The sequence below is a fragment of the Arvicanthis niloticus genome, chromosome 5 (assembly GCF_011762505.2).
Source record: "Arvicanthis niloticus isolate mArvNil1 chromosome 5, mArvNil1.pat.X, whole genome shotgun sequence".
Lineage (NCBI taxonomy): Eukaryota > Metazoa > Chordata > Mammalia > Rodentia > Muridae > Arvicanthis > Arvicanthis niloticus.
The window spans coordinates 28,291,625-28,415,103 of NC_047662.1; the positions used below are offsets into that span (position 1 = coordinate 28,291,625).

Here is a 123,479-nt window from a genome sequence, read left to right on the forward strand (position 1 = left end):
TATTCTTTGCTACAGTGGTTCACATTTGTAATCCCAGCCCTCAGGGATTTAAGGCACAAGTGTGAGTTCAAGACCAGCTTGGATTACATAGAAAAAAAAAAAAGGTAAGTTATCAGACTGGAATGCAGACTGGCTGTATACACCTAGTATGAGGTCCTGGGTATCACCTTTAGCACTTCAAATGCAAAATATATATATACATAACATTAATTTTACCATCCCTGCTCCTTCATTTTAGGATAAAATCTTGAGATACTATAGACCAGGCTGGCCTCAAACACACAATCCTCCTGCTTCTGCCTCCTAAATGCTCAGATTACAGGTATGAGCTACTATTCTCAGTTCAATTTAACTATTTTGTTTTTTATTTTATTAAATGGCATTACACAAATACATACCAGGTGTTTATTTGTTTCAGACAGGTTCTCCTGTAGACCAGGTTGGGTTTGAACTCATTGTATAGCCAGGAATGACCTCTAACCTCTGATCCTTCTTGTAGGGAATACAGGAGTAAGCTCAAGGCACCCTAAGACCAAGTTCTCAGCACAAAGGAGATTTATTTGCCCCAGAGGGACAGAGGACCAAGATAAAGAGTAAAGACAGGAGATCTTTAGGGAAAGAGAAAAGGGGGAAAGATGGGGGGGGGGGAACTAACAGACGTTCAAAGGACTGCCTCTGGACAGAGAGGAGACAGATGTTGGCACCTAGGCAAATGGTAGTTTATAAAGATAAAGGAGAAACACCCTGTGTTAGGATGAGATGTTTAATTGGGCATATTGATTAGGTGAGATAATGAGGCTTTTGATTGCTGGGCTTCATACTTTGAGCTGGACCTTGGTGGTCAGCCTTGGAGAGGCAGAAGTGGCCAAATAAGGGAATAGACCTTGATGACTAGCTTTAGGAATGTGATCTAATGGTTTTTAGCAAGGCAGAGGGGGTGGGGGGAAAGAGCAAGGCCTGCCAGAGCCGTGTTTGCCATGCTCCGGCTGGCTAGAGCCCCTTCACTTCTGCCTCCGATGACCGAATACTGTGTGTGTGCCACTACCCCTAGGGGTTTTTGTTTGGTTAGTTTTTCGTTTTTAAAATAGGGTCTCTTGGGGCCTGGAGGGGATGGCTCAGTGATTAAGAGCACTGACTGCTCTTCCAGAGGTCCTGAGTTCAATTCCCAGCAACCACATGGTGGCTCACAACCATCTGTAATGGGATCCCATGCCCTGTTCTGAAGACAGCTACAATGCACATACATACAATAAATAAAGAAATAAATCTTTTTTTTTTTTTTTTTTTTTTTTTTTTTTTTTTTTTTTTTTTTTTTTTTTTTTTTTTTTTTTAGATAGGGCCTCTTTCATGTAGTCCTGGCTGTCCTGGAAATCACTATGTATACCAGGCTGGCTTCAAGCCCACAGGTCTGTCTGCCGATCCCTCCCAATCGCTAGAATCAAAGGTCTGTGCCATCAAGCTTGGTTCATCTGCACTATTTTTAAATGTATATTTAGTGGCATTAAATGTATTCGTATGGTTTTAACCACCCAACCTTTCCATATCCCCCACTGAAACTATTTGTTAAACTCTCTATTACTTTGTCTGGACAAGAGGGTGACTGGCTTGATATTGGGTGGAGCTTGGGAAGTAGCTTGGTTGGTAGAATGAGTGCTTGGGAAGCCTTAGGTTTGATCGTCACTACCACAGAAATGATACATGGAAATTAATATAAGCCTATAATCTCAGCACTTGAGTTCATCCTCTGCTATGTAGTAAATCTGAGGCCAGCCTGGGCTAAGTAAGACTTGTCCAAGCCAGGTGGTGGTGGTGGTGCACATTTTTCGTCCCAGCACTTGGAAAGCAGAGGCAGGCAGATCTCTGCATTTGAGGCCAGCCTGGTCTACAGAACAAGTTCCAGGACAGTCAGGGCTACACAGAAAAACTCTGTCTCAAAAAAACAAAACTAAAAACAACAATGACAAAAAAAAAAAAAAAAACTTGTCCAAAAATAAATGGGCAGTAGTATCTTTATTTTAATTAATTAATTAATTAATTATGGCATTTTAAGACAGGGTTTCTCCGCGTAATCCTGGCTATCCTGGAATTCTCTCTGTAGATCACACTGGTCTCAGATTCATAGATCCGCCTTTCTCTGCCTTCTGAGTGCTGTGACCAGAAGTGTTTGAGGAACTGTTTTAAAAAGCTGAAGTCTCTCCATACAGCCCAGCCTAGATTCAAACTTTAAATCCACTCATGTCTGCCTAAATACTAGGGTTACAAACTTGGGCCACCATGCCTGGTAACTCTGGCACCTCAGACAAATAGACTCATAGAACGTTTCATGACTGGCTCACTTCACTTGGGACAATATGTTCATGCTTTGGTCCTATGGTGGCTTATGTTAGAATGTCCTTCCTGTTTAAGGCTTTTCAGCACGAGGTAACCTCTTGTCTACCCTTTCCTCTTCGAACAAGACTGTGGCCCCTTTTTGGTTGCTGAGAAGAGTGCTGGTGTGAATGTGGGTACCCAAGTTTGTCTGAGTCCTTGGTTTTCAGGTCTTTGGGGGCATCCAAAAGCGGAACCACTGGGTCACATGGCCAGGCCATTCTATTTTTAACTGTTTGAGGAACTGCTCCACTATTTTTGCATAGCAGCTGGGCCACTTTACCTTCCTACCCTGGCAATGGGCAAGGGCACCAACTTTTCACATCCCTGTAAACATGTATTTCATACTGACAACTACCCCAGTAGGGATGAAGAAGAAACTCACTGTGCTTTGTTTTTGTTTGACTGTGGTTTTTATTCGAGTTTGGTAATTCAGCATCTATTCCTGTACATGTGAGTTATATGCTTTTTTTTTTTTTTTTTTTTTTTTAGAAGTATCAGATCCTTTACCCACTTTTAAATTACGTCTTGTAGCTGGGCATGGAGGCACATGCTTTTCATCCCAACACTCATGAGGCAGAGGCAGGAGGATCATTGTAGGTTCAAGGCTAGCCTGACCTACATAATGAGTTCCAGGTCAGGCAAGACTATATTGTGAGACCCTTTCTTTGTTTTTTGTTTGTTTGTTTGTTTGTTTGTTTTGGTTTTTTCGAGACAGGGTTTCTCTGTGTAGTTCTGGCTGTCCTGGAACTCACTCTGTAGACCAGGCTGGCCTCGAACTCAGAAATCCTCCTGCCTCTGCCTCCCAAGTGCTGGGATTAAAGGCGTGCGCCACCACCGCCCGGCGTGAGACCCTTTCTTAAAAAGTTATTTATTAAGCTAGGATGGTGTGGTACACCTTTAGTTCTAGCAGAGTCAGGTAGATGTATGTGAATTCAAGGCAAGCCTGGTCTACAAAGTAAGTACTAGGACAGCCAAGGCTACACACAGAAACCTTGTCTGGAAAACAAACAAACAAGCAAACATTTATTACTCTGTACCCATGTCTGCGTGTGTGCTGCACACACATAAGAATTCTGCCAAGACACATTCATAGAGGGCAAGAGACAACTTTGTGAATAATTTCTTTCTCTTCTTCTTTACCTGGGCCCTGAGGACCAAATGGAGGTCATTGGGCTTTTACTCAAGAAGAATCTTTATCTGTTGAACTGTCTCAGCAGCCCACAAATAGAATCATACTGTCATCTTTGTGCTTGTGGTTGCCCAATAAGAACCTTTAGGCCAGCCAGGTGTGGTCCACACCTTTAGTCCCAGCAGTCGGAAGGCAGAGGCTGGTGGATCTCTGTGAGTTCAAGGCCAGCCTGGTCTCAAAGTGAGTTTCAGACCAGTCGGGGCTACACAATGAGACTGTCTCAACTGCCTCTCCCTCAAAAAATTCCCAGTCCATACTTCTTCCCTGAGGTTAGCTACTGTCTCCTCTCTACCTGTGGAACATCCTGACTTGAATGTTTTCCCTGGCTGCCCCTTCCTCAAGACAGGGTTTTTTGGTGTAGCCCTGGCTGTCCTGGAACTGACTCTGTAGACCAGGCTGACCTGGAACTCACAGAGATCCACCTCTGCCTCCTGGCTGCTAGGATTAAAGGCAGACTTGAGTGTCTTTCAAGCACTCAGCAAATCTGAAATTAAAAAGTCCCTCCCAGAGAACAGAACCAGAAGCCACTGTCAAAAGCAGACTCTGGGGAGATCACCCTCATTCTTGTCTCATGTCATCTTTGACTCTGTCCCCAGTGTCTTCACCTTACCCGTGGCTGTCATTATTTCTACCATCGTAGAAAGAGCACCAAGGCTTCTCCAATCTCATCTCTACACTACAGCTACAGAATGCCTGGTATCCCTGCTTAGGCCCCTCCCACTCTCTTCATTGCCCTCAGACACAAAGGCAGGCTCCAGGATCAGTGAAGTAGCTTCTAAAGCTACTGTGGTTCTTATAGTCTCTCCATATGTGTTTCTACCATGTTGGACTCAAGATCTCTGTACAGGGGCTGGGCTGTTAGCTCAATGAGTAAAGCACTTGCCCCAAAAGCATCAGATACCATAGTTCAAATCCCCCAAATCCATATAAAGGCTGGACACAGCAGAGCACCCATCTGAAACCCTATGGTAAGACATACAAGGTCTGACCGCCACATGTGCTATGCATGTGTCTGTACACACACACACACACACACACACACACACACACACATCTCACAAGCTCACAAAGACTCCTCTCTAAGTCTCAGAGCTTTTGACAATCTGCCCCTGTGCCGGGGACACTACCTGCCTGGTCCCTGGTGGTTGGTTCAAATCTTAACTTACCCTTCTTCCTGGAGGCCCCCTTTAACCAGGGTTCTGGATCACTCTAGGACAACAAGCACCTCCTTGTCGCTGTTTGCCCAGCAATGCTCCTCTGCCAGAATGTGAGTCATAGCAGCAGAAATGCCTCCTCCAGCCTGGCAATCCACAGCGTCCTTCCCAGCCCAGTGCTGGCATGCAGTAGGTTCTGTGCGATAAAGGACAGGCAAGAAACATGAACCACATAGCAGAAGCCAGAAGAGGCTGTAGAGCCTGGGAGACTCAGAAGCTGTTTCCGATGTGCACCGTGAAAAGGGAAGATGCTGTCCCATGTGCTAGAAGTGAGGCAGGGGTCATACGCCCAGTGGGCTATGCCCTGTTAAGTCAGGAAGCTTGCTTTCTCTCTCGCATGATAAGAAACCGTTGCTGTGGAAAACTGACTGTGGGTAAGGAGAGAGAGAAGCCACTATGGAAGGGAGGTGTCTGGACTGGAGACAGAAAGATAGAAATGAAGCTGCAGCAAGAAAGTTTCCAAGTTCCACCTCTAGAAGCATCAATATCAAATCCTCTAATGCTGACTCCTATCTACAAAGTTAAACTAATACAGTTTAGAGAGATGGCTCAGCAGATCGAAGTTCTAGCCATGGACAACCCAAGTTCGAACCTCAGAACCCACATAGAAAGCTGAGTGGCTAGCTGGTGATGGCACACTGCTTTAATCCCAGCACTCAGGAGGCAGAAGCAGGCAGATCTCTGTGAGTTCAAGGCCAGCCTGGTCTACAGAGCAAGTCCAGGACAGCCAGGGCTACACAGAGAAAACCTGTCTCAAAAAACCAACCAACCAAGAAAAATCCAAATGCAGTTGCAAGTCTACAAACTTCAGAACTCCAAAAGCAAGGCTGGAGGTAGAGACAGAATTTCCCAGAAGCCTTCAGGGCAGCTGTCTGGAATGCAGATGACAGTAGCAAAAATGGAAGAGGCCCTAGATTAACAAGATAGAAGGCAGAGACCTAACCTTTATCTTGTACTCTGTAGTGCACCTGCATTCTCTCATAAATAAATAAACAGATAGATAGACAGATAAATAAATAAATACATACATACATAAATGTTTTTTTTCATGGTTTAAATATATTTTTTGAGCTAGGTTCTTATTGTGTATTTATAGTTGGCCTAACTCACTGAGACCCACTTGCCTTTGGCTTACAAGTGCTGGGATTAAAGCTGTGTGCTGACACACTGGACACAAATGAATTTTTTTTTTTTTGTTGTTTTTTTTCAAGACAGGGTTTCTCTGTGTAACCCTGGCTGTTCTGGAACTCACCCTGTAGACCAGGCTGGCCTTGAACTCAGAAATCTGCCTGCTCTGCCTCCCAAGTGCTGGGATTAAAGGCGTGCACCACCAGTGCCCGGCATGAATTTTTTTTTAAAGATTTATTTATTTATATGAGTACACTATAACTGTCTTCAGACACATCAGAAGAGGGCATCAGATCCCGTTACAGATGGTTGTGAGCCACCATGTGGTTGTTGAGAATTGAACTCAGGACCTCTGGTGCTCTTAACTGCTGAGCCATCTCTCCAGCCCCCCCAATTTTTTTTTTTTTTTTAAATAGAAATATGGCCAATGAGAAGACTCAGCTGGTAAAGATGAGCCAGGAAACCCGGTGGTCTGAGTTCTATCCCTGGGACCACAGAAAGGGGAAAGCAGAGCTTTGACTCCATAAATTGTCCTCTGGCCTCCACATGCATGCCTTGGCAGGCGCGCGCGCACACACGCACACACACACACACACACACGCACACACACGCACACACACGCGCGTGCGCACACTAATAAATCAAATGAGGTCTAGAAAGTGAAAAGCCCTGGCTACTCTTCTAGGGAACCTGAGCTCCAGTCCCAGCATCTACATGGCAGCTCATATTGTCTGGTACTCCTGTTCCAGAGGATCTATTGCCCTCTACTGGCTCCCTCTGGTACTGCATGCATGTGGTGTACAGACATTGGGGCAGGCAAAAGGGCCTATAAGCTTAAAACTAAAAAATTACAGAGGCAGGCAGATCTCTGTGAGTTCAAGGCCAGCTTGGTCTACAAAGAGTGTCCTGGACATCCAGGGATACACAGAGAAACCCTGTCTTGAAAAAACAAACAGAAATTGAAGATTTAAGTGAAAATAATAAAATAAAATAAAGATCTGCTAAGGTTGTCCTTACCCCAATGTGAGCAGTGTCAGACATGTTCCCTGTGTCCCCATCTATAGCTACTAGAAAAAAAAAAAAAAAGAACAGGAGCCATGGAAAAGGACTGATCATCCAAATTAGAGCTGCCAAACTGAACACATTAAAACAACCACCCCGCCGGACAGTGGTGGCGCACGCCTTTAATCCCAGCACTTGGGAGGCAGAGGCAGGCGGATCTCTGAGTTCAAGGCCAGCCTGGTCTACAGAGTGAGTTCCAGGACAGCCAGGGCTACACAGAGAAACCCTGGGGTGGGGGAAGAGTGGAGACCTTCCCGGTTCCCTGTCTTTATCCACCCACTTTGCCTACTACCACTTGGCCCAGCTCCCAGGCAGAGGTGGTTGGAGCAGGTCCTGGGGGTGAGGAGTACGCATGCCCAAGGCATGGGCTGCTTTCAGAACACAAGGATCCTACCAGAGCAGATGGCAAGACGCAGAGTGAGAAATGGGACAAATGGAGAAGTCACCAAAGACATGGACCAAAGAAGCAGGTCAGAGAATAAATCAGAGTTAGAAAGCCTCAGAGAGAAATGGATATTGTTTCTGGGGTGAGGGGGTCAGTAAATACGGCTCAGTGGCTCTTGGCCTTGTGTTCTTAAGATTTGCCTTATCTGATTGTCTCCTTGTAGACCAGTCTGGCCTCTAGCTCACAGAAATCTGTTTGCCTCTACTTCCCCAGTACAGGGAATAAAGGTATTCAGCACCACTCCTTAACTGGAACAAGATATTCTTCGACAGGTCAGGGAAGCAGGCTGCCTTTGAACTCAGTGATCTGCCTGCCTCTGCTTCTCCAGTGCTGGGTTTAGAGGCATATGCCACCATGGCCTTGCCTGAAGCATCTATTTTCATTCTATCTAGAAAGTATAACAGTGTGTTCTGTGGTGTACTAGGGCATGCTCTTTGAGTGAAGAAAGATGAGCCCTGGGGGGGGGTGGTGTGTGTACAGGGTACTTATAGCAACACACATATATTTTGTTTGTTGGCTTGTTTTTCCAAGGAAAAAGTCTTACAATGTAGCCCTAGCTGGCTTAGAGTTTACTGTGTGGATCAAGCTGGCTACAAACTTGAAGCAATCATGCTGCCTCTGCCTTCCAAGAGCTATGGTTGCAAGTGTATCTTACCATGCTTCGAAAACGTGCATTTTATTCCATAGAATTAGATGTAAGAGACACCTCATGCCTGGGTATGGTGACACAAGCTTGTAATTCCCAACACTGGGGTCAGAGGTAAGAGAATGAGAAGGGCATAGTCAGGCTCGGCTAAGTATTTTCTAAATCAGCTTGTCTACCGGAAACTCTCCGCTATGCAGGCTACTGGGAACCCAGTCACAGTGAGGTTTTGGAGCTCTCTGCTGTGCTGGTAGCTGCTTAAAGATGACATGGGAGGAGGGGCGGTGCTTTCCAAACGGACAAGGTTTGCAGTATTCTCCAGTTCTTGTAGCCCCTGTCAAACTATCAGCCTGAAATTACTATAGGTGGGGCTGGGGAGACATGAACATTGTACAGTACTATATAGGGATATAGTTCACACCACCAATGTGTGAACAGCCTCAAAAGCTCTGAGAGTTCTAGTGGTGCACACCTAGAATCCCAGCATTCAGCTGGCTGAGGAAGGAAGATCCTGGGTTCAAAACTAGCCTGGGCTACATTAGGAGACCCTGTCTTAAACTATGACAATAACTGATAATAGGGAAATAAAGGAGGTCATTGAGATAGCCCCGTGGGTAAAGGAGCCTGCCATCCAGCTTTATGACTCCTTCGAATTGTTCTCTGACCTCCATACAGGACCTGAGTCCAGTTCCCAGCATCCATCTTGGAATGGCAGCCACTGGGAACTCTAGCTCCAGGAGAGGCAACACCTTCTTCTGGCTTCCTTGGAGATGCACACACATGGCATACTATCACACATGCGAGTGCTTGCATGCACACTCACACACTCACACCAAACAAACAACATAGCCAAACTGTCTTAGAACCAAAATCAAATAAAAATAGTAAAGTAACTAGGAAGGAAGCACCAGATATTATCATCTCTGGGTCTATTTTAATTATGATTATAAGTTTACAATCTATTTACAGTCTTCGTGTCAGACCTGAGTTTCGGTCATAGCCTTTCTCTCTGCTCATCCTTGTCCTTCTTTCTCCTAGAGATTGATCAAAGAGCCATAAGCATGCTAGACAAGTACACCCCCAAGAACTACCCTTCACCCTTCCCTACCCTTCCTTCTTCTGTTGATTGTTTTTAGCTGTGCAAGCGACTTTTCTTCTTCTTCTTCTTCTTCTTCTTCTTCTTCTTCTTCTTCTTCTTCTTCTTCTTCTTCTTCTTCTTCTTCTTCTTCTTCTTTTTTTGAGACAGGGTTTCTGTGTAGCCCTGGCTGTCCTGGAACTCACTCTGTACACCAGGCTGGCCTCGAACTCAGAAATCCGCCTGCCTCTGCCTCCCAAGTGTTGGGATTAAAGGCATGCGCCACCACCGCCCGGCGGCTTTTCTTCTTGAATCTTAATTTTCTCACATGTGAAACAGGACAACTGTCATTCAAGGTTCAGGCACCCAGCATTTGAACACCACTCCATTCCTCTGAAACAGTGTATAGCAATCCCTGCAGTTATCCAGCCTGAACTATTTGGGCAAAGGCTGTAATTGTCAAATAGTTCCATCCTCCTGGATCTGCTTGCCTAGTCTCTGTCTTTTTATTTGTTTTTGAGGGTTTTTTAAGACTGAGTTTTCCTAAGCGGTCCTGGCCAAAGGGAACTCCCTCTGTAGACCAGGCTGGCCTCGAACTCAGAGATCCACCTGCCTCTGCCTCCCAAGTACTGGGATTAAAGGTGCGAACCAGCTACATTTTTTTTTAGATTTATTTTATTGTTTTATTTCTGTGAGTGTTTGCTTGCGTGTATAATGTGTTCCCTGTGCATGCCCAGTGCTCTTGGAGGTCAGAATAGGGCACTGGATCCCCTGGGACTGGAGTTATAAATGGTGTGAGCTACCATATGGGCTCTGGGAATCTAATCTGGGTTCTCTGTAAGAGCAACAGCTCTTAATCACTGAGTCATCTTTTCCGATCCGTAGTTTTTCAAAAATACTTAGTTTTATTTTATGTTTACGGGTGTTTTGCCTACATGTATGTAGGTATGTGCACCAAGTATGTGCCTGGTGTCCATGGAGGTCATGATAACAGTTGTTTGCTGTGGCTCCCAAGGCAGCCAGTCTTACTGCCTGGGTGCCCACTTCTTCCTGCAAATAGCCAGAGGCCCACCAGAAGTCCTGGAAGACGTTAAAGGAGCCTTGAATCACCCTCAGAAAGAAGCTGCTCCTTCCTCTGAAACTTCTACATGGCTGATTATAACTGATTAAAAACTTCAGCGATTGATGAAAGGTTGGAATGTTGCAGGTCCAGGTCTAATTCAATTATGTTGGGTTGTCTTTAGTCCCTTAAGTAGCCGTTCCTTGATCACCTCTATGTATGACCTAATTGATAGCCTGTGACTAACATTAAAAATTTAGAAATGTATCAACCTATCAAAGCCCGTCTTTTCACTGATTAAAAGGCTAATAGTGTCACCAGATAGCATCTGAGCTCTATAGCTGATAGGTCCCTGTTTTTCTGTAACTGCATACTTAATATTTCTACCAATGTAATTGATTTTTTTGTTTTGTTTGTTTTTTTGAGACAAGGTTTCTCTGCGTAGCCCTGGCTGTCCTAGAACTCACTCTATAAACCAGACTGGGCTTGAACTCACAGAGATCCACCTGCCTCTGCCTCCCCAGTGCTGGGATTAAAGGCGTCCACCATCACTGCTGGGGCTCTATCAATATAGTTAAAAAAATCTATTGATTTACAACTTTTTTTCTTCTGTTACTATAAAAACTGCATACTCTTAACACATTGTAACATAGAATTTGGGGTAACCTAAAATCTGTGTTCCCTATCCAGAGTCATTTTTGATTCCAGAATAAACTATACCTAAGATTTATTTGTTTACTTTATGTATATGAGTCCATTGTAGCCATCTTCAGACACACACATCTTCACATCAGAGGGGATCAGATCCCATTACAGATGGTTGTGAGCCACCTTGTGATCACTGGGAATTGAACTCAAGACCTTTGGAAGAGCACTCAGTGCTCTTAATTGCTGAGCTATCTCTCCAGCCCAAGAACTGCTTCTTTTATGGACAGCTATGCAATGCCTCATAACTCAAGGGCAGAGATACAGACAAGGAAAGCTGGATTCATGTTGGTTTTCTCAGGTTACTTAACTTTATCCCCTCCCCATCTGGAAGCCCTGTGTGGCTCTGGAATAATCCAGCTCTGAGTCTCCTGGAGCCCAGCCTTGGTAAACAATAGCCCTTGCTGGTATGTGTCTTCTAGTGCCTAGCAACTTCTGGTTTTGGCCAGGCAACCCCTGAGCCTTCAGCAACCTCAGTCCCTACCCCCAGGCAGGAAGGAGAAAACATACCCACATTGAGGAGACCAGAATGCAAATTAGAGTCATCTTCTGCTGAGAGACCATGTGCGTGCGTGAGCACATGCTGGCAACATGTCCCCTGACCTGCTAGTCTATGACAGAACCTGCAGATCCTACACCAAGAACCAAGAACCTTTTCTGTAGGGTGCCAACAGGTTAATATTGTAGGCTTTGCAGATCATAGATCCTTTGGTAAGCCCTTGACTCTTCACAGGCACAGACACACAAGCAAGAACATGAACGGTAGCTATTTATTTATAGAGAGGGTCTCTCTAACATAGCTCTGGCTGTCCTGGAACTCACTGTAGACCAGGCTAATCTCAAAATGCAGAGATTTACCTGCCTCTGCCTCTTGATTGCTGGGATTGTCACTGACGGCCATGCAATAATTTCTTTCTTTTCTTTTTTTTTTTTTTTTTTCGAGACAGGGTTTCTCTGTGTAGTCCTGGCTATCCTGGAACTCACTCTGTAGGCTGGCCTGGAACTCAGAAATCCGCCTGCCTCTGCCTCCCAAGTGCTGGGATTAAAGGTGTGCGCCACCACCGCCCGGCTGCAATAATTTCTTAAACAAACAAACAAAAAAAAAAAGTAACATGGATAGTTTGAGTATCCTTTTTCAAAGACTTATATGTGTTTATATCTGCATATATGAATGGGTACCAGTGGAGGCCAGAAGAGGGCATCAGAATTATATGCAGCTGTGAACCACCCAAGTGGCTGCTGGGAACCCAATCTGCATAGTCCAGAAGAACAATAATAAGCACTGTTAATCACTGAACCATTCTTTCCAGCCCTGAAAATTTTTGTTATTGGTTTTTTTTTTTTTTTTCAAGACAGGCTTTTCCTGTGTAACCCTGGTTGTCTTGTGTTGTGGTAAATATTAAAAGTCAGTTTATGCTCCTGGCTGGTGTGTACATGGCTCTGCACCCCACCAAGAGCTTTGGATTCACGACTGAAAGACACACACGTGTGGCGTTATTTTTACTATGCCTTACTAGCTCAATGGCTGGACCATTCCTGATGCTCCACATTGCTAACACACCTCCCTCCAATATTCTTGAGTTAATATTTACTAAATCTATGTTTCATCCCTGCTACCCCAGACCCAATTGGGGGAGTGGCTTCTGGGGCCGCTTCTCTGACTCTTAAGCCTCATCTCTCTGGTTCCCTGTCATGGTTCCTGCTCCTCTCCTCTGTGTTTCTTGCCCTTGCCTAGCCATTGGCTATTGCTTCTTTATTGAGCCATTAAAAAAAAAAAAAAAAAAAAAAGCCAGTTGTTGGCAGGGACCTGCGGCAGATTTCCATGTAAGTACAAATCAAAACCCCAACAGTCCTGGATCTCACTCTGTAGACCAGGCTGGTCTAGAACTCAGAAATATGCCTGCCTCTGCCTCCCAAGTGAGACATTTTTTTTTTTTTCAGGTTGGAGTGATAGCTCAGTGCTTAAGAGCACTTGTTCTTGCAGAGGACATGGTATGGATGCCCAATCCATATGGTGGCTCAGGATCATCTCTAACTCCAGTTTCAGGGCAAGCTGATTCCCTTTTCAGATCTCCTCAGTCACAAGTGGAGCACAGATATATATGCAAGCAAAACATGCATACATGCTGGGCAGTGGTGGTGCACACCTTTAATCCCAGCACTTGGGAGGTAGAGGCAGGCAGATTTCTGAGTTCGAGGCCAGCCTGGTCTACAGAGTGAGTTCTAGGACAACCAGGGCTACACAGAGAAATCCTGTCTCGAAAAACAACAACAAAAACAAACAAACAAACAACAAACAAAAAAATTAACGGGGGCTGGAGAGATGGCTCAGCAGTAGCACTGACTGCTTTTCCAGAGGTCCTGTTCAATTCCCAGCAACCACATGGTGGCTCACAACCATCTGTAATGGGATCTGATGCCCTCTTCTGGTGTGTCTGAAGACAGCTACAGTGTACTCATATACATAAAATAAATATGTAAAAAACAAATTTAAAAAACGCCTATACGTATATGAGAGAGATTAAGCCTGTGATTAAATACATGTTGTGTAGAGGTCTAAGTACATATTGCAGGATGCATTTTTCTCTATGTCTGGACTGTCTTCCCACAGCTCCCAGATAATGACTCAAAGACTTATTTTTACTTATTAAGCTTAGGTCTTTGTTGGCTACCTCCCAGGTAGCTCTAATACAACTAATTCTAGCCTGTGTTTGTCAGTTTGTTACATGGCCTGTTACCTCAATCAGTCCGGTTACATCTGACTTCCTCCATGTCCCACTGGCAAATTCCCCAGTGCCTGATTATTCCCATAATCTGTATCTCTGCCCAGAAGTCCTGCCTTCCCTTTCCCTCCTAGCTATAGGCTGTCTGTCGACTCTTTATAAAAGCCAATCATAGGCCTGCAGAAGATGGCTCAGAGGTTAAGAGCATTGGCTGTTCTTCCAGGGGTCCTGAGCTCATCCTCTGGGGTTCTGAATGGCCCTCTCCTGCCAGGTGATGGCTTCATGAAGTGCTGGGTTGAGAGGTTTCTGAAGTTCTCTGAGCTGTAATGTCAGAGATCAGCTAGTGACATCCCTAACAAATGTGACCTGAGAACTCAAATGACATCTTTTATTTTCTTTTTTTTTTTTCAAGTTCAAAGGATCCATTTATTATAAAATATACTTACAAAAAAACAACAAAAAAAAAATAGGGTGCAAACGTAATAGAGAACAAAGGGAACACACCAGCTGTCTCTGTGTGCAAAGCCAGTGTGCATGGAACTTATCAAGGGAACATGCCAGCTGTCTGTCTGTGTGTACAAAGCCAGTGTGCATAGAACTTATCAAGGATCTATTTCTACTTGCAGTACTTTACAGTCAAATAATTTATTACCTCAGGAAGTTTTAGAAAGTTCAACCCTACATGACTAAAACTTTGACTATCTTAATAAAAAACAATCATCATCTTCTGCTCACTAAAAATCTGCAAGTTGCTGAAGGCCAAATAAACCATGTCACAGCAACTCACAAGACTGAAAGGAACCTCAGTAGGAAGCCATAATTTTAGGAAACTCACCGAACCATGTATTTCATTTTCACATAAAGCGGGGAATCTATATACCCAACTCTCTCCAGTAGCCAAATAAATGCCACATCTTCCAAAACCAGGGGCAGCATTCTTAAGTGTCTTCCTCAGGCTTGGGCGGGCAGAGATAGGTCCCAGAGTACAGCTTGATCACACTAACAGAGATGGTAATTCTCTGACAGGCAGTGAAGGGTACCACAGGCCGAAGTTTGACCTTATTCATATCCTTTAGAACATCCAACATGTTTGGAACATCAATCACTGACTCTCTGACTGTTTGAATGATGGCTATCATTGGTCGTCTTAACACCTGAGAGCTGCTTTTTCATTTCAGCAGCCAGATTATCTATCTCACGTGCATTAGCAGATCCAGGTTGCATGGGGAGAGCACCTGAAGGCTGCAGGAGGAGGAAGAGGAGGAGGAGGAGAAGGAGAAGGAAGAGGAGGAAGAGGAGAAAGAAGAGGATAAAGAAGAGGATGAAGAAGAGGAAGAGAAGGAAGAGGATGAAGAGGAGAAGGAAGAGGATAAAGAAGAGGATGAAGAAGAGGAAGAGGAGAAGGAAGAAGAGGAAGAGGAGGAAGAGGAGGAGAAGGAAGAGGAGGAGGAGGAGGAGGAGGAGAAGGAAGAAGAAGAAGAGGAGGAGAAGGAGAAGAAAGAGGAGGAAGAAGAGGAGGAGAAGGAGAAGAAAGAGGAGGAAGAAGAGGAGGAAGAGGAGGAGGAGGAAGAAGAGGAGGAGGAAGAGGAGGAGGAAGAGGATGAGGAAGAGGAAGAGGAGGAAGAAAAGGATAAAGCACCACATTTGGAACATGGTCTGGTTCCACACTCAGCCCAGTGATCACTGAAGACGGTGGCACTTGCTCCATGCTGGGTCCATCACTCAAGTCAATGAAGCCAGTCTCTCTGCTCTCTCTCAGGTCTCACATTGCCACAGTGGCAGCAATCGAGCCCAGAGAAAGGTCAGCTCACCCTCAAGGGCAGCTATCTTCATTGCAGCTTTGCTTACAGACAGGTCATCTGCCACTGTTTTGTTCTGTCTGAGAGCAGGGGAGGAAGGATCCCATAGAAGTTTTGAAGGATGAAAGGAGGCAATCTTCCCTTCCTCCTTCTTTTTCCATATATTATGTCGAAATCTGAGACAACGGGTTTCTTTATCATTTGCCACACACAAACATCAGCAAAAGATGGAACTGTAAGTTCACAATCATCAGACTTCTCAGAGTTCACGTGTGGGATCAACTCAAAACGAGGTTTTCGGCAGGGCTCTAAAGGAAGCATTCTCCCAAAAATACGAACAATACTCTGAGCTGACCCATAGTCTTTATTTTGACAAATCAGCAAATCCTGGTCTATGGGAACACCAAAATATGCCAGCATGTTTCTTAATAGATTCAGAATGGAAGACATTGGTGAAACAGCCTCAAGAAAACATTGTTCATTGGTACCTTCCCGCTGCATTGCACGCCGCCAGGTGGTAAGCCCAACTATCAGGGTGGGATTTATATATTCTCTGAAAAGTTCTCAGAATTCCAAACATCAAATATTTGCAGAAATTATCTGCGGCTTCCAAACCATGCTTCTGCTAGAGCATGAGGCAGATTACAGTCAGCTGCTGCAGACAGTTCAAAGCAGCTCCATATCTCTACACCTGGGATTAAAACAAAAACATGTCAAGGGCAGTGGTGGCACAGGCCATTAGTCCCAGCACTTGGGAGGCAGAGGCAGGTGGATTTCTGAGTTTGAGGCCAGCCTGGTCTACAGAGTGAGTTCCAGGACAGCCAGGGCTGCAAAGAGAAACCCTGTCTTGAAAAACAGGAAAAAAAAAAAAAAAACACGTTCTTATAATATTTCTGAGTTTTTAAGGAGACCAAAATATTTCAAAATTGTCGCTACACTTACCTCCAGAGTGTGAACTGCCATGCCCAGGTTTATGAGGTCTAGAGACTGAAATCCACTTCTGTACGCTAGGCTCTCTGTACCAATTGTGCTACATCCTTGTCCATGAGACCCCACCTTTAAAAGGGAGGTGGGGCTGGTGAGATAGCTCAGTGGTTAAGACCACTGGCTACACTTCCAGAGAACCCAGCAAAGGATCCCATTTCCTTCGACATTCTCAGGCCCTGCATGCCCAGGGTGCACAGACACACATACATGGTGGAGGCCAAATACCCATACACATAAAGTAAACATGATTTTAAAATGTTTGAAAAGAGGAGGAGGAGCAGTGAGAGGGCATAATGGGTAAAGGTGCTTTCGTCCAAGCTTGGTGACCTGAGTTTGATCCCTGGAACCACAGGATAGAAGAAGACACATGACTCTGAAGCCAGTCTGGTCTACAAGACACCAGGGCTACACTGAGAAACCCTGTCTTGAAAAACCTAATCAACTAACCAACCAACCAACCAAAAACAATCAACCAAACAACCAAAGAATGGAGACACACAAATCACGACAAATAAATTAGAAAGTGCTCTAGAGGAGGGAAGGAGAGTTTAGTTATAGACCGTCTAAGCTTGATATTCCTGAGGGAAACCAGGATGCACAGTGGCTCCCAGACATGTAGAAATGAGCGTTAAACAGCTCATTACAACAACGGACTGATATAAAGGCACCGTGACCACACGGGATCAGTGAAGGAGAGAGGGGACTCAATGAAACTGGATGAGAAGAGAGGGTGAGGACTGGATCCATGGGATAGCTTCTGGGCCAGAGAAGAGGCAGATGGTACTCAGTTATCTTATCACTGCGTTTGCAGAATTTAGCACTGGGCATGGTATGTAGTAACCCATGGGTCCAATACAGGGAAAAAGGTGGAAAAAAAAAAGCCACCAATCCCCGAGCTCCCCAAGTTCAGGACTTGAAATCCCACCAATCCTTTCTCTGGAAATGTCTGCCCTGAAAAGCCCCGCCCCCAAATAAATCATATATATATATATATATATATATATATATATATATATATGTAAAATATGCCCTGTCCTTTGTTCACTGCCTGTTGTCCACTTCCAGGAGCAGAGACAGCCACTCCTGGATTCGTCCTTCTGTACCCTGAACCCTCCCACTAAAAATCTCTCTTATGAGATTTGCTGTCATTGGAAGAAGCCAAAAAGAAAAGCAGCAATGAAGAGAAGAATCGAAGACGGGTCAGGGCTGAGGCTCCCGAGCTGCAACGCCTCTGCTGAGGAGGCTTCCTCTCAGAGCTGTGTGGTTCCTGGGCTTTCCGAATCCCAGGATACACTTCAATCTGAACAGGAACATTTTCAATAGGTAAAACAGTATAGAGATCGGAGTAGCCAGTAAATAAATGCATGACAGAAAAGGTGACATTTGAATGCTTACATGTGCAGGATTCACTGGGGCAAGCAACTGCAGAGAAAACCGGCCTGCTGTAAAAACCTTACGTGATTATGGGAGAAACGGCCTAGTGTCTTACATCTGTAATTTCAGTAGTCATGAGTCTAAGAAGGAAAGGCTGCCTTGGGTTTAGGGGCCCCGGCCTGTGCTACCCAGTGTCTTCCAGGACAGCTTGGCATACAAAGGGAGATTCTTTTCTAAAAATTAAAGTTAACACAAATTCCAGGCCTTCACTTTCCAGGACATTTGTGGTTCAACAGGTACTAACATACTTCTCTGGGCCAAGTTTAAGGCTAGCCTGGTCTACAGAGAGTGTTTCAGCACAGCCAGAGATACAGAGAGAAACCCTGTCTAGAACCCCTGTCCCCTACAACTCCCCGCTGGAAAAAAAAACCTAAAAACCTCTTTGGGCTCATATTGCCATTAAATGGGACGGGAGGCAGCTGTAGGAGAGAGCGAGCTCCACCGGGCTTCTGGGTCCCCTGAGGTCACACTATCAAAACAAGAACTCTTCTCCATTTTGTGCTGCATTTTCTGCATTCCGGGTGATCATTAAGTGCCTTCCTTTGTCGGGGCATCCCAACAACTCTGTGAGGTGCAAACTATGAACCTCATTTTATACACAAACGATCTGCTCAAGGTCAGGAAGCAGGGACAGGGTAGGGCACAGAACGAAAGCCAAGAGGCCACAAAACCAGAGACGTCAGCAGGAAGATGAGAGGGTGGGGCTCATGTCCTCCCTCAATTCCCCCGGAGAGGCCTCTCCAAAATGGTGGGGGCAGTAGCGTCAGCAACGCCCCGGCCCCTTCCGTCCACCTCCCTCCCTCTTCCTCAGGCCACCCAGGCTGGAGCGGGGGGAGGGGGATGGAGACACAACGCAGCTGCCCACGTGACCGCTGATCTTCGGGCGCGTGATGCAAAGCGGCGGGCCCAACGCTCGCTTTGCTTTGTGGGAAATAGAGTTCGAGAGGACGTCCGGTGAGTCAGGAGAGAGGAACCTAGGACTACATTTCCCAGGAGGTAGCGGACCGAGGCGGTAGCTGCCGTCGTCGGAGAGCGGGGACGCGGGGCGCGCTATCGGGCGGGGGTGAGGTTCGGGCCGGTTGTGCCGTTGCGAGACTGCAGCTGTAGTCGCTTCGGCCGGTCAAGGTGAGTGAACGCAGCTGATGGGAGTTAGGACACCTCAACTAATCTCTGTGTTTGGGGGTTTTTCTCTTTTCTCGGCGCCCTCTGGTCCCCGGCGAGGGTAAGGCCTAGCGTGCGGCGGCTCCCCCACGCTCAGCCCGGGCCTGCTCTGAGCGGGCCTGCTCGATCGGCTCCTCCCCCTCCCCGCCCTTCAGCGCTTCCCTCCGCTCCGGCCTAGTTCTCCGGGCTCCGGCCGCCTTCTCTCTGGAACAGCTTGCACACTTCTATGTACTGTGCGGGAGCGACGGCTCCCGCCAAGTCCACCTTCCCCCTCCCCTGTTTGGACGAACCTCATTATTTGAATATTTTTTTCCGGGAACTCTTGGACGCCCTTCCCCCACCTAGTCTCCATTGGCCTGGTTCTGTCTTCTAGGGCGCGTGTGGCTGATAACACTAAATGTTAATACTTCCGTTTCTTTTTTTCTTGTGGTTTTTTTGTATTTTTGTTTGTTTTCTACCTACTTTGTGGCCAGAAGAGGCCTAGTCCAAGTTTATTTCCTGTCGGAGAAATAGTTCCCACTTTTTTCCTTTGGTTGCAAGTGAGGCTGACTTGCATTCCTTTGGTGATTGGCGTGTGCTCTGCTTACGAGAAGCAGTTGTGTCCCACACTTAAAGCAACTTTTCTCTATTTCCTTTGCTCTTCTGAATCTTAACGGGTGGAGCGTGGTGGCGGTAGTTGGCGGCAACATTGGTGGCCCAGAAGTTGGAAGCCATCGGTGAGAGTACTGTGTTAATGGGAGATTGTTAATTGGATAAAAGGAATATGGAAAGCACGTAATAGGACAGAGCCAATGAAGTCGGCTTTACCAGCTTTTGATTTTAAATTTCAGTTTTTACTTCCACGCACTTAAGTTTCTCTCTCTCTTTTTTCTTTTTCTAAAATGGCTACCTTTAGTGGGTTATTGTAAGTGTTCAACGAAATTAACTGAAGATAAGCCTTTTGTTACCGGGTATGGGAGTTTTGATTGTGGGTCCTGAGTCGAAAGACAAGTATTATACTGTTATTTTTCAGATCTTTCCTAGTTTTGTTTGTGGAAATACTGTCTGTGTAGTCAATCCTATTATTTAAACAGCTTAAGTGTATATATTCTGTATAAATGTTAAAGATGGCTGATGCCTTGAAACTTGTGGGAAAAACAGTTCTTTGCAGTTTTTAGGGTTTTTTGTTTGTTTGCAGACGTGTATCCTGAATTAATGTCAGTACTTAATGAATTAAAAAGTAATGCAACTATTTTGGCATGATTGCTTTTTGTTTGCTTTTGTTTTGTTTTGTTTTTGCCTGAGACAAGGTCCAGGCTGGCCTCTAAACTCTGTATGTAGCTGATACTGGCCTTGAACCCTTGAGCCTCTTGTCTCTACCTCAGAGCTATTTTACAGGCTTTTGCCCCTATACCCAACTTGTTTTGTGTGCCTGTTGTTTTGCTTTTTTGAAGACAGGATCTCACTATGTATCTCTCTGGCTGGGCCCGAGATCCCAGCCTGTCGGTGCCTCCCAAAGGTGAGCCCACCACTCTGGTTTGATTATGTTTTGTAAAAGGAACTGTTTGAAGGTTACTAGATGGCTGGATGTGGTGGTTCTTGTCTTTAATCATAACACTCCAAGGCAATGGTAGGCAGGTTTCTGAGTTCCAGGTCAGCCAGAACTACATAGTGAGAACCTGTCTCAGGAGAGAGACAGAGACAGAGACAGACACACAGACACACTTATTAAAAATATTATTTGTTTTTCAGTTCTTTTAGTACCCACGTAGGATCTCTAGTTTTAGAGATTGACTGCCTTAGTCTCTAGGTAGGGCCTCTCCTGCCTCTGTCTCCTGAGTGTTGGTGACTGCTGAGGTGAACAATCATACTTAATAAGATGGTTATTTTAGTCTGCAGACTTAAGTACAATTCCATTTGGGGTGCTGGTAATTATTAATGCTCTAGTTTATTTCTTTGCTATCAAGTATGGGCACTTTGGAGTTTGGATTAGTTAGTGAAATTATGGATCACATTCCTGGGTTGTAGTTAAGTGATAGAGAGCTTTCTTAGAGTACTCTTAAGTACTAGTTTTCCTTATTGCAAAAAAAAAAAAAAAAAAAAAAAAAAAAAAAAAAAAAGAAAGAAAGAAAGAAAAACTATGGAACTTGGCTAGGTAGAGCACATACATCTTTAATCCCAGGACTTGAGAGGCATTGACAGGTGGATCTCTGACTTCAAGGTCAGCCTGATCTACTTAATTCTAGGGCAGCTGGTCCTGTGTAGAGATCTTCACTCAAAAAAAAAACAAAAAACAAAAAAACAAAAAACCAAAGCTATAGATACGAAAAGTGATCTATCTGCTTTGTATTGGTTAATTTTTGGAAGAAACTCTTGGAGTATGTCCAGGATTTGCACAAAAGGGTATTGGGCTGCCTGAGGAGATCAAATTTATTTTATTTTAGTCATCCCCCCACCCTCACCCCCTTGGAGACAGATTCTCTGAGTCTAGGCTGTCCTGCTGTTGTCTCAAGGACATCAGTCACCATGCTTTTATATAGTTTAGATTGGATAGATTTTTAGAATGCTACCTTACTTCTTTGGAGAATTATGAGACCCTGAATTGAACAAAATGTAATTAATGCTGTCAGTCAAATACTAGATTTTGGTGGATGGCTTCATAAATATCTATGGTCAGTGAATTAACTAATTTGACTATGAGTGGGTGAATGATTCAGTAGTGCCTGGCAGCCTATGTATTCCCAGCATGTGTTTAGGCCTTGTGAATACAGTACAGGAAGCCAAGGCAGTATGATACCAGTTGAAGGCCTGCCTGGCAGCTGATATGGACACCACATTGGCCTCTGCCTCTTCCTCCTGAATGCTTGGACTTAGAGGATGTTACCATGCCTGGCCAGAGTTCTTTTGGAGAAAAGTGAGGAACTAGTTTTGTGGGGTGTTAAAGAGAATACTAAGGTGGAAGGAACAGTAGGTACTCAAACAGGAATGGATAGATTTCCTTCTTGGTTGTTCGGTCTATCTTTTTCTTAAAGCCAAGTATGGCGGACAGGCGTGACTGTTTTAATGTGAGTTAAGAGGTACATTAGGTCGGTGAAGGGATTTTTTTCACTAGTACAAGTGGAGGGAAGAAAGGTTTGTGACTTAGATTGTGGGAAGCGATTCATATATTAGATCACTCTTGTAGAGCTTGGTGTAATGAAACACTATGCGGGTAATGAAGAGACTCATCTGGTCTAGGCTGGAGATAGCACTTGCCTGGTGTAGAATAATGGATAAAGGTATAGGATAAAATTATAGCATAGACTTTGGGGACTAGTTTTATGTTCTCCAGAGTCAAGGCAGACAGTATTACTGGATGATTCAGAGAGTTCCACAAGGATATCTGTATAATTTTTATGCAATGTGCACATTTTTAGAAATGTCTCCATCATAGTTATAAATATCAAAAAGTTTAGCTATGTAAGAGGCTAAGGAGGTTCAGATAGAGTTCAGGACAACCAGGGATACAAAGAGACCCTGTTTTGAACCCCTGTCCCCCAAAAGTTAACGATGAAACCTTTTTCTACAACTAATAAATGCTAATTAGACACCAAAGAACACTTGCTTTAGACCCTGTAGTGTAGGATTATAACCTATGAAAATGTAATGGCCTAAAAGATTGTCTTTCTTAGTCTTTAAAGAAACCGTTCTTTTCTTTTTTAGAAGAAATAATTAAATGATGCGCCGGGCAGTGGTGGCGCACGCCTTTAGTCCCGGCACTTGGGAGGCAGAGGCAGGTGGATTTTTGAGGCCAGCCTGGTCTACAGAGTAAATTCCAGGACAGCCAGGGCTACACAGAGAAACTTGTCTCAAAAAAAAAAAAAAAAAAAAAAAAATTAAATATTCTTAGTTTCCTTTTGTCATGAAGATGTGAGGAAGCTAAAATTTAGTTTCACATAAGTTAATTTGCTGTTTTCTTTTTTCCCCCTTCTCCCATTTTTTTCCCCTTTCTCCTTTTTTTTTTGTTTGTTTTGTTTTGCTTTGTTTTGTTTTTGAGATAGTTTCTGTGTAGACCTGACTGGCCTCAAACCCAAAGATCCACCTTTTCTTTTTGAAGACTGCCTGGTTGCCGGGCTGTCCTTTCTTAAACTTGGCAAATACCTGAGGATGGCTCAACTGGATCCTTTAGATCTTGTTTATAGATCTTATTTAGTGGCAGAAGTGCAAAGTCTGATGTGAGAACAGGTGGTTTTCAGGCATGAATTAAAGTGTGCCTCATTGGAAGCATAGGATATATATCTTTGTCTTAGGTGCCAGTGGAACGGCCATGGTTTTCTTTTATGGTGGAGGTTGAAAACTTAAGTCTCTTGGACTAAATCCAAGTCTGTAGGTTGATTTTGTTTGCCTTACGTGGAGTTAATATTGAATTGTTAGCATTTGAAAATAGATATATGTAAATACAGATTCGGGCTGCTCTTGAAAAATTAGTCCTAGCAAGCTGTGGATGTTTGTTTTATAGCAGTGATCTCTTGTGATTGAGACATGTCTTTTCCTGGTTGCCACAGACCTCAGCCCTCACCATAGCCTGATGGGTATTCCTGACATGGGGCAGTATCCTGCTTGTCTGTTTATTGCAGGCATTTTAATTTGCTGTTCCATTCTGCGTTTGTGATGCAGGTTTCTGAATGTTCTGTAACTGGGCTTGGTAGGGCTGACTTTGGATCCTGGCAGAAGTACCAGCAGGATCAGGAAGAGTTCAGAGAGCCTGGCCTACTAGAGACTTATCATTTGCTTTCTGCAGCCTTCTCTTTGCTTCAGAAAAAAACAGTCCTGGTGCTTTATTTCCTTGGTGGCTTATATTTATTTATTTGGGCTTTATTTACCTTAAATTTTGTTTTCTGAAATTTTTTTCTTTTATTGTTATTTGTGAGTGACCACATGGAGAAGGGGTGGTTAGCTTCTATGAAAGAAAAGTGGACAAACTCAGAGTTTCTTTCTTTCCTAATATTGGTTAAGACTTCAAGATACTAGTTTTACTATCTTTGCTCCTTTCTCACAATGAAATTTGCTGAATGACTTTAGGAACTGCTTATCAATTCTCCATAACTCAACCTTTCTACTAAAATAGAGGGAAGTCAGTTATTAATCATTAGCCTCAAAGGAAGAAAATTACTAAAAGCAAAGCAATGGCTTTCACAGATATGTATTAATTTTAAAAATAAAAATTCTTAGCATCACTTAGGGAGTTACCACCACTCTGAGTTTGTTTACCACACAAATGACAGTTTTTCCTCTTTCCATTCATCACCCCCTTCCTTTGGGCAGTTGCCAAGTCTTACAGCTTACCTGCTCAGTCATTTTTCTCCTAATAAAGACCAGTGTGAGCTGGGTAGTAGGGACTTACACCTTTAACCCCAGGGCTCAGAGGGGTGGCAGATCTCTTAATTTGAGGCCAGCTTGATCTGGTCTACAGAGACAGGACAGCCAGTGAACCTGATGTGATCAGAGTTTGATCCCCAAGTCTCAGATGGTAAAAGGAGAGAACTGACTTCTGCAAGTTGTTTTCTGATGTGTGTGGGTGTTCGAGAAACAAAGCTTTGAGAACGAATGAGATTCTGCTGATCAGAGTGGTCCATGCGTTTGGTCCCATCACTCTGCAGGTAGAGAAGTAAGTGGATTTCTAGAGTTCAGTGCCATCTTAGGCTATAAGTGAGTCCCAGGCTAGTCAAGGCTCCGCAGCGAAAGCCTGTATCTAAAAGAAGGGACCAGAGAGATACTCAGAGGTTAAGAGCAGGCACTGTTATTGCAGAGGACTCAGGTTAGATTCTCAGTACCTATGTTTGGTGGCTCACGACTGCTTATAACTGCTTGGGCACTTTTTTTTTTTTTTTTTTTTTTTTTTTACAGGGCAAGCGCTTTACCATCTTTTCAGCTTGTTTGTTTGTTTGTTTTAGAGACAGGGTTTCTCTGTGTAGCCCTGACTGTTCTGGAACTTACAGATTCTCCTGTCTCTTGCCTTTTGTGCTGGGATTAAACTGACCAACCTTCATCAGCTTTTAATGGGCTTTTGAATACAAATTACTTGGAACTTCTTCTTTTTTAAAGAATTATTTATTTATTTTATGTATATGAGTACACTGTAGCTGTCCTCAAACACACACCAGAAGAGCCCTATTTGTCTTTTCCTCTCAGGTGCTAGGAATAAAGACATATGTTACCATGACTAACTACAGCAAGCACTCTTAATAAATGAACCATCTTTCCGGTCTCTAAAGTAGAATTTTTGCTGTGGGTTTTAAGCAATAATAGAATCTTTAAGGTATAGTAGCCATTTTTTTCACTTCCTCTCATTGCAGAGTTATACCCTGACTGTAATTGGAGAAGCCAGTGGTGCTGCTGGTGTTTTTCGGAGGCAGTTCAAGTTGAATCATTAATTCTGCTAAGGTAAATGCTTGGTGGTAAAAGAATCTTTAATGACCACACTCATTTTAAGAAACATTTATGCTCCAGCCCAGCCAGGGCTTTATAGTGAGTCCCTGTCTCAAAACACACATCAGTTATGTTGAATTTATTACCCAGAGGTGTTCTAAATCCATAGGATTTCTAAATCTCAATTCTATGTTGTAATGTGTATGTGTCTGCACGTGCCTGTGTTTATGCAGAGGCCAGGAGAAGGCATTGGGTATCTTCCTGTATTACTCTGTTGTATTCCTGTGAAGCAGAGTCTCTGAATGTGGAGCTCTTATTTTCCCATTAGGCCCCAAAGATTCTTTTGTCACCTTCTCCCCACACTGATATTACAGGTCTTGGTGGAATGCTCAGCTGAATACTGATGCTGGGATCTGAACTCTGGTCCTCATGATTTACACAAGTGCTCTTAACTGCTAAGCCATCTCTCTAGCCCCCAGGTTATATAGCTGTTGTTTGTTTTGAGACAGTGTTACACTGTGAAGCCCTGGTTTGCTTAGAACCTCCTTGTAGACCAGTCTGTCTTCAAACTCAGAGATATGTCTGCCTTTGCTTCCAGAGTGGTGGAATTAAAGGCATAAACTACCAGGCCCACACCTATAATTTAAGAAGTCTTTGATTAGGTTTATAATGATAATCTGAGTTCTTAGGAAATGAAAGTAGGAGAGTTACATAGTGAGTTTTAAGACAGCTTGATTTGGAGATCCAATCTCCTTCACCCCAAAGTAAGGGAAAAAAAATTGAAGTGAGGCTATGGCTTATATATGCCTGTAATTCTAGCACGCAGAAGGTTGAGACAGATTAGGTCTGGTGTCAGAGAACAAAAATAAAATAAAAATAAATATACTTAGGTGTTTTTCTTGTTCTAAGACTCTGTGGTAAACTTGTAGGAAGAGAACTTGATGTTTAAAAATATGTAGTCAGGTATGATGGTATATGCCTCTAATCCCAGTACCCTAAAAGTCCTAAAAACAAAACATGAGTGTGTAAAAAGTAAAGCTGCTGGGTGTGGAGATGCACGCCTTTAATCCCAGCACTTGGGAAGCAGAGGCAGGCAGATTTCTCAGTTCTAGGCTAGCCTGGTCTACAGAGTGAGTTCCAGGACAGCCAGGGCTACACAGAAACCCTGTCTCTAAAAAAAGAGTTTAATTTGAGATTCACAGGTTCTAGAGAATTAGTGTACATTTCCATGACTATCATGGTGGGGAACATTGTAGAAAGCAAGTAAGCAAGCATGGTACTAGAACAATAGCTGAGAGCTCATATCCAGATCCACAAACAGTAAGCAGAGAGACACAAACACTGGGCATGACTCAGGCTTTTAAAACTGACACACTTCCTTCAGCAAGGCCATACATTCCTAATCTTTCCCAAATAGTTCCACCAGCTGGGGACCAAATGTTCAAATTTGTGCTTGTGGTGCCCATTCTCATTCAAGCTACCATGTTATCTTTCCTAGTACAGTTGTGAATAGGCTTTGTATAAAAACCCACAGAAGTGAATGGCTATGCATGTAGTGTTCAGGGAATGATTATATACTGTAGAGACTATGACCTATCCAGTCTTTGGAATATTTCACTTCAGCCTCCCCAACAGCTGGGTTTCTGGGTTAGCACCACTGAGCCTGAATCTAGTAATAGTTTTATTTAAGAAAACCTGAAGAAATGGCTCAGTGGTTAAGAGCACTTGCTGCTTTCCAGAGAACTGAAGACCAACCCAGATTTGGTTCCCAACACCCATATTGGGCAAATCACAAGTACTTGTAACTCCAGTTGTAGGGGATCTGAGATACCTTGCTCTGGCCTCTGTAGGCACCCATGCAATAGATGCATGTGTACACATACACTGAATTTTTTTTTTAATGGCTCACATAACAGTTGGCTGCCAAGTTAAATATTGAAAATTGGAAGGATACCATAGGCCATTAATTGGGCCAGAAAAGCTCAGGTTTTTTAAGAAGTGAGGAAATATTCCCCATAGTAATACATACTCATTTAAAATGCATACTGAAATTGCCATCACTCTCTTGAGGGACATAGAGAGGAGCCTCTGGGATGAGTCAAAGATTGTCCAAACTACCAGCTCTGTAGTTCATTCTCTTTCCCTACTGATGAAAAATTAATTGCATGGATGATCATATTATAGTAGACCCTTTATTTTGAGTAAGTTCCCTGGAGAAGATATCACAAGTTGCTTACACTGGGGATATTGATTATTGTAAGGGAAGTTTGCTGTTGATTTCTGTCTACCCACATCAGACCTCCCCCCGCTTTTTGAGACAGGGTTTCTCTGTAGCCCTGGCTGTCCTGTCCTGGAAATTTCTTTGTAGACTAGGATAACCTTGAACCCAAGTGCTGGGATTCACAGTTTCACAGTGTGGGCCACTGCTGCCATCAGTGGTTTTGGACTGTCTTAGTAAGCTGGTCTTTTCTTTTAGTATGTTTCTTCACTGTAATACTAGCCAATAAAGAACACAGCAGTTTACTTTGTATAAGAAGATATCTGATCACTTATTACTTAAACAAGTAAATCACAATAAAAATACGATCTCTGAAATTCAAGGAACTTTCTAAATATACCCTCTAGCCACCCTAGAACAAAACATAATTTAAGATGTACTGGGTGCCAGAGACTGGAGAGATGGCTCCTCAGTTAAGAAGTTACTGCTCTGGGCCTAAAGAGATGACTCCGGTTTAGAGCTTCTGTTGCTTTTGCAGAGAGCCTGGGTTTGATTCCTAGAACCCAGTTGGTGGCTCACTGCCATCTGTAACTAGTTCAGGGAACCCAATGCCTGGCCTCTACAAGGTCAATGGCCTTGGCCTCTACAGGCAGTAGGCATGCACATGGCGCACACACATATATGTAGGTAAAACACCCAAACATATAGAAAAATTAATTAAATAAAACAACAGCTTACCGCTCTAGTATAATAAGATCTGGGCCTAGTTCCCAATACCCACATAGCAACTCATAACCATATATAACTCCAGTTTTAGGGAGTCTTATGCCTTCTGGCATCCAGAGAGAGGCACCAGACATGCATTGGATGCATAAACATGTACAAAGGCAAAACAAATACACTTAAAAAACCTTAAAACTGTGTTATGCAGGTACCTATTTTATTATTTAAATTGAATTGACTAACTTGTATGTCATTTACTATTTCTTTTGGATGGAGCAAGAAACAGTCATTCTCAGTTTTCTTTGTTTTTAAACATGGGTTTCTGGGGCTAATAGTCAGGTCCTCGTGCTTGAAAGACAAATGCTTTATTGGCTAATACCCCCAGCTCCTGTTTTGTTTCGTGTAGTGACAATTTTGAAATTTTGGTTTCTTTTAAAAAAACACACAGAAGTATTTTAAGAAAATGTTTTTGTTCTAACCCTAGGTGTGGGGCTATGGGACTGCTTTGCAGCAGCTGACTATGATCTGTCTTGTGCTCTAGCAGAGGCGTGGTTTTGCCAGCTGTAGGTAGTTTCTGCGATTGTGTGACATTTGGGATTCTGGGGACTTTTCAGAGAGTATATAAACTCAAGTGGTGGTTCATGGTGGTGGTGGTTGCAGTTTGTTAGTTGTGTTCAAAGAAGAAACAAAATAAGAAAAATTAGATTCAAGGATCTCCCTCCTATCCTTTCTTTCCTGTCTAGTGATGGGAGGTGAAACCAAGGTGATAAAGGGTGGGAAAAAGGAGAACCCACAAAGTAGCAAAGACCAGCTATAGTGTTTTCCCTCCCCTCCCCTCCCCTCCCCTCCCCTCCCCTCCCCTCCCCTCCCCTCCCCTCCCCTCCCCCTGTCTTTCCCTCCCTTCCTTTCTTCCTTCCTTGTCTCATACCCTGGCTTTAAACTCTAAATTACCCTGCCTTCACCTCCCAGTATTAAACTTTGCAGGTATATGCTACCACAACTGGCTTTACAGGCACTTTAATTCCCTTGATCTTCCTGCACAGGGATGTTATTAGAGTCCTGCTATCAGTTCACTGAGAGAAGATTTAACCCCTGACCTCCCCCCTTCCTGCCAGAGCTTCTGTTTAGTCAAGACCTGGCTGCTCTTCCAGAGTACTAGGGTTCAATTACCACAACCCACATGGGAGCTTACAACTGTTTGTAATTCTAGCTCCAGAGGATCTGACACCCTCATATAGACATACATGCATATAAAAAAAGAAAATAAATCATTTTTAAAAAGAAAGAAACAAACAAATCCCAGAAAATTGTGTAGGTAGTACAGAGTTAATGAATTTGTTGTGGCTTCTGTAACAAAATATGATTTAAATAGTATTGTTAGTGTCCGATAGTTCTGTAAGGTCAGAAGTTCAAAGGCATGGTATTGACAGGTTGTTGGTTCATTCTGGTAGCTGCAAGTGAATTATCTGCTCTTTTCTTGTTTTATAGATGGTCAGTCTTCCCCCTATGTCTTATATTTTCCTTTTGCATATATCTGTCTCCAAAATTCTGTTTTTAGAAATATCACTATATTCTTCAGTAATATCTTCATACCCTAATGAAGATAACATTCTAGGGTACTGGAAACTAAGGACTTCTTTGTTTGTAATTGGGAAAGTAAGTGGACTCAGAATTAGTATTCTGTGTCACAATGAGCCAGTTAGTCTTATCCTTATTAACAGCAAGAAGAGGCAGAGGCAGGTGGTCTACAGAGTGAGTTCCAGGACAGGTAGGGCAGCACAGATGAAACCCTGTCTCAAAATTAAACAAACAAACAAAACCAAAAGAAGTGATGCAATTTGGAAAAGATCTCTTGTGTTTTTACCAAAAACAAGTTATAAATTTCCAAAACTAACTTTCTACCTGTAATTACAGTGGGACAGGGAACTTGCCAGTTTTAAGCATAAAGCATGCATAGGACAGAGTGTTCAGTGAGTCTAGATAAATTGATGAGAAGAATGCTTAGATGTATTTTATTTTAAACTATGTGTTGTGCCTGTGTGTGGGTATATACTGGAGTACAGGTGTCCTTGGAGATAAGAGGCATTGGATCCCCAGAGCTGTGAAGTTGGGTGTGGGTGCTAGAAACTGAGACCAGGTCCTCTGTAAGAGCAATGTGCTCTCAGTGGTTGAGCTCTCTCTCCAGCCTGTAATTTAGATTTATTGGTTTGTTTTGGAGATTTATATTCTTGGCTGGTCTGGAACTGAATATGTAGACCAGCTGGCATTGAACTCAGGATCTGCCTGCCTCTGCTTTCCAAGTGCTAGGACTAAAAGGATGTGCCACTACTGCCTGGCTTGTTTTTCGTGTTTGTTTGTCTGTCTGTTTGTTTAAGAAAATCTCTGTATTCAGGATGATCTCAAGCTTGCCCAACCCTCTTGCCTTGGTCTTGGGAATGTTGAGATAATAAGGCTGGGCCTCTAACAATATACCATACTTTGCTATACTATTATTTTTGGTAGTATTGGGCATTGGACCTAAGTATACTAGACAAGAACTCATTGAACAGTATATTTCCAGTTCTCTCTCTCTCTCTTTTTTTTTTTTGGATTTATTTATTATATTTATATGGGTATACTGTAGCTGTCTTCAAACACACCAGAAGAAGGCATCAGATCAATCAGATGGTTGTGAGCCACTATGTGGTTGCTGGAAGTTGAACTCAGGACCGCTGGAAAAGCAGTCAGTGCTCTTAACCGTTGAGCCATCTCTCCAGCTCATTTTCAGTTCTTTTTTTAATTTTTGAATAACTTTTAATAATATGAAGGAATACCAGCTGGAGGAAGCAGGTGAGTTTATTTTGGCTCATAGTTCTCAGGGATACAGACCCTCAGAAACAAGGAAGATGCGGCAACAGGAGCAGGATCCTCTGGGTCTGTTGTATAGTAGGTAATTCAGAAGCAGAGAGATGAAAGCTTGCATTCTTCTAACTTTTTATTCTATTTCACTGAAGGCAATAGGATTGTGCCACCATATTTAGGATGGGTCTTGCCACCTCTCTCCTAGATATACCCAAAGATTTGTTTCCATGATATTTCTAAAACCCATCAAATTGACAATATTTACCGTCAGTTCGTGTGTTTAATATTTTCATTAAAGTACACAAATCCTAGAGTCCAATATGAAAATCAGCCTTGAAATAATTAGTTCCTCTCTGTCTTCTTTGTTGTATGCTCCATGGAAAATGCATAAGAATTTTTTTTTCTACCTTTCTAGTTATTGAGAAGTAATGTAGTCACCTTCCTTTAAAAAATGAACACTGGAAAAAATTGTGTAAGATGTGAAAGGATTTTTCACTCACTGAAGAACAGGAAGAAAATGTGACCTGCAACTAGCTCTGAAGGAAGAAGCCAGCATTGTTCTTCACTAGTGGGATCCTATAGCTGTGGCTTACCCCTTCTCCCATGAGCTTGGTGCTCCCTGCACTTGTTCTAGGTATACTGCCCCACATGCATTTCAGTGCATTCAGATGAATGGCCTGGATGGTTAGTGTCTTTAGGTACATTGGCTAGGTTTTTAAAAAGGCATGAAAAGCCAGGCAGTGGTTGGGGCTGCACACCTGTGAGTTTGAGGCCATCATGGTCTATAGAGTGAGTTCCAGGACAGCCAGGGCTACAAAGGAACCCTGTGTAGTAGTGGTGGTGGTGATGATATATGAATTTGATTTCTTCCACTATAAATTTCAGAATTGATGGTGTATGTGTATACATTTTTAGAAAAACAACTCAAAGTTCTGTCAGTAATAAAGAGCTGTTTGAAATCCTCATTTTAGTTTAAGGCAGAGCCCTAGTGCTCTCATCATCGAGACCAGGCTGGCCTAAAACTCAGAGACATCTGTCTTTTCCTCCCTAGTGCTGATACTAAAAGGCTTCTATCATGCCTGGCTTCAGTTCAGATCCTTGTTATATTGATCAACAAATAGAGGTAACATTTGACTATAAATAAAGGTTTTGGCTTATTTCAGAACATTTGTTTCTGAAAATTGTTCTCATCTGGGGAGCCAAGATCCTTGCCTGGTACAGGTTAGGGGTGTCAGCCTTCAGTTGCCCTTTTGTAGCGATGTGAAAGTTTTTTTTTACCTACCCATATGAGTGTTGATATTTTTCAGGGAGAAGGAAAGTAAGAAGGGTTTGTTTGTTTTTCCCCAGTAGCTAAACAAGAGGCCAGAATAACATCAGTTATTAGTGGATAATTGGTACTTGGGTTTAAGCTCACATTCCTCACTAAGAATACAGAGATCTACTTGCTTTGCTTCCCAAGTACTGGGGCTAAAGTCATGCACCACCAGGGCACAGCTTGTAATTTTGTTTTTATAATGTATGTAGATGCTGTTAAAATTTGGAGCAGTAAAATTACTAGAATAATGATGCTTTAAGGAAAGTCTTTAAATTAAATGCAGGTGTGAATATTATAAATTATAAGATCCTAGAATTGAACATTTGTACATGATTTATAGTACTAAATAACATTTAATTTCGGAAGTGTCAGAAAGAAGTCTGTAACTTGATTCTTGAGTAGAAGTGTGTTTCAAGTCTTTAAGGTGTTCCCTGGAGGTGCCGCAGCTGTTCCTGCTCTTGTTTCCCCTTTTCCCCTCTTCCTTTTACCCTGGAGAGTAAGAATACAGTCTCATGAGAAACGAAGAAAATAGTAAACATGTTTAAAGTTTCACCTGAGCTCTGCCTTTTTGCCTCAACTACCCTGAGGCAAATAACACAAATAGGACGTGTTGTTTTAACTCTGTGGTTGGTGGGTTTTTCCTTTTGTTGTTGTTGTTGTTTTGTTTTTGTTTTTGTTTTTCGAGACAGGGTTTCTCTGTGTGGGCTGGGTTATCCTGGAACTCACTCTAGACCAGGCTGGCCTCAAACTCAGAAATCCGACTACCTCTGCCTCCCAAGTGCTGGAATCAAAGGTGTGCGCCACCACTGCCTGGCTGGTTTTTTTCTTTTTTTATTTCCATTACTTCCCTTCATTTTTTTGAGTTAGGATCTCTGTTTTATAGGCTTGCCCTGGAACAAGCAAGGTTTTGTGACCTTCACCACCATACTCAGTTTTATTTGTTGCAGATTGAACCCAGGACATTCCAAGATGTGTTTAGGCAGCCACTCTAGAAACCAACTTAGATAAAACTGCAGCCATATCTCAGTGACCTTGCTGTTTTACAAGAATTTCTATGTACCACCATTAGTGTGGCTATTGAAAGTTTCTATCTTCCCTCCCTCCTTTTTTGTGATATGCCAGATCACGGCTGAAACTTAAAGGCTGTGCTAAGTGACAGTGCCATCACAAGACCCACCTATGCTTTGATTCTGTTAATAATAAATATCTCAGAGAGGGGTTGGAGAGATGGCTCAGTGATTAGGAGCACTTACTGTTCTTGCAAGTTTGGTTTCTTGAAGCTGCATGGTCCCTCACAATTATTTGTAACTCCAGATCATGAGTTTCAAAAGGCACTTGACAACCAGGAATGCACCTTGTACACATACAGATGTATATGGAAAACACTCCAGCACTTTCAATAAATCATAAAAATATATTGGAGGCCAGGAGGATGCTGATTGTGAAAAGTGTTTGCTATGCAGGCCTAGCAACCTAAGATTGGCTCCCTAGAATCCACATAAAAGCCAGACACAATATGCAAGTACTTTTTTTTTTTTTTTTTTTGACACCTTGTATTTTTTTTTTTTTTTTTTTGCAGTGGGTGGGGGACATAGGGTCTTATTTTGTAGCATGGCTGGTCTAGAGCTTGCTGCATAGACCAGGCTGGCCTCAGATTTGCAGAGACCTGTCTGTCTTTTCTGAGTGTGATGATTAAATGTATATACTACCATTCTTGGCCTTCAGGCTACTTAGTAAGTGTGACTTTTCTGAAGAGTATGGAGACTAGCTGGTGCACACCTTTAATTCCAACTCTGGGGAGGTAGAGTTTGAAGTCACCATGGTCTACAGAGCCCAAGTTTAAAACAGGCCAAGGCTACACAAATTCTGTCTTGAAGACCGGAGGTTGGGGGTTGGGAGGGTGGGAGAGAGAGACAGATAGGGAGAATATGGAGACTAGAAAATCAGTAAGAGTGATGGCTGAGTCAATAATTGCCATGGAAGTGTGAGGCCTTGTGTTCTGATTGCTAGAAATCTTGTCTTGTGCTAGAGAAATGGCCTAGTCAGTCAAATTGTACTACTTTGGTAGGAGACCTGAGATAGAGTCTCAGCATGTTCATTGAGCAACTTGGAACAGTGTACTGTAACTCTAGGGGATTTGACATTCTTTATGGTCTATACAGACAAAGAGTGGTTCATATACGACTATGAGCCACAACGTGATAGGAGCTGAACTAAGGTCCTCTGTTAGAGCAGCAGTATTATTAACTACTCATGCATCTCTCTGGTCTCCAACGTCTACACATGAAAAGGATAGAGTAAGGTTGTTTTGGTTTTTGAGTTGGGAGTGTCACTATAGAGCTCTAATTGGCCTGTAACTACATAGACCATTCTATCCTCCTACCTCTCTTCCCAGGTCCTGGGATTATTGATGTTTATGAACTCCTGGCTGTGACTTGGCTTTTAATAATTGTGTTGTGTCTTCCCCTATTAACCCCCCATACTTAGAGAAGTTGAGATTTGTAGAACTTGTGAATTTGTTTGACTGTATCCTCTTACATTAGGTGTAAACTTCCAAGATGTCAAAAACAAACAAATCCAAGTCTGGGTCTCGCTCTTCTCGCTCAAGATCTGCATCCAGATCTCGGTCTCGTTCATTTTCAAAGTCTCGGTCCCGAAGCCGATCTGTCTCTCGTTCAAGGAAGCGCAGGCTAAGGTAAGGGGGTATGGTTTTGTACGTTGAGATGGTGTTTATGTTGGTTTGGGTACTGAAGGACTCCTGTCACATGGCAGGTAGGATGGACTTTGATTGTGAGGCTGTTTGCTTCATTTCTGTTTGACAGTACCATCCTTCCACTCACTTTAGAAGAGAGCATTTTATTTGTGTTTTGATTCCTTGGTTGAAATTACACAGCCGATTATCTTTCACTAACGTGATTTTGAAGGCTTATGCCAAACTTACTTATCAGCAATGAAAGGACAACTAAGAATTAATAGTATTAACAGCATTGTATTGGGGAGAAAGCATAATCCACTAAAGTCAGTTAACTTTTAGAGATTTACCAGGTATCATAGGTATGTATCTAATGTGCTGGTCACTAACAAGTTGATTTAATTTAACAAAACAGATCTTAAAACTAAGTAAGTTATAATAAACACCAACAGTTTTCTTTTGCTAAATGTGAAAATGATTGTTTTTATTTTTAGTTTTCACAAGTACTTTTAAATTTAGTTTTTAAACCTTCAATAAACACCCTCATTTCAGTTATGTTTCCAAATAGATGCCCACCATCTTCTTTGGATGGTTTGTTAAGGCAGGTTTCTCATTCATTCAAAGCATGGTGGTTTTGTTCTTTTCATGACAGATCATATAGTCCAGGGTGGCACTGAATTTGAGATTCTTATGTTTCAGCCTCTTGAACCCCGGGGTTAAAAGGGTTTCAGTTTTCTTCTAAGGATTGATTTTAAAAGCTTTTAATGCTTATACTTTTCTTCTTGTGAATTTTGGGAACCAATAGTGTAAATGGGCATTTGTGAAGTTCCTTTTTTTTTTTCCAAATTGAACTAGCAAGGTATTACTGTATCATTTTACCCTCTTAGAAATTCTAATAAGTAGTATCTAGAATCTTTTTCTTGACAATTTATTATGAACATAAACCTTCTCAAGATAGTCATTATTCTTGATGACTTCTATAGTTCTATAGTACTTAAACATTAAATGTGTAATTGGTTAAAAAAAAAATCTTCCATTTCCTAACAAAAAAGTAAGTTAAATCTGTGAAAAGTCAGCCTCAAGATTAATTTTAGACCAGAGATTAGATAAAGGGGCTGTGTGACTACTGAAGCGGGAACTACTGTTTTTCTGTTTATCCCTCAAGAAATTAATGTCAAGCCGGGCACTGGTGGCGCACGCCTTTAAGTTCAAGGCCAGCCTGGTCTACAGAGTGAGTTCCAGGACAGCCAAGGGCTACACAGAGAAACCCTGTCTCGAAAACAAAAAAACAAAAAAACAAAAAACAAAAAAAAAATTAATGTCAAGGCCATGGGATGGAGTTCTGCCTTGCACCCAGTCTTGATTTAGGTGACTTAATTTTCATTTTCAGCTCATTTTGTTCTGAAAGATACCATTTTAAAATTTAATTCAGTAAGTGGAAGCTAAATAACTGGTTCAAAACCAAGCATGACTGAACAGCCAAAGCTAAACAGCAAAACTGAATGATACAGACCAAACTGAAACATGCCAACCAACTCTGAAACAGCGGGAACTCTGGGCAGATCTTGTATCCTGATCTACATATTTGGCGTGGCGATTGACTTGAGAAATGAAGGAGCATTGTCGTAAACAGGCAATTTGTTGGGTAGGTCTAGAGCCAATTTAAGTGCTATCTTGTTACCTAAGAGATTGTAAACTCTGGAAGATTTTTTTTTTTTTTCTTTTTTTTCCCCTAGAAAGCATGCTTTTTGTCTTGACTGTTGCCTGACTTCTGTTTTTAAGAAGCAGATTAAGTTTCTCACTGTATACTCAGCTTTTTATTTCTGGCTTATCTGTTTTTATGGTTTTGCTTTTGTTGTTTCTTTTTGTTTTCCCTCTCCTATAAGGAAAGTATCCTGAGAATTTGAGAAACCATGCCTTTAAATTAACTAACTGCTGAGTTCTGCAGAATTGGAGAAAGTTAATTTTTTCCCCTTTATTTCAGACTATATTCTTTTTAGTGACCTTAAATAACTTCTTTTGCAGTCTGCAGAGCCTCATGTTTCTGCATTTTAGTGACTGCAGTTTTGGATGCAGGGGGCCACAGAGTCCTCCCTTCCTTACTCTAGTAATTGGTAACAGAAACAGCAGTAGGCCTAAGGACGGGAACATGAATTATACACCCTCCTTAGTGCTGGGGATGGATCTCCTCCTTCAGTGGGTTCACAGTCCCTTTTATAGCCTGCCTCTACCTCTCCTTTTTAAATTTTTAACGTTTCTGAATGAAAAATAGAGAAGGTAAGTTTTTATTATTGACTTTTAAATTTTGCTTAGATAGCAAATGTTAATCAGCAATTAGATACATCTTTGCTAGTTGTTATTCTTTATAGTGTAGATACATAGATCTAAGAACAGTTGGCAATACTAAGAAAGCCAATTCTATTTTATCTTTAGATTAAACTGAAGTTAAGCTCCTTAAAAGTACTGTTTACTTAGTTATCAGATCCTTAAGACAACACTTCCTAAAGGGAGTTACTCTCCAAGATTCTATGTATCTGGTTTCCCAGCTAGGCCTGATCCCTAATACAAAGTTTTATGTTTCTTCCTGTATACACACATCTATGGTAACATTTAATTTACATTAACTACAGAAAGAGGTTAACAGCAATCAATAATTAAGTAGAATATTAATAAAATTTACTATAATAAAAACTGTTAAAACATGGTAAATACTAAAGTTTCCTGGCAAGGAGGCTTAGTGAATAAAGGAATTCTGTGCTAAGCTTGAAGACATGAGTTTGATCCCTGAGATCCTCAAAGTAGAAGAAAAGAACTGACTTCAAGTTGTCTTCTGACCTCTTAAGCATAATGCACCCAGCATACACACATCCAACACACAACAAAAAATTGAGACACTAAAGAATGACTTATTTTAAGAGTTTATCATTTAATAATTTTGATTCTAAATTGCCACAGAAGATTTTACAAAGCAAGATCTTAAGGGCTGGAGAGATGGCTCAGCAGTTAAGAGCACTGACTGCTCTTCCAGAGGTCCTGAGTTCAATTCCCAGCAACCACATGGTGGCTCAATACCATCTGTAATGGGATCTGATGCCCTCTTCTGGGGTGTCTGAAGACAGGGATGGCGCACTCATATATGTAAAATAAATAATTCTTTTTTTTTAAAAGACCTTGAATAAGGTAAGGGGGGGAACCATCATTTTATTACTTTTTAAAGGGTTTGTTTTTATGTGTATGATGTTTTGCCTGCCTGTGTGTTTGCACCACATACTATAGCTGTGAGCTAGCATATGAGTACTTTGACCCAGGTCCGCTGCAAGAGCACATGCTCTTAACTGCTGTCATCTCCAAGTCCTTATTAATTTTATTTTGTGTATATGTATATGGGGAGGCAGTGCAACAAGTTAATGTGAGGTCAGAAAATAGATTGCAGGAGTTGATTCTCTCCTTTTATATGTGTCCCAGGGATTGTACTCTGGGTTGAAATGTTTAGTGACAGGCATGGATACCTGATGAGCTATCTGGCAAGCCTCGGGAACTATCATTTTCAAAGCACATATAGCCAGGCATTCTGCCACATGGTCCTCTTTTAGTCCCAAGGTTTGGGAGGCAGAGTTAGGTATATCTCTTGAATCTGAAGCCAGTCAGGCTGCATAGTCAAACCTTGTCTCAAAAACAAAACAAAAGCAAAAATGCCTCAATGTTGCTCCATGGGAGAGTGCTTGCTGAGTGTATGTAAACCCCCCCCCCCCCCAAAAAAAAAAAAAGCCTCTCAGGCAAGTTTACTAGCTAGAACATGTTTTTAACTGAAACACTGTACCAGTGAACTATATCCCTAGTCCCTTCTAAGTTTTGTTCTTTTGTTGTTGTTGTTGTTGTTAAAAGATTTATTTATGTATGTGAATACACTGTTACTGTTTTCAGACACACCAAAAGAGGGCATCAGATCCTATTACAGATGGTTGTGAGCTACCACGTGGTTGCTGGGAGTTGAACTCAGGACCTCTGGAAGAGCAGATACTCTTAATCACTGAGCCATCTCTCCAGCCCCAAGTTTTGTTTTCAAACTGGGCCTTGCTAATCAACTAGACCATCCTCTAGCGTAACTCTCCTGCCCAGCCTTCTAGATCGCTCAAGATTGCATGTGTATGCTAACATGCTTGACTGAAGGTGCTTGTTTTGTGTTAGTGCCTGCCCCTGCAGAGGTTAGAAGACATAGAATCTTCTGGAGCTGGAGTTAGAACTGTGACAGGTTACAGGTTGTGAAATGCTGTGAGTGTGGGGAACCAAATTCTGGTCCTCTGGACCTTTTAACCACTGAACCTGCTCTCTGTTTCCTCCTTGTTTTTGTTGTTTATTGAGACAGTATCTCATGTATCAGAAGTAGCTTCAAACTTGCCGTGTAGCTTTGGGATATTCTTGCTTTCTCCTGATGCTACTGCCTTACCTTGCAAGTGCTGGGATTAATAGGTGTACACTACCATGCCTGGCTAGACTTTTAATTAATACAAAATAATGAATTTCATTATTGATTTCCATACATGAATACCATATATTTTGATTATGCTGTTGTTCCTGAAGGGATTTTATTTTATATCTTGAGATAATACATTTTTGGTATCCCCTTGTAATAATAATATTATGATTAGCAGAATAAATGGTATTTAAGAACCTCATCAAGTGTCCTTAATCCTAACACTCAGTGGGCAGAGGCAGGACAGTTCTCTGGAATTGTAAGGGCAGCCTAGTCTGCATAGCAAGTTCCAGGTCATCCAGAACTACCCTGAGACTCTGACACACACACACACGGGAGATAGAGAAGGGGAGAACTCGGTGAATTTGTACAAACCACTTTTTAAATTTACTGTATTTATTGTTATGTATGTGTGTTACAGCACATATCTGGAAATCAGAGGACAACTTGTGGGAGTTGGTTCCCCGACGTGTGGGTCCTGACTACCCTGACCTTTGCCGTCTTCGCTGTCTTAGTCAGGTTTACTATTGCTATAGTGAAACATCATGACCAAAAGCGAGTTGAGAAGCAAAAAGGTTTATACTTCCATTGCTGTTCATCATTGAAAGAAATCAAGACAGAAGTGTACATGGGTCAGGGACCTGGAGGCAGGAGCTGATGGAGAGGCCGTGGAGGGGTGCTGTTTACTTGGCTTGCTCAGCTTGTTTACTTACAGAACCCAGGACCACTAGACCAAGGATGGGACCACCCACAACAGGCTAGGTCCTCCTCCATCAATCACTAATTAAGAAAATATGTTACATAGTGCAAACTCGCCTACAGCCCAATCTTAGGGAGGTATTTTTTCAGTTGAGGCTCTTTCCTCTCTGATGTAGCTTTTGTCAAGTTGACATAAACCAGCCAGTACACCGGCCCTGGCTTTGGCATTTTTGATGGATCCTGGTTGTCCACAGCATTGTGTTCTTGAGTCCTCATGGTTTTGTCAGTGAACCTTGGCTCCATTACAGTTCTGTATTGAAGTTCTGGCCTTGCTGTTGAGTTGAAAGATGTTCACATTGTGGGAAAGTGACTATCCCTAGGCTTGGGTGCCTTACGGTGAGATAGTGCCATCTTGTGGCACCTCAATGAAATCGTAAAGCTCAGCCACAGAAATTTGACCTAAATTAAACCATTTCCAGTCTGTAGCACAAAAGTAGTGTTTCATGTTTTTCTGATCTGACTTTATCAGATTCTTTTGAGCTTTTTTTTTTTTTTTTTTTTTTTTTTTAATAGCTGTGTCCTTTGATGGCAAGCTGTTAACAATTGTGCCTTTACAACCTCAGGACTTATGTAAGACCTTCATCTACCAGGAGACTAGGTGGAGTGTTGGAGCCAGAGACCCTGAGTAGTCACCTGCACCCCCTGCACACAGAGCCTTTACCTCTGGCCTCCTGCTAAGTGTCCTGTGCCTATATGTCTTTATTTAGTTTACAAAATTGAGGGAACGTTTATACCCTTGCTTTCACAACAAAACTGAAAATAAATGTACAGAACAGTATGAATTGCAGTGTTAACTTTTGTTAGCAGTTGTTCTTTTAAATGAAAATGCTCTGTAAAAAAAAACATTTTCCCCATTCCCTTCCTTTGCAGTTCTAGGTCTCGTTCCAGATCATATTCTCCAGCTCATAACAGAGAAAGGAATCACCCCAGAGTGTATCAGAATCGAGATTTCCGAGGTCACAACAGAGGCTACAGGAGGCCATATTACTTCCGTGGGCGAAATCGAGGCTTTTATCCATGGGGCCAGTATAACCGAGGTGGCTATGGAAACTACCGTTCCAATTGGCAGAACTACCGGCAAGCATACAGCCCTCGTCGGGGCCGTTCTCGATCTCGGTCCCCAAAGAGAAGGTCCCCTTCACCACGGTCCAGGAGCCACTCTAGGAACTCTGATAAGTCATCCTCTGACAGGTCAAGACGCTCCTCATCTTCCCGGTCGTCCTCCAACCACAGCAGAGTTGAGTCATCTAAGCGAAAGTCTACAAAAGAGAAAAAGTCCTCTTCCAAGGATAGCCGGCCCTCTCAGGCAGCTGGTGATAACCAGGGAGACGAGGCTAAGGAGCAGACATTCTCTGGAGGCGCCTCTCAAGATATAAAAGGGTCTGAGAGCTCAAAGCCATGGCCAGATGCCACCACCTATGGCACTGGTTCTGCATCACGGGCCTCAGTTTCAGATCTGAGTCCCCGGGAGAGAAGCCCAGCTCTCAAAAGTCCCCTCCAGTCTGTGGTGGTTAGGCGAAGGTCACCACGCCCTAGCCCTGTGCCAAAACCTAGTCCTCCACTTTCTAATGCATCCCAGATGGGCTCAGGTGGTGCTGGATATCAATCTGGAGCACACCAAGGTCAGTTCGACCATGGCTCTGGGTCTTTGAGTCCATCCAAAAAGAGTCCTGTGGGTAAGAGTCCACCAGCCACTGGCTCTGCATATGGTTCATCTCAGAAAGAAGAGAGCGCTGTTTCGGGGGGAGCAGCATACTCAAAAAGGTAAGTATCTCATTTCCCCATCCCCAAGTGGTCTCTAGCCAGCAACTTAGTTGTAATAATAATACCTGAGTTACTGTTCTGTTTCCTTGGCTTTTAATTAAAGGCATCACCCAAGGAAACCTTTAGCTTAGCTCTAGCTTTCCTGAGTATTATTGTAATACAAGTTTCTTTAGACTAGTCTGCAGTGATGGTTTTTTCATTTAAAAACTTGCTTTGGATTCTACCAATCTAAGGTAGAAAATAGAAGTTTGAGGGTCAGCTACCAAAAACCATGTTTTTCAGCACTTGGGAGGCAGAGGCAAGCAGGCAGATTTCTGAGTTTGAGGCCAGCCAGGGCTACACAGAGAAACCCTGTCTCGAAAAACCAAAAAAAAACCCATGTGTTTGCTCACATGACTGGCCATTGGAGCTGTAAACTATAGGGTCCACCATCCTGCCATGTGTGATGTGCATTAGCTCACGATGAGGAGCCGCACTGAAGAGCATGAGCAGACTAGGAAAGGCCAAGACTTAGTCCAGGAGAGCCATTATTTAAAAACACAAGGTAGGTGTGTGCCCTAGTAGAAATTCCCAAGCCTTGTGTTAGGAGAGGGTCCTGTTGCTCTGGGAGGGAGCATAGTGAGCTTGATAAAGAATGTTTCTGTGTGGATTAGATGGAGTCGGAAGTTATAGGAAAGGTGCCAGAGCTGTAGTCGAGAGACTCAGCGAGAGGTTCCTTCTTCCACTCTTAACTCTTACTAGCACATTCTCAGGTGCCTGCTGTGGTTCTTCGCCATGTTCATTAGTGCTGCCCATTAATTGCCCATAATTACATATGTTCAAGTCTGCAGTTCAGTTGCTTTGCAGTATATGTTTTAGTCCTTTCCAGGACTGAGTGTGTTTGAGTCTGGTCCCTGCTTTTTTATTAAGAAAATAATTTTGTCACCTTCTTTCGTATTCTTTCCCCCATTAACAAGTATTTTGTTTTTATGTGTTCACAGTATGTTTCATTATGTAGATCTTCTAGGTGACTTGAAGCAAATTTGAAGTCTCATTTTGAGACTTATATTTCCAAATGTGAGTTGTATAAAATCAAAACAGTCCAAGGTTGAACATTGTTTGCTTTGCTGAAAGCAGATTTTAAATGAATGAGTGAAAGTTGGGGTAAGACTTTAGTTGTTTTCCCCTTAGACCACATTGCAGGTAAGTAAAAAAAAATTTTCAGTATCCTAAATAACTTGCTTTTCTGGTTTTTTGGTTGTTTTATAAGCCACAGTTACACTGACTCTTAAATGCTGTTTAAAAATCATTATAAATCATTAGAAATTATTAGAACAGGTAGACAGTTCTGATAATACTGGAATATAGTAGATAATGTTTGCTCAAAACTTGAAACTAGAGCAGGGACAGGTGCTGTGCTAGAGCAGGACGCTTAGGGGGCTCCTGTGTGTCTCCCTTGTGTCTTTATAACTAGGTATCTGGAAGAGCAGAAGACAGAGAATGGAAAGGATAAGGAGCAGAAACAAACAAATGCTGAGAAGGAGAAGCTGAAGGAGAAAGGGGGCTTCTCTGATGCTGATGTCAAAATGAAATCTGATCCATTTGCTCCCAAGTCGGACACTGAGAAGCCCTTCCGAGGCAGCCAGTCACCCAAAAGGTATAAGCTCCGGGATGACTTTGAGAAAAAGATGGCTGACTTCCACAAGGAGGAGATGGATGAGCAAGATAAGGACAAAAGTAAGGGAAGGAAGGAACCCGAGTTTGATGATGAGCCCAAGTTTATGTCTAAAGTCATAGCCGGTGCGAGCAAAAACCAGGAAGAAGAGAAGTCAGGCAAGTGGGAGAGCCTGCATGCAGGGAAGGAAAAGCAGAGGAAAGCAGAGGAGCTGGAGGAGGAGCCTTTCACAGAGAGATCCCGAAAGGAGGAGCGTGGAGGGTCCAAGAGGAGCGACAGTGGACACAGGGGCTTTGTGCCAGAAAAGAATTTCCGGGTGACTGCATACAAGGCAGTCCAGGAGAAAAGTTCATCACCTCCCCCAAGGAAGACCTCTGAGAGCCGTGACAAGCTGGGAAACAAAGGAGACTTTTCCTCAGGGAAGTCTTCCTTTTCCATTACTCGGGAGGCCCAGGTCAATGTCCGGATGGACTCCTTCGATGAGGACCTTGCACGGTGAGGAGTGCTCCTTGTTGACCCTCAGGGCGCTAATGGCCTAAATAGTTCCCTTACCCAGTCTTCCTGAGGATGGAAATGTTGCTTTGCTGCCACGTGTCAGTGCCAGTACCTTTATGTCTGTCCCTGGAGTAGAGAATGATTATGGCTTACAGTGATGGTGGTCCGTGAGCATTGTTGGGGTAAAGAATCTTTCAGCCCTTGCTGGCTGGCTTTCTTTGTTTCTGGGAACTTGGAACAGCCATTTTGATGTGTTTTCCCTCCAAGCCAACTCCCACACACATTGTTTCTTTTACTTCTGAAGACACTTGAGAATCGTGTCTCCATTTTACGTGGGTCACCAGAATCTGATTATTTTTGCCACCATTAAATAGCAGAAAACTTCAAATTGATGGACTCAGCCTCTTCCGTTCTTCCTCTAACTTCAGGAAAGCATGGTAGAGCCCAGACTGGCTGCTTTTTGACTTAGTGTAATCTACCCAGTCAGTTGGAATGACTGACTGAATGGTGTCTAGTCACATGCCTTTTGCCACCTCTGCTTAAGCAGCGGGAAGTGGGCAGACATGCCACAGCATGCACTTGTGGGAAGGAGTTTTTTCTTTTTGCCATGTGGCCTCAGGCTTGGTGGCCATCGCCTATACCCACTGAACCATCTCAGCAGCCCCACTCTTTGCTGCTTTATGTTGCCTCATTGAATGACTTTCCTAGCCAAGTTAGTTGATCTTTTACAGTATCTTTGTTGTGTGTGTTAAAACAAGTACAGTCACCAAGGTTTAATACTTCCCCACATGAAGATTGTCAGTGAATTTTGGACCAACCTTTCTTTAGTTGTAATGTGATAGAGAACAAGAGGAACATTTGTGGATAGGCTTAAAACTCCTTGGAAATGCCGGGCAGTTGGTGCCCTACACCTTTAATCCCAGCACTCAGGAGGAAGAGGCAGGTGGATTTTTGAGTCTGAGGCCAGCCTGATCTACAAAGCTAGTTCCAGGACAGTCAAGGCTACACAGAAATCCCGTCTCAAAAACCAAAACAGCAAAAAACAAAACAAAACCTTGGAACTGTCTCAAAAGAAAAAAAGGAAGGAGAGGCTGGCAAGATCCACTAAGCCTGGTGATCTGGAAGGAAAGAAATGACTCCTACAAATTGTCTTCTGACTTTTACTTGTATATTCCACACATTTTCATCCTCCCCTCCCTGGCACAAAATAAGAGGAAGCTATGGTTCAGTGTTGGGAATACTCAGGTATTTAGTATGTACAAGGCCCTGGCTTTGATGCCCAACATCTCCACTCTCACCCAAGCCTATAATATAAAGGCTGACCATTCATGCAGTCCCAGTACTCAGGAGGCTGAGGCAGGAAAATCACAAGTTCACAGCCAGCCTTGAGTTACAATGGGGGGAAGCTATCTTGAAGCTTAGAATTTTTTATGGTTAAAGAATTCTGACTTTCTGTATCTCTTGTTACACTGAGTCTCCATGTATTTGTTTTTCAGACCCAGTGGCTTATTGGCTCAGGAACGAAAGCTTTGTCGGGATCTAGTCCATAGCAACAAAAAGGAGCAGGAATTCCGATCCATTTTCCAGCACATACAGTCAGCTCAGTCTCAGCGTAGTCCCTCAGAACTGTTTGCCCAGCACATAGTGACCATTGTTCATCATGTTAAAGGTGCGTTGATTTCTGCATACTTGTCTTTGTAAAACAAGATGACTAGGAAATGAGGAAGCCTCTAGGACCTTTAAAGTTACAGGCTAGGTAAAAGGGTCTTCAGTGAGAAACTTCCATGTTTTAATAGAGATGAGTGTTTTGAAATGCTAGCAATCGGTAATCATAATAAAATTCTCAACGTATGGAAGTGACTTTTTAAAGATTTGCTTTTATTTGTGTCTATGTGTCTGGGATGGGAGGTTCCCATGGAGGCCAGAAGAAGGTGTCAGATCCCATTGTAGCTAGAGTTACATTCGGTTTTAAGCTATCTGAGAAGGGTGTTGGAAGCAAACTTGTGTCCTCTGGGAGAACAGCAACCTTTCTTTCTCAAGTTCTATTGTCCCCCTGAGAAAATGGAGGTGGGCAGGTTGAGAAATTGTCAAGAGCAATGATTCAGAAAGCTGAACTGGGCTGCTTACAGGCTCAATCTAGAGTTAAAGTCAAGTAGTAATTGGTCCTGTACCCCAAAGGGAGGTGAGCACCAGGGTCTTTGTCCTTGTATCATGTTCCTAAGATACAGGAGCAAACTAGAAACCCAGCATTGGATTGTTCCTGAACCAGCCACTTTTCCTTCCTTTTTTCAGTGTATTACTTGGGTTTGAATACTTGACTTGTATCTCTATGGCTTATAGGTTCTTGAGAGAGTTGAACATTGTACCTGCCTTTGATAGCCTATTAATGTATTTCTTTGAATCTTAACAGAGCATCACTTTGGATCCTCTGGAATGACATTGCATGAACGCTTTACTAAATACCTAAAAAGAGGAAATGAACAAGAAGCAGCTAAAAATAAGAAAAGTCCAGAGATACACAGGTGAGGTCCTCAACCTTACACTGGGGTTGTGATAAAACACTTGCCATTTGATAGTAAACTCACCTTGATAAGTTCTCTAACTAATGCACTTTTAATCCAAAATTTAGCCTAATGTTCTCTAGGGTTCTTGAATATCTGGGGACATTTGTATTTGAGAGTGGAAAGGATGCTTTGAAGGCTGTATTCATGTTAGGCCCAATGAACCGGAGGTTCCTGTAGTAAGAATAAACTGACTTCTTTAAGCAACCTTACATATTATATATTTTGTTTAGGAGGATTTGCTGGAGAAGAGGGTTGGGGGAGAAGCTTAAAATTGCCTTATCTCAAGGGGTTTAAGTAAGGTCCAGCAGGTTTAAAACTTGTAAATTAATGGGCTGGAGAGATGGCTCAGCAGTTAAGAGCACTGACTGCTCTTCTAGGGGTCCTGAGTTCAATTTCCAGCAACCACATGGTGCCTCACAACCATCAGTAATGGGATCTGATGTTCTCTTCTGGTGTGTTTGAAGACAGCTACAGTGTACTCATTTATATACATAAAATAAATACTTCTTTTTTTTTTTTAACTTATAATTAGGGAATTTGTTAGGCACTTGGAGATTTTGTATGGAAACAAAGTTGATCATACCTGTAAGTTCTTAGCTTAGAACTGGGGAAGATGGAGTTTGTAAAAACAGCCTTAGGCACAGCATCTGGTGGGTCTATCAGCCTAGGGCAGTTTCTTACCTAGAGCCAGTATTACAGAGAAATAGGAAACAATCAGATTCTCAAGATGGAGATTGCTCTTTGATTTTAGCAGAACATATATATGTAGTTAGGGCATTAGCTGTGACTGTAAGAAAATCTAAGATTGAATCTATCTTGCAAACTAGTAGCACGATTGGGAAGGAACAGAGGCTGGGCATAGCAATACACATTTTAATCCCAGCACTGGGAAGCAGAAGCAGGCAGATCTGTGAGTTTGAGGCTAGTGTGGTCTACATAGCAAGTTCTAGGACAGCTGTGTATAACTATAGATTCTGTTTCAAAAACAAAACAAGAATGGAGTGCTGGGGGCCATAGTTTAGTGGTGAGTGCTTGCCTGGTACATATATGCAAAGCTCTGAGTTCAATATTGTCCCACCCCCACTCCCACCCTAAAATAACATTAAAGGAACTTGGACTGGCAAGATGGCTCAGCCAGTAAAACTGCACGTTGCCAGCTGACTTGCATGAGTTGTCCTCTGACCCTCACTTGCTGTAGCTTGTGCCTTAAAGGTGAGCATGTTAGTGCACGGGCACACACAAGTACAAAGAAATGAATAGTTTTTTGTTTGTTTATTTTTTGAAATAGAATTTCTTCGTGTAGCTCTGGTTATCCTGGAACTCACTCTAGATCAGGGTGACTTTGAAATCATATCATCTGCCTTTTAAATTACTTATTTTGTGTGGGGTGAGGGAGTATGTTTTTGTTACAGGTCTAATTCAGTGATGGAGTGATAGAATGCGTGCTAGGCTTACACTACTTACACACACACACACACACACACACACACACAGAGTAACAGATGAGTTGTCTGTGGCTCCATTACCTACCTTAGGATCTAGAATGTTAACCCATGTTGTGCTGTAGAATAGTATACAATTTCTGTATTTTTAATTTTAGGAGGATAGACATTTCCCCCAGTACATTCAGAAAGCATGGTTTGACTCATGAGGAATTGAAAAGTCCACGAGAACCTGGCTACAAGGTGAACTGTTGCTTTGATCAGTAATTTCAACAAAATGAGTGCGTTGGGCATGAACTTGACAGAAATGTGTTTGTTTAAATTACTCTCTACTTAAGTTTGTGTTTTTCTTTTAAGGATGGGCATAATTCTAAAAATGAACTACAAAGGGTTAATTTTTATTAAAAATGTATCAACAACCTTTGTGAAGTGGTTAGAATATGGTAAATGACCCCAGAGTCTATTGAGGTGAGCTTGAGAAAAAAAAGAGAGGCGTTTTGGAACAAGTGCCCATGATGAGAGAAGAAACTTTTTGTGATATTTTTCTGCTTGTAAGTATCATCAAATCAACTGTCTACATGCACTATTTCCAACCATGATTTCAGAAAGACATGCATGTCAGAGCAGAGTGAAATATTCATATCTTAACTCAATAGACTATGTTCAACAGCTGGTGCGCTTTTTTGTTTTTTCCTAACATTGTACCATATCATCTGTCGATAACTGTTACTTTAAAATGGCCTGGCTATATTTGCAATGATGTGCACATATAACACTGTTACTAAGAGGTTTAAACTCACGCAGACTCTTACCGTAAAATAAATAGATAGAATTTTTAAGATTTAATATTTATTGACCATCATTCATATATATACAGTTGAAATTTGAAATGAAAGATGGCTGTTCTATGCTGCTGAGACTTTTTTTTTTTTTTTAATTGCTTTAAAATTTTCCAAACAAATTTTGTCTTTTTGGTTGAAAGTGTTGAGAGATACCCTAGTGCAGTCTCTGGTCTTCTACCCCTTTTCCCTGTCTCCATATGCTGCTGAAGCAGCAGAAGTCTGTGCTCCATGCTTCCAACAGCCAGTTTCTTAGTGATGCTGTCTAGTGGCCCAAGGAGTGGTGGCTGCATTGTCCTTTGTTGTCATTTGTCTATTTATTGGCTTAGATCCTCTCAGAAACAGACTGATAAAATAAATAATAAACCTTATCATTCTTGCTATTAATTTCAATGGAATATCATTGCATCGGGAAGTCTATGGTTCATGTATGTAAGATGTAAATACAGAGTGGACAGCTTCCTGTTAGTGAGGGCTTGTTTCCATGAGACCAGTGCCAGTGCATGATGTCCCTGAAGCCATCTTAGCCATTTGCCCTCATGAATTTCCCAGGGGGTTATTGAAGGCCATTGCAGAGTTGATCTGGCCAGTGTTGCTTTTTTATCTTTTCTTATTCCCTAAAATACCTTAAGGTAGTTCCACACACTAGTGTGGGTCGCTGCTTTAGGTAGAGAGAAGTAAGCATTTGCTATAAATTTAATGAAAACACCCTCCAGACCTGATTTTGGCCATCTCAGCATGAACACCTAGCCAGTCGTTATGGGACACAGGAAATAAAGTGAGGTCCACATACAGCACTTTGAAAAGATAGCACCTTGATTGTTCTTTTGGAAAGCAACAACAAAACCTAGCTGGGGCGAGGCTCTTAGATCCCCAGGGCTTCCATTAGTAGAAACCACATTTGAACATGAGTGAGTCAGCAGTTTTGGATCCCAAAACCGTAATTTTGACATCTTTTTGGCAGGCTGAGGGAAAATACAAAGATGATCCTGTTGATCTTCGTCTTGATATTGAACGTCGTAAAAAACATAAGGAGAGAGATCTTAAGCGCGGTAAATCAAGAGAGTCGGTGGATTCCAGAGACTCTAGCCACTCAAGAGAAAGGTCAACTGAAAAGACAGAGAAAACCCACAAAGGATCAAAGAAGCAGAAGTATGTGATACCCCTGTCTGTCACTCTAGATTCTGGAGTAGAGTCTCTCCACACCACGCTGTCTTGGTGGTGGGGTTTGGTTTTGCCTTTATAGAATCTGAACAGAAAACCCTGCCTGGCTTAGAAGTTACTATGTCGAACAGACTGCTCAAACTCTACCCCTCTGGTATTGAGATTACATGAAAGCACATAGCACATGTTCCTTGGGGCTCTTGTGGTACACTGATTAGGAATTAAAGCATTTGCAGCTTTGTCGTAAAAAGAGGATCTCAAACGTGCAAATAAAGCGTCTATATCTAGGTAATGTTATCTTTGTCCAAAGAAAACTTTGTGCACGAAATTAATGCTGGTAAGGATGGTGTGGGAATTCATTGGGAGGGTTGTTTGACAAATCTTTTGGACATGGTCTTTCTCATTGAACATTTTCTCAATGTACTTATAGTTTAGAAAGTCATTGTTGTTGAATAATACAAGGTAGAACTAGATAGGAGAGGATTGTTAGTTAAATGTCTTTTAAGTTAGTTTCACAGACAGTTCAAAAGAAGTGTTCCAAATATTTCTTCAAGTAGTCATTGTTGAATTATGTAGGACAACATAGCATGCCAGTGCCCTAGAGTTTCTATTTACTTTTTTTTTGGTGGTGCTAGAGAGTGAGTTCTGCGCCTTCCACCTACTAGGCAAGTGCATTCCAGCTGAGCTACCTGCATCCAGCCTCAGTGCATTGTTGAAGGTTCTACAGTTTAATCACCTTTCATTAAATGGAGCAGAGTTGAAGCCTTTACCTTCTCAAAAAACAACATCTCTCCTGAACTGGCAGGCTTTTCTCTCAGGTGTCTTAGGCTGGCTTCATTCACTATATATCAGCTAAGGGTGGCTTGAATTCCTGATCCTCATTTACCTCCCAAAGTTGGGTTGATAAATGTGCATTGCATTGTTACTGGTGAAGAGGGGGTGAATTCTCACAAGAACTTAGGATTTCCTGAGTGTAAAAAAGTAATTTTCTGCTGGTTCTTTCTGAAATATGCCTACCCGTGAGTCGCAGTATAACTTTTAATAAGTCGCTTAAGCCAGCCCTATCAAAGAAAGGCAACGAAGCTGCCAGATCACTCTAAGGTGTCAGAAGAACCAAGCTCCCAGAAGTAGAGACCACAGGGTACTCCATAGTCAGTCTGTCTTCCTCCCTCCCTCCCTCCCTCCCTCCCTCCCTCTCTCCCTCCCTCCATTTATTTTATATGCCTTTATGTTTTGCTGCCTGCGTTTGTGTGAGGGTGTTAGATCCTCTGGAACTGGAGTTAAGGACATGTGTGAACTGCCATTTGGGAGGTGGGAATTGAACCCAGGACCTCTTGGAAGAGCAGCCAGTGCTCTTAACCACTAAGCCACTCTCCAGCCCCCCAGTTTACAGAAAGCACTTTGGGGCTTGAGAGTTGGGTCAGCGATTAAAAGCAATTATTTGATTCCTAGCATCTATATGACAACTTGAACTATCTAGTCTTGGGGAGCTCACAAGCACCCTTTTTGGCTCTTTTGGGCACTGCATACTTTAGTGCCTGAGTCAAAGGAAAATGATTTGATTATATGACTATTCTTATTACTGTGTCTCTGTACAGGTGGCAAAAACTTGGTTTTGGTTTTCAAGATAGTGTTTCTCTATATAGCCTTGATAGACTGGCCTTGAACTTACAGAGATCCACCTGCCTCTTGCCTCTTGAGTGCTGGGATGAAAGGTGTATACCACCACTACCTGGCTCAAATTGGGGCCTCTTGAGAATAGTAACTTCTCCTTGCAGTAGCACTGAGTTTGGGAGTGATTGAATTTTTATTAAATATTAAAATAAGTGGGGGCTGAAGGAGGTAGGGGGATGTCTCAGTCAAGGGTTTCTATTTTTGTATGACACACCACAGCCAAAAAGCAAGTTGGGGAGGAAAGGGTTTATTTTATTTGGCTTACTCTTCTAGATCTATAGTCACTGGAGGAAGTCAGGACAGGAACTCAAGCAGGGCTGGAACCTGAAGGCAGGAGCTGATACAGAGGCAATGGAGGGGTGCTGTTTACTGACTTGCTTCCCCTGGCATACTCAGCCTGCCTTTTTATAGAACCCAGGATCACCAGCTCAGGGATGGCACCACCCACAGTGGGCTGGGCCTTTTCCCATTGGTCACTAATTGAGAAAATGCTGGATCTCATAAAGGCCTTTCCTCAGCTGAGGCTCCTTTCTGTGATGACTGGAGCTCTCTTTCTTTCTTTCTTTCTTTCTTTCTTTCTTTCTTTCTTTCTTTCTTCTCTCTCTCTTTCTTTCTTTTTTTCTTTCTTTCTCTCATGTGTGTGTGTGTTTTCTCAAATGTCTATGTACCATGTGTATGTCTGGTGCTGAAGGAGGCCAAGAAAGGACTGGGTTATTGGTGGTTTTGAGCTGTCCTGTGGGTGCTGGGAATCAAACAAGTGCACTTAATAGCTGAGCCAACTCTCCGCCTCAATGTGCTTTTCATAAATGAAGAACTGAGAAACATACTTTGTGGTCTCTTTTCCTGGGAGCTTGGTCCTTCTGACACCTTAGAGTTGTTTAGTAGACTCCCCTGTTACCTTTGGCAGGGTTGGCACCATCCTGTAGTGTATAGACAATGAGTCATCATATTCATCTAGTTTGTCTAGTCTGTAATTTCCCCCAGTTGAAGGGAAAGAAAGAAAAATTACTCCCGAAAAAGTTGCTGCCAATATCTGGGCTTAACAGCACAACTTGTTTGAGCTCAGTATGTGGTGGTTAGAATAGTGATGGGCTAATTAGAATTCAGTTTGAGGCTGGGTAGTGATGGCGCACGCCTTTAATCCCAGCACTTGGGAGGCAGAGGCAGGCGGATTTCTGAGTTTGAGGCCAGCCTGGTCTACAGAGTGAGTTCCAGGACAGCCAAGGCTAACAGAGAAACCCTGTCTCGAAATACCAAAAAAGAAAAGGAAAAAAAAAAAAAAAAAAAAGGCAGTTTGAGGGGCTGGAGAGATGGCTCAGTGGTTAAGAGCACTGCCTGCTCTTCCAGAGGTCCTGATTTCAATTCCCAGCAACCACATGGAGGCTCACAACCATCTGTAATGGGATCTGATGCCTTCTTCTGGTATGTCTGAAGACAGCAACAGTGTACTCACATACATGAAATAAATAAATATTAAAATAAAAAAATTAAAATAAGGAGAATTCCGTTTGAATCCAGGCTCTGCTCAGTTCTTTCACCTATACATTGAGTAATGTGGAATTCTCTGGTCACTTTGTTGAATACTTGTTTTATCAGCAAGGAATTTCATCCTTAGAGTGCCATGCACCGCCTACACCTACCCACAGCACAGCATTTCTTTGAATACTAGCAATGACAGCACACTAACAAAGGGGCTTTGCTGCAGTACCAGAGCCAGCCAGTGTGACTCACAGGTCTACTTGCCTTTTCTGTGGATTTATGTGTTAGACTGATACTGGAGGCCATGCTTGTTTTGTGCTCTTTATGTGTGCTACATATTTACTACAGGCCTAGAAATTGTTGTATCACTGAAATTCCTGGAAAACTGGGAGGAAGCCCCAGTTCTACTGGTGGGTTGGGGTGAACAGGTTGGTGGTGACTTGGTTGCTTGGTAGTTTGTCTTGCTGCCAGACAAGTCTTGATTTTCTTCCTCTTGTCTATGTAGGAAGCACCGCAGAGCAAGAGACCGGTCTAGGTCGTCTTCCTCCTCTTCCCAGTCATCTCACTCCTACAAAGCAGAGGAGTACCCTGAGGAAGCAGAGGAGAGGGAGGAGAGCACCTCAGGTTTTGACAAATCCAGATTGGGGACCAAAGACTTCGTGGGTCCGAATGAAAGAGGCGGCAGAGCTCGGGGAACCTTTGTAAGGGCCTCCTTGTAATCCTAATCCAGTCTCAATAGGATACCAGTTTCTCTGCCTCTGGTCTGAGGTAGCCAGTTGTAGATTCTTTGGCTCCCTAAGCTTCTACATTCACTTGTTTCTCTGTTTCTAATCACTTCCAAAGCCTTTTATAGCTTCCCATTCCAGAATTTTCCCCAGATCTTGCATGAAGGGAGGCCTCTGGCTATGTATACCCCATGGACTGTCTACTTGGGAGGAGGGAAAGGAATAGGTAGAAACTAGTTTAACTATTAGTGACTGGAAGCCAGCTTTCTATTCCCTGTCATGAAATGTTCTAACAGAATACAGGGGACCTTCTACTGCTCACATGAACCTTGCTTCCTTTGTTTCTTTTATTTCTGCAGCAGTTTCGAGCAAGAGGGAGAGGTTGGGGCAGAGGAAACTATTCTGGTAACAACAACAACAACAGCAACAATGATTTTCAAAAGAGAAGCCGGGAAGAAGAGTGGGATCCAGAGTATACACCCAAGAGCAAGAAGTATTACTTGGTATGTGTCTGGGACCAACCAGGAAGGGGCAGAGAGCCTCTTGCACACCGGGGCTCATTTGAAGGCCTTCATTGGTCTGTCTAACCATATGCCTAAATTTGTGTACAGGCTCAGAACACTGTGGTTATGTTAGTACAGTGCAGCCTCTTCGCCTGAGGGCTAAGTCTGTTTTGGCTCTTCTGGGTGTTTATGGATTCCAGAACAAGCAAGAAATGTTACTGTGTCTTTCTTACCCTGTGATCTCTGACCCCTCACTCACCCAGTCTCTGTCACCGTCTGTTACTGGATTGATGAGAAAGGCAGTTCTAGAGCTGTTTGAGGAGAGAAAGATGTTAGCATAATGCAATGCTGAGAGTTTTTCTCACCTCAGTTGTGGATCTTTCTCACGCTCCTCTGGACTGTTACCTACGCAGTAGCTCTTGGGGTTCAGCAGGCCTATAGCCAAGCCTGTGGGACTCTTGAGGGTTGTGCCCAATTGCTTGGAGCCAATTTGAAGCTTCTAGAAGACATAGGTGTGAGGTTGTGAAAGGAAGGCCCTTTTCTGCTTCTGTTTGCCACCTGAGGGAGCATTGCCAATCTGATCTGGTCGTTGTGGCACATTGTGGTCTTGAACAGAAGCAGCTGGCAGCTTGGTGTCCTTCAGGAGCTGAGACTGGCTTTTGAGTGTGGTACTCATAATCATTAGATGAGGTTGTTAGTACAAGTTTTCAGAATGCTTCACTCATTCACCTTTTTGTTATCTCTGCTGAGGAGACTGTTAGAACAGGGATTGTTTGAGGTATAGGCTGCTTTTCCTCCTGTGACACATTGCCTTCTTAATACAGCTGAAGAGAAGTGCACTACAGCCTGGGGTGGGAGGTTTGAAGGTGCTGGAGCCTCATGTGTGTCTTCTGCCAGTTCTTCTTTATTTAATGGCCCAGTTCCATTGTATATGTCAGTATGATAGCTTTGAAAATTCTTTTGAGAATTGATATTCTAAAAAATAATAGTATTTACATAATGATAGTGGGGTGGATGGGCTAAATGAGATGATACCACTTGGTCTTCCTCCTTTTTGAGGGTGTTCTGTCATTCTATCGCTGTTGCAATATTCATACTATTGCTTTAGTTCTTTAGAGTTCCTTAGGTACTCCAGTGATGTTCCTGTGGGAGCTTTGAGGAGAATGGGAGGACAGACAAGGAGGCTGAGACAGGGCCTGTGGGTGGGTACTTCTGAATTCTATTATCTTTACAACTGTACAGTGCTGGCACTGATGCAGTCTTTCTCTCTTGCAGCACGATGACCGGGAAGGCGAGGGCAGCGACAAATGGATGAGCCGAGGTCGTGGCCGAGGAGCCTTTCCCCGGGGCCGTGGCCGGTTCATGTTCCGGAAATCGAGTACCAGCCCCAAGTGGGCCCATGACAAGTTCAGTGGAGAGGAGGGAGAGATTGAAGATGATGAGAGTGGGACAGAGAACAGAGAAGAGAAGGACAGTCTACAGCCCTCAGCTGAGTAGGAACCATTCTTGATGGAGCCCTTGCCCCAGGGGAGAAAGGCGCTGGGAGAGGCTGGTGGAGCGAAACAAGGAAACAAGGAGCCTCATGACGATCCTGAAAACCCCACCCCACAACCCACTAGCCACACAGAATCAATCCCACGACAGCAGAGTGTGTCCCTGGTGCCATCTCACTGGACAGGACAGGACTCTGCCATTGAACCTAGATCAGGCTCATGATTGCAGCAGACCACACACACTGGGCTCCTGCTGTTGCTGTGTGGGGTGGGGCAGGGTAGGGAGAAGGATGCTGATGCTTGGACTTTGTTTTGGTTTTGTCGTCCCACCCCCACTCCATCCCCAATTAGAAACCAAGTTTTCTTCATTTCATTTTATTTGGAACTAAATGAGAATTTGGTTTTCAGTCTCTTCCTGTCCTGAGTTTTAATTAAAAAATCCTTATATTTTTCTTTCCTTTTTTTTTTTTTTAAAGGGATATGTAGTAATATTAGCATAAAAAATTTAATTTGGGCAACTTTGATTCTTACAAGAAAACAAAGCATGTGAATAAAAATTGAAGTGTTGACCTCAGTTTGGGACCAACCTGCTTGGATCTTTGTACAAACCGGTTTTGTATGTTAAGGAGGAGTTTACGGCCTTTCTGACCACCTCGTGTCCCCTTTCTACACAGCCATGTATCACATGGAGTTGCCCCCAGCCTCCCCATGCACCCTGCTCTTGTCTGTTCTCCACCAGCAGCTCCAGTATCCCAAACTTTGTAGTCCTGCTGGTCTTCAGCAAAAGGAGTGGAAACTGGAGGGCAGTTTCTGGACGGTTTTCTAAGAAACTTCTGAATTCTATTATCTTTACAAATATAAGATGAGAAAATAATTTTTTCAATATTTTTTATTAATCTTTTTATAAAATGAAACGCCTATGATTGATTAAAGATGGTGGTTATGGCTGGGTGGTCTGTGGGGTTGTGTGTTTTTGGGTTTTTCCTTTTCTCTTTTTTGACCTTATGTTTTGAGTTGAAACATTTTCAGATGTTGGGGGTCATCCTCATTAAAGGGTCCTTGTGCTTGCCTTCCGGGGCGGCAGTCCCCAGCAGGTGAACCACTGCATCCGTGCATCTGTTGGGTTGCCAGCTGCACCCTCCTCCCCCAGCCTTCGCTCTTGGGTTGTGCATACTTCCCTTTACTTTGCTAATTCAATAGTTAAGTTGGTTTTACTTGAATGATTCATGTTTAGGGGAGAAAAAAAAAAACACCCTTAAATTTTTGTTTCAACTCCTCCTGCAAATAAAAACAATAAATGAAGTGGCAGACGTAAACGGACTGTGTTTGTTGCTTTTGTGAGTGACCCCAGGGGTAGTAGGTGGGTCCCATAGAAGTTCCCTATACCATAGTCTTTTTCTGGGAAGAAGCGCCTCTTGCTCTCGGTGGAGTCGTTGCATTCTGCTTTTGACACCTCCAAGAACCAAACTTAACTACCATGTCAGAAACCAGGACTTTGGCTTCCTTCGTGGTGGGTGGGGCAGGAGTCCAGACTGCAGTCAGCTGCCTCAGCCTTTGTATGTTCATCCACGAGGAAGATGACTTTCAGGTGAGCCTAGCCCAGCTGGTAAACTGTGGGTGGACCCTAACCTTCAGACTCTGCCAGCCCTTATTAAAAGTTGGTTCTTCCTGCCTTCCCCTAAGGAGAATCTGCAATAGTTACCGTAAATCCAACTACGCCCCTAAGTGAGTCAAGGCTTCACCAGTGGGGTTTTGAAGTTTGGAATATACCCACCATAGCTTTTCAGAGACAGGAGCTAGTATCTCCCATCTGGGGCCGCTTTCCCAGGAATGGCCCCACCCTGGTATGTACCTCTTCCACCTTCCCCTGCAGCTAAGAACTTGCAAGCCAGAAGAGGGTGGGCCAGGAAATGTATAAAACACATGAAGTCTGGCCTAGGTTGGGAGACTTGGCTAAAGTGGTTGTGGTAGAGCTCTTGGGGGAGCTGTTACCCCAGTCCTGGGCTGAGACCCTGGACTCCTCCTCCAAGAATTGGGGCCCAACCTGCTGGGCCAGGCCGCCCACTCCTAGTACCTGGATCCTGACCTATGACTCGAGTCTCCGCCTCATTCACATCCAGTCCACCGCCTGGCGGCCTCGCTCACCTTCTGAGCACCCAATACCCGGCCTGACGTCCGTCAGGCTGTACAGGGAGCCCCAGAAGTCATGGGTATGTGTGTGGGGTTCGGAGTGGGTTCTTTGCACCCCACTTTCCGAAGGGCAGAGTCCAGGGATGTCCCCCAAGCCTTACTTAGCCCGCTTCCGCCCGCAGAGGTCCTGGTCCTGGCCAGATACCGTGCGCAGACGGAGGACGAGCTGAGTCTGGCTCCGGGGGACGTGATCCAGCAGGTGTGCGCGGGGCCCGCTCGGGGCTGGCTGCTTGGGGAGCTGCGGGGCCGCCGTGGTCTCTTCCCCAAGCGCCTGGTGCAGGTGAGGCCTGGTGTGGGATAAGGCCGCGCGGGGGAGCAGGAGCGGCCCTAGCCTCAGCCTCGGGCCTTGTGCTGAGTACTGCCCCCATGTGATTTTCCCAGGAGATTCCCGAGGCCCTGTGGGGCGTCACCGAGACCAGACCGCGCTTTCCGCGCCGCCGTGTTGAGTCGGGCGCTGGACCGGCCGGTGGGGGCTCACTGCCTGCGTGGAGCGTGACGGCTGTGGGTGGGGCACCCGGGCTATTTTGCAGCGCTCTGATTGGCTCGAAGTACAATGCTCCGCTCGAGGGCGGGGCCTGAAGCTACTAAAGGGAATTCTGGGGTCCTCCTCTTCCCCAGTGCTGCAGACGGGGCTCCCTGCTCGAGCTGCTTCCCTGCTTGTCTGGCTTAGGTCACCCCATCAACTCTCGGGACCCCCAAAGATGGTGCAAAGTGAACTTCAACTACAGCCCAGAGCAGGCAGACGAGCTGAAGCTTCAAACTGGGGAGATTTTGGAAGTGATAAAGGAGGTGAGGGGGTCCTAGGGGACTTGGGGGAGATGCTGGAGCTCTTCACACAGAAGAGAGTGAAGTAAGGGTGGGAGCAATGGGAAGGGAGGCGACTGGGGAGGATGTGGTCCTTGGGTAGAACCAAGGATGGACACCTCAGTTACTCTTGGGCAGAACCAGATGCTCCCGCATCCTTCCCCCTCCCCAGATTGAGGACGGCTGGTGGCTGGGAAAGAAGAACGGGCAGTTGGGAGCCTTCCCATCCAACTTTGTGGAATTGCTGGACAGTGGGCCCCCAAGTGAGACCGTGACCCTGTGATCCCCTGGGACCAGACTCAGCAATCTTCAGTGATCTTCCCAGTGACCCTCCTGACCTCGTGACCCCTTTGGCCCTCTCCCTTGACCTAGCTAAATTAGCACCTCCCTAACATCGATTGTTCCTCTGCAGGCCTTGGAAATACAGACATGCCTTCAATCATCCCTAATTCACAGAGGCCGCCTAAGGTAAATTGGGTCATGGTGGACACAGCCAGTGAATTCTTTAAAACGGCTTGAGACTCATCCTCCTCTTTCTCTGCCCCTAACAGCTGAGCAACTTGACCTATGACAGCCCTCCAGACTACCTGCGGACAGGTGAGCATCTCGCCAGAGGCCCTCCCACAGTACCAGGTCTCACTCAGCCTGCCTTGTGGGAGGTGAACCAACTAGGTTGTTGGAGGGAGTCACTGGCTGCTGAGGGAAGGGCTACACAGTAGAATGACCTTCTTTTAGTCTCCTGCCCTGAGACCTGCAGGGTCCTATTTGACTACCAGCCCGAGGCCCCGGATGAGCTTGCGCTGCAGAAGGGGGACCTGGTGAAAGTTCTGAGAAAGGTATGAGAGATTAGGGAGTACAGAAGAGTAAGGAGTGGGACCCAGGCAAGAAGCACCTGAGTGATGCTCACCTCCCCACTGGCTTGTCTCCCAACCAGACAACCGAGGATAAGGGCTGGTGGGAAGGAGAATGCCAAGGCAGAAGAGGAGTTTTTCCAGACAACTTTGTCATCCCACCACCCCCAGTGAGTATGGAGCCAGGTGTGGGGAGGAGAGAGAAAAGGCTATTTTTTTAAAAATCGGGCCAGGCAGTGGTGGCACACGCCTTTAACCCCAGCACTTGGGAGGCAGAGGCAGGCGGATTTCTGAGTTCGAGGCTAGCCTGGTCTACAGAGTGAGTTCCAGGACAGCTAGGGCTACACAGAGAAACCCTGTCTCAAGAGGAAAAAAAAAAAAAAAAAAAAAAAAAAAAAAAAAGGAAACCGTGTATGGTGGTACATGACTTTAGTCCCAGCATTCGGGACACAGAGACAGGCAGATCCCTGAGTTTGAGGTCAGCAAGTTTAGGAGAACCAGAGTTACACAGAGAAACCCTGTCTCAAAAGAATAGGAAAAAGAAAAATCGGGGATCATGGATTTGCTGGATCACTAGATAAAGGGACACAAAACACTCTAAAAACATCTAGGGATGAGGAGATATGGCTCAGGGTTAAAGGGCCTGTTCAGACAGGCACCTAGAACCCCATAGAGAAGGCAAGTGGGCATGGATGGCAGCTCCAGGAAGGTAGAGGGGCAAAACAGACCATATTAGTGAGCTCTGTGTTTGATTGGGAGATTGGCAGAAAGTGGGGCATGGTGGCCTTTGATCCCAGTAGAGGCCTCTGAGTTCAAGGCCAGCCTGGTCTACAGAGAGTACCAGGACAGCCAGGGCTACACAGAGAAGCCATATCATGAAACAAACAAACAAACAAACAAACAAACAAACAAACAAAAAAGAATTAGAAGAGGGATCAAGAAAAATTTCCTATATCAGCCTCCTGCTTACACATGAGTGTACAGATTTTACACACACACACACACACATACACACACACACACACACACTCACCTTGGACCCAGCCGGATAGTCACCCCTAGATGAGACTGGACTTAGAACTGTTGAGACTTGTCCTTGGAGTCTAACATTTCTTTTTTTGTCTAGATCAGGAAGCTGATCCCTCGGAAAATCATATCTCGGGAATCAGGTGGGTGCCCGGGGAGCATGGGGGGAGGGGCTGGTCTATGGGCGATCAAAACACTTGTAGTCCCCCACTGGTCCAGTACACCATAGGACCTTCCTCCCCTGGGAGAGGGAAGGGTCAAGGCCCTTGTAAGAACTGTGTGTATCCTGTGTGAGTCAGATGGTGTTCATATGCTGTATGGCTCTTGGGATAGTGACTTGCAGAGCCTGTCGGTGTTGGTAGTGTTAAGGATCAACCCCAGAGCTTTGTACAAAAAAGGCAAGTGCTCTACCACTGAGCAATACTGCAGCTCTAGATCTAAACTTTGAAGTCCCTAAAGATAAATTCTGGGGTGAAGAGATGGCTAGGTGAGGAAGCTGCTTGCTGTCGTCAGATTATTTAAAGGTAGCTGTAGAAAGACGGAAGGTGGAGAGAAAGAGATTATGCAGGACCACCAGTGGAATATATATATATATATATATATATATATAGTTTTATATGCATTGGTGGTTTTGACTGTATGTATGTCTGTGTAAGGGTGTTGGGTCCCCTGGAACAGGGTTTTCAGACAGTTGTGAGCTGCCATGTAGGTGCTAGGAATTGAACCCAGGTCCTCTGGAAGAGTAGCCAGTGCTCTGAACCACTGAGCCATTTCTCCAGCCCCCAGGCCCATGTTCATCCACAGCAAGGATCTTTGTCGGAGGGGGTAGTCTGGGTCCACTAAAGAGGGGTGTCCTCTGGTCTTGTAGCAGCAGGAGAATCTTAACTTGATCCTCTGCTTTGATGAATCGGGCAATTGCCATCCTGTATTTCTGAAGAGACTTGGAAAATGGTTCTTAGAGAGCCAGAAGCAGACCATTTGGTTACAGGGTGGAACTGAGATTTTCTGGGAACATTGAGGAAAAGAGGGGCTGAAGTGGGAGAGACAGAGTCTCGGAGATAAACTGGGTATGGAATGGATTCAGAGTGACAGGGACTGGTCCCCTCGCCAGGACTGCTGCACCCAAATGAGCCCTGGAAAGTAGCAGGCAGCTTCAGAGCATCAGAGGAAGGGAACAAGAGAAAAATGGCAAGAATTGTATCTGGTCTGAGGTGAAAGGGGGAAAGGTCCCCTTTAGCCAGGGTTCCTGCACAGCTTTTTCAGATGCTGTAATTTTTTGCAGCTGTATTGGGAACAAATGGAGCCGTTACAGAGAGCTCTTTGGAGAGCTCACCTAGAGCATCTTGTTTGGGCATAGGGTTAAAGTCAGTAAGTAAAATCTTTAGAAGACAGGGTAAAAGCACAGGATGAAAATAAGAAGGAAAGAATAAGTCAGGGGGAGGGGAGGAAATCAGAAGCCCACACACAGGAGGAGGCTTGTGGTTGAATTCTTCCCGGTCCCTTTCTCTGGGCTCCATCTTATACCAGTTAGGGTTTGCTGGTGTGGACGCAGCATCCCAGTGGGAGGAGGGAGGGCACAGATGTCAATGCAGCAGCCGGGGAGCTGAAGCTGAGCGGAGTACCCTCGAAGGCTCTTTGCAGAGATGTTGCTCGGTTAACTGGCCCCAAAACAATGTCCAGTCCCCTTTTAGAGGTCACCCAAATGGCATATAGGAGTTTGGGAGTTGCCCTCCGTTACTGGTTCATGGCTGACAGAAGGGTGAGTGGCAGTTAGATTGCCTCACAAGAGGATTCATCCAAGGGGTCGTGGTAAAACTTAACAGCTGGTAAAGATCTAGTACACGGGAGATAACAGCTGGTCACCTTTGCGGGGACATTAAGAGACAAAGTTACATGAGGAAAAATCTTTGGTAGATTTATCTATTTTCATTTTATGTGTATGAATGTTTTACCTCGTGTATGTCTGTGTATCATATGTGTACCTGGTCCCTTTGGTGACCAAAAAGGGCATTGGATCCACTGGAACTGGAGCTACAGATAGCTTAAGACATCATGTGGTCGCTGGGACCCAAACCTAGGTCCTCTCCAAGAACATTATGTGCTTTTAACATCAATACGAACATGAGTTACATGCAAGTGTACAACTGGCTGGACCAGAGCTCTGTGGAGCCCGATAGGGCCACTGTAGTTAGTTGGATGTTTGTTATATCAGACTCCAGGATAGAGAACAAGCGCCTAGAAGCTTTGTAAAAGATGTCCAAGCCTGCATCCAAGGAATAAATCTGAACAGAATATCTACTTGATATTCTTTGCTTCCACATATAATAAACTTTGTTTATTTGTTTCAAATATTAGCAATACAAAGCTGTTGTTAAAACCAAAGTATGTCGAGTAAAATACAGTTCTTGGATAGAAAAAAGTTAATAAGATTTTATCAGTTGGGACAATCATGCTAGTATTTGAAAACATGACTCAATACTTAGTTTTGTTTACACCAAATGTATGTCTGTGTGTGTGCCACATGCATGCAGTGTCCACAGAGGCCATAGCGGGGCAGCAGATCCCCTGCTACTGGAGTTACAGATGGTTGTGAACCACTATGTGGGTGCCAGAAACTGTACCTGGTCCTCCGGAGGGACAGCCAGTGCTCTTAACCACTGTACTAGCTCTCCAGCCCTGCGTGTTCAGTGTTGCACCTGATCGTAGCCAGAAAACAGATGTGATAGTAATGTTCAACTTTTTCTTTCTTCTGGAGACAGGGTTTCTTTATGTAGCCTTGGCTGTCCTGGAACTCAATTTGTAGACCAGGCCGGCCTCGAACTCACAGAGATCCAAACCTCTGCCTCCCAAGTGCTGGAATTAAAGGTGTGTACCATTACCACCTGGCTAAGAGGGTCTTTGCACACGCCCAGCAAGTGCTCGGACAATGAACTACATCCCCTAGTCTTTGAGACGGGGTCTCACATTGGCCAAGCTAGCCTTGAACTCAAGGTCCTCCTGCCTGCCTGCAGCAGTGCATGAAGATCTTGGGTTCTCCACAGTCACCCCATACTTGTTAATGTCTTCATTAGAACCGTCCAGGCAGATAGGAGGGTATCTTGTGGTTTTGCTTTGTGGTCATTTGGAGCTTAAGTTGTCAGGAAGCTTTTTCTGTGTTTACTGGCTCTGTGGACACTTTCCAGTTGGGCTGTGTTCTTTCCTACTGAGTTACAGGAGTTCTTTATGTTCTAGATGACAGGCTAGCTGGAGCTATAGCCATGTGATGGAGCCCTTGCCTGGCAAGCAGGAGGCAGGCCTTAGCTTCAACCCCCAGTACACCAAAGATGGTGATGGTGATGATGATGGTGATGATGTTGATGATGTGGTGGTGGTGATGGTGATAAATACGTCTATTTTGTAAAACTTTTTCTTATCCAGTGAGATGTCTTTTCTTCTTATTGCCATTCTTTTTCTGAGACAAGGTCTCACTATGAAGCCCTAGCTGTCCTGGAACTTGCTCTGTAGACCAGGCTAGCCTCTTCCTCCCAGAGTACTAGGATTAAAGGCATGTGGCATGCTCCATCACCACCCAGCTTCTTCTTCTTTTTTAATGTATGTATTGTGTCTGCCTGTATGTCTATGCAGCACATGCATGTAGTGCCTCTGGAGGCCACAAGAGGGCGTCAGATCCCCTGGAACTGGAGTTACAGGTGATTGTGAGCCACCATATAGATGCTGGGAATTGAAGCCTTGACCTCTGGCAGAGCAGCGGGTGCGACCGAGCCATCTCTCCAGTCCCCAGTCATCCTTTGTTAAAGTTGTCCTTCGATGTTTTGTGTTTCAGTGAAGTGTACCATTTAGCTACTCTTGGGTTGGCTGTGTTTGGGGTGTCACATGAGGGAGCTGCCTTTGCTGCTGGGAAGTTGCTGTTTCTCCCGGCCACCACACCCACACCCCACCCCAACCCCGCACTGCCTATCCATTCTGTGGACCAAGCCAGGGGAAGGGATGAACCCAGAGGGAGGAACAATATCAAGCACAGACTCTTACCTCTTACCGATGCCCTGGATGGTGTCTGGAACACATATGTTCATCTTGTCTTTTCCTCTTAGCTGCCTTTCTGGGAGAGGACTTAGGCACTACTTCACTGAGAATTGGTTGGAGTGTCTTGTCTGCCGTCCCCTCCTAACCTCCCACCCCTACCCACCCACCAGCCTTCCTGCTTCTTGACTTCTCATTTAGTTATTTTCTCTCTAGTTTCTAGTTGTGTTTACTCTGCCGTTTAACGTGTATGTGTGTGCGTAAATCTGTCTATACACATGCAGGTCATGGGCTTGCACTGTGTATTTTTCCAGAAATGCTGTCTTCTGTAGTCAGGTTTTTTGTTTGCTTTGCTTCGATGACTCTTCCTGACAACCCCTTTGTTGCTTGTACATCCTTTACCTGATGATTTCAGTGTGTGTGTTGAGCTGGGCCTGCTGACTCTGCTCATGGCGGGCTGCCTTTGTGTGTGTTGCCTTCCTTTATGAGTTTATGACTTGATCTTAGCTGTGGGTGCCTTGTAGGCCCTAGGAAAGAAAGACTTCCAGTAGGATTTGATTTTGTTTCTGCCAGCAGCCAGAGGACACTAACCCCTCCCCTCTCCACCCCCCACCCCCACCCTCCGCCCTCCTACCTACCTGGCTATCCCAAGGAAAGGTGACACAGGGTGACTGAGCTTCCAACCTGTGGTTAAGCTCAAGGAGCAGAGCCTGGGTCCCTGCTTCACATCACTGTCCCCAAGCCCAAGGAGCCAGAGCAGACTTACCTACTTGTGCTGGGTCTTGATTGTTAACTGACATAGAAAGACCCAGTACATTATGGGTGATGCTGTTCCTCGGCAAGGGAGCCCAGAACAGCATAAGACGATAGAGCTGGCGTCACAGCAAGGAAGGATCTGTGTGTTTATTTTCTCTCTGCTTTTGTCTGCGGATTTGACGTTTCCTGCTTTAACTTCCTTGCAGTAATAAACTGTAACTTGGAATGGGAAGCTGAACCAGCCCTCCCCCACCCCACTCCCGGGGTTTGTGTTCTTTATCAAGGCATATGTCACAGCGACAGAAACGAAAGTAGGATGTCACTTTCTGGCCTCCGTTCTCTATTTGTGGACTTTTTTATTTTTCATGACAGGGTCTTGATACAGCCCTGGCTGTCCTGGAACTCCCTTTTGTAGACCAGGGTGGCCTCGGCCTCAGAGATCCACCTGCCTCTGCCTCCCCAGTGCTAGGATTAAAGGCGTGCGCCCAACTCTATCTGTGCATGTCTACTGTCTCTTTTTTAATTGCTTAAATTATTTTATGTGTACAGATGTTTTCTTTGCATGTATATCTTTGTACCATGTTTGTGTCTGGTACGTGAGCCCAGAAGAGGGTGTTGGATCCCTCAGAAGTGGAATTACAGTGTGGGCTGTTGTGTGGGTATTAGGAATCAAACCCAGATCCTCTGGAAGAGCAGCCAGTGCTCCTAACTCCTGAGCCTTATCTCCAGAGTCTTTCCTAGCCTCTTTTAAATCCTGTAGTGTTGGGAAACCATCCTAAGGAGTATATGATTGCTGTCTAGTGGGCGGACTCTACAGAGCCTTTAGCCAAACAATAAGCAGCAGAATTCAGGGGTAACTCTATTGAGTTCTGTGCCAGGCAACTGGGTCCACAGGCCTCAACACAGTCCTACAAGGCACGTACTGTTACCATGTCTCGGAGACAAGGACGCCATGATACAGGGTTCACCTGCCCAGGTTCTTACACCATTAGCAAGAAACGAAGCTGTCAATCAGAGCCTGGACTTACTAGAGCATGCTGTCAAAGGACTTATGTCAGTGTGTGGGCATGTATTGGAATGACTTTGTCTGCTGATGTGGACGCCACTGAGTGCGTGGCTGCCTTCAGAGTTCTCTCCAATATCATTGTCACCTTTATGTGGGCTGCTATGACCATTGTGTCTGGGATTTTTTTGAATACTTATTTTGAGCCAAGGTGTTACAACATACCCAGGCTGGCCTTAAATTCCCAACATTCTAACTACCTCTACCTCCAGGGACTGGGATTACTGGCATGCGCTATGGCATCCAGATTACCTCATTTAAGATTATATACTGGAGGGATGGTAAAGTGGCTTTCCAAGCTTCACAACCTTGCCTTTGATCCCTGGTACTCACATGGCAGGAGAGAAACGACTTCCCCAAGTTGTCCTCTGCCCTATACACCAAGCAAATAAATTCCCACGTATGCACATCAGCATACACATGGATATTTAATACGTTACTTTAAAATTAAAAATTGCTGGGTGGTCGTGTATACTTTTAATCCCAGCATTCAGGAGGCAGAGGCAGGTGGATCTCAGAGTTGAGACCAGCATTGTTTACACAGAGAGAACTTGTGGTAATGCATGCTTTTGATCCCAGCACTCAGGAGGCAGAGGCAGGTGGATGGATCTCTTGTGAGTTTGAGGGCCAGCCTGATCTACAGAGTGAGTTCCAGGATAGCCAGGGCTACACAGAGAAAAAAAAAAAAAAAACAAAAAAAAAAAAAACGGTCTACTGTTGTCGGCTGTGGTGGCTACGCCTGTATTTGCATCTACTCTGTAGGATCAGGAAGGTCACCTGAGCCTGACCTGGCACACACGTGTATGTATGTATGTATGTATGTATGTATGTATGTATGTATATGTGAGTGTGGTATACACACCTTTTATCCCAGCACTTGGGAAGCACAGGGAAGTGGATCTCTGTGACTTTGTCAGCCTCATCTACAAAGTGAGTTATAAGACAGCCAAGGCTATGTAGAGGGACCCTGTGGGGGGGGGGGTAGGAAGCTAAAAACCAACCACTCCTATACACATATGCGTGTGCACACGCGCGCGCACACACACACACACACACACACGCACACGCACATTTTCTTAGTGTGTTCTGGTACCCAGAGGCCTTGGATCACCCTGGAGCTAGAGTTTTGGTGGTTATGAGATGCCCTTTCCCTCATGGGTGCTGGGAACTGAACTTGAGTCCTCTGCAAGAGCAATCCATGGAGCTCATGTCTAACCCACTGTGCTTAGCTGCCATGCGGGTGCTGAGAACTGAACCCGGGTCCCCTAACATTGTGATGCCCTTAGCCCCTGCGCCATCTCTCTAGCCCTCATGCTGAATTTTTTTAGAAGTACAATGTAAGGACTGAGAAAACTGAGTCAAAGTTCTTCATTGTTTTACGTTTGCCATGTGGGACCTGAGAACAATACAACTGGGGAAGGCTTGGGGGCCGGGGCTGGGAGGCTGGCACCTGCATCTGGATGCCATGCCCGTAGCTGCTGGTGGCTCTCCAGGAGAAGCTTGGTTTTTTAGACTGAGTCTCTGTCATCTAGTCATCCTTTGAAATGACTAGTGAGGGGTCAGCTGGACATGCCTGAGGTGTCAGTGGTGACAGTGGCGGAGGCTGGGCATCCTTGGTTTACGGATGATGATAAAACTGCTTAAGACTGGGTGAGATCATTTAAAAGACATGAGACAGCAACAGAGGCTGAAGTGAGCTCAGAAAGGGGGAAATTAAGGCTGGGTGCAGTGCTGCATCTCTCTGCTCCCAGCACTGGGGAGGCAGAAGCAGGAGGATCTCTCTGTATTTTGAGGCCACCCTGGTCTACAGAGTGAGTTCCAGGACAGCAGAGCTACATTGTGAGATCTTGTCTTGGGGGCAAAAAGCTATGTTGCAGATGTGGGGGGATTGCTGGTCCATAAAGAAATAAGGACTGAACCATAGAACTCTTTATGGATACCAAGCTGGGAACAGGTCTTCAATCACTGAATCAAAGCTGTCAGCGGAGTGTGCTCCCCTCACCCCACCCCCACACACAGTCCCTCCTGCTGCCTGCTGTGTTTGGATGGGGTGCTCCAGAGTTCCCTAAGGGTGAAAGTGAGGTAGAAGGCATCACCTGTTGAGTCTTCTGTGCACAGCACAAGACACACAGAGCCAAGGACTCGGGCAGATAGACACTACTCATCTTTCTTTTCCAAGCTCCTATTAAGGAAACAAAAAAACTGATGCCTAAATCATCTCTACCGACTGTAAAGAAGCCGACAGCAACGACCTCTGCACCTGGCAGAGCCAAGTAAGGAGGACAGACAGGGTGTTGTGGCTGGAGGAGGTACAGAGGAGAGAGTCCTGTCTGCCTCACATGTTGCTCATGTGTTCCAGGACACCTTCAACACCCACTGGAGACAGCCAGAAACGCCCCTCCCGCAACTCTGGTAAGGGCTTCCTTCCTACAGTGGAAGATGGGGTGGTTGTGTTAAGGGGTAGAGATGAGCATGGCCCCTGAAGCTCTACTCTCATAGGCTTCAATGGTAGCTGCCTCAATGGGGGACCCAGGCAGCCTGGGAGAAAGGGATCCAGAACCCAGGCTTCCCAACAGCACTCTGCATCCAGTCAGGTGAGGGGCCAGACATGTGGGAGAGGGCATTACTGGGAGGAGACGATTCCCACAGGCGTGTCATGGAGGGGTGAAAGACCCCAAGGGAACAAGGAAGCTCCTCTAAGATGCCCGGCTTCCAACCGTGACCACATCTCACTATTACCACAGGAGGATGAACAGAAAAGCCCAGGAAAGGGTCCCTCCAGGAATAAAACCCCCACTCCAGAGAAGACTCGGCTTCCAGATAAAGCCCTTGACCCAGAGAAGATCCGGGCTCCTGACAAAGTCTCCACTCCAAAGAACGCTGTTCCAGAGAAAGCCCCAGATTCTGACAGAATTCCCACTCCAGAGAATTCCACTCTGGACAAGACTGCCACTCCAGAGAGCACCCTTTCTGGGGATGAGCCAGCTAAGGATGACGCCCTTGACCTGAAGATGGCCCTTCATGAGGACAGTGCCCCTGTATTAGTGAAGATCTTGACCCCAGAGCACATAATTTTTAAAGAGGAGCCTTCTGGAGACGACACTCAATGCCAGCACTTGTCTCTGGAAGAAACCACACAGAGGTCTGAGTCTCCTGCATCTTCAAATGACATCCAGGTGCCAGGAGAGTACTCCCCACAGCCTAACTCCTCAGAGGGGTCCTGCTGTCATGTGAAACAGGTGAATGGCTCCCCAGCCCAGTCCAAGGCTGAGGTTCCATCTGCCATGGAGGAAGCCAATGTTTTAGAGGAGCCACTAGCCAAAGATGAGACAACCCTACACAAGGCACCCCCCAAAACGCTGCCTTCTGAAGGGGCAGGTCCCCAAAAGCAGGTGCTTCCTCCTAAAGAGTCAATCCCTACTCCCCAAGTGCCACATACTATCACTATCGAGCAGATTCCAGACCCTGAAGAAGCTCCCACACTTCATCCCTTGGCCCTACTAACCTCTCTCAAAAACCAGAACTACAGCGTGGATGTGTTAGAGTCGTTAAAGGAAGAGGTGGGGTCGCTAAGGAGCAGGCTGGAGCTTCTGGAGTTGAAGCTGGAGTAAGTGGGCAGTAATGTGGGGGTCGGGTGGGAAGAGGAAGGGTCCAGCGTTTTCACCTGAACCCTGGTATACACAGACAGAAGATGGGGGACGTCTGGGAGGAGCTGAAGACTGAGAAGCTCCAGTCGCCGGAGGTGGGTGAAATAGGGACACAGGAGGAAGGAGGGAAGTAGTTGGTAGCTCTGGTCCATGATAACCCTCTCCCAACTAGGTTCAGATGACGCAGAGGGACCAGAAATCCTTCAAACACGCACAGACACAGACGGAAACACAGACGAAATGAGAGCAGGTTCAGGCCGAACCTCAACCCAACCTGGAGGGACATCTATCCTGCTTGGGCCACCCCGGTCCTTGCACACAACTTTTAAGAACTCCATGGAAATAAAAAAACGCTGAACTCTCAGACCAGCCTGGTCCTTGTGGGGCGGGGCCAGCCAGCACACCGCCTTCTGCATTCCTGGCGGTCTCTCTTGGGCACATCTGGCCAACATGTGGCTCCCATTACCATTCTCAAGGCCTGTGCAAGTCTATTTTTATCCACCGGATGGTTGGGGGCAGGGGTAGTCTCCTTCAGACGCCAGCCCTACGCTAGAGGCAGGGTGGAGGGGCCTGGAGTCTGGGCTGGATTCAGGAACCCAGCTGTGTGCTAGAGGGGTGGAGCCAGCCTTCCCTGGGCCCAGCTCCTCCCAATTAGCCTCTACCCAAAGGGACTCCGTCTCTACTCACATGTAATCATTTTTGGCCTAGAAGCATCTGCTCAGTCACTAAGTCTAGTAGAGTTTGCACCAAGGTTGGAGCCTTAGGCCTCCCTGTGATGGCAATGATGATATCCCAGGGCAGGTAGGTCATAGGGCAGGGGACTAGGTGACATTTGTCCAAATGCCGACTAGTATGGACCCTATTTGTGAGGAATGCTCATAATATGTATCTGTCCTGTGTGCGAGAGGCGTGTCTCGGTCTGTTTCTTTGATCTGTGAAGTGAGCACAAGCATGCACTGGGTGGACCCCCAGAGGGGATGCAACCCGCAGAAGGAATGAGTTACTCTCCCCTGCACGGCTGGAGCCTGGGGGCCTGCTGAATGCAGTAGTAACCAGTGAGAGACTGAGTAGCTGCGACTACCTTTCATTGGTCATTATTATCAGGAGAAGGTGGAAGCTGGCATTTTTTTCCCACCCACACCTGCCCTATGAAGAGTGCTTAGCAGGCGGCGATCCAACGCCCAATAGCACCAAGAGAGTTGGGGCAGAGGCAGTTTGAAGGCCCTGAGGCAGTCCCTTATCCAGTACTCTGGCCCCACGCTGTGGGGTTGGATGTCAGTAATAGTGCATTCGTCCCAGCGTGGCCGAGGCTCCAGGTCCCAGTGTGCCGCTGCCCAGCAGGTCTGGCTGCCCAGTGCGCCAGATCTCCCGCAGGATTCGTTCGCGCTCCTCCAACCGCTGTGCCCGCTCTAGCTCCTCTGCTGACGTGAAGACATTGACGTTAAGGGGTCCGTCGGGTTCTGTGGACAGCTCCTGGCCCTGCAGCGTGTCATCGGGACCCAGCCTCGTCATGGTGTCCTCATCCTCATCGTCGTCTTCGTCTTCCGGCTCTAGGGTGCTGCTACGAGGGTCCCGGTGCGGAGCAGGGGTCCGGGGCCGCGAGCGAGGCGCGCAGGAGATGCTGATGACCAGCAGGCATAGGGTCAGCAGCAGGCCGAAGCAGACGCCAAGCACGAAGTAGAGGCCGAAGCTCTCGGGGTTAGCTAGGGAGCAGGAGGCGGAAGTCACAGGGGGCCCTGACAGGCTGGAGTCGTCCCATCTGGGAGAGATCAAGGGTCTAGCTAGGCTTGGGGCAAGGAACGGAAGGGTAGCAAGGACTGAGGGTGAGCATCAGGGAGTGGAGGGCTGCCTGGGTTATGATAGACGGGCTCCGTGTCCCCAGGCCAGGCCCTCACCTCGGATGTGCGCATAGGCTGCCAGGCTGTTGCTAAGTAGCTCCATGTCCCTTCTGGGGGCATCCATTGCTGCTGGGGCGCACCTCGCCTGTCAGCCTGCGAGGTCACCCAGGTCAGGTCCTCCAGGGCCCAAGGCGCTCGCTCCTCGCGTAGCTCCTCCACCCTGGGGGGAGCGGTTCGCCTCACTGGATCGCAGATCTGGACTCTGCTAGTTCTTGTTCCCCCGCAGACGCTCCTCCATCCCCAGGAGCCGCGGAGAGACCGCGCACGCTCCGCCCCCTCGTGGGGTCCCCAGGCGAGGCCCAGAGCACGGAAGGGCGAGGCAGTGCCTCGGGGCTCCCTTTCCACCTCCCTCCTGCGCCCCTCCACCCGCGGGGCCTCGGCCCGGCTCGCTCACCCGTCAGCGTCCCGCAGCCTGGCCCCGGCAGTGGCGTCTCCGCGGTGGCCGCATACACCCGAGCCGGGCCGCCCCGTCCGCCTTACCAGGTTCGCACGGCGGTGCGGCCGGACACCGCGACCGACCAGCCTGCGGAAAGTTTCCTCCGAGGAAAGAGGAGGGACGGGGCGGGGCGGGGCGGAGAGGCGGGAGGAAGAGCGCCTGGAGGAAGGGGAGAGGGGGCGGCCCCTGCTCCCCTACAGGAAGCCGCTGGGGAGGCCGCCTCACAGGGGCCGCCCCCGCCAGTACTAACATCAACATGATTTGTTACTAAACATCCCTAAGGCCTGGGGCTCCTGGCGGGAGGTTACCTCCCCTCACTCTCCCAGTAGAGGTTCCTTCATTTAAACCTGCCAACCGTGGTATGTGGCTACCATGAAATCTCCAATTTGCAAATGAAGTAGAGCTCGAAGATCTTTGCCACAGGGTCAGGATTTGAACCCACAACTCTCTGGCTCTAGCGCGCAGGCTCCGGACTACTTTCCTGTGCCTGGCTCCTCCCATAATGGGGCGGGTCCAAACCCGTTCATCCCTCCAGCCCTCCCTAGACTCAGTGGAGGCAGCCGGTACCCTCGCGTCCTTACTGGTTTCCTCGGAGAAAGGATCTCTTCAGCCCCTCCTCCCAATGCCCTGGCTGAGTGTGTCCAGCTGCTGTGGTCACCCAAGGTTAATGATTGCTGGAGTCGGCGGTGAGCCAGGTCCCAGCATATTGCAGACCCCAGCGGGGACCTGTGCTCTAGAGAACATCCTAGCTGCTTTGCCCGCAGGACCTGACCAGAGTCACACATGTGCGTCACCTGGGCTCAAGGCTGGGACAGAAGCGCACTGGGGGGGGGGGGGGCGGGGGGACGGGAATCTGCAGCTGGGCTCTTCTTTCTGCCTAGTCTCTTGGCCAACCCCCTTTCCCTCCCTACGCTGGAGCTGGGGTGAGGGGGAGGCCTTCTTGGCGGGAATCTTAGGAAGGAGGAGGGAAAAGAATGGCGAGAGGAAATTGCAAGCATAGCTGTAGGCGCTGCCTGAAGGCCATTAACCCCTTCCCTGTCCAAGCTGCAGACCCCGACTCCCCCAATCCAGCCTGGGTTCACGTAGGGGTCAAGAGGAGATGGGAGAAAGGACCAGGCTGGCTCAAACCTGGGTATATTTGTGACTGTTTAGTCTGCTTTGTGAGCATATGTTGGCCCACGTGTACTTACCTGTTTGCATATAACGCTGCGTCAGCATTTCAGTGTTGGATGAGTACAGCCCCCAGCCAGTAGATGCCTGGCCCTCCTAAAAATGGAATTGCAGAGGTCAGGTTACAAGCCCTCAAGAGGCAGGCATCTTCAAGGGGCTGTGAGGTGCCATGAAGGTGTTGGAATGGATCAATGTGACGGGGAACATCTTGGGTAGCTCTCCTAGGGACACCCCAGGTAAGAGCTGAGTCCTAAGGAGAGGGCAGACATGCCGAGGACTCGGGGAACAGAGCGTTCCTAAGGCAGGATCAAGGGGTAGGAGCATGCGTGGAGTTCCTGGCTTGCAGAGACCTGAGCTAGCATGGAAGGTTTGAGGGGAAAGTAATTGGTTGGAGACCACACAGCTTTTGCAGATCACTAAGGAGCTTGGATTTAATTGGAAGTGAATTGATAAACCCCGGGAGGCTTAAGTAAGAGAGTGTCATTACCCACTCCACACGTTGGAAAGACTCCTGAAGTGGCTCAAGATAGGCTTGGTCACAGTAGGGTAAGAATGGAAGCAGAGAGAGCAGGGAACAGTATTGCAGACAGTCAGGAAAGTAGTGGTCTGGAGTGGTGGCGGTGGTGGAGGAGGAAGAGGAAGAAGAGGAGGGCGGCAGCACTGGTGGCCTGAAGGGAGTTTCTGTGTGGCAGCCGTTTTGAGTGAGGATGAATTTAGCCTTGATCTTGGGCCTGTGCAACTGAGGGAAGTCTTCGGGGTAGCGCCTGGCCCCCACCCCGGGTGAGAGGACAGGGAGTGAGAGGTTTTTAGATTCGTGAGATTCAGGTTCATGATATCCACTAGATACCTGGGTGTGGACGTTAGCGAGAGGCCGGTGGAGCCCCAGCCTGTCATTTCCAGGCAGGAAAGACAAGATGAGGTTAGCTGCCTGGAAACTGGTGGGTCACCCAGTTCCAGAGAACAGGGAGGAAAGAGTCTGTCTAAAGACTCAGCAGCCCTGAACACTGACAGTGGGGGGGGGGGGGTCTCCTGGAAGAGGAACCCTCAACAGCAGACCAGGAAGCTAGAAGGAAAACCAGGCAGGAGCAAGGATGTGACCCTTTGGGTTAAAGCAGGCTGAGAGGTAAAGACAGGACTAGAATCGATACCCAAGCGGGGTCAACATTTCATTTCAGTGATGCCTGTGGATGGCCTTGGCCCAGCCCTGTTTCTCCAAGTCATGTGAGTGACTGGTACATACACAACAACTAGTGACTTGAACACTTACAGAATAACCAGTACCGGGAATGTGTTGACGAACGTGGCCTGCTAACCACTTTAAATATTAGTGTGTGCTGCAGCTTAGCTTGTACGACTGTATGTAGTGAAACTACCTTCCTTTGTGTGGCACATACCTGTTCTCTGTGATGGTTCACGTGAATATGGTGTGAGGTTTGAGATGGGTTTCCGCAAAGCAGTCTGCAGCACCGTGCCTAACAGATCTCTGTGTCCACATCTGGATTAGATGTGACTCGTCCTCGGGGAAACAGAGGCTGAAACAAAGGGAGCTCTGAGATGTCAGTGGACTCTGCAGATGGATGCACGCTGCTGAAGTGCTACCTTCTTCAGCCGGGTGCTTGTGATTAAGCATGAGAAGTGACTTTGTGGCCCTGAGGACTCAGAAGCAGAGAGCTATTCAAAGTACTGGAGAAGGTACCTAAAGCCTTCGGCTGAGATGGCTGTCCACAGTGGCCGGCTGCCTGCCCCTGTCAGCCATAGTTCTGTCCAGCCTCTTATTTCTCGCTGGTGGCTGGAATCTCATCCATCAATCTGTCCGTCCACCCACAGATCTCTGCTTGTTTGACCAGGGCTCCTCTTCTACTTGTCCAGCCACTGGTCCTTTGGTTGGCCCATCTGCTCTCCTATCTGTGATATCTGTGAGATCAGCGATTGGTAGACTTGGAAAGGCCCAGAGAGGAAACAGGAAAGGCAGGTCTTGGCAGGTCACAGAAGGGGGCGGGGGCTATGGGGGATGTTGGGTTTGAGAGATCCAAACTGGAAGAGGCCTCAGGGCCCTGGCTTAGCCAGTAGGGAAAAGGGGACTCACTCAGGGCCTCCTCTGGCTTATCGAGTCTCTCAGTGTTCCCATGACCCCAGCACTATTCCACTGGCTAGGAAAGGGATCCCGGGTTAATTTTGCTCGGGGACGTATAGTTGTAACAGATATGAACTGCCCTCCGTTCCTGGCATTCCCTGCGTAGTTTGTAATGTGGTTCCCATTTGACAGAGGGGGATGAGGCTCAGATATGTTGCTTGTAGGCTCACATAGGTAGAAGTAGTAGGGCCCGGATTTGAACTTGTGTAGAGACAGAGTCCCATAGAGGAGTTTGTCATGGAAAACACTCAGCTGCCTTTCTTGGTATGCCCTACTGTGCTCGCTGTGCGTGCTCTGGAAATGAATTAGTACCAACTTTCACATCTAAGTAAAATGTGTCATTTTGTCCTATGATATAGAAATGGCATGCATGTATTTGTCCAGTGGTTCGTTCCTCGGAAGGTGAGAGTCACATGTGTGACCGATGCTGGAACATCGCAGTGAGGGTGATTGATGTGTGTTGTGATTAGCTAAGCTCAGTACAAGTTCCCTCCACTTAACACAGCAGTGAACAGTCCCAGAAAACAGCTGGGCATGGTGACACACCATCCCAGCTCTTATGAAGCAGAAGCAGGTGGATCTCTGTGAATTTGATGCCAACCTGGTCTACAAAACGAGTTCCAGGACAGTGAGGATTGTTACACAGAGAAAAAGCCTGTCTCAAAAAACAAAACAAGAATTCTCAGAAAATTCACCATGCACCATGTAGACCCAAATCCCTTCAGTTTGTGTATGAAACGAAGTTAGATTCCGGACTGATAAATCCTAATTTTTGTTGTGCATGGTGTAGAATCTACCTGCTTCTGGGTTGTCTGGGGTCCCTGGCCCCTACTCTCTTAAGTGCTAATGGCAACTTCCAACTGCGATAAACAACACCTCCCACTTCCACAGTGGACACAACAAAAAGAGGATCTGACCGACATTTATGGGTCTTGACATTTGAATAGGAGAAAGACGGTCAGTAACTGAACATGTGAGTGGTTGGTGTGCAGGAGCCAAGAGTTCCAGAAGAGCAGTGGACATGAGTGAAGGCTTTGAGGAGGGGCATGACATAACAGGAAAAGTGTTAGGGTGCCATGCGTGGCCTGCTGAGGGTCAGGAGGCTGCAGTGGGTGAGGGTAAGTAGGGGAGAATTTAGGCCTCTGAACTTCATTAAGTCCTAGCTGCCTGGAAGACAGTAGTCTGCTCCTGGCTTCCTTCTGATGAAGATGTAGAACTCCAACCTGCCTGCCTTCCATGCTTCTCACCACGACAATGATGGACTAAACCTCTGAACCTGTAAGCCAACCCCAATTAAATGTTGTCCTTTATAAGAGCTGCCTTGGTCAGGGTGTCCGTTCACAGCAATGAAAACCCTAACTAAGACAGGGACCGAAGCTATCAGGAAAGGGGGTGCACATTTGAATTCTGTGATTATTTCGGTATTGGAGATTGAACCCAGGGCATCTCATATTAGGCAAGCATGCCACAACTGAGGATAGCTGCAGGCTACCCTTCTGCCTGCATGTATGCCTGCCTGCCAGAAGAGGGCATCAGATCTCATTATAGCTAGTTAGGAGCCACCATGTGGTTGCTGGGAATTGAATTCAAGACCTCTGGAAGAGCAGTCAGTGCACTTAGCCTCTGAGCCATCTCTCCAGTCCCACTCTCTCTACCCTTTACTCTTATTTTGAGACACTTTCACAGGTCACCCAGGCTTAGCCTTGAACTTGAGATCCTCCTGCCTTGACATCCCAGACAGCAGGGACTCGAACCTGCTCCACCAGGCCTGCTGTTTGTGTTCTTTAAAGTACATGTTGGTGTGTGTGCGTGCACACATGCAATGGGGCTTGTGTGAAGGTCAGGCTTCTGTGGGAGTGACCCTCCCTTTCTCCCATGTGTTTCGGGCAGCAATCATCTTTACCGTGAGCCATCTCACTGGCCCTGTCCTTCTATTTCTGAGACGGTGTCTCTCATTGTGTGACCCAGACTGGCACAGGTTTTTGTGTAAATCACACTAGCCTTAAACTTGTGACAGTCCTCCTCCTCGCCCACCTGAGAATGCATGCAGGTGTGTATCGCTTGCAGGTTAGTTTTTTGTAGATCTCACACAAGCTGGGGGCATCCGAGAAGAGGAAAACCTCAACTGGAAAAAATCCCCCATCAGACCGGCCAGTAGGCAAGCAGCCCGTGGGACAATTTCTTAATTGAAGATTTATGTGGAAGGGCCCAACCCACTGTGGGCTGCAAAGCAATCTGAGGGTGCCAGGGAAATGAGGCAGTAAGCAGCGTTCCTCCAGAGCCTTTGCTTCAATCTCTGCCTCCACATTCCTGTCCTGCGTTTCCTTGGGGGCAGACTATGAGCAGAATGTGAAAGCCAAATAACCCCCCCCAGCCCCCAGCACCCGTTTTGCCTTTTGGTCATGGTCTTTATCACAGCAATGGAAAGCAAAGTAAGACAGAAACTGGTGCCAGGATAGCGGGCATTGCTGTGACAGGCTGCCTACATTATAAAGGGAAGAGTTTGGTTATAATTGTGAAGGGTTTTGGAACTCTGAACTGGAAACGGTGTTGAGCGTTCAGGGCTAGGAACTCGGAAGGTAGTGTAGTACTGAACGCAGTGCAGACAGCAGAGGCCTGGCTTGTGATGTTCCAGAGGGAGGTTTGAGAGTTCCCTAATATTGGGGCTGTTCATAGGCTGTTTTGAACTAGGAATCTGTGGTTTCCGGTCAGCTGGAGCTGAAGAATCAGCCATGGTTAGCAAGAGACCAGAATCACCAAAGTAAAACCTTTGTTTTACTGAGACAGTTGATGTTGGTCAGTCAGAGCTGGGGAAACAGCTGTGATTAAGAGGAAACTGGCATCATTGAGGCAAAATCTGCTGGGACGGTCGCCTCAGGATCAGCACACCTGACTGTGGTCCAGAGGAACCCAAGGCTGTACTTCACAGTGGCATCTGAACTTGGTAATGTGTAAGAGTCTCTCAGGTTACGGTATTGTTTTAAAGGCATGAAGAAGTTACAGAAAGTATCTGAGTCTTGGCCTGGGAGAGGCCCAGGTAAGGCCATTGGTAAACTTTCAGCCTCAGTTATAGTGAAAACCCAAGAATTGAAGCGGTCATAGAGAGAGGCTTGGCACCATGTGGCAGGATCATAATCCCTGAATAGAATCCAGGAGGGGGTGAAGGTGCAGCCTGAGGAGACCCCCAACATATTGGAGATGCCAGGATCGTGGGACACTTACCAAAGATAGCAGATGCTGTGGAGTGAAGTTGGCCTGAGCCTATCAAACAAGCTGTGTATCCTGCTGGAGAGTGGAGCTGCCAGGGCCCTTGGAAACCTAGAGGATCCTGAGTGGATCTCAGGTGGTAATCACTGAACTTGTGTTTGGCTTCTGTTTATTTGACTATGACTATGCCCTAGTTCTTCTCTCTTGGAATAAGAAAGTATTTTTTTGATTTTACAAGAGCCCACAGCTCACAGAGACTTAGGACATTAAAAAAGAAGAAGAAGAAGTGGATAATTTTAAAGAGACTAAGCTTTAAAAATCTTGAAAACTGTAAAGACTGTGGGTCTTAAAAACAAAAACCACTGTACAGTTGGCTTAGGTGCGGTGGCTCGTGTCTTTAGACCCAGCACACAGGAGGCAGAATAGATGGATGAGTCTCTGTGTGTTCCAGGCCAGCTAGGGCTCCATAATAAGACTGTCTCAAAAACAACAGCCAGGCCTGGGTGTCCATGCCTTTCATCCCTGCACGTGGGAAGCAGAGGCAGGCAGAGCTTTGTGGGTTTAAGGCTAGATTAGTCTACGTAGTGTGTTCCAGGAGAGCAGAGCTACATACACAGATTTTTGAAATAACAAAACAAAAACCGAAAAAACCCCAACAGGTTTAGACTATGTTTTTCATTATATTAACTTGAGATCTTGGAGATAAACAAGAAAGGTTATGGTTTGTGATGTCTTTGTGTGTCAAGTGGCTAAGGGGCCAGTTATACTGGTTAGTTTTTTGTTGTTGTTGTTGACTTGACAGAAGTTGGAGTCATCTGAAGAACCAAAACTGAGAGAATGTCTCTATCAGGTTGGCTTGTAGGCAAGCCAGTGGGGCATTTTTCTGATTGATGATTGATGTGGAAGGTCCCAATCCATCGTGGGCGGTGCCACCCACAGGCATGTAGCCCTGGGGTGTATAAGAAGGCAATCTGAGCAAGCCAGAAGTCAGCTAGTAAGCAGCATTTTTCTGTGGCTATGCTTCAGTTTCTGCCTCCAGGTGACTTCCTTTGATGATGGGTAACATAAACACTTTCCTCCCCAAGTTGCTTTTGGTCATGGTCTTTTTTTTTTTTTTTTTTTATAGTAACAAAAACCTAACAAAACCCACGATGGTTGGGGCTGGCTCAGCTTTTAAGAGCACTGACTGCTCTTCTAGAGGTCCTGAGTTCAAGTCCCAGCAACCACATGGTGGCTCGATACCATCTATAATGGGACCCGATGCCCTCTTCTGGTGTGTCTGAAGACAGTGACAGTGTACTCACATTAAAAAAAACAAAACAAAAAAAAAAAACAAAAACCCAAACTATAGCAGGCCCTATACCTGAGGCTTATTATTTATGTGTATTTGCCTTCATGTCTGTCTGTGCACCATGTGCCTGCCTGGTGTTTGAAGAGGTCAGAAGAAGGGAGTGGGTGGGTCTGATCCCTCTGGAACTGGAGTTTAGACAACTGTAAGTCACCATGTGTGTGGGTGCTGGGAATCGAACTTCGGTCCTCAGCAAGAACAAGTGCTCTTAACTGCTGAGCCATCTCTCCAGCCCTGTATTATTTTTGAAAAGCAAATTTCCGTCTGTACCTGTTTGCTGTGTGTGGGAATTGCTTGCAAAGGCTAGGCAATTGTTTTGTCTATTCCTTCCTCTGCAGCCATGAGCACCTCGTGTGGTTGCTGGGAAACAAACTCAGGTCCTCTGGAAGAGCACTAAGTGCTCTCAACTGCTGTGCCATCCTCTCTCTGGTCTCTACTCAGACATTTTATGCATGTTAATACAGTGTATTATAACTGATCAAAAGCAGTTAAATCTTTTGTTTCTGAGACAGACAGTTTAATGGTCTCTGGGGATGAACTTGAACTTCTGTTCCTCTTGCCTCTCTCCACTTCCAATGTGGACATGTGCTCAGCTTATGCAGCTCTGGGGGACTGAACCCAGGGCTTCATATGTGCTAGGCAAGCTACAGCCTCTAGGCCTTATATGAAACCCTTACTGGCCTGAACTCACCATGTAGACCAGGCTAGTCTCAAGACTGCAAATTGGAGAGCTGAGGTTACAGGAATTTGCCACCACACCTGCTATACCTAAGTTTCAGACACCTCCTTCTGGTCCCTGTGGCACTGGACTGTCCGGGGTAGGAGAAAGGGCTGGAGACAAGAGCATAGCCACTCACGGGGGAGTCGAAAAGCTGTCAGATTCAAGGCAGAGCTGGGGAGGGGGGCGGGTTATGGGGAAGAAGGAGGGGGGACAGAGGGACATGGACCTTATCCAACACAGCTCACAGACCTGACTGGGCAGTAAGGGAATCAAAAGACAGACAGATGGCCAGAAAGCTGGGATCCAGTGGTCTGGGCTCTTGGATGGAGAAACTTCAGCATGCTTTTTTTTTTTTTTTTTTTTTTTTTTTGGTTTTTCGAGACAGGGTTTCTCTGTGTAGCCCTGGCTGTCCTGGAACTCACTCTGTAGACCAGGCTGGCCTTGAACTCAGAAATCTGCCTGCCTCTGCCTCCCAAGTGCTGGGATTAAAGGCGTGCGCCACCACTACCTGGCATCAGCTTGCTTATTATAGAGTTGGGGAAAAAAAAAAAAAAACAAAATCTGATAATTAGTAAAGGATATTTAGCCCCGGCACTGATCAGTAAATCAGGGTCTGGAGAAGTGCTCCAGAGGACCGGGAATCAGTTCATAACTCCTATTCCAGGGATCTGATTCCCTCTTCTAACCGCAGTGAGCACCAGGTGCACAAGTGGTCGAGGCATATGTGCAGGCAAAACAGCCATAGGCATAGAGGATTAAATATCTATTTTTAAACCCAGCACTCAGGAGGCAGAGGCAAGTAGTTTGAGGCTAGCCTGGTCTACAAAGTGAGCTCCAGAACAGCCCCAGGGATACAAAGAGAAACCCTGTCTTGAAGGAAAAAAAAAAAAAAAAAAAAAAAAGAAATTTATTGTCTAAGGATATAGGGCTGTTTTGTCTAATCTCTAAAAGCAAAAAACCAAAACAAACTAGTACCAGACCAAGTCTGAGGGCTGAGGACACAGGGGAGACCCAGACAGCCTCAGAGATATTTGTACCAGGTCCGGGGCAGCAGCTGGCAGTGGTAGGCTGAGAGCAAGGGCCTCTCATGGTAGTGCCCCCCAGGGTCACATGGAGTAGGGTCTGTGTATGGTAGTGTGTGTGGTCTGGCAGGAAGGAGCAGGACAGAGCAGTCCTGGGAATGCGGCTTACATCTGGGCGGCTTCATTTGTGGGATAGCCTAGCCTACCTCTCCCTTCGCCAGGAAGCTCTCCCTGTTTCTTGGCTTTTTTGGGAAATACAATTTGTAGTCTAAGCTTAGGGAACAGAAGGAGGTAGGAAGGCAGGCAGGCACCCCTGGGTGTCCCAAGGAAAGGAGGGGAGTACAGGAAAAGGGAAGCTCCTATCCCAGCTCCCTGGAACAGGCATGTGGGGGCATGGTGGCCTCTAACATGAGCATCTGGCTCTCTAGCTATTGAGCCTCTAGCAGGGCCAAGGCAAGCTACAAGTTCCCATCAGGCACTCACTCGCAGGAGGCAGGCCACCCTGGGTCCCCTCCCACTTCAGACAGTATGGCTAACTGCTTTGCTTGCTGGCGAGAAGCTGTGATGACAAGAGGCACAGGACCCGCCTTGCTAAAATGCAGATGCCCAGGCTGTGGGCAGGGATGGTGGGCTAGCTCGAGGGCAAGAACAGAGGCATGCTACAGACCATGGTGGCTCCAGATCAGGAAGTTTTATTGCTGACATGCAGGAAGAGTCCCCATGTAGTACAAAAATACGTCTTTATACAAACTTTTTTGTGACTTTTTCCATTTTGTTTTGTTTTTTTGTTTTTGTTTTTCTTTACAATAGGACTTCTCAGTGCCTGACAGCAGCGAGGGCAGACCCACACTCCTCTCATCTGCATTGCCAGAAATACCACCAGGTTGCCCTCAGAAGGAACCAGGCTGGCTGATGGCGCTGCAGACCTGAAGGTATTGCTTTGCTTTTAGAAGGAGGGCATGTGGAGTCGGGCCTGAGGGGCTAGGCAGGGGCTCTGCCCAGGAGGGCCCTGGCCAGGCCTCAGAGCCTCACTGGAGGGCAGCCATGGGCTAAGGGCCCAGGCTGACTGCATTTCTTCTCCCTTCGGAGACTTATCGCTATCAAATAAATATAGAAAAGAGCCCACCCCCCAGCACTATGCCCTAACTCTCAGTGGCCAGATGGCTGAATGAGAGGCAGAGCTGAGTGCCAGGGGAATTAACTGCTGGGCTCAGGTGGGCTCCCACAGACCCAGCAAAACAGAGGCACAGGCGCCCAGGGCTGGATATGGGGCATAGGGAGGAAGGGGCATGGGCAGCCCTGCTACTGCTGGCAAGAGGTGGCCCCATTTTTTCCAGATGGGGAAACTGAGGCACAAGGAGGTTTGGGAACTTGCCCAAGGTCACTCACAGTGAGTCAGCTTTTCAGGGGGTGAGGGTCAGCTCACACTCTAGGAAACATGGTCTCCCCATTGGAGAGCATGAGGCAGGAAGGGCCTAGGACTACCTACCAGGAGGGTGACATTGCCCTCTCTGAGGCCTCCAGAGTTAGGTCTTTGCTTGGTACTGGGTATGCCAAGTCCAGTGCAAGGAGGGGCATTCTGGAGAGAACAGCATTTCTGGCAAGACGGGCATCCACTTCAAAATTTCGGCTCAAAAAGGGTAGCAGAGCTGTTCTCAGCCAGGAAGGTAGGTAGGTCCCCAATCCCTACAGCTCCCCTCCAAGTCCTACCCCCAGATAGGTATCTGCCAGTCTTCTGGGAGAGGCACCACTTCTGCGGCAGGTGAGAGGGTCTCTGAGCACAAGTGGCCTGTCCTCAGTAGGCCCAGAGCATCCTCCAAAGTTGGCCACAGGTCCCTTCACACTATGTCCATGTTACCTGGGTACCACGTGAAAGATGGATAAGGTGGGACTAATGCAAACGTGCAGCACCTCAGAGAAGCTGCTAAGACAGAGAGAGCAAGTCTAGAAACAGAGCCTGGTGGCTAGAGAGCAGAGAGAGGAACTGGCAAGAGGGCTCCTAGGAGCCTGAGGGTGAGAAGGGAGCCTACACACACGTGGGCCCTATTGTTCAGCCAGGCTCAGGGGTGAAGAGTGGCCATGGGCTAAACCTAGAGATAGAAGTTGAGTTCTGTAAAAAAATAAATATATTTGACTTGGGCGGAAGGTGAGGTGAGAGTTCCGAAGCTTAGACGAGGGCAGGCCCCAGAGGGGCAGTGGACTATGGCAAGGGGTGATTACTGGGGTCCAGCAGCAAGCTGCGTGGTCAGCTTATACGGACTGTGGGATCTGTGGCCTGGCCAGGCTGCAGCTGTTCCAGTGCCTGGGTTGTGAGCGTAGGCTCCCTCTTTCCTCCCAGCACTCAGTCCAGAGACAGCGTGGTTAAAGAGACAGAGGTAGATTAAAATGTCATGACTAAAAGCAGATTAGGTATCTATCTAGAATTCTCAGATAAAAAAACAATCAAGCAATCATCCCAAAAGGTAGCTCTGTGGTACCTCTGTTGACCCTGGCTGTGACCTGGGCTGTCCCTATCCCTGCCCTGGGAGAGTCAGTCCAGCACTGCTGGGCCTGGGCCCAGGCAGGCCTGATGGCTGGGCCTCAGGTGGGCCGAGGAGAGGTGTGCTGGGGCTAGTGCCCTAGCTGAGGGCACTATTTCCGCAGATAGCGTTGTGCCAGGATGGCTGTGTCCAGGGAGGTCATTGGCTGTGCGTCATGGCCCAGCCGTCGGACCGGGGGCATGCTACCAAACTGCCGCTTGGGCACCCAAGTCCGGGCCTCATGGACGGAGCTCTTTTCTTCAGCCAGCAGCAGTTGCTGTCGCATGTAGTTCTCAAACTCGTACTGGGAGCATTCCTCTGTTACCTTGGCCTGTTGTGAGGTGGAGAGACCAGGGTGAAGACAGAACACAGGGAGCCCAGCAGTGTGGCTGCTGAGGTCCTGCTGCCCGGGCATCACAATCCAGACTCCATCTTCCTAGAAGCTGAGTGTAGGGCCCTGAAGTCCTCACCTTGCTGGATGATGTGAGTGGCTGCTGGAGGCTCTAGCTACATACACAGGCCTGTCCTCTGGCCTTCCAGGCTGCACAGTGTATGTGTGTGTGGGGGGGGGGGGGGGGGGGGGGGGGGAGGGGGCGTGTGCAGGGGTGTGTGCATGTGAGGAGGGTGGCAGTGAAGGGTGTCTCCTCAAAAAGGGTCTCTGGAACTCTGAGGGGCACGTGGGGGTTAAAAGCAAAGCCATGAGGCTTGAGGCCAACTCATGGCCTCAAGCAAGCTCCTTTACATGGAGGCAGGCAATGTGAAACTGCAGTGGCAGGTCCTGACTAGAAAGGCAGGATTTTGGAATCAAGGTACAGTTTCCCTGCTGCTAAGCTGTGTGACCGTAGACATATCAGTTTACTTCTCTGATCCTCAGATAAAAATAGGTCCCATGAGTTTTAGGGTGGACTGAATGTGAGCTGGGCTGGCTTCCACACACGGCTCTTCCTGGTCCTCCTTGCCCAGCGCTTGCTCTGGAGCTCCAGGGAAGGCAGGCTCCTATAAACAGCTCAAGCCCAGCTTCCCTCTCGGGTGCCCTGAAACCTGTCACAGCTGCTGCCTAGCACTCCTGTCTCTGTCCCCAACCCTCACCCAGCACTTTCTCCAGTTCAGGAACAGGGAGGAGAGAGAAGAGGGATAAATGAATCATATAAAAACTGAAAAGCAGGAAGGGTGAGAGAACCCAGTGAGTCAGAGAGGGAGAGATGTGACTGGGGCCGGAAAAGGCCATCCTAGAGGCCCAGGTGATTGCCTGGCACTGGGGGCTCCCATGACAGGTCACAAGGCAGGCCAGAGGGACCTTTCTATTGCAAGGGCTGGGGATGGAAAGCCCAGGAACTCTCCCTGTCCCCACTCACCTCCTGGGAGCTGTCGGAGTTGCTCATTTGGTCATCGATGTCAGGAACCACTTGCAAAGGCCCACTCAGAGAAGACAGAGACTGCCTGCAGGGAAAGTGGCCACATCAGATTAGACAGATCCCCACTGTTCCTGGCTTGCCTCTAGTCCAGCTTAAGACGCAGCCAGCACCTGTCTGACATGGCTGACTATTCTGGGCCTCTATCTTCTTGTCCTGCTGAGGGCCGTGTTAAGAACTCAGCAAGGCAATGCCACCTCACAGCTGGCATGTCTAGCAGGCAAGAGATGCTCACTCCGCACTCTGCCCATTCCCTCTTAGCCCTGCCTTTAGGAATCTGAGGCTGATGGCACAGCAGAGAAACGGGCTGCTCTCCTGGGTAGGGCAGCAGAACATGTGAGCTCCGGTCTTGGACAGGCCCACTTACTGTTGGGAGCCGACTTTAGTAGAAAGCGGCTAGATCAACTTTGCAGCCATCTGGAACCATATACCCTGATGAAAGACTTGGTTGTCAAAAGCCTATAACAGCTGAAGCACACTCTGATAAATATATTGTTTATCCCACATAGCTTGTTTTGCTGTTTAGTGACCTCAGCTGTATGGTGCACGTGGTAAAATGTTTTCACCTGTGTTCTCCTGCTTGTGTATATAAATACCTCAGAATTCCCTTCAAGAAGAGAGACTTGAGAAAATAGAAGAGACTGAATCACACCCTGTCTTGTCTCCATTCTTCGCGTCTCTTGCCCCAAGAGCCACACCACTCTCTCTTGACCAGAGCACTTAGCCCCAAAAGTGTTGAAGAAAAGTGTTGAGGCAGAGTGTGGGCCTCAACAACTTACCAAGATGCAATGATGGCACTGAGAGCCTCCAGGACATCGGCAGCAGCCAAGCGTTGCTGGGGGTCAAGGACCAGCAGTTTCCGGATGAGACACACTGTGTTCTCAGAGACTCTCCCATCCCTAGAGAGAGGAAGAAGCCTCAGCCATGCGATGAGGAATGGGGTTGGGGGTCTTTGACCCAAGACTCCAGGACCCCAGTGGTGTTTCTGTCTGTTCGCTGAAATCCCAGAGGGCCAGCTGATCCCTTCCCAACCTTTCCCAGGAGGCAGGACTCACTCGGGGATGGTGTACTCAGCAGCCTTGATCTTTCGGAAGAGCTCCTGTGGGATGCTGTCATAGAAGGGGAACTGGCCGTAGAGCATAGTGAAGAGCACCACACCCAAGGCCCACATGTCACTAGGCTTCCCCCGGTATGGCCGGCCTGGGGACAAAGGACAGGCACACTCAGGGGGAAGGATGTACCTGGGCAGTTCCTCTCTCTAAACCCCACCTCTGCTTCCAGCCCTATTAAGTTCTTCCTCAACTGTCCTGGACATCCTGCACTTACCAGTCCCCCACCCCTGCAGATGCGTGGCTCTGTGCAGCCCACCTGCTGTGCCCTGCTCTGGGGGTTCTGTATCATCTTCTCCATCAGCCATGGAGACTCTGGGAGCTAGGCCTGCGTCTACTTCTCCCACACCCAGACAGCAGCTCCCAGAGCCCATGGTCAGTGCATCTGTGGACACGGCTGACAGAGCCCCTGGTCAGACCATCTGTGGACACGGCTGACAGCCTCTCACCCTATCTAGCACCCTCATTTCTGGTTCTTCCAGTGTTTGTTACCATCGGCCAGGGTCCTTTGCTTTCCAGCTCCCTTACTAGATGGTGAACACGTCTCTCTCTCTCTCTCTCTCTCTCTCTCTCTCTCTCTCTCTCTCTCTCTCTCTCTCCCTCTCCCCCTCCCCCTCCCCCTCCTCCCCTTCCCCTCTCCATCTCCCTCTCCCTCCTTTTAGGTGCTCATCACTGCCTGGACTTGCACATTCAAACTTCATTAACCTCTCTGCCAGCTTGTCAGTGGTATGGTCTGAATGTCCCCACCTCAGGGAGGGGGTATGTGAAAGCAGACTGTAATGGGACACAAAATCAGGAGGGACTATTTGAGGGACTGGAGGGATGTGGAAGAGGACTGGAGCAGGGCAAATGGGAACAAAGTATAAAACCAGTGTCACGGGGAAACCTATTACTAATTTTTGAAGGTGCCAAACAAAAAGGTCGCCTTACCTTAATTTCCTTATCTGTAAAAGGGGGTTTTGTGAGACTGTCCTTGGGATTAGTAGTATAACTTTATTTGGGGGCAGGGGTGTTGGGACAGGGTCTTATTATATAGCCCAGGCTAGCCTAGAACCCACCCTGCCCCTGCTGCCTGTGTGCTGAGGTGCTGGGTGTGCTATACCATGCTCACAGAGCTGGGCTTCTAGTTGTTAACACTACAGCTTCAATGCCACATCCCAGGGAATCTCTCCCCACCCCCTACCTCTGAGACAGGTTCTCTGTATAGTTCTGGCTGTCCTGGAACTCTATAGACTAGGCTGGCCTTGAACTCAAGGAATCCACCTCCCTCTGCCTCCCATATGCTGGGATTAAAGGTGTGTGCCACCACTGCCCAGCACTGGGGAACATTCCCAAGTGCCCTTTCTATGCTCCTTTGGCACACTCATCCCTTTCCTACTCTAACCTGATGTGAGCATGTGACCAGTCTGTCTTCCTCCTCCACTACACCAGAGAGCTTGTTCAGGGTGGGGCAGGAAGGCCCCAGCACCTAGTCCAGGTCCTGCCCCAGGATTCCCATCTGTTCAGGGAGTGTATTGCCACCCCACGTGGGGACCACACATACCACTGAGCACATCAGGACTGATGTAGGCAGGGCTCCCCCTCTGATCCTTCAGCAGGTCCCCCTCACTCACAAGGTGCTTCCCAAGGCAGAAGTTGGTGATAGTTATCCGATGGGTCCTAAGAATGGGAGGCAGAATAAATGCAGAGGCAACGAAGTCAGATCCCCTGGTGGGGCAGGCTCCTATTCTTGCAACTAGGCCTCTGTTTTGAAGTGCAGCAGCAGCGTCCCCTAAACCTGCTGCTCTAGCTGAAGCTCAGAGCTTGGAACAATTCCCAGAAATTTTACCGATATCGCAGACTGGGAGTAACCTGGAACCTCAATAAACCTCCCTCATTCCCACAGGCAGGAAAAGACCAGCAGAGGCGACTGACCTTAACCCTCCCACTGTGCTGCGGCCAGTGGGCGTCCTGAGCCTCCCTGCCTCCCTCACCACAGCCGAGACAGCCTGTGCATCCTCTGGGCAGGAAGCTCAGCACGCCATGGCCAGGCCTCATGTGGGGATTCTGGTCCCATGTGACATTTCCACATGCCCTGGTGGAGTGTGGAAGCTGACCATATGCCATGCCCTCCAGCTGACAGCTGGGTGTGTCTCTCTGTGTGTACATATTAGAAAGGCAGATGTCCACATCTAGTATCTTTCCCTATTCTCTACTTTAGGTTTTATGATGCAGGAATCTGAACCCAAACCCTTCATACTTGCCTAGTGAGCACTTAACCAACTGCCCTGCCTCCTCTGCCTCCAGCCCAGCCTTTCTGGGAACTTCTGGTCTCTCCATGGAGCCGGGGGTGGGGGTGGGGGTGGAGGTGGGGGTTGGTGGTGTGGTGGGGATCCAATTAGGTCCAAGTGTCACCCAACTCTTCCCAGTCCCCACAGTCCTTTGAGCTAACAATGGGAATGGAGGGTGTCAGCGCAGTTGTCACAGCACAGAGCAACCACACAGTTAACCAATTTCAACCAGTCTGTCTTTCTAAAACCCCACTGTAGGCCAAGCCCCCCAGAAGACTCAGCACCAGATGGATGGAGAACTTTTCTGGAATTTTCAGGGTGGTGTAACCTCCATGGGCAGGTAGAACTGGGAGACAGCACAAGAGCCCTTGTTTAGGAGCAACTCCAACCCTGAGCCCAATGGTGAGGGATGGCCAGCAATGCAGGCCTGGGTCTTCACTGGTTCAAGGCCTCCAAGAGAGAAGGTTCACTCCAGAAAGGGAGGGCACTGTGAACCGGTGGTGCTGCCAAGTTGGGATTCCCTTTGCTCATAGTTTTGATCATGTAGCCTTTAGAAGAGTTCTGGGGTCCTTCTGCATGGGCTTGTGGAGGCTAGGCATGTAGAACCCATACTGTGTAGTGAATGCCCTCATTTACAAGACACCACCCTGAAATTTAACAGGTCATTGTGGGCTACAACCACACCACATCATGTACACAGGCTTAGCAGGCATATTCAGAAGCACCATGAGACAGTGTGATATCTATTCCTAACAACCTTTGTGGCTGTTTCGCTCACTTCCTGTTGTGCTAGGGGCCAAAGCCAGGACTTGTGCACACCAGAGCTCTCACTATGCTCCAGCCCTATTTCCAACAATTACCAACCCTCATTTGGAGCAGCAGGTCCTGCTGGGAAGGAACACTGACATCAGATGAGGAATGCGGCTCCCATACAGTTATGTAGTGAGCTGGGGCCAGCATCCCAGGAGGACTCAGCAGACGAAGGGAAGCAGAGCTGAGGCAAGAGATGCATCTCAACAATTATGGAGGTGGCTCACAGGAAATTCAGAGCTAACTCTGGGCCTGCCCTGGGTAGCATGCCTCCCTCTGTCAGGACTCAGGTACACTGTTTTCATTAATCCCCACTTATCATTCATTCATTCCCACCTCTGAAGGAGACCTTTTCAACACTCTATTTCAGACAGTACAGCTAAGACCCAGAAGTAAAGGGACCTGGCTGAGGTCACACAGCTTGGGAGCACTGGCCGGTAGGACTAAGCCTAGGTCTGTTAGGCCCCAGACCCCCTAGGAAGGCCCTGCCCCAAATGACTTTTCCTTCTGTTCTATCCAGGCTGACTCATCTCTTGTCTTGAGTTTCAGACTGCCTTGGCCAAAAAAAAGAAAAAGAAAAAGAAAACAAAACAAAAAAAGAAAGCCTAATCCCCCAAGTCATCAAGCAGGCAGCTTTTGGCTTGGAACCTTTCTAGGAAGCACATGGTGTGGTCCCCTACAGCTAGGGGTGAAGGGAGGATGGTCTTCCCCAAAAGGACCTAGGGGAGCACGAGTGAAGAGGGGCGTCTTTTCCTAACTGCAGTGTCCTGTGCTTAATGGCTGAGCATGGCAGCTGGGGGGCCGTAGTATGAGATGCTCAGTGAGGGCACCTCTTCTAGAATAGTCTTCAGGGCAAGGGGGAGGGTGAGCTCAAGGGCAGGGTATGTGGCTACAAGTGGATTTCCCCAGGAGCTGCATCCAAGAGGCTCTGAGAGCCCTTCAGCTACTTCAGGGAATTCTGCTGGCGAAGGGCTTGGAGCAAACAAAAGCCGGTCTGTCCTCCATGTTTCCTGCTGAATGTGGCTCCAGCTCTTACCCAGGGTGCCCACAGAAGCCTGCTTGGTGGCCTGCAGGCTACAGTGTAAACAAAGGGTCTCAGCAAGGGTCATCTGCATATGGAGGTGCTCTGAGCCTCCTGTGTCACTGCTCCAGACAGAGGACTGTACAGCTTTACAGAACAGCCCTGTGTTTCTGCACTGGCCACTGTAGCCACAAATGTATCCTGTGGTCTCTGAGGCTTAGGATGCTGGGAGGATGGCTCAAAGCAGAGGCAGTGGGTCTGAGACTCAGTCGCCCAGGACTGATCCTTCCTCTGCACTTCCTCGCTGAGTGAAGCTCTTGAGAAACTCAAATGTCCTTTTCTGTGAAGGGGGATATGACAGAGCCTGACTCTCAGGACCGGGCTGGCTCTGATAGGTAAGATGGTCTCAGTGGTCTTGACAGGGGAAGCTGCAAATAGTCTCTTATTCTCTGTCAGCTGGCATGCCTAGGAGAGCCCAGGAGATACAGTCTCTGACACGGGTGACAACAGGCCCTGAGCACATGCATTTGTGTTGCATAGGAACCTGGAGTGTCTCTCACAGGAAACACCATGGTCAGCCCAGAGACCTCAAGCTTGGCAACACCGGCCTGCCTTGCCACCACCACCCACGTTGGGAGAGTGGCATATAGCTCCCCAGGAGTCCCAGACCCCCCAGTTGGTCCTGACAGGAGGGCAAGGGCATCAAGGGGTGGCGAGGGATGGAGGGGCAATGTGCGTCAGCAAGGCCTGCTTTGGGTGACTCACGTTTCAGCTATGGCCCCAGGGCTACCACAGTGTTCTGCTTTTCTAGGAATTGGTATGCAGCTTGCCTACCCAAGAGGAAGGAGGAGAAGGAACCCACAGTCAGCCTCACATAACCCCAAGGAGGCCTTTAGATTTCAGCCCTTGCTTCTCCCAGTGTCCTTTCCTGGGGCTCTCGTCCCATTTGTCTGCACTCCACAGGCTAGCACAAGAACCTGGCAGGGTGGGTGGGAAACGGCTGGCATGCCAAGGATGAACTGGGAATAGAAGGGGCTTTCCATGTATCGCCTGCACTCTTCCTGAGTGCCTGGGTACTTAAGTAAGGTACAGTGAGTGTGCGCTCTGTAACCTGAAGCTCATAGGACCTGCTACAGCTCCAAAGGGGAAGAACCAGGGGCTGGGAGAAGGGAGAAGGCAAAAAACCCTAGTGGAAAAAAAGCCTGGCAGTTACCAGTCAGGAGCCCCACTGTGTTTCCATGACTACCCCTGGGATGCTCATTTAGAGAGCCAGCAAGCCAACATGCAGCTGTTATGAAGGGCCTGGGCTCTCTAGTCCAGCTGGTAGGGATATGGGTCCTGCAATGTCCACAAAAGGCCTAGGACAAGCAGGACCCAAGCTTTCCACTTTCTCATTCATACATACACACACACACACACACACACACACACACACTTTAAAGACAGTCTTTCTTGCTTACATAGCTCAGACTGACCTCAAGCTTGTGATGCTCCTGCCTCTTGGCTTCCAAGTGTTAGAAGTCTTTTTTTTTTTTTTTTTGGTTTTTTGAGACAGGGCTTCTCTGTGTAGTACTGGCTGTCCTGGAACTCACTCTGTAGACCAGGCTGGCCTCGAACTCAGAAATCCGCCTGCCTCTGCCTCCCAAGTGCTGGGATTAAAGGCGTGCGCCACCACCGCCCGGCAATCTCATCCTCTCTAAGGCAGTACCCTCTTCACACAACTTAGGGCCAAGGGGGCCAGCGCCCTCCAATACCTGCCTTTCTCTTCTGAGTCCCAGCCAAGATTGGGGGGTACTTGGCCTCATCTGAAGGTAGGAGCTCCTGGCTCATTCCTCACAGGAACCTCAGGCCCTGTTAGAATGGACGCTGGTGTGTTCTGAGGAAGAGTAAACCCCTACCTGGCAATTTTACATCTATTTGTATCTCGGGCTGCTCTTTGCAGGAAGGTGGAATCACTCTACTTCTGCAGATGAGAAGCAAGTGCAGAGTTCTGGTAACTGGACACATGAATTAATTCACTGAACAAGTAAATAAACAGAGAAGAGGCGCAGTCGGCAGTACAGGCAGGCTCTGAGCCAGATCCGACCCCCACATCCTGCCCCTTCATCTTCCCTAACTCCTCACTTAGCCAGATGGGGTCAAAGCAGTCCTGGAATTTCCTGTTTCCCTCCCTCCCCTTTGCAGTGTGTGACACTAAGTATCTCATCCCTTCGCGCTCCCAGGCTGGCAAACCTTTGCTCAGACTTTCTATCAGCCAGCATGCAGCTAGCTCCCTACACACTGTCCTGTGATGTGATATTTGTTTTCTGGTCAGTAGCCCGTCATCAGATGGCAAGCTAATGAGCTACATGAGGTACGCATTGCACTCCAGAAGTAAGTCTGCAGTCTCAACCCTAGGGGGAAAGGGGCTGGCAGAGAGCAGGGCTGTATCAGGCTGGAGCTTTGAACCTGTGGCCCTTGCCCTCCCGAGTGGCCCACCTCTCTCCGGCTTCTTTTCCCATGACCACTGAGGCTTCGGCTGCTATACAAGGACAGTGGAACCTCTCCTGGGCTGACCACATCATGAAACAAATCGCCACCATGACACTTGTGCTATAAACCTGTGCTGCTGCCATTTTTCCCTCTAACCTACCCAGAAGAGAAGGGGAAGGAGAGAGGCTCGGAGAAGCGGTGAGACGGCACTTCCCGAGTGCTGTCTTTCCAGGACTGTGGAGCCTGCAGAGCAGATCTTCCTTCCACGGGGTCCTGAAACCTTGCGTAGTTGCTATCTTTACACTGCTGCCCTAATCATGGTCGAATGAGCCAGCATCTAAGAGAACAATCTGCTGCCCCTCTGCCACCAAGACCCAGGCAACAGCCTGGTACTGGGAATGTCAAGTGTTGCTTTCTTTCTGAGATTCTGAACACCCAGCTTCAGCAAGAAATCCAGCCCTAGGATGGATTCTGGGATGCTAGACTGCTCTGAGTCAGCCCCCTCGCTGAGGTTAGCGGAGGGAGAATGGGCACTTACCTTTTATTGAGCACCATGTTTCCAAGCTTCAGGTCTCTGTGAACGATGTTTTTCTGAAAACCAATGAATGGATGGTTTGCATGAGAAAGTGAGAAGTGGGGTCCGCCTTAGAAGATGGAGGCTCCTCAGGGTTCTGGGAAGGCAGGAATGCCCTAGGATCTATCTCTTAGGTATCATCAAGCATGCACCTGAAATGGGTAAGAAGTGGCCTAGCAGTTGCTTCTGCTTTTCTCCCAGACTAGCAGCTTATGGGTAAATCTTTCTCCTTACTCCACTGACTAGTCTATGAAGAGAACAAGCTTCAGTCTAGAGGCAGGGACAAGGAGCAAGTGCCACAGCACTTCTGGAACTACTTACTCCAGGTTTGGCCCACAGAGCCTTGGACGAAGCTCAAGCACTTGCCCTTTACCTTGGGGTGCCTGGCACCCCCAATCCTATCAGATAGCCTATGGCTATAACTGACTGGGAATTGCTGCTTGGAGCTCTGATGGGCTGCTGTCTGTTGGCCTTCACAGGGACCATGGTTGGCTTTGGCCAATGTGTCACCCAGGACAATGGACATTTAGTCACCTCCCTCTGGACACTCCCAGCTGCAAAGTCTACCCAAGTGAGTTCAGGACCAAGCAGCTTTCTGATGAGCAGAAGCCAAGAAAGATGCTTTTTCTGGGGCATGTGGGTCCTGGGCCTCACCTGGTGCAGGGCTTCCACCACACGGACGACGTCATAAAAAATGACCACAGTCTCCCGCTCACTGAGCCTCTTCTCCTTGATGACATAGTGCTGCAGGTTGATGAGGTCAGCGGTCTTGTCACTGAAGTCATGTGCACAGAGGCAGTCGAGGACGAGGCAAATGCGTTTCTTCATCTTCTTTACCATCCGACCAGACTCTGTGTCCTCGACTGATTCACAGGTGCGGTCCTGGGAGGCAAGGAGACAGGCCAAGGCCAGGGAGTTAAGGCTCTCCTTCAGAGGTCCAGAGGGAAGTGGCTGGATGTCTGCTGCCTTCGGTGAGGCACACACAGGTGGCCACTCAAACCTGCAGGAGTCTATATGAGAGACAGAGACCCAGACAGCCTGACCGGGTAGCACAAGAGCAAAGTCCAGCACACTCATGTTCAACATCTCAGGTGAAGGCTTCCTGCTATGACCATGGTCAGCTTTGGGCATTAAAAGCCAACTGGCCCCTCAGCACCCTGCAGCAGCAGTGAAGCTAGACCCTGGGGTGTCTTCCTCCTCCTGTAGTTCCAGAGTTTAGCTAACTCCAACATCTCCTCTATCCATGTCCAAGGCTGTAGACATTTTGTTTATGGTTTTTTTTTTTTTTCAGTTTTTGAGACTGGATTGTCTCACTATGTAATCTTGACTAGCCTGGAACTCAGCATATAGAGCAGGCTGGTCCTGAACTCAGAGGTCCATCTGCTGGGATAAAAGCCACGTGCTACTACTCTAGGCATAAGATTCTAGAAGCTCAAGAGCGGCCACCCTGCAAAACTTAGGACGTCACACAGTGTTGTGGGTGATGGGTGATTCTGGCTGCCAACTTGACTGCATCGAGTCAACTAAATGCTGAGTGGCCTGGTGCGCCCAGGAGGGATCTTCTAAATCCTACTAAAGTCAGAAGGACGGTCTTTGGGTGCCGCACTTTACATGGTAACCTGCGTAAAATATGGAAGAAGGAAACTGAGGCAGGGCTTGGGGGACTGATGCCTTTAATCCCAGCACTTAGAAGGTTTGAGGCCAGCCTGGTTATCATACTGAATTCTAGGCCAGTCAGGACTACAGAGACCTTCCAATACAAACTGAAGAGCAGCAGCCCCTCAGGAATCCTTTAGGTCTTCAGCAGCAGACTGAGACGGCTTGTAGATGGAAAAGCCACTGGATTCTCAGCCTTCCTGTTCTCAGGCAGCCACTGTTGCATTACCTGGATCTCAACCTGTGCGCCACTCAACAAGTCCTCCTTACATTCTCTTCCTGTAGACAGCCCTGACTGTCCAATGGCTTTCCTTGTGGCTACAGGACTGCTGGGCAGTCACATAACTGGCAAAAACAAAACAAAACAAAACAAAAAAAAACCTGTGCTGGCTTCAAATAGCTCCACTGCATGAGTCTAGTTCCTCATGAATAAAGGGGAGCTAGCAATCTTTCCCTCCCTGATGTCAAGGATTAAGGAAGCCAACTGTGGCCTGCTGCAGTCAGGGGCCAGCAGGTCAGTTACTAACGCTGGGTCTGCTGCCCTAGTCACTCTGTTTACTACAAGGGAGCCCAAGTGTGACAAAAACAAGTGCAACAAGAATGTTGGGACCCTGGTGGCCAGAAGAGGCTGGGTCTTTGCCAGCACACAGACAAAGCCATCTGGGGAACTCCTGGAGGAAGGACCAAATAGCCAGATTACTCCTTAAATGCAGGGTCAGATCTGGGATTCACTTGCTGCAGGGTCTAGGCCCAGTGTCCAACACACACAGATGACTTGCTCAAGGTACTTTTGGTCACTTCTGTCATCCAAAAGAATGCGAGAATGAAAGCCAAGCATGTGGAAATACCAGAATTCCATATAATGATATCAGAATTGAGATATTAAAATCAACTTCATTTCTGTTTCAGGGAAATGCTCCAATGTTGGGAGCTGCTTCTATGGCAAGTCTAAAAATAAGGCGTTGACAGGTGTGGGTATGAGTGGGTAGCTTACTGTTAGCCCAGGCTGGGAAGCGACACTTCAGTCTCCTTAGTGTTTTCCAGGGGCTTTATGTCAGTGTTCACACTGACAGGGAGACAGTGTGATGAGTAGGTGTCACAGCAGCCAGGGCTGGCTGCACTCCTGTGCACCTGCCAACCAGCCTTAAGACAGATAATGCTGCGACTCTCCCATGGTCCCTATGGGTCTGAGGCTCAGAGACCTGAAATGATTTGCCTGAGGTCACACAATAGATATTCAAGGTCATCTGCACAAGGACCTGAAATCTGTAGGCAGGCAAAAGGACTGTGGTCCAGTCACACTGTGAGAGCTGACTACAGGTGACCCCAGCTCTTGCTGTCTTCTACTCTAGCCTGGTCAATCTAGACAACACAATTGGAAAGAGCATGAGGGACATTAAATGACTTCCTTTTCTCCCTCAGAAAGGCAGCTTTTCCAAGCTAGCCCGGCTGCTGTAAGTTGTCATTTGTGAGCCATTCTTCAGGATGAGATTGTCATGGACACTGTAGCACCAACATGACGGTAGCCTGATTCCAAATCCCTCTGCCCAGACCTTGACAGTGAGCAGGGAAGGAACACCAGAGTCACAAGCTGGAAGCTGGGAGCTGCTCAGAGAGTAGAGGTGCCTTTAACAGACACCAGGTAGGGCAAGGAGTGTGGGGGCCACTCACCTGGAAGAGTCCATGGTGGTGGACCACGCCATCCTGTGTGTGCAGCAGGGAGAGCAGAGAGTACTCGGTGTGCAGCAGCATCTTGCCCTGCCTTTCCTCTTGGCTCTCTATCCCTTGCTCGCCCCTCTCCTCAAGGGTGAGGATCTGCAGGAAAGCACACGAAGAAAAAGAACAATGCTTCCCTTTACCCAAGAGAACAGCTGGACAGGGAAGTGAGTTCACTTCTGCTATGCCTGGTCTGAGCTCACACGAGCACACATGACAGCCGCTTGTCTTGACAGCCTATAGTTCACACAGAGCTCTTACATGAGCTGCTGAGGGAGACTCTGTGTGAGCTGGATTGCTGCTCACAGGTGATGCAGGTGTGAAGGCGATGAGGGAGGATGAACAGCTAGGACAACCCAGGCTGAGGGTCCTCGCCTGTCTTCTTACCTTCAACTGATAGAAGTCATCTGTGCCATCTTTCCTTGCCAAACACTGCACAATGCTCGGTACCGGTGAGTTGCCCAGGCGGGGACCTACGGCACACAGAACCATGGGCTCACTTTCCAGGGGCCTTCTGAGTAGGGCTTCTCTTCATAGCTACTGGGTTGGCCCCCAAAAGTCTCTTCTAAGACTGGAGGTGGACATGTGTGCATTTCCTGGATACATACTTGGCTTTTGCTGGCAGTCTTCAAAGAGTTTCCAGTGTCCAGTGTGGTACACACCTCTGACCCTAGCACTCAGGAAGCTCGTGCAGGAAGTTGGCCAGCTTGAGGCCAGCCTGGGCTAGGCAGTAAGGCTTTCCTGGCTTCACTACCCATAGATCTTCTCATTTGTGTCCCCCCTTGTTCATCAACTTTGAGAAGCTACAGTCTTGTTTCCCAACAAACACGCTAAGTTGGGGGAGGGCAGAAGCAGTTCATCCTCATCACCGTTTACCTCCACACCCCCACAAACAGCACAGGGCTATCTGCTGGTAGCAGGCACCATTACAAACTATTTTCTGAGTGTCTGAAGTTGGAACTAGGCTGTGCCTCTAAGTTCCAAAATCTGTCCTAAAACAAAAGTTCTACTAAGGCCCTGGTGCCAGAGCCCATACTATCGGTAACTCTGACCAGCAACAACCCAGACTGGCTGGGCCTCAAACACCATGAAGAATGCCCTGCTGCTCCTCGGCCTCCTGGAAACATTCAATCCACCCAATTTCTACACTATTCTATAAGAAGTTCAGGGCATGCCTTTAATCCCAGCACTTAGGAGGTAGAGGCAGAGGCAGGCAGTGTGTGACTTCAAGGCCAGCCTGGTCTACATAGATCCTGTCTCAAAACACATTTCCCTAAAACAAAATAAAGACAAGAAGCTCAGGGAAATGCTATACAAAAACACTGAAATCAATCATGTCATTCCAGAAAAAGTCAACTAGTGCCTCACATGGTGAGTTCTAATGTAGCCGTGTGCTTTTGTGAGCCTGTTGATGTTCTGAGGTTTGTATCTCAGGGGAGGGGTTAGAATCTGGCTTTTGTAAAGCTGGTGTACTGACCAAAAATTGACAACTTTTGCTATGGAGGGACCACAGCCCTAGTTGGCACCTCCCTCTGTTGTGTATAGGTCAGAGATGTGGCCGCTGTGCCCTGGCCACACCCCCATGCTCAGAGGCTTACCCAGGATGAACGGTCCTGCTCTCTTTGCGTTATTTCCAGCAATGCCAGTCCCTAGAGCCTTGGCCTTGGCCGACGTCTCCCCAGCTCCTCTGTCTGATGCTCTCCGCTTCATTCTCAGTTCTAAACAAGACAGAAAAGATCCTTTCTGTTGAGTAAGTCAACAGCTTTCCTGACTGACACGAGTCCAGACTAACGTAAGGATACCTCCCACAGCTGCTGCGGTCGCCGTCTCCCCACCAGGAGGAGCAGCCAAGGCTCCTGAGGACAAAGGAATCATAACTCCTTTACTTGAAAGTCATTCCACACCAACAGCACATGTCCTTGAAGGCAGTAGACACAGATCACAGAAGAAGGGAGGGGAGGGGAGTCTGCTGAAAGGCGTCAGAGGGAGGCATAGGACTTTGTGTGGGTGCTGAAGAAAAACCTCTACCAAGACAGGATAGGCAACCAAGCCCCATTCCCCATGGGGCTCGGAGACATAGAACACCAACTTCTTTCATAATTTCATTTCCATATAGAAGTAACTGGCATTCCCTGTACCAACACTGAAAAACAAGCTAACATGGAAACCAAGGAACCTAACCTCACCACCTAGACAGCTGCTCTCTAGTCAGGCCTCTGTGCTTCCTGGGTTTTCACTATCATACAAAGTAATATATATTACTGTAAAAATATGGACCACGCTCTGATGCCATTTTGCAAATTTCCCTTTTCTTTAATTTAGATAGAATTTTATAGTACGTGAAATATATCCTATTAAAGCTGTAAAAACAAACAAACAACTTTAGACCTGGTGTATGCCTTTAATCTCAGGACTTTTAAGGCAGAGGCAGGTGAATCTCTGAGTTTGAGTCCAGCCTGCTCTATAGAACAAATAAATTCCAGGACAGCCAGGGCTACAGAGAGAGACTTCATCTCAAAAACCCAAACAAGCCAAAAAACCAAAACCATGGGCTGGAAGATGGTTGGAGCAGAGTGGCAGAGCACTGGCCTTGTGTCAGTCTTCATCAGGGCAAATATAAAACAGAATTGCACATGGTAAAAGTACCCTGTCACTCTCCTGTAGCATCACGTGAGGTGTTTTGTTTCTCCACTTTATGGGCATCTATTTCCTTCCTTTTTAAAAAATGGTCACGTAAATGCCTGTATATTTTGGCTCTCCCCCCACCCCCTTAAAAATGTAAACCCCAGGGCAGGCAAACTGCAAACATCAACAGCTATGCAGGGGAAGAGAACAGAAAAGAGAAGGAAAATCCATGCGAGTTCAGCCCGAATGGATGCCAGCCACACAGCAAGCAGGCACCTGGTGGGGGCAGGGGACTTAAGAGAAAGAGTAAGGAGCCCAAAGTACCAGAAAAGGCAAACTTAGGCTCTGGCCAGCTCCAGAAAGAAAGAAACAAAGAGATAGTTATTCCTACTCTTTGAGTCAAGGCTCAGAAAGGTAGGCGGACCCAGCAGAGCCTTGTGGTGGCTCACGGGGACTGCTCTTGGTGCTCTGTTCCCTCAGGATAACTGCCAAGAAGCAAGACTGCAAAGTCAAATGGGGTAAAGGACTTTATTTTTATTAATCTCTTTTCAGATGGTCTCACTCTAGTTCCCTGGTTCTCAGCCTTCCTCGTGCTGCAACCCTTTAATACAGCTCCTCAAATTATTTTCTTTGTTACTTCATAACTTATTTCTGCTACTGTTATACATCATAATGTAAGTATCTGTCTTTTTAGACAGTGAAAAGGTTGTCTGGCCCAGGTTGAGGACCTAGGTGACTACGAGCTCATTATATAGTCAGGATGGCCTCAGACTTGTGGTGAGCCTTTCTCAGGCCAGTGGTTAGCTTATAGGTATGAGCTGTTGTGCCTGGCAGGGTGAACGTTTCTTCTTTCCTTATTTTCCCTAAAGCATTTGACACCCAGTGGCAGTGGCAAGCTGTTCCCAGGCAGGCTGTGGCAACTGACAGTCCCATCAGCAGCGTGGGGGAAGGGAGTCACAGTCGCAGGCCCTGCACCTGAACCAGGACTGCTTCCTCACTCTCGCAAATGACCCATTTCATGAGTAATAAAGGGGATATTATTACTTTTTAAAGTCCTAATTCTTTTTCTTTCTAATTTTTATTTTGGGGATAATTACAACCCCCCTTTCCTCTCCTCCCGCCTAAGTCTTCCGTTACCTACACACTCCAGAGCCCTACGTCTTATGTCTGAGGCTGAGCCTGCTCTACATGCTTACTGCTTGTACCCATTGTTTCTTTTTACATTTTCTTTATTTTGTTCTCTATTTTAAAAATGATTACATTCATTATTTATGTATAAGAGCATGTGCGTGTATGTGTGTGTGTGTAAGTATACACACATCTTAGTAGACAAGCGGCATTTCTCCTTCCAGCATGTGAGTCTCAGGAACTAAACCCGGTTCTCCATTTTTTTTATTTCTATGGTTATGAAAGTGTTACTGCTTAAACTGCTATCTAGTAGGATATGTGTCTTTTCCTTTAGACTTTGCTGCTATCCTGGAAAGCTTCCTCATGCTGAGGGTCAGTCCTGTCAATACGGGCTTCTCTTAACATCCAACAGTCCCCAGATGCAGAGGCAGCCATGGTTAGATCTGGCTGTGATCTCTGCTGGAAGCAGTCACAGCAGAGAAGAATGAAATAGCTTTAGATACACCCCAAAAAGTCAGACAGCAGCAGCACACCAGTGTCTTTTTTGCCTGGAGTTCCTGGGCACCCCTAGTGTACATACAACTTCCTCAGAGAAGGCAAGCTTGACAGCTCCTTGCCAATGGCCCTCACCTGGTCCCACAATATGTACAGTGGTTTCCTCCATGTACTTCCCACATTTTGTAATAATATATTTATTATATTATAATATTTATTTATAATTTAATATATAAATATTATATATAATTTATTTATAATTATAATATAAATATTTATTATATTATATTATAATAAAATATTACATTATTTTTATTATTATTTATTACATTAATTTGTGTGTCTATGTTCAATGACTGTTGCCACCACTAGAAAAAGAATCTTATACACACTTACATGAACCACTGCACCTTGGTGCCTAGCCCAGCACATAGTAACAAACAGATACCTTCCCTCCAGTTGGTGTTCTTGCTAAAGCCAGCAGCCTCTGGTAAGTAGCTGGTATCACTACACTCTGATCCTGGTCTCCTCTCTGGAGTGCTGAGCCTCCTCTTTTTTCCCAGTAGTTCCCTGGAGAGCACCAGACAGGCATATCACATCTGTGTAGATGCTGCTTCTTTGCCTACACACAGTCTAGACGCCTGTTTGCAGGGAGCAGCTGCGGCCCAGACAATGAGTGGGTTAGCCTGACCCCTCCTACCCCACTCAGGATTCTACTCAAGCAAATGGCATGGGAACAGCTCCAAGACATGGCAGACAGAAGGATGGGAGCAGATGGGCAGGGATAGAAAAGATGCTGGCGGGGAAGAGGTACCCTGACTGCCTGCCTTCCTAAACATCATTCCCTGCTACCCAGAGTTGACTCAAGCAAAGGAAATCATGGTGAAGAGACAGCCAGGGAAAAACTGGAGGATGAGGTTTTCAGAGATAGACCTCCTTGGCCCTGCTCCTGCAGATGGCAGACACACAGGTGGTTCCACTCTGCCCTCAAGCCATCCTGACAGGGATGCTCCAAACAGATCTCTAAATGGTCCACCAAAGGCCTGTCTCAGGGACCCTGCACTTGAGGTGCTCTAGTAGCAGTACTGGCTGCTATGGCCCCAAAAGAACTCAGGAAAAGCCTCCCCCTAACCAGTTGTCCTCACCCTGGGGGTAAGGCTCCCCTCAGATATGGGTTCATGTCTCCCAGGCTGAAGTCTCAGCAGCCCTGGAACTCAACAATCTCAGCTTTGAAGTTTGTAGAGCTTTGAATTTTTCAACTTTCCCATGTTCTGTCCTTGCAAGTCAGTGCCATACCAACTTGGACCTCAATAGAAAGCTTGGTGAGACAAAATGGGGTTGTGGGGTGCCTGAGAGGAAGGCACTGGAAGAGAACACAGCCCAGCAAACCCACCAATTGTAGGTTGTAACCAGAATAGGAATTCTGAAAGCAGGGGGCTTTGTGGGCTTTGCTGGGCCTGGGGGGTGTAAGTGGGCCTCAGCGAGAAGGCATCATCAGATCTGAGTCAGCCACCAGTAGGCCCAGATGCTGTGCCCGCCCCTTCAATATAGTTCCTCATATTGTGGCGACCCAACCATAAAATTATTGGGTTTCTACGACATAACTGTAATTTTGCTATTGTTATGAACTGTAATGTGAATAATATGTAGACGGTCTTAGGTGACCCCCGTGAAAAGGTTGTTTGACCCCCCCCCAAAGGGGTCGTGACCCACAGGTTGAGAACCATCGGGACAGGGGCTACCTATGCTAAAACATCATCTCACTTGAAAGCTACCAGGCAATGAGAGGCTCCAGCCAGATCTGTAAGAGATACAGAAAATTCTACAGCTAAAGATGCCCAGAGTCCAGGAGTGTAGAACACAGGGCAGGCACAGAAAGGGTGGTGGGCACAGGCAGGTCAGGTACTATATAGCAGAGCATGATTAGACTTTGCAAACACACCTGCACATCTCCAAAGGGTGAGGGCTTAAAAAGATGGGTGGTTCTGAGCTAAGGGCAGGATCTGTTCCCCCATCTCAGCCTGGCCTCAATTCAACACAACTAAAAAGAACTAAAACCTCGCTGTGTTGGATCCAGACACTCATACCCAGAAGTATCGACATATCAGTGTGTTGATGCACAGGCTCAGGGCAGAGGGAACCCCCTGCCTCAGTAAGTCTGAGGTGCAGCCTGTGGGTCTGGGTATAGACAGAAAGCACCCACATTCAAGTTCCTTAACTTTTCTTGTTAGAGATGAGAATCTTTCCATGTTGCCTAGGCTGGTCTTGAATTCCTGAATTAAAACAATCTCCTTTCTCCAGCCTCTGGGGTACCAGGATTACAGAGACCTCCCAGTTTGGGCCAAGGCTTCCTGAAGTAGCCTCCAGGTTTCTGAAGAGTTTCGTGACACTGCAAACCAACACCATGAGGAAAGAATACGAGGCCAATCCTCCTGGCGGGGAAACAACCCACAGTCCTGGGCAGTGGACTGCTTTACTGTGGGAACACATACATGTTTGTATGTGTGCCTGTGAACACAGCATTTGGGAGCCATGTTCTGCCAGTGCCCACTAGTTGTTTGGCTAAACAACTATGTTTATTCTGCCAGGTCAGGTCAGCCAACAATTTCATGCTGCCCTGTCACCAGGTCCACTCCCTATCCTCAGGTTCCTGGCTGTCAAAAATCAATCAAAATAACTGGTCCTGAGCTGTGCAGCCTGTTATCTTCTGGTCTTTAACCTCTGGCATTTTCTACTGAAGGCAGGGACCCTACACCTGTACCTTCCTCACCTGGCCCTGGAAGTGAGGGCAGAAGACCAACCTGCTCACACCCTGCAATCCGTTTGTCATGCATTGGTTAGGAGTCTGGACCTGCTCCAGATTCTCCAAGGGAGAGAGAAAAAAGTGAGTCACTGCCCAAGAGTACCAAGAGCACCTCGATTACAACAATGTCTCTCAGTCAAAACTGGACTCTGATTTCAGCTGTCTCATGCCCAGCCCAGTCCAATGGCAACCAAAGAGCCTGGAGTAAGTCAAATGCAGACTCCACCCCAGCACCATCACTGGTGATGAGCTGTGGGCAAGGTTCTTTTTCTGTCTCCATCTACAGAGAATGACAGCTTCCATACTTCCACAGTTCTCCTACGAATTACCAGGGATAACTCGCACAAAAGGTTTAGCAGAGAACCTGTTAAGATAGTATAAGCATTTGATGAATTGTGCTTAGAAGCTTGCCTATAGCCAGGTGTGGGCATGCATAGTGACAACAGAGTCCCAAGAGAGGGAACTCTGAGAGTTTGTGGTCAGCCCAGTCTACACAGCAAGTTCCAGGCCAGCCAAGGCCATAGAGTGAGAACAGACAAAAGCTTGTGGATAGCTTTTCTCCTGTCCAAGGGAAAGGGGACAGTCACTGAACTGAGAGCTAGAGAGAACAGGAAGTAGGAAGGTACCCAGGCTTGAGGGGTGTCTAATCTGCTGCCTCAGACTATATATAGGTCTGAAGGACTGGTGGCTAGCCTGAGGTAGCCCTGTAGCTCAGCAGAAGAAAGAGCCTGGAGCAGAACTTGGCAGAACAGAGGAGAGCCAGGTGAGTCTGTTGGGGAAGGCTGGGCATAGCTGTTGGGGGTGGGGGTGGGGTGTCAACAGGAACACCTGTTTTATTGAACGGAGGCACAGAGCATCACATCCCCCCCGTGCCTGCCAGTCCTTCAGAGAGCAGACACTCTACATTCTGCAGACCAAGACTGGCACACCAGCTGGCACTACTCTGCTTGAGGCACAGTAAGGGCTGTCCAGGATGATGAAGCCATCTCTGACAGTTCCACCATCCCATTCCAGCTGTGGTAGTGTGGGGGTTAGGGAAGAGCCTGAACTGAAGATGTGGTACCTCTAGCCTAAGACCCTTTGGGGCAGGGCTGGGGGAAGCATGCATTGCTGGGCTCCAAACCTTCCTTTCCACTGAAAGACTCTGTGGAGTTAATTCTGGATTCATGTTTTTCTCAAAACAGCGGAACAGTCAAAAGATGGGTGAAATTCACCCCAACTGAAGAACAGCAAGCTGCAACCTGGCCCAAAAGGCAGGAGTTACTGTCACTGACGACAGAATGAGCACCAGGGGCTTTCCTGTGTGGCACATTTCGTAAAGATGCACTCCTTACTTATACTCTTCTTTGGCTAAAATGTACAAAATGAATCCTAACTGGGACAACCCTGAGTTGAGTTCCTTTCAACAAAATGGATCTATATGCTTCAAAGGCATCAATGCTAGTTAAAGAAATGCTGAGACTGGGCAAGAAGGCAGGTATAGAACCGTGACCACAGGACTCAGGAGGTGAGAGCAGGAAGACGAGCACCTCAAAATCAGCAGTTCTAGGTCATCCTTGGCTACGCAGCAGGTTCAAAGCCAGACTGAGGACTCATGAGACCCTGTCTCCAAAAGGAGGGCATGGGTAGAAGCACTGAGCTGGGAATGGTGGTTCATGCCTGCAGTCTCAGCATAGGGACAGCTGGGGCAGGACTGTTCTGAGTCTGCAGCTAAATAGTGAGTTCTGGGTCAGTATGAGCCACAAAGTGAGTCTTCGGTGGTGGTGCACACCTTTAATCCCAGCACTCAGAAGACAGAAGCAGGCAGATCTCTGAGTTTGAGGTCAGTTTGATACATGGTTGAATTCCAGACTAGCTAAGTCTACATGGTGAGACAGGTCTCAAACAAACAGCAAGGTAAAAGAAACTAATGGTACACGGCACATAAATGCAAGGGGTAACCCTGGAGAAGAATGCCATGAAGAACATACTCAACCAGTAAATAAAGGTACCCACACTGTGTGTGTGTATGTGTGTGTAAATATATGATAACGGTAGTGTCACCTACATTCTTAAATTTTTTACTCATATGCATGTGTATGAGGGCACTGGATCCCCTAGAAGCAGAATTATATGCAGTTGTGAGCCTCTGATATTAGAACTAGGAACCAAACTCAGGTCCTCTGGAAGAGCAGCAAGTGCTCTTACCACTGAGCCATCTCTTCAGCCCCAATTACACTTCCTGGATTGAAAAGCATGTATGGGTTATAGTACATAATGCCTTTGTTCTCTTAGATGTACAAGTGTTTAGAGTGGACAAGAGTCATAATGTTTTGGCATGTATTCTCAGACACAGGACAAAGTCCTACCTGCTGACTAGCTCCCAAGACTCAGTTCACAAGTTTAAAGGAGCCTGTCTTTGGGTACATAACTGCAGCATGGGAACCTGAAGCCTCATTCTTCCTGGGCAGGGTCAGCATGACATGAACAGATTTAGTCTTATATGGCCAAGAAATGAGGGGGCTGGGGGATGAGGGCTCTGTAATCTTAAGGTCCACCACCTGGTGGCGCCTTTCTGCAATGCATCCTCGGTACTTCTCCGTACCAAGGACAGAGCAGTAAGCCACTACTCTCCTTCAGGAGATAAAAAGGATGCAGGGACCACTTCCTCTGCTAACTGGGTAACAGGCTGGACAGACAGAGTCCACTGGGCAGCAGCATCAACAGCTATCTACTGTGGAGGTCCTGCAAGGCTCCCAGTTTTCAGGAAGAAACCCAAGCTCTCCAGTAAGGCTGCCAGACCCAGGCTACCTCCCCCACCTCACTGGCCTTATATGAGGCTAAATGTAGCCCATGAGTCATGGGAGCTGTATGTGCCATGAACAGTCTTGCCCTATCCTTCTCTCTGGCTTCCTTGTTGTCTCTCGGTCCTCATTGAAGTGTCTTGTCACCTATAACAGATAATCCCAGCAATTTGCCAGGGCTAGGTGGCCTTCTCCACTACTCAGAACACCAGAGCTTACCTCTGCACCCTCCCACTGGACTGCAACTATTGGTTTGTTTACCTCCCCCACCCCCCATCCCAGGTTGGGGGCTTCTAGAAAGCAAGATCGACTCTGCTTGCTGAGTCCAACAGCCCAGTGCCTGCCAAAAGGCCAAGAGAAAATAAACCATGCATCTACAAGGCACCGAGGCCAGTGTTAGGGCAGGGGACAGAGACGGCTGGATATGAAGGCACAAGTGTTATTCACAGGTGAATCCTGCCCCCTGCCAGGCCAGGACTGATATGGGATCAGATGAGAACAGAGCCAGACAGACTAGGTAGTATCTACCAGCTCAGGACAACAGACACAAGGACTCTGCTGGCACTGGGCAGTTTGACCAGGAAAAAAAAAAAAAATTCCCTGGCATACTGGGTGCAGTGGCACATGCCTACAATCCCAGCACTCAGGAAGGCAGAGTCCGAGGCCAGACTAGACTACATAGTGAGAGCTGCCCTGCAATACCCCACCTCCTCACCCCCCCAAAGAAAAAGAAAAACAAAAGAAATGCCCCAGTACTATACTAGTGGGACTGAGACAAGGGGATCACTGTGGGCCAAAGCTAGCTGGGCTACCCTAAGACCCTTTCAAAAAAAAAAAAAAAAAAGGACCATGTCAGAAATGCACGAGGCAAGACATGGTCTAAGCGGGTTGTTTGGATAGCAGAAAGACATTCCACCCATGGAACCAAATCCATTTATGTACAGAACCCCACAATGAGGAAGGGACAGACTAAACCTGTCTAAGAGATGCAAAACCTCTTAGAATCCAAGTGGGAGCTCTGTACACTCTTACATCAGCTATCCCAAGTGATTTTGGCTTACAGCTTTACAGTTTACAAAACAGCTGCAAATGCATAATTCTAACTGATCCTCCCCAACACACAGGCATGTGCACACTTCCTAGAAAAACAAAGAGGAGACAGTGAGCCTCCTAAAGTCAAAGGACTAACTCAGAAGTTGAGGTAGGAACACAGGTTTCCCCATGCTACATCTGCATAAGGCTTTAACTGTCCCCAAGACACCTGAGATGGCCAACCTCCCTACAGAGCTGCGCTCTACACTCAAGAAAGCAAGAGGAACTCACAGCCCACACAAACAAGGGTTTCAGACCATGGGCAGTCACCCAAATGCCAGTTGGAAGAGTAAAACCAACATGGAGTCATGTAAACCAGGGTTCAGGACTTAGCTTCCATCACTCACTTGCTCGGTTAACCCAGTTAACCCTCTGTAGGCCACAGTTTCCTCATTTTGAAAAAGGGGGTGGTAACATTTCCTTCATAGGATGTCTAAAAGATCAGCTGCTGTTCTCTTGGGGCTGGGAGGAAAACGACAAGTGTCCCTGTTGTGTGTATAGGTGACCTGGTAGAGAATCTCTCCAGACACATAAATTTTCAGCTTGTACCTGAAGGGCTAATTACTAGGATCCATTTTTAGGACTTTTTTTCCTCCCCCTAAATGCAGGGTCTTATTCAATATGTAGACCAGACTGAACGTGTGAGTCCCCTGTGCCTCTGCCTTCCAAGTGATAGGATTACAGGTACACACTAGTATGCCCTGCCTGGGTTCTTTTTAACTCTTAGAACTTTCTCATTCATTCATCTGTTTTTGTTTGTTAGGATGCTGGCGATAGAACCCAGGGCCTTATGCATAGAGACAAGTACCCTATGACTAAACTACACCTGCATAGCCAATGTCTGTCTTTTCACGACTGAGAAACCAGAGCCTGCAGCCAAGAGCTTCCTGCAACTCTTGCCCTGACTGGAGTGAGACACCACTTTCAGGGCTATTTGAATCTGAATGATATGACAGGGATTGCTGAAAGAGGAGTGAATTCTCTCCTGGTCTCAAAGGAACCACTGGAAGCCACTGCTTTGTGCTCTGGATGGATGCTGGGGGAATGCAAGTGGATTAGTAATCCTTTGACTCCAGCCAGGATTCCCTGGTGACAAAGACTCATGCCTGTGCTGTCATCTTCACTATTCCCAAACAGTGACGATTCTGCTCACTTTGTAAATGCAAGAGGATACACACAGCTCCAATTTGTTAGAAAATATAACACTGTATCATTCCCTACTAGTAACTGCCTGGGAGTTACTAGTGAGAGGGCTACAGAGAGAGCCTCACCCACTGAGGCCTCTCTGCTCTGGGCCTGTGGGAGAATACCTGCTGCAGCCAGAGAGGAAGTGACTCAGCCAGGGGGAAGTGGGAGGGGTGCTCGCAAAGGGCCTGCACAACTCCCCCAAAGTACATCCGCTGCCATCAGGCAGCCTTTCCACAGCAACACTTGGTCGTGCTGAGCACTGCAGCTGGGGACCAGAAGGAGCCGAAAAGCCCACTCTGCAGCTTGGGGAGCCAGCTCTGTGTTGTCTCCTCCAGGAGGCAGGCTTTACAAATTAGCCCCATACAAGGAGACTGTATAATCCCCACTTACTACCCTCAGGAGACCCCCACAGGCTCCACTAGAAGACCAAGGTACTGGCCAGGGTAGGCTTGAGCAGTGCGAGAAGAAAAGCCCGAGCATCACCAGTCCCTGTGGGTGCCGAACCGGGCTGGCTGCTCCTGGGTGCATTTCCCCAGCAGTCACTCTTTAGAAGCCACCAGAATGGGATCCAGGGCATTGTCAACAGACCTGTCACCAGCTGACCCCCTCCTCCCTGCCCCCGGAAGCAGCTGATGTGACAACAAATAATCTGTCAGGCTGTGTGGGTGTCAAAGGAAGAGACAGTCTTAATAGCTCTTTCTTGAGCTGTGCTGGCCTGGTATTTCCCATCCAGAAAAGAAGCACATTTTGTGATGGGTCTTGGTTCTGCAAGGGGCCTTGTGCCATGTACGAAGAAGGGATATTGGAGCAAATCACTAACAGCTCTCCTGTGTCATACCAGTCTGCTCTAGCTCACTGGCTAGAAAAGAAGCTCACAGCAAGAAAGATCCTAGCATGTGACTCAGGGGCCCTTTGGCTCAAAATATCAGTTACTGCTTTGTGTGGTTGACTCAGCCCAATGACACGGCTGCAACAGGGTCCCATATGGAGTTCAAATACTGTCAGCTGGAATAGCTGAAACCAGGCAAAGAGAAAGCAACAAGAGATCCAAGAAGCACTGGCTGTGTCTAAGAGCCACCTTTCTGTCCACTTTGTGACCTGGACACCCGTTTCTGTGTTCATAGCTTCCTTACCTGGAGGAGAGGGGGATGGCACTACCCCCAACTAGGGTGCACCCCAAGGCACTGTCCTCAGAACCATCATGCATGAGGAACCTGGCCAGTGTCTAGCTCCGATCTTCAGAGTGACACAGGAAAGCTAGGGCAGAGCACACATACATGCAAGTTTTCCTTATACTGTCTGCAACAGCTTTAAAAATGAAGCACTGCATCACCCTGCAAGCAGGGCCAGTCGGATCAGAGCCATACACCGCCGTTCTGTAACTGCCTCTATCCAAAGTTAAATTTCGAAACTTTGAGCTTAACATGTAGCTCAGCTGGGAGAGCACTTGCCCACCTTCCAACACCACAGAAACTGGGCATCAAAGCATATACCTGTAACCCCAGAACTCAGAGGCTGAGGCAAGAGATTCAAAAGTTCTAGGTCAACTTTAGAGATTTCCAGACTGGCTTGGGCTTGATGAGACACTATTAAAAACAACAACAAAACAACAAGCCTGCATATATAAGTCCCAGTACTTGGAAGGCAGAGGCAGGTGGATCTCTGAGTTCAATGTTAGCCAGGTCTACAGAGAAAGTTCCAGGACAGCCAGGGCTACACAAAGAAATCCCATGTTGAAAAAAACCCCAAGCATCCTGCAATACTGTATGTATATATGATCCTATTTTAGTTAAAGAAATTACAAACACTCTTGAATGTGCATAGGGAGTTTTTAGAATAATCCAGAGAGAAGGGGGCCTTCTGTATTTCGTATTCATATTCTTTTGCATTATTTAGTTATTTCTCTATAATTATTATGATGATAATTTTGCTTCTTGAGAAGGTATATTCGGGTGGCAGGTGGAAGCTAAGTGCCCCAGACTATGGAGCTACATGCTGAGGCAAGGGGGTCCTAGGAGCTAAGGATGGAAGGGTCAAGGTCAATACTCCTGCTAAGCGTAATCTCCCTTGGACAACTTGCAAACAAGCCTATAAAGAACTTCCTGCTAGCTGGGCGGTGACGCACGCCTTTAATCCCAGCACTTGGGAGGCAGAGGCAGGTGGATTTCTGAGTTCAAGGCCAGCCTGGTCTACAGAGTGAGTTCCAGGACAGCCAGGGCTATACAAAGAAACCCTGTCTCAAAAAAACAAAAACAAAAAAAAAAAAAAAGAACTTCCTGCTTGCCACCTGGTATCCACTGGACTGAAGGCAGGCTTGAGCTGTGATAGTCACAGATCACTAACAGAGACAGCACTGGGTCACCCCAGCCCTGGGCCAGGAACCTGACTATGCCAGGCACTAAGTAACACTTGGTATCACAGTAACCTGTTTCAACCTCAGTTGAAGGACAATTACAGTTCGTTCCTTTTATAGGAGAGGACACTGGGGTCAGAATGATTTGTCCAAGGTCATTTGGCTAACATGTGACAGAGCTGGGTTCTGAAGCCAGATCTGACTGTGGCTAACATGGTTTAAAGTGTTTCTATCTACTCCCCACAGGGAAGAAAGAGAGGACCTGTCTCCAGGCAGTGGCAGTTCTATTCTTCAGCCAAGGGAAAGATTGCTTCAGCCCTCAAGGTCCTCTCCAGCTCTACAGCTCTGGACTCCAAGATTCTGGGGACTGGGCTCCCTGGGGCCAAAGCCTGGCCAGGATGAAGGAAGGGACAGCATGGGTTCCAGAGTCACACAAGGATGGATGTGGAAAGTCCCAGTTCCATCCTCACTGGCTGTTTAACAGGGCAGGCTCCTTAATCCCTCTGATCCCTGACAAGCTGTTCAGTAAAGCAGAGACAAGCCCTACCCCCCAGAGGCCGTCCAGTACAGTGTCCACGGTAATCAACAGGGAACCTCTGGTGGTTTGAAGCTTTTTGTTGTTCTTAATTTCCTTCCTATTTTTTCCAGGAGAAAACAAGCCTGTTGCCCATGATGCACCCCTAGCCTGGAATGCTGCCAGCACCAAACTTACTACAAAACTAGCAGGACTTTTCTGGCCAGACATGTGGCAGGTGCCAGTCATAGGGTCCAAAGTCCCACAGTATGTGGACCACGTCACCCAAAGACCAGGAAATCTTTCCCTAAAAGCACTGCTATCCCTCTAACACACCTCATCATACCAATACCATCTGTGCCCAGCCACAAAGGCAAATAACTAGCAAGTCAATCCTGCTCTCTTCAATCCTGCTCCAATGACAGCCTACTCTCTTCATTCTGGACCCTTGGGCAGCAAACTTCTTAAAGGCTAAAGAATCTATGTATAGCCCTCTTGCAGGGTAGGTAGCAGTCCACATGCATATTTAGAGGGGACACTGGTTCCTGACAGTGGGGTTTCCTTGAAAACATCAGCCCAGTATAGAGCTAAGCCCCAGAGTCCACATTCCCACCCACCCACTTATTCCTTTATCTGCCTCAGGCCAGAGAGAGATGGGCTGTTCTACCTGCTCTCCCAGAAGTAGCATATTTGCTGGGGGATAGCTATGAAAGCTTGGCTCTCAGGAGGCTGAGAAAGGAGGGTGGTGAGTTCAAGGTCAGCCTGGTCCATGTAGGAACTCTGAGGACAACCTAGGTTATTAGGGCAGGACTTTGTCAAAGAAGCATCTTTGAGGCAATAGTTCTTCTAGGCATTTGTTCCCTTGGGTACTTAAGGGTGGGCTAAACTGAATGTATGTATGTATGAGGAAAGTCAGGGTTTGGAGAAATGGCCTAGTGGTTAAGAATACTTACTGCTCTTGCAGAGAATCTAGGTTCAGCTCACAGAACCCACATCAGCTAGCTTATAACCACCTGTAACTCAAGCTCCAGGGCACATAAACTCATGCAGCCTTACACACACACAAACAAAAAATAAGAAAAAGAAAAGAAAGTCAGTCTGGCTAAGAGCTGGCTTGGTTCCACCCAAGATGGTGCACAGTGGGTACTAAAAAGACAAGCATAGAAATGGAACCATCTCTAAAATAGTGAGCCAATCAAGCATGCAATACTAGCCTCTCCCCTCTTGGCTCTTGATTCTGTGACTTGCTATGTTGTGTAGGGGGTCTGGGAGCCACCCTGAAGGCTACAATCTTACTTCATGCTCTTATTTCAGACCACTTTCTCATAGCCACCTCACTTGAGACAGGGTCTAATGTATCCCAGGCTGACTTAAAATTAGCTATGCAGATGATATCAACATGTATTTCTCCTGTCTCTACCTTCCCAGCGCTAAATGACAGGTATGTACCAGTATACCCAGTTTTTATGTAGTACTAGAGATGGAACCAGGACTCCATGAATGCCAAGCATCTACCAACAGAGACAGCTAACATTCTCTCTCTCCTTTTTTTTTCCCCCTAGACCAGACTAGCCTTGACCTTTAAGAGATTAGCTTGCCTCTGCCACCGCCGCTGCTGCCACTACCACCAGGCCAGGGTTAACTCTTGACCAACGTCAGAAAGTTAATCTTACTTCATGTCCTTTCAGGTAGCATCTCCATGAGGAGCTCTGAAAACCAACTGAGGTTGTTCGGGGACCCTCTAGCTGTGGCTTAATCAAGGTAGCTATGAGCAGATGAAAGGAATGCACTAGAGTTTCTGAAACTCAACAAAGCTCATTTCTGTGGTCAAATGTGGGCAGAAGAAAGGTAAAGACAGACAGACTGCCCTCGTCCAAGGTGGAGATACAGGCAAACCAGCAGGAAGGCTGCCCCAAAGCTAGACAGGGTTCTACAGGGCTCTGTATTTGAACACCCTTTGTTTACCCTTTCCTTTGTGGGTGAACTCCGGGCTTTCTGACTGGGCTGGCTGATCCCACTGGCTGTTAGTCTTCTCCCTACACTACCCTACTGCTGCACTGTCATCATCCCCTCTCCCACCCAAACCAAGATCTTCGAGTTACCATGACTGCTCCACCTCTTCCAACCACCGCTGTGGAACTCTACTAGAGTCCAGCAGGCTTTCCCACAAACAGACTGACCTCTGCCCTTCTTCCCCACCTCTACCCAGCCTGCCCTGAACCAAGCCCTCTCAAGCCTGCCCATGATTCCTGCAGCACTCACTCTCTCCCCAGCCCACCGCTCTTCTGAAGCCAGAGGGCTTTTTGGAAGATGCAGGTGTTTCCAGCACTCAGGTATTTATCATTACAGAGTATTAAAGCTCAAACATCTTTACCAAGTACCTGGTTCTCTCTCCTGAATATCCTGAAGCCAAGTCCTGTTATATCCAATGATGGAACCCCTGTGCCATCTAAACCATAATATGAGAGCTCAGGCGCACTGCAATCCCCCCCCCCCCATTTCTGTCACTCCTTCTACTGCCTGTAGTGCTTCACAAACCCACAGAAAACTATCCACTCCTCAAAGTCTTAAGAGCTCTCTAAACTTCTTCTCAATATCCTCATCCCCAGGTAAGTCATTTCTTCTGTTCCCCTGATCTGTACTTCATGCTGCACAGACTTCTGGGAAAAACTCCCCAATACCTGTGCAAGTGCCAATGGACTGGGGTGCCTGTCCCTCTCTCCTCTTCCTTGTCCCTGTACCTAGCATGTGGCAGTCACATGTGGGAAGTGCAGGTGTACTGCAGAGATTCTCTACTTTGAACCACCGTACACATAAGCATGGTACCACATGTTCATCCAGCATGGCACTTCCTGCTTATGCTAACTCAGATTCTAGAGCAGGCTCATTTGTGGAGACTCCAGAGAACTTGACATACATCCTCCAGTTCATACTTTAAAATGGTATTTATCAGTCAAGTGTGGAGGCACAAGTCTGTAAGCCTAGAGCTGGGGAGGCAGAGGCGGGAGGATCAACACAAATGTGAAGCCATCCTGGTCTACATAGAGAGACTCTGTCTCACAAGATCAAACAATGTTACTTCTTGGCAGTTCTACTTTTCTGAGGGCTGAGGCAGGGTTAAGACAGGGTCTCTTTATGTAGCCTTAGCTGTTCTAGAACTCGATATGTAGACCAGGATGGACTGGAACTCTATCTGCTTCTATCTGCTTCTGCCTCCTGACGCTAGCTACCATGGCTAGCTCTGCTTCTACTCCTGAAAAGGGCTTTAGGAAAGAGCCAAATGTGCATTGCTGCTGTACAGCCTGGGAGAGCCTGGCTTTTTCAGAAAGAATACATAGAATGCAGAGCTCTCGTGACCCCTCAGAACAAACAGCTCAATGGGACACAGCTCTAGTTCCTGTGAACTGCTTCAAGTAGGTCCCAGAAGCTCTCCAGCAGCCTGCCATGAAAACTACCATTCACCAAGCATCTACTACTCAGTGAATGCTGAGTCCTAACTCTGCAACAGCTGTCTTGATCCTCAGAAGGGCCCTACTGGGGAAGTCATCCTACAGTGTCATTTTACAATGAGAAATGTGAGCACAGAGAGAATATGGAACCCCTAGCGGCTAGCTGAGCTGGGATTAGAAGCAGATCTGTTTGAGCCAAACACGCTCTTAACCTCTTCAAACTACTGTCTTATCCATGAGAGGCACAAGAGAGAAAATGTAATACCCCTTACATCTGGTCTTCTGGGAGGGAAGCCCTACCTTGCCAGTGGCTTAGGCAACCTGAGATCTCAGAGAGGAGGGCACTTGTGGGGTTGCTGCAAGGGGTTATCTACTTAGCAAGGCCACACAGTGCCTTCTCAGCACAGATCCAGTTTGTCTATACCAACTCTCCTCTTGGAAGCATGTGGTGGTCTCTGATGAGGTGTCTAGCTAGCTCTTTCACCCTCCTCAGCTCCTCACAGATCTAAAATACAGATCTAGTCCTGTTCACTCCTCAAGTAAAAGCTTTTTACTGGCCTCTTGTGCACTGGACACAAAGTCCCAAATTATCAATGAGACGTTCATTTTTTCATTAACTTATATTGCTTTACTGTGTACTGTGTTGGCTTCCATACCACTCTCTTGACCTAGTTGAGGTTCTGTCTCTCTCTAAATTGCTGTAATTTTCTCTAAACAGCACCTCCCATTTTACTCTCACCTGGCTAAGCCTCCCCTTTTTATCCTTCTAGGCCAGACTCCAGTCGCTACAGTCCAGGCTTCCCAGACTGAGGAGCAGCTTCCCTTACTGGGATCCCTCAGCATTCAGTCCCTGATGCTTTTGCAGATCACATTTCGACTGTCTGCTTGCGGGTCAGCTTCCTCTAACTAGACGGGGGAACTAGTTAAGATCAGAACCTCTTTATTATGTGTTAATTCTCTATAAAGATTCTTTTTACTGTTACCAGTGTTTTGCAAATGAGGACACAAATGGTCCAAGGTCAGCAAACAAAACGCTGCTGCACCAGAATTTGAATTTAAGGAGTCCAGAGCAAGGTTAATCCCAGAATTTAAGGAGTATGCCTCCAAAGCCAAACACTACTACTCAGCACTAGGCTTTGCAGGCAGGGCCCTTTAGTTATGTGAAATTGAGTAAATGAATGAGTAAATGAATGAGGACTATCTCAGGCAGGTCGAGGTCTAATCCACAAACAACTGATATAACAGGGCCTTTAAAGAGGAACTCACAGCACTGTTTACAAAATAAGGGCAGTAGGATTTTGCTCTTCCTTATCTCATGCAAAACTACTCAGCCAAGAGGGAAAGGAGCCCAGCCCAGCATGACTACCCTCTTCCTCAATGATTCTCAAAACCAGCAAAGCCAACCGGTTTCCTCCAGTGACTTAAAACAGAGCAAAGTCTATCCTGCCACCGAAGGCGGCTGTCATCTTTTCCTTCCGCCAACAACCTGGGGGAGTGGGGGTGGACAGAGAAGCCACCGGGAATCCGAAGACTCCTTCCCAAGACTGAAAGGTGGGGCCAAGCATCGTAGGAATGGGCGGACCTGACCAGGATGGCAGGTGAAACACTGACCACAGCACGCTCTCCCACTGTGAAGACCGGCCCAACGTGGAGCTGGCAAGCAGGTTGCTGTGACTCGCACCTGAACGCCGCCCAGGATGTGAAAATTCCCCAGCAGCGATGGTGTCAGTGCCAACGGGTGGAGGGCTCCATGAGGAAAACCTTGGCTGGTTTTCCTTGGAGACTCGTCCTAACTTTCAAGTCACTCTCTAGGTCAGGAGAGAAGCATGGAGAGGAGGAGGGGGTCTCTCTGGGGAAAACCTAGAACGAGCCAAAAGCCGGCTGCTTCGCTGACTGGCTGAGTGCGTCTGGGCAAGGCGGGCAGTGCCCATTTCCCAGGACTGCAGCGAAGACCGAGGCTCCCGGCAGCCGACGCCCCCGCCGCCAGGAAGGACAGACCCCCAGTGGTGGAGGGGAAATTTTCACTATGGCCATTCTGGTCGCGCCGGTCAGCTTCGGGCTGTCACCCGGGTCCCTCCGCCACAGTGGCCCGCCCCGCCAGCACGCAGCCCCCACCCGGCTCCGAGTCCCGGGACCCCGAGCTCACCTTTCCAGGGGGATCAACGCTGCTTGCCCATAGTCCGCAGCCCAGAGCCGGAGCTGCTCGGCGCTCCGTCCCGGTGGCCGGGGCCGGGCCGGGGGCGTGGGAGCCGCTCACCGCCGCCTCCCAGCGTAGCCACCAGAGCTGCCGCCGCCGCCTCCCTCCATGGCTGCGGCGCCGCCACCTGACAACGGAAGTGACGCATCGGCCCTCGGCCCCGCCCCCCGCCCCCTCGCCTGAGCCTGGGGTTGGTGCGCCATCTTCAGGATGGGCGGAAGCCTTCAGGCAGGAAGCCCAGATAAGATCGCCAATTGGTTCTGGGTGGAGTCTGGGTCAAAATCTGTAAAGCGATTGGACAGTCAGGGGGCGGTACTTACCGCTAATCTACATCTACTGTGGGATTGGGACGGAGGCGCCGCCCCACCTTGCCTCTGCAGAACCTCGCCGACTTTTGCTCTCTTTGCTGGGGTTGGGGACGTCTCTAAGTGGCTGCAAGAACCGCCAACTGCACTGCGTTCTTTAGAAAAGTGGCCTTTCCTTGCTCCCCATTTCTCGGCTTCTGGAAATTTGTGTGGGAAAACGCTGAAGTTGGGTTCAAGAGAGTCAGCTATTGCTGTCGCTAATTTATTTCACTTTAGGACCTTCAGAAAACCCAAAGATGGCCAAGTTCATCTTGGACATCCCTAGAGTCTTGCCCAGGGAGATTGCAGCGAAGAGTTCCAATGAACGATCACAGCCGGCTTCTACCTCACTCCCTCCTGCCAGTTTCCGTCCCTTTCTCCTCCTTCAGCAGCCACGCCCTCCATGAATCAGCTTCTTACACCAGCAGATGAGCCCTTTAAAGGGATTGCATCAGTCTGGTGACTCACTGGGGGCCCTCGAAAATCCTGGCTTCCGTCCACTGCCGTGTGGAAGCGGCCAGAAGGGCTCGGTGGCAGCAGTACCAGCGGCCATAGTCCCACTCCTTTGTCTCAGAGTTAATAAGTGTACTTGATGACTCTCAGCTTTTTCCTCCCCTCCCCTGGGTCATTCTGTATCCACGTGTAGACACACGTGGCCACGACTAAGCATTTATTTCACATTTTCACAAGGTATTGCCAGGACAAGAAGGCTGGTCTTAATGAGGTCTAGCTGTTGTAGCCTGCATCCTTTCTCAGTCCCTTTGAATGTTTGGTGGCCACTCAGCTGCTGATAATGCTGAATAACTAGTAAACTAGTAATAAGAGCAGCTCCCAAGGCCTTGTCTTATGCAAAGTGAAGCATTTTTAGACACCTGTATACAAATGCAGAAGGTAGCACTGAGAGAGAGAGGGTGACCTTTGCCATGACACTTAGCTAATAATGGTTGGGCGGTGGTTTGAAGAAAGTTTAGTGGATTCCAAAGACTAGAGCTTGAATCCTCATTATTCCACTTACAAACTAGGTAACTCAGTGTAAATCCTGGCTGTCCAAGTGGGGATAACACATCACACCAATTCTGGGAGGACCCAAGGAGTTTCACATCCAGCTCACCACACCCTATAAATGCCCACTGGCCTCAGTCAGGGAACCTCTAGGAGGCACATGACCCAAAGGCAGGCACCCAGAAGCCAGGCCCACTTTGCTCCTCTCTCTGACAAAGTGGGGGGAATAAGGATTCCAGAAGCCCTTCCTTTGACAGGGATGAGTCTTGGGTTTTCCAGATCTCTAATTATCAGTAAGATGAATCACTAGGCGCTGACACCACCATCCCAACTCCCGGTAGGCTCGCAGCTGACTCAAAATATAGAAGTTTTAACAAAGCAGAGGAGGAGAAAGACAGTAAGGAATAGAAACTAAAAGTGCCAGCCAGAGGATATTAAAAAGAAAAAAAAAAAACTGTCATCAGGACACCAACTCAAAGCTCTCTGGGACATACATTCGTGGTGACAGTCTCCTGCTGGATCTCCAACTCTGGCTCACTGGCAGATGGTGCTGCCATAACAAAGTGACACCTGTCACAACAGCTCAAGAAGGCTTCTTGAAGAGGGATAGGCAGATTGGACTATCACAGAAGGAGGGGAGGAGACCTCACCCCCAGGATCTTCTTCAGACTAGAACCCCAGCCCTACTTAGCAGGTGGTTTTTAGCTTCTCTGCGTCCAAGCTCCAAGGCCTGAGTATGGTTTGGTGTTGGTTTTGCTTTTTTGGTTCCTGAGACTGAACCTATGACCTCTTCTGTGATAGAAGATATTTCACCACTGAGTTGTACCTCTGCTGCTTTTGTTTTTGAGACAGAGTCTCAGTAAGCTGCCGAGGCAGGCTCTCCACTCAGACTGTAGTACTATCTGGCTTTGAACCTGTAACCTTACATTCACTTCCCCAGCAGCCTGGGTTATAACCAGATCCAGTGATGTCCAACTCACACTGGGGATGAGCAATAGAATGAATGCCAAGAGTACTAGGAAACAGAATAGAGCCACAGTGGCTGGAGAAGTAGCCCAATGCTGGCCTTAGCATGTGATGCGCTGAGTTCCATGCCTAAATATTACAATAAACCAGGCATGTAATCCCAGTGTCTTGGGAGGTGAAGGCATCCTTCCTTCACAGTAAATTGAAGGCCAGCTTGGACTGCATGAGACCACGTGTTACAAAGCAAATGGAAAATAAAAGCGCCACAACCAGGCGGTGGTGGCGCACACCTTTAATCCCAGCACTTGGGAGGCAGAGGCAGGCTGATTTCTGAGTTCGAGGCCAGCCTGGTCTACAGAGTGAGTTCCAGGACAGCCAGGGCTACACAGAGAAACCCTGTCTCAAAAAACCAAAAATAAATAAATAGATAGATAGATATAAAAAAAATAAAATAAGCACCATGGCTAAGACGTGGAACCGCGTACTAGGGAAGCCCAACTTCAAATTCCCACTGTTGTCCACCTGGAGCCCACCACTTTCTTCTTCTGTCTGATGAAGCTGTTAATGCACATACATGGGGTAAGCCTGCAGCTCTGCCCCTTCTCTGCCCCTTGTGGGACTCACCAGGCTCCCAGCACAGGGCATAGTGTCGGTAGGGGCGTAGTGTCGGTAGTTGACTACTTCTGACCGCCATTACGCTGCCCAGCAGCATCCATTCAATTTAACCACCGGCTTTAACCACCAGCTGGTGAAGAGTCCCCTCCCTTTCTGGAGTGACATTTAAAAAACTGGTTGGTTTGTTTTTCCTTTAAATACCATTTTTCCTCCAAAGGTCATGCCACACCCTCTCACCTTTGGGGTCAGGGTCTTCCTATGTATCCCTAGAATTCACTCTGTAGGCACACCAGGCTGGGCTTGGAACTCGGGAAGATCCACCTGCCCCTGCCTCTGAGGACCAAAAGTATGCCCAGCTGATTTCTTTTAGCCTTAGCTAACAGCCATTAAGCTTGTGACCAGAACTAGCTACTAGCACGCTTACCTTGCTGTTGGTATAATTCTATGCTCTTGCAGAATCTAAGCTGCTCTCATCCCTCTTAAGAAAATGTATCTCTGGGTCTTCCTGGAACATTAATGAGAACTTTGAGGGCCCTTGTTACCTTTGCCTTCCCTTTGGCCAGGGATGCCAGACAGGGGCTCACTGGACTGGTTTAAGTGCCACCTGCTCAGCCATACTGAGATGAGGGCATACTCTTGTCCCTTGCATGTTTCTGGCATGAGGCAATATATAAATGTCCATTCAGCATGGACTCCTCCCTACAAAAAACATTGATTGAGCCTTCCCCCCCCAAAAAAAAAAAAACCTCTTCTCTCCCAGAATGAGAGGTGGGTATGAACAATGCTGCTTGAGCACTCAGTTCTTGGGGGTTCTGCCATTGGCGGGACCCCACTTTGGCTGAAGCTGCAGGAAGAGTGTATCTGAAAGCTTGGGCAAATGCCATGGCAGTCGAGACTCCAGTACCATCTTGAAACACACTGCCATCTTGTCCCTGGTGTTCCTGGGCCCCTCTTGTTCACAGCTAAGTTGCCCTCCATTTGTTACCTCAGGGAACAGAAGACACAACAGAATGCAGAGACTATTTTTAGTTTCTGAATTCCAAAAGCCCAGCCTTCAGGAAGGAATGGAAAGAATGCCTGTGTAGAAACGAATTTAGAAAGCCATGGAAAAGGTGGATGTGGGAGCTTGAGGTGTGTGTGTGTGTGTGTGTGTGTGTCCCCGAATGTGTGTGTTCCAGCTGGGACTCAGGAACTGCCAGGAGACAGGAGCTAGCCCATCTCCCTCTGTGAGACAAGACCCTCCAGAGATCTAGAGCTCTAGAGCTGTGGGATGCATTTGGCCTAGTTGATATAAGATCCAAGACCTTCCTAGTCCTAAGAGGACCTAAAGAGAGCAGAAAAGAACCTGATTAACCTAAGCGGGCTGCAGTGGGACACTCCTGCAATACCAGCACGTGAGAGGTGGAAGCAGGAAGACGGTGAGTTCAAGGCCAACCTGGGATGCATGATACTATGTCTCAAAGACTACCAAACAAAAATCTAATACAGCTGGGTGTGGTAGAACTTATCTTTAACCCCAGCACTTCAGAGGTAAAAGCAGTGAGGGCCAGGCTGGTCCACATAAACTCCAAGGCAACCAGGGCTACATAGTGAAACTGTCTTTAAAGGAAAAGAAATAAAATAAAATAAAATAAAATAAAATCTCGTGCTGGAGAGACAGCTCACCATGAAGAACACTGGTTGTTCTTGCACAGGGCCCAGATTCAACCCCAGCACCTACATGGTGAAGCACTAGTCTCTGTAATTCCAGCTCTAGGGGAACAAATGCGTTCTTCTGACCTCTGAGGATACCAGGTATACAGATGGCGCCTGTACACACACACGTAGGCAGAACACTCAAACACAAGAAAAAGAATTGAGCAGAGTGAGGTGC

General features: G+C 46.9%; 4 protein-coding genes, 1 long non-coding RNA gene and 1 pseudogene across 18 annotated transcripts; 2 read left to right on the plus strand and 4 right to left on the minus strand.

The window, feature by feature from the left end:
* Positions 1–13,777: 13,777 nt before the first annotated feature.
* LOC143442348 (mitochondrial fission regulator 2 pseudogene) lies at positions 13,778–18,753 on the minus strand (annotated as a pseudogene). Its single transcript, XR_013110452.1, has 2 exons — positions 16,356–18,753; positions 13,778–16,104 (listed from the first exon to the last, which is right to left on the minus strand). The product of XR_013110452.1 is annotated as a mitochondrial fission regulator 2 pseudogene (transcript).
* An 8-nt stretch (positions 18,754–18,761) lies between these two features.
* Thrap3 (thyroid hormone receptor associated protein 3) lies at positions 18,762–57,516 on the plus strand. Of its 4 annotated transcripts, none has more exons than XM_034503659.2 (12): positions 18,762–18,959; positions 25,310–25,397; positions 35,023–35,174; positions 41,275–42,168; positions 43,622–44,317; positions 45,814–45,986; positions 46,728–46,839; positions 48,482–48,566; positions 50,127–50,314; positions 53,985–54,180; positions 54,564–54,707; positions 55,983–57,516. In XM_034503659.2, the coding sequence occupies exons 3-12, from the start codon at positions 35,038–35,040 to the stop codon at positions 56,202–56,204; spliced, it is 2,847 nt and encodes a 948-aa protein (XP_034359550.1). In that variant the 5' UTR covers positions 18,762–18,959; positions 25,310–25,397; positions 35,023–35,037; the 3' UTR covers positions 56,205–57,516. The 4 variants fall into 4 exon arrangements, with proteins under 4 accessions (XP_034359550.1, XP_034359553.1, XP_034359551.1 ...); XM_034503662.2 differs by having other exon boundaries at positions 54,567–54,707; XM_034503661.2 differs by lacking the exon at positions 18,762–18,959 and adding an exon at positions 19,233–19,711.
* Positions 57,517–58,171: 655 nt separating this feature from the next.
* Sh3d21 (SH3 domain containing 21) lies at positions 58,172–70,921 on the plus strand. 9 transcript variants are annotated; one of them, XM_034503664.2, is made up of 16 exons: positions 58,176–58,410; positions 58,513–58,670; positions 58,772–58,895; positions 59,061–59,179; positions 59,367–59,457; positions 59,607–59,662; positions 59,746–59,791; positions 59,930–60,030; positions 60,129–60,215; positions 61,172–61,214; positions 69,090–69,183; positions 69,270–69,322; positions 69,410–69,504; positions 69,655–70,517; positions 70,595–70,652; positions 70,730–70,921. In XM_034503664.2, the coding sequence occupies exons 1-16, from the start codon at positions 58,407–58,409 to the stop codon at positions 70,799–70,801; spliced, it is 2,064 nt and encodes a 687-aa protein (XP_034359555.2). In that variant the 5' UTR covers positions 58,176–58,406; the 3' UTR covers positions 70,802–70,921. The 9 variants fall into 9 exon arrangements, with proteins under 9 accessions (XP_076790318.1, XP_076790320.1, XP_076790319.1 ...); XM_076934203.1 differs by having other exon boundaries at positions 58,172–58,410; positions 69,410–70,517; XM_076934205.1 differs by having other exon boundaries at positions 58,172–58,410; positions 58,513–58,589; positions 69,410–70,517.
* A 704-nt stretch (positions 70,922–71,625) lies between these two features.
* Eva1b (eva-1 homolog B) lies at positions 71,626–73,649 on the minus strand. 2 transcript variants are annotated; one of them, XM_034503666.2, is made up of 3 exons: positions 72,850–73,649; positions 72,453–72,548; positions 71,626–72,260 (listed from the first exon to the last, which is right to left on the minus strand). In XM_034503666.2, exons 2-3 carry the CDS (start codon positions 72,517–72,519, stop codon positions 71,833–71,835), a joined length of 495 nt encoding a protein of 164 aa, XP_034359557.1. In that variant the 5' UTR covers positions 72,520–72,548; positions 72,850–73,649; the 3' UTR covers positions 71,626–71,832. The 2 variants fall into 2 exon arrangements, with proteins under 2 accessions (XP_034359557.1, XP_034359558.1); XM_034503667.2 differs by having other exon boundaries at positions 72,453–72,615; positions 72,850–73,020.
* An 80-nt stretch (positions 73,650–73,729) lies between these two features.
* LOC143442349 (uncharacterized) lies at positions 73,730–76,528 on the minus strand. The gene is made up of 3 exons (XR_013110453.1): positions 75,758–76,528; positions 75,456–75,593; positions 73,730–74,157 (listed from the first exon to the last, which is right to left on the minus strand). It is a non-coding gene; the product is annotated as an uncharacterized LOC143442349 (long non-coding RNA).
* A 6,641-nt stretch (positions 76,529–83,169) lies between these two features.
* Positions 83,170–118,811, minus strand: Stk40 (serine/threonine kinase 40). Its single transcript, XM_034502665.2, has 11 exons — positions 118,629–118,811; positions 99,651–99,770; positions 98,440–98,525; positions 98,008–98,151; positions 95,335–95,562; positions 94,645–94,697; positions 89,077–89,192; positions 87,480–87,624; positions 87,204–87,323; positions 86,368–86,452; positions 83,170–85,343 (listed from the first exon to the last, which is right to left on the minus strand). Exons 2-11 carry the CDS (start codon positions 99,760–99,762, stop codon positions 85,125–85,127), a joined length of 1,308 nt encoding a protein of 435 aa, XP_034358556.1. The 5' UTR covers positions 99,763–99,770; positions 118,629–118,811; the 3' UTR covers positions 83,170–85,124.
* Positions 118,812–123,479: the final 4,668 nt, after the last annotated feature.

Excerpts from the sequence above, each read along its gene's own strand:
- Thrap3 (XM_034503659.2), top strand. The coding sequence starts at position 35,038 with ATGTCAAAAACAAACAAATCCAAGTCTGGGTCTCGCTCTTCTCGCTCA. Across the intron at positions 35,175-41,274 it reads TCAAGGAAGCGCAGGCTAAG|TTCTAGGTCTCGTTCCAGAT; the intron begins GTAAGGGGGTAT and ends CTTCCTTTGCAG. Across the intron at positions 54,181-54,563 it reads GCAGAGCTCGGGGAACCTTT|CAGTTTCGAGCAAGAGGGAG; the intron begins GTAAGGGCCTCC and ends TTATTTCTGCAG.
- Stk40 (XM_034502665.2), bottom strand. The coding sequence starts at position 99,762 with ATGAAGCGGAGAGCATCAGACAGAGGAGCTGGGGAGACGTCGGCCAAG. Across the intron at positions 94,698-95,334 it reads TGGTGGAAGCCCTGCACCAG|AAAAACATCGTTCACAGAGA; the intron begins GTGAGGCCCAGG and ends ATTGGTTTTCAG. Across the intron at positions 87,625-89,076 it reads CAGTCCTGATGTGCTCAGTG|GCCGGCCATACCGGGGGAAG; the intron begins GTATGTGTGGTC and ends CTTTGTCCCCAG.
- Sh3d21 (XM_076934203.1), top strand. Across the intron at positions 58,896-59,060 it reads GTGGAGCGTGACGGCTGTGG|GTCACCCCATCAACTCTCGG; the intron begins GTGGGGCACCCG and ends TGTCTGGCTTAG. Across the intron at positions 70,653-70,729 it reads AGAAGCTCCAGTCGCCGGAG|GTTCAGATGACGCAGAGGGA; the intron begins GTGGGTGAAATA and ends TCTCCCAACTAG.
- Eva1b (XM_034503666.2), bottom strand. The coding sequence starts at position 72,519 with ATGGATGCCCCCAGAAGGGACATGGAGCTACTTAGCAACAGCCTGGCA. Across the intron at positions 72,261-72,452 it reads AGCCTATGCGCACATCCGAG|CTAACCCCGAGAGCTTCGGC; the intron begins GTGAGGGCCTGG and ends CCTGCTCCCTAG.